The sequence below is a fragment of the Gymnoscopelus microlampas genome (genome assembly GCF_963454915.1).
Source record: "Gymnoscopelus microlampas genome assembly, chromosome: 17".
Lineage (NCBI taxonomy): Eukaryota > Metazoa > Chordata > Actinopteri > Myctophiformes > Myctophidae > Gymnoscopelus > Gymnoscopelus microlampas.
Window position 1 is genome coordinate 1803811 of NC_139954.1, and position 144179 is coordinate 1947989.

The 144179-nt window shown below is 41.4% G+C and overlaps 3 protein-coding genes across 3 annotated transcripts; 1 reads left to right on the forward strand and 2 right to left on the reverse strand.

Moving 5' to 3' along the window:
- Positions 1 to 46833: 46833 nt before the first annotated feature.
- LOC311064558 (uncharacterized protein) lies at positions 46834 to 98260 on the reverse strand. The gene is made up of 7 exons (XM_084084422.1): positions 98134 to 98260; positions 97350 to 97624; positions 78981 to 79171; positions 70145 to 70185; positions 70025 to 70075; positions 47350 to 47549; positions 46834 to 47249 (listed from the first exon to the last, which is right to left on the reverse strand). The coding sequence occupies exons 1-7, from the start codon at positions 98221 to 98223 to the stop codon at positions 47237 to 47239; spliced, it is 861 nt and encodes a 286-aa protein (XP_083940548.1). The 5' UTR covers positions 98224 to 98260; the 3' UTR covers positions 46834 to 47236.
- On the forward strand, positions 50438 to 53529 carry LOC311064852 (P2X purinoceptor 7-like). Its single transcript, XM_084084842.1, has 3 exons — positions 50438 to 50490; positions 51511 to 51759; positions 53020 to 53529. The coding sequence occupies exons 1-3, from the start codon at positions 50476 to 50478 to the stop codon at positions 53518 to 53520; spliced, it is 765 nt and encodes a 254-aa protein (XP_083940968.1). The 5' UTR covers positions 50438 to 50475; the 3' UTR covers positions 53521 to 53529.
- On the reverse strand, positions 55776 to 68005 carry LOC311064741 (uncharacterized protein). Its single transcript, XM_084084670.1, has 15 exons — positions 67705 to 68005; positions 66668 to 66772; positions 63954 to 64028; positions 63453 to 63518; positions 63178 to 63327; positions 62758 to 63097; positions 62186 to 62231; positions 61236 to 61475; positions 60837 to 61070; positions 60584 to 60675; positions 60355 to 60459; positions 59968 to 60161; positions 59655 to 59819; positions 59320 to 59564; positions 55776 to 56370 (listed from the first exon to the last, which is right to left on the reverse strand). Exons 1-15 carry the CDS (start codon positions 67941 to 67943, stop codon positions 56351 to 56353), a joined length of 2316 nt encoding a protein of 771 aa, XP_083940796.1. The 5' UTR covers positions 67944 to 68005; the 3' UTR covers positions 55776 to 56350.
- Positions 98261 to 144179: the final 45919 nt, after the last annotated feature.

Below are 144179 nucleotides of genomic sequence, written 5' to 3' on the forward strand. Positions count from 1 at the left end.
ACATATACGATTGGCCTGTTATAGCTCCACCAGCAGGTCTAATTTAGCAATACAATGTTTTGGAACAAAATGCCTCATCATTCACTATTTTAAAATACCTCTTTGTTAGGTAAAGGCAGTGGTGGCTGGTCATTTATTTATTTATTGGCCATTTTTAGTTTTTTTTTTAAATTTGTTTTACTTTTCCTCTAATCTAGCTAATTTGACACTGTTATGTTAATTCTTCATTATTAATTACTTATGATGCATCTCGTTTTCTTTCTCAAAAATCAAGCAAACATGCACAAAGGTATTATCACACTCAGAGGAAGGCTTTTATTTTTTTCCCATATGTATCAGTCATATGACTTAGCCACCTTGTGGTTTAAAATTTCCAAAACTAAACAAAAAGTGCTTTATGATAAGTGCTAAAGAAATCTACAGAAAATGAACCAGTGCCATGAAAGCAAAATAAAGCATTGGACTCATTACATGCAGTTAGCCAAGCCTTCTTGTTGTACCAGCTCTTTGAAAATGACCTTGTGTATTCTCTTCCTCTGTCCTTACTTTTTTGAGTGATGTTGACATCAGGTTGAATCATTAAACCATTTAAAAAAATACGGTTAACACTACACTTACTGTCTGTGTTTTCACGACGCTACTACTCCGATATCATTCATTTATGAACGCTGTGTGTGTCAGTCTCTGTTATGAGGTGTATCCATGAGGTTGGTGGTGTTTATTGGTCTGAACGCAGTTAATGTGCGACCAATTGAGGTCCTATCGTTTGCATTGAAGAGGAGCCATTGCGCATGTCCAACTTAAAGTGAGATGCAGAGAGTACAGATCTCTGTGCACAAACATGTGACAGTCTGTAACCTATCAGTAACGTTATACAACGTAGAACATTTTTGTCAACATTTGACTTTCATCAGGGCAGATTATACCTTTTACCCACTGGTTACCTACTATTATATATTTACCTTGCTCATTTTAACTAAATTACAGGACGCAGATATCAACGTGAAAGTGATTTTTATTCAGGTCGGTGGGGTGTTGGCAATGGTGGTGCGGCGCACTAGCGCCCTCTATGGACGGGCCGCGGCTGGGTAAAGGGGTGTGCCATCTTCCATCTTCAAAGTGAGCTCTTGACAAGAACTCCCTGGTGCTTGTCCAATTCCTAGAACCAAGGGGGGCTTTGAACCCTTTGGCTCTGGGATTGCGGTTGTTCAATATGTCAAACAGCCTGTCCGTTATCTATAAACAAATACCTAAATGAACTGGAAGCACTGGAATCATCACCATAACTGGGTGTCAACAGGTATCAGATTGTAAACATCTAAGTATGAGGAATAGCTTGATTTCTCTCCAATTCCTCTATGGCTGTTTGTTTTAATTAAATTGCTGCACTGCTTTAAACTTAAAGTTGGGGTCCAGGGACCCTCATGGGCTTCCAAATGGCCCCTTACAGGTGTGTAACTCTGAGAGTGTACAAATGGAACCAAACCATTTTGTTCCATTTGTACACTCTCAGAGTTATGGGGGTCATGGAAACCACTGTGCTAGACTAAATGGAGCAGAGCCTTCATTAGTATCATTGGTAACACCTGTGAATGTCTTCATAATATGCTGCTGTGAATAGAGCCTATTAGTAGTTTCCTTCCCTACCTATGTTGAATGCACTTATTGTAAGTCGCTTTGGATAAAAGCGTCTGCTAAATGACTGTAATGTAATGTAGTAATAGAAGCAAAGGAAACCAAAGTACTGCTTGTGTTGAGGCAGACTAGGGAAAAATGAGTGAGCCACTCCGTGGTCTTCAGGTGAAAACATATAATGATTTATTTTAGCAGATGAGCAAGGCAACAGCTGACCGACGCGTTTCGACACTTCAACAGGGTCTTAACAATCAGGGTGATTAGTCACTCTTTAATTATAGGTTGTGGGTGGCAATACAGTGACTCCGACCAATGAAAGCATTACACACACAGATGACGACATCTTATGCAAAATAAATGAAATAATACATAATATGCAAACATAATACATAATACTTATGCACACCAAGTGATAAAACCAACACCAAAAGTAAGATGTTAATTGAGACAGAAATGCCCAATCATCACAATATCAGGAAATCAGCTATAAGAACGGCAAAAAGTCTACTTTATCATTTAGGCCTGGACATGTAGTGGCTTCAGATTTGAAAGAAATGGCCTTTCTCCAGTTGGAATTTTTTAAGGTTGGACTTTTGAGTGAATTGTTTTCAAAACAGAACACATCCATTGGGGTTCTCTATTCAGACCAAAGGGTGTGCATTATCTGGTGACTAATTAAGTCAGCTTTAGTTTTGTAGTTGTTCCCACACTGCTCACAGTGGAATAGTCTTTCTCCAGTGTGAATTTTCTGGTGATCCTTTAAGTCGAGATGTTGTAAAAACACACAAGAGGACCCTTTATGTGTCCTCATGTGTGTTTTTAGATTAGCCATTTGAATATAGCCGTTGCCACGCACTGTGCAAGTAAAGGGCTTTTCCCCTGTATGAGTCATCATGTGTTTTTTTAGATCAGCCTTATGTATTAAGCCTTTGCCACAAACAGTACAGGTAAAGGGCTTTTCCCCTGTATGAGTCATCATGTGTGTTGTTAGATCAACATTTCGTCTACAGCATTTTCCGCACACTGTGCAAATGAAGGGCTTTTCTCCTGTATGAATCATCATGTGTTTATTTAGCTCAAACTTTTGACCACAGCCTTTTCCGCACACTGTACAAATAAAGGGCCTTTCCCATGTATGAATCATTGTGTGTTGTTTCAGATGAACCTTTTTAATAAAGCCTTTGTCACAAAATGTACACATAAAGGGCCTTTCGCCTGTATGCAGCATTGTGTGCGTCTTCAGACTTACCTTTCGATTAAACATTTTGCCACAATCTGTGCGACTAAAATTTTCCTTCCCTGTCTGGCTCCTCATGGGGTGACTTTGTTTTGGTGATTTGAGGTCATGGAGCAGCTTGTTGTTCAAAGACAAACTATTTCCTGACTGGTCATCCATGGTCTCATCCCACTCATCACTGTCTTCAGTGTCAGACTCAGAATAGTGTGAAGAGAGGAGTTGATCATCATCAGCTTGTGTTGAGATGTGTTGAGATGTGTTGACATCATATTCATGTTTCACTGATAGTAATGATCCATAATCTGATCTTTTAAGTAGCTCATCGTGTTCCTGTTTAATCTGTGGAGGCTCTGATTTCTCCTGGACCAGACTGGTGGTTCTCATCTGCTGTTCAGGGGAAACTTCCTCTTTATAAACAGAGAGGTGAATGTAGTCTATCATGTTTTCACCACAATCTTCACTTTTCACTGCTAGTAATGTATCGGTTGATCCACCAGCCTCCTCTTGTCCTTGAAGTAGCTCCTCGTGTTCCTTTTTAATATGTGGAGCATCTGGTTCTTCCTGGACCCGACTGGGGCTCCTCTCCTGCTGCTCAGGAGAAACCTCTTTACACACAGGGAGGAGCAGGACATCTAGTCAAAAGATAAAATAAAATGGTAGAAAAATAATTAAATGTTTGGATCTTAACAATAGTGTATCATGGTTCCACATAATATGTCTTTGTAATGGTCTATAATATTGCAGTGTTTAATCAATTGTATAGTTGTGGTTGGATACTTATCCATTAAAATAACACTTAATCTGCACATATTCAGCATCCTTAAAACTCCCCACTCTAAGCTTTGTTTAAGAGTCTAAAAGGAGGCCACTAGAACTATAATACTATTGTCAATGCAATCTCACACAAGTACAATTCAAAATAGCACAATTAAATTTTAGGGAATGCTGAAAAATGCACATGTACAAAGACAAACAGTTAAACCACTTAATAACATATACTGTTTGTTTTACTACTTAAGATTCCGTCTAGTTTACTATATTGAGTGTTTAAAATGTGCAACGATTAAAAACTCAGATTTAATGTAATATTAGTAGTCTTACCAACCTGCTCTGTGTAATTTGACGATTGGTTTTAAAACCATATCCAGTAGTCTGCGTTGGCGGTCAGTTTCTTTTTTGATGTGGAAAGCTTCATCCTCGTACTCTGTTAGAATCCTTCCAACGATCCCAAATATCTCTTCAGCAGCAGCAGATAGTCTTTGGTCGACCAAGGACTTCAATGTTTGTAGTAAAGACATACACTTTACTACAAAAGTTTACTACAAAACTTGCTCAAATAAACTGATACTAGGTTAAAAACTACACAATTGTCAGTTAACTTAGAGGCAGAAAGTCTAGTAAAATGTATTACAAACGTGGAATCGAAACAAAAAAAGAATAATATCCGACTTCTTCAGCTAGTGCAGAAAGGAGAAGTTCATCTCTTAACAAATAGCAGAGATTAAAGTGACACCAAACAGAAGAAACTCCTGTTAAATACATAGAGGAACCTGATGGTCCAATCAGAGTGAGGGGGTGGGACACACCAACAATAGAACAAAACTGGCCAATTAATTACTGCTCCCAACAACAAGGCAATTCAATGTGTTTTATACAAACAAATTAAACATTATAAAAGGACATTCAGATTCAGTAAAAAAAATAAAGTTAAAGCTGCACTATGTAACTTTTCTCTTCTACCCCGGATTTGAACCCAGTCGCCTTAATAGAGAACACATATTCAAGACACAGAGCAAAACTAAAAAGGGGGAAAAGAAAAACAGAAAAGAAAATAGTAAAAGAGCAAAAAAAAACAAAATTTAAATGAGTGAAATAAATGAAATGAAGAGAATAAAATATCAGTGTAGAAGAAGAATAAAAAAATCTCAATGAAAGGCAGCAGCAAACGCAGAAAAGCATGTTTTTTTGCAGTGATTTCAAATAACAGAGTTGTTGCAGCCTGAACCATGACCAGTGATTGGCTTAATGTGGCAGGTTAATGCTCTGACTCCTGAAGCTGAGTGCTGACTTTTTAATCCATCGTTCGTCCTTTCCTCCAAAACAATAACATACAAAACATTATATATCCAAGAGGCACACAATGTCAAAGTAAATGTAATGCCTCAACTCCTGCATTCCAAGTGCTTATCAGGATGGGGAGTCCCCAGTTCAAATATTATTCTTTTTGGGGAGTCACAGCCTGAAAAGGTTGAGAACCACTGGTTCTAGGACTCTACACATCAGACTCAACAAGGTGTCATGGTTCAGGCTGTAGTGAAACTACGCACCTGGTTCATTGATTTGATGACTGGGACATTTTAATGCTAATATACAGTGTGTCTCTCCTATCATTGTAATGCTAATACACAATGAATGTAATGATAGGAGAGACACATTGAGTTTCACTCATTCAAATCAGTCAGCTGATGTCTCTCAATTAATGATTGTCTTTATATCTTACTCCTTCTAATTGTTACAGGACTGACTTGATAGTCCATCAAGACCAACTGGTCAACCTGAAAGACATCTTTGTTCACTTCTGATTTCCCCAAAAAATGTAAATACATGATTTAACCACCCAAGCCCTATTTCATAATTAATTACGAAAATAAATAAATACAGATGAATAAAAGTAATTAACCAATATATAAGCTGACAACACATTGCAAATGTGTCACCTATACTATGTATTTAAACTGTATGAAAGTGGTTGAACCATCATAGATAGATAGATAGATAGATAGATAGATAGATAGATAGATAGATAGATAGATAGAATATTCAGAATTTTGCAGGATATGTCCATTTTTTGAATACCTCAAATCATGAACGCAGTGTATTATTTCCGTGAAATTGTGCACACATATACCCACTACACACATATACGATTGGCCTGTTATAGCTCCACCAGCAGGTCTAATTTAGCAATACAATGTTTTGGAACAAAATGCCTCATCATTCACTATTTTAAAATACCTCTTTGTTAGGTAAAGGCAGTGGTGGCTGGTCATTTATTTATTTATTGGCCATTTTTAGTTTTTTTTTAAAATTTGTTTTACTTTTCCTCTAATCTAGCTAATTTGACACTGTTATGTTAATTCTTCATTATTAATTACTTATGATGCATCTCGTTTTCTTTCTCAAAAATCAAGCAAACATGCACAAAGGTATTATCACACTCAGAGGAAGGCTTTTATTTTTTTCCCATATGTATCAGTCATATGACTTAGCCACCTTGTGGTTTAAAATTTCCAAAACTAAACAAAAAGTGCTTTATGATAAGTGCTAAAGAAATCTACAGAAAATGAACCAGTGCCATGAAAGCAAAATAAAGCATTGGACTCATTACATGCAGTTAGCCAAGCCTTCTTGTTGTACCAGCTCTTTGAAAATGACCTTGTGTATTCTCTTCCTCTGTCCTTACTTTTTTGAGTGATGTTGACATCAGGTTGAATCATTAAACCATTTAAAAAAATACGGTTAACACTACACTTACTGTCTGTGTTTTCACGACGCTACTACTCCGATATCATTCATTTATGAACGCTGTGTGTGTCAGTCTCTGTTATGAGGTGTATGCTGCCCCCATGAGGTTGGTGGTGTTTATTGGTCTGAACGCAGTTAATGTGCGACCAATTGAGGTCCTATCGTTTGCATTGAAGAGGAGCCATTGCGCATGTCCAACTTAAAGTGAGATGCAGAGAGTACAGATCTCTGTGCACAAACATGTGACAGTCTGTAACCTATCAGTAACGTTATACAACGTAGAACATTTTTGTCAACATTTGACTTTCATCAGGGCAGATTATACCTTTTACCCACTGGTTACCTACTATTATATATTTACCTTGCTCATTTTAAATAAATTACAGGACGCAGATATCAACGTGAAAGTGATTTTTATTCAGGTCGGTGGGGTGTTGGCAATGGTGGTGCGGCGCACTAGCGCCCTCTATGGACGGGCCGCGGCTGGGTAAAGGGGTGTGCCATCTTCCATCTTCAAAGTGAGCTCTTGACAAGAACTCCCTGGTGCTTGTCCAATTCCTAGAACCAAGGGGGGCTTTGAACCCTTTGGCTCTGGGATTGCGGTTGTTCAATATGTCAAACAGCCTGTCCGTTATCTATAAACAAATACCTAAATGAACTGGAAGCACTGGAATCATCACCATAACTGGGTGTCAACAGGTATCAGATTGTAAACATCTAAGTATGAGGAATAGCTTGATTTCTCTCCAATTCCTCTATGGCTGTTTGTTTTAATTAAATTGCTGCACTGCTTTAAACTTAAAGTTGGGGTCCAGGGACCCTCATGGGCTTCCAAATGGCCCCTTACAGGTGTGTAACTCTGAGAGTGTACAAATGGAACCAAACCATTTTGTTCCATTTGTACACTCTCAGAGTTATGGGGGTCATGGAAACCACTGTGCTAGACTAAATGGAGCAGAGCCTTCATTAGTATCATTGGTAACACCTGTGAATGTCTTCATAATATGCTGCTGTGAATAGAGCCTATTAGTAGTTTCCTTCCCTACCTATGTTGAATGCACTTATTGTAAGTCGCTTTGGATAAAAGCGTCTGCTAAATGACTGTAATGTAATGTAGTAATAGAAGCAAAGGAAACCAAAGTACTGCTTGTGTTGAGGCAGACTAGGGAAAAATGAGTGAGCCACTCCGTGGTCTTCAGGTGAAAACATATAATGATTTATTTTAGCAGATGAGCAAGGCAACAGCTGACCGACGCGTTTCGACACTTCAACAGGGTCTTAACAATCAGGGTGATTAGTCACTCTTTAATTATAGGTTGTGGGTGGCAATACAGTGACTCCGACCAATGAAAGCATTACACACACAGATGACGACATCTTATGCAAAATAAATGAAATAATACATAATATGCAAACATAATACATAATACTTATGCACACCAAGTGATAAAACCAACACCAAAAGTAAGATGTTAATTGAGACAGAAATGCCCAATCATCACAATATCAGGAAATCAGCTATAAGAACGGCAAAAAGTCTACTTTATCATTTAGGCCTGGACATGTAGTGGCTTCAGATTTGAAAGAAATGGCCTTTCTCCAGTTGGAATTTTTTAAGGTTGGACTTTTGAGTGAATTGTTTTCAAAACAGAACACATCCATTGGGGTTCTCTATTCAGACCAAAGGGTGTGCATTATCTGGTGACTAATTAAGTCAGCTTTAGTTTTGTAGTTGTTCCCACACTGCTCACAGTGGAATAGTCTTTCTCCAGTGTGAATTTTCTGGTGATCCTTTAAGTCGAGATGTTGTAAAAACACACAAGAGGACCCTTTATGTGTCCTCATGTGTGTTTTTAGATTAGCCATTTGAATATAGCCGTTGCCACGCACTGTGCAAGTAAAGGGCTTTTCCCCTGTATGAGTCATCATGTGTTTTTTTAGATCAGCCTTATGTATTAAGCCTTTGCCACAAACAGTACAGGTAAAGGGCTTTTCCCCTGTATGAGTCATCATGTGTGTTGTTAGATCAACATTTCGTCTACAGCATTTTCCGCACACTGTGCAAATGAAGGGCTTTTCTCCTGTATGAATCATCATGTGTTTATTTAGCTCAAACTTTTGACCACAGCCTTTTCCGCACACTGTACAAATAAAGGGCCTTTCCCATGTATGAATCATTGTGTGTTGTTTCAGATGAACCTTTCTAATAAAGCCTTTGTCACAAAATGTACACATAAAGGGCCTTTCGCCTGTATGCAGCATTGTGTGCGTCTTCAGACTTACCTTTCGATTAAACATTTTGCCACAATCTGTGCGACTAAAATTTTCCTTCCCTGTCTGGCTCCTCATGGGGTGACTTTGTTTTGGTGATTTGAGGTCATGGAGCAGCTTGTTGTTCAAAGACAAACTATTTCCTGACTGGTCATCCATGGTCTCATCCCACTCATCACTGTCTTCAGTGTCAGACTCAGAATAGTGTGAAGAGAGGAGTTGATCATCATCAGCTTGTGTTGAAATGTGTTGAGATGTGTTGACATCATATTCATGTTTCACTGATAGTAATGATCCATAATCTGATCTTTTAAGTAGCTCATCGTGTTCCTGTTTAATCTGTGGAGGCTCTGATTTCTCCTGGACCAGACTGGTGGTTCTCATCTGCTGTTCAGGGGAAACTTCCTCTTTATAAACAGAGAGGTGAATGTAGTCTATCATGTTTTCACCACAATCTTCACTTTTCACTGCTAGTAATGTATCGGTTGATCCACCAGCCTCCTCTTGTCCTTGAAGTAGCTCCTCGTGTTCCTTTTTAATATGTGGAGCATCTGGTTCTTCCTGGACCCGACTGGGGCTCCTCTCCTGCTGCTCAGGAGAAACCTCTTTACACACAGGGAGGAGCAGGACATCTAGTCAAAAGATAAAATAAAATGGTAGAAAAATAATTAAATGTTTGGATCTTAACAATAGTGTATCATGGTTCCACATAATATGTCTTTGTAATGGTCTATAATATTGCAGTGTTTAATCAATTGTATAGTTGTGGTTGGATACTTATCCATTAAAATAACACTTAATCTGCACATATTCAGCATCCTTAAAACTCCCCACTCTAAGCTTTGTTTAAGAGTCTAAAAGGAGGCCACTAGAACTATAATACTATTGTCAATGCAATCTCACACAAGTACAATTCAAAATAGCACAATTAAATTTTAGGGAATGCTGAAAAATGCACATGTACAAAGACAAACAGTTAAACCACTTAATAACATATACTGTTTGTTTTACTACTTAAGATTCCGTCTAGTTTACTATATTGAGTGTTTAAAATGTGCAACGATTAAAAACTCAGATTTAATGTAATATTAGTAGTCTTACCAACCTGCTCTGTGTAATTTGACGATTGGTTTTAAAACCATATCCAGTAGTCTGCGTTGGCGGTCAGTTTCTTTTTTGATGTGGAAAGCTTCATCCTCGTACTCTGTTAGAATCCTTCCAACGATCCCAAATATCTCTTCAGCAGCAGCAGATAGTCTTTGGTCGACCAAGGACTTCAATGTTTGTAGTAAAGACATAACTACAAACTTGCTCAAATAAACTGATACTAGGTTAAAAACTACACAATTGTCAGTTAACTTAGAGGCAGAAAGTCTAGTAAAATGTATTACAAACGTGGAATCGAAACAAAAAAAGAATAATATCCGACTTCTTCAGCTAGTGCAGAAAGGAGAAGTTCATCTCTTAACAAATAGCAGAGATTAAAGTGACACCAAACAGAAGAAACTCCTGTTAAATACATAGAGGAACCTGATGGTCCAATCAGAGTGAGGGGGTGGGACACACCAACAATAGAACAAAACTGGCCAATTAATTACTGCTCCCAACAACAAGGCAATTCAATGTGTTTTATACAAACAAATTAAACATTATAAAAGGACATTCAGATTCAGTAAAAAAAATAAAGTTAAAGCTGCACTATGTAACTTTTCTCTTCTACCCCGGATTTGAACCCAGTCGCCTTAATAGAGAACACATATTCAAGACACAGAGCAAAACTAAAAAGGGGGAAAAGAAAAACAGAAAAGAAAATAGTAAAAGAGCAAAAAAAAACAAAATTTAAATGAGTGAAATAAATGAAATGAAGAGAATAAAATATCAGTGAAGAAGAAGAATAAAAAAATCTCAATGAAAGGCAGCAGCAAACGCAGAAAAGCATGTTTTTTTGCAGTGATTTCAAATAACAGAGTTGTTGCAGCCTGAACCATGACCAGTGATTGGCTTAATGTGGCAGGTTAATGCTCTGACTCCTGAAGCTGAGTGCTGACTTTTTAATCCATCGTTCGTCCTTTCCTCCAAAACAATAACATACAAAACATTATATATCCAAGAGGCACACAATGTCAAAGTAAATGTAATGCCTCAACTCCTGCATTCCAAGTGCTTATCAGGATGGGGAGTCCCCAGTTCAAATATTATTCTTTTTGGGGAGTCACAGCCTGAAAAGGTTGAGAACCACTGGTTCTAGGACTCTACACATCAGACTCAACAAGGTGTCATGGTTCAGGCTGTAGTGAAACTACGCACCTGGTTCATTGATTTGATGACTGGGACATTTTAATGCTAATATACAGTGTGTCTCTCCTATCATTGTAATGCTAATACACAATGAATGTAATGATAGGAGAGACACATTGAGTTTCACTCATTCAAATCAGTCAGCTGATGTCTCTCAATTAATGATTGTCTTTATATCTTACTCCTTCTAATTGTTACAGGACTGACTTGATAGTCCATCAAGACCAACTGGTCAACCTGAAAGACATCTTTGTTCACTTCTGATTTCCCCAAAAAATGTAAATACATGATTTAACCACCCAAGCCCTATTTCATAATTAATTACGAAAATAAATAAATACAGATGAATAAAAGTAATTAACCAATATATAAGCTGACAACACATTGCAAATGTGTCACCTATACTATGTATTTAAACTGTATGAAAGTGGTTGAACCATCATAGATAGATAGATAGATAGATAGATAGATAGATAGATAGATAGATAGATAGATAGATAGATAGATAGAATATTCAGAATTTTGCAGGATAGGTCCATTTTTTGAATACCTCATATCATGAACGCAGTGTATTATTTCCGTGAAATTGTGCACACATATACCCACCACACACATATACGATTGGCCTGTTATAGCTCCACCAGCAGGTCTAATTTAGCAATACAATGTTTTGGAACAAAATGCCTCAAATTATGAATGTAGTGTCAGATTGCCATGAAAGGCCTAAGAAGAAATAGCATCCTTTTCACATTGGCCTATTATAGTGCCACCAGGAGGCCTGTGCTCCGAGGAGCACTTTTTCTAGTTAATTTATTTTTGTGCTACCAGATTGGAAGTTTGATTGACTCGGGTCAGTGTCTGATACATGTTTGTTGTGGTCAAAGAGCATACAGTAGCATCATACTTACTGTACATGTACAAATATAACATCATAGCTTTATGTTCATCTGATGTGATTAAATGACTATGCCTCATCACCTTATAATGTTGCCATGCTGAAGAGATATGTGTGATAAATCTCATCTTTGTTTCATGCCCATACTTTATAAATGAGACAAAATAAGTACACACAATGCTAGGCTTTCAAATTATACTAAATGTTATGAGTGCATTTATCAAAATACGAATATCCAATATGCCTGCGATAAAGTATGTATTCATATCAAAGTAGAATCATAGTTTACACTTGAAAAGAGGGGGAAATATTGTTAATTTAAAATAAAACAATTAGTTGAGCTGTCCATGCCAACAGCATCTCAGTAACAGTGCTGTACCTCTCTGTGGATCTTTGGAGTGTGTGTGACTGTAATCAATATTATAACAATGATAAGAACAATATTAACATTAATTAGCCTCTATCAAAAACATACTTCTTGTTGAACGTTTCTTAATGTTCATATCAACTGTAATCTAACACATCATTTGCAATTTACCTGGCTAATGTAAATGACGAAAATGTTTGCTTTTTAATATTTAATAGTTCATTAAATTCCTTTACTCTAGCAAAAAGAAGATCCCACTTCACAATTGTATTTTGTTGTGAAATTACATTGTCTATTTGATCTATTTTATATTCAGCTTCTCTCAGTGATTCTCACTACTACTGTCAAATACTCCACTGAGTTATCTATAAATATAATATTTGCATTTCCAAGACATGCAAAGTACAAGGACCCATCAGCCAAAACAATGACAAAACTGACCTTTAATGACAATGATGCAATTATGCACTACTTTGACTGAATTACATGTGAATGATAAAACTATAAAAAATTTCAATGAAAGGCAGCAGCAAACGCAGAAAAGCATGTTTTTTTGCAGTGATTTCAAATAACAGAGCACTTTTTCTAGTTAATTTATTTTTGTGCTACCAGATTGGAAGTTTGATTGACTCGGGTCAGTGTCTGATACATGTTTGTTGTGGTCAAAGAGCATACAGTAGCATCATGCTTACTGTACATGTACAAATATAACATCATAGCTTTATGTTCATCTGATGTGATTAAATGACTATGCCTCATCACCTTATAATGTTGCCATGCTGAAGAGATATGTGTGATAAATCTCATCTTTGTTTCATGCTCATACTTTATAAATGAGACAAAATAAGTACACACAATGCTAGGCTTTCAAATTATACTAAATGTTATGAGTGCATTTATCAAAATACGAATATCCAATATGCCTGCGATAAAGTATGTATTCATATCAAAGTAGAATCATAGTTTACACTTGAAAAGAGGGGGAAATATTGTTAATTTAAAATAAAACAATTAGTTGAGCTGTCCATGCCAACAGCATCTCAGTAACAGTGCTGTACCTCTCTGTGGATCTTTGGAGTGTGTGTGACTGTAATCAATATTATAACAATGATAAGAACCATTGATAGACCAATCAATGCCCAAGGTATCACACCCAATGTGATGTAATGTAATCTTTAGGTAACACTTTCTATGAAGGTCGCCTCTATAATGCTTTAAAAGCTCATTTATAATGCATTATAATGCCCTTATAAGGCATCATAATGCGTGTTATAAATGTTTATAATCATGTATAACGACTTATTATAACCACATTTATAACGTATTATAACTGCTGGTCATAATGCATTATTATGCTCAGTGGAACAGCACATTATAACTACCAAAACTTAGTCCGTTGTAAAGGCTCATAGAGAAGTGCTGTAACGTGTCATAACGCATAATAACAAACATGTTTATTAAATGGAATAATGTCCTATAAACATCAATAATATTATAAGTAAAGTGGCCACATATTCATGCGTTATTAGAAATTGTATCATACTATAATACCCTATAGCACGGCGTAGTGGCCTTTAAAGGGGAAATCCACCCATTTTCAATATTTAACTATGTCATTAATATAGCATAAAGGAGTTGTGTGGAAATAAGAAAAAAGTTCCCCCCTTTCTGTGTTGCCTTGAACTGGAGGATTGATTGTGGGTTTAACATTGCAAATTACAACATGATGACTCATCATGTTGTAATTTGCAATGTTAAACCCAAAATCAATCCTCCAGTGGGGGGGAACTTTTTTCTTATTTCCACACAACTCCTTTATGCTATATTAATGACATAGTTAAATATTGAAAATGGGTGGATTTCCCCTTTAAGTAAAGTGGATTGATTGATTGATTTGATTGATTGATGTACTTCATTTAGTAAGACATGAGAACAACAGTACATGGAAGTACAAATTCACAATACGAGGTCTACTAAACTGGAAGACTCATAAAAGCACTGAGCTTGTTTCAAATGAGTTCCCCATGCACACAAATCATGGTGACATATAAGAGACAGACAGTTATACAGAACTACTATAGAATGTCATACAATCAGTTTACAGGTTACTGGTATAAAGAGTGAGAAATATGTACAAAAGAAGAAGGAGAGGGGTAGGTTAGGTTAGGACTTAGACAGGGGCCATTGGAAACATTCTTTAATGGTCATTAGCACTTGTATCATACTATAATACCCTATAGCATGACGTAGTGACCTTTAAGTAAAGTGACAACATTCTTTATAAGTCATTAGCATTTGTATCATATTATAATACTCTATAGCTTGATGTAGAGAGAAGGAATGAGTCCATATCAGTGTGTTTTGAGTTTGTTCATTTTACTGGACATTAAGGAACTGCAACAAGACAGTTAAACACATAAACAATGAATTTAAGGCACATTTCTTCATCACATTATCATAACAGGATGCATTGGTTTTCTTTTTGATTGATAGCCATACTGTAACTGGACATAAACATAATAATACATCACAGAAATAACATCACATTTAAACAAAAAAAATGTTTTACAAATGTATTTTGCCTTCTGTGGTCCTGCAGATCTTCTCGCTTGTGTGACCCACCCATAATGTGTCACATTTTTGTGTTGATTTATTTATTTTATTTTGTGCTTTGAAATCGTTTTTGGAGCTGTCAGTGTAAATATATCAGTAAGAGTCTTCAGCTTGGTCAGTAGGGGGCAGTATCAGAGTGTTTTCTCCCTCATGGGATACTATTACCTGCAGACAGGAAGCTCACGTCATTCCAATGAGAGCAACCAGTCTGCAAACAACTAAACCATTCTGTGTGTGTCTTTCTCCTGTTAAACAGGTTAGTTGTGGTGCATCAACTCACTAAATGATATCAATGTGATCATTATAACATTAAGTACACATTCTGATGGTGGAGCCTAACTCTTAAAGTGTTTACAAGATGTGGTTATTGTTTGTGAATGAATCCAGTGCAGAACGCAGTAGTTTGGCGGGAGCAATCAATGCAAAATGGCGACGTGAGTGCGCAATGTTTACATAGGACCTTCTGATCCTAATTCAGACTCCCATTAAGAACTCCCGTTTTTGTTTTGTATGTATTAAGAATGTATTTTGGAATATGATGTGTGTTCTGTAAGAAATTTGACATGCTACTTTATTGTGTTTGGACATGGTTACATTAGTTGAACTCTCAGGATGGTCAATGATAATTCAAGTACAGTAAATTAAAGCTGCATTACTAACAAGAAGAAAAGAATAATTGCTTCAATGAAAATTGCTAAAAGTGCATTAAGTTAAAGGTGAATATTCCTGAGTAGGGCCTAATGTATTGTATGTTTTGAAGTGATGATGAAAATATATGGAAAAGAATATGGAAAAACATGCAGTATTGTAAGGGTAATTAACTCCAGTGATACAGTTATTGTTTATTTGATGTATTTTGGTGAAAACTGAGTTGAAGATAAAGCAAAAGACATTGAAATGTTAATACAAAGGAACAAAAGAAATGGGAAACGAAGTAAATGTGATATCTGTGATTTATGTGAATAAATTCCAATGAGAGCAACCAGTCTGCAAACAACTAAACCATTCTGTGTGTGTCTTTCTCCTGTTAAACAGGACATTATTATCTGAATGTTTGTCCTGGCCACCTGGGACCTGCAACAGATATTTGGGGGCTCGTGCCGGGATTGGCAACGCCATTGATGGTTTGACGGTTGCTGATCCAGTGATATATGAACCTGAAGGCCAGAGTGACTGCACGTTACTAAAGTGAGGTGGCGTGTCTGCAGTGCGGCTACAGAGCAGAGGTGGTGTGTCTACAGTGCGGCTACAGAGAAGAGGTGGCGCGACTGTAGTACAACTACAGTGCAGAGGTGGCGTGACTGCAGTGCGACTACAGTACAGAGGTGACGTGCGACTACAGAGCCGAAGAGACTGCAGTGTGACTACAGAGACTGCAGTGCGACTACAGAGACTGCAGTGCGACTATAGAGACTGCAGTGCGACTACAGAGACTGCAGTGCGACTACAGAGACTGCAGTGTGACTACAGAGACTGCAGTGCGACTACAGACTACAGAGGCGAAGTGAAGTGGCTGCAGCGCGACGACAGAAGCAAGGTGTCATCACTGCAGCTATGGCCATGTCTCAAGTACGCAAAGAAACCTTATGGAGCATGAAGAAGAAACTGTACAATCTCTCAGGCACCGAAGCGTATGAGGTTGCGATGTATCGGAACTGATCATCCAGGAACAGACAAGCTCAGCTCAACTGATGACGAAAGCTGCATCGACCATATCCTTTCCTTTATACAATCTGAGGATCTGCTTAATTCTAATGATGAGGGTATTGGTCGGTTGATGATATTGAATGGTGTAATATTGAAGGTTATCAGAAAGCGTGATTGTTTTGAATTTCCTGTTGTCATTTCAGCTGATGTAACACATCCACCTGGTCCAAATGCACCACCCACACACTCGGGTGACACTACACAACCACACATTAACCCCAGTACACACACCCAAACAGCCACGCCAAATGTAGAGCACCTACAAGCCATGTATGAAGACATAGGCAGGAAACTACAGGAGTTTACAGTGACTCCCCCCACATCATCTGGCCTGGCAACCAAAACTGACCCACACCTGAACAACCATGATGCAAATGACCCCCTAATGACTCAAAGAACCTCAGCACAAGGTGGCAACGGGCCGCGTCACCACAGTGATATCGACCCCACACCACGCCAAACCCAAGAGAGATTGGTCTCCCTACAAGATCTTGCTTATCTCCAGCGAAAAGAGTTCAGGATACATGGGGGCCAAATAAGTGACACTACATCTGAACTCAGCTACAACAGCTTATGCAAACAAATAGATGAAGGTCTCAGAGAGAAACACACTGAGGGTGAGGTCATTAGAGGGGTGCTCCGTGCAATCAAACCTGGCAACTTCAGAGATATGTTGACAAACAAAGACGACCTGACTGTCACAGAACTCAAAAGCTTCCTCCAGTCACACCTAGGTGAAAAAGGATGCACAGAGCTCTTTCAGGACTTGATGTGTGCCAAGCAACATGAAAATGAGACACCACAGCAATTCTTGTATAGAATGATTGGCCTCAAACAAAAAATGATGTTCACTACTAAACAGACAAGCTCAGTTGTTAAGTATGATGCCTCCACAATACAGTGCATATTCTTGAACACAATATGTCAGGGAATAGGAGAGAAGTATGAAGATGTCAGGCGTGAGATCAAGCCTCTCCTTGCTGACCCAACAGTATCTGATGAAGCTTTGCTGCGACAGGTGATAAAGACCACGACAGAGGAAAGTGAGAGAAAGCGCAGATTTGGCCGCAGCTCTGCCCGTAAAGTAACCCAGGACCATAGCACCCAGGCTGAACCTGAGGAGAAAGTTAAGAGTGAGGTTAAAGTTAGCACAGTCAGTAAAGATGACACGATACTGAAACTGAGTTCACAGGTTGAAGCATTGACCCAGGCAATGGAGGCCCTGAAACAGCTAGTTACACAGGCTCATGCACCCGAGCAGCGCTGTGCACCAACCCCTTACTGTAACTCTGACCAGCCCAGATCAGAGAGAAAGACTCAGAGACCCTATGGCTGCACACAATGTGTCGCACAGTCCATTCTTTTTTTTTTTTTTTTTTAATAATTTTTGTCCCACGATTTTGTAACCCACATTTTTTCACCCAGTGCCAATTGCCTATGTAATCCTGGGCACTACCTACCCTCTGCCAGCCTAGGGAGAGCCCAAGCTGAAGCTCATGCCTCCTTCAATGCATGAGGAGCAAGCAGGCCGCTTCTTATCACCCGACAGGGGGGAGTTTCCCTGGTTGGACATAGCGCGTGGAAGGAACACGTTATTCCAACCAGTTCCCTTCTCCTCCATCAGGTGCCCCGGCTGACCAGGGGGAGGCAGTATAGTGACCAGGATTACTACATGTTTTTGTGAGGGTATTAACTACCCTAGGAGACACGGGGAGAACATGCAAACTCCACACAGAGTAGGCCCTTTCACCAACCCACCTAGGGTATGGGCGCCGATGACGTGGAGGAGAGAACACGCCCCCAGCGCCCACAGCGTCCCTGGCGGGAATCGAACCCAGAACCTTCTAGCTGTGAGGCGACAGCGCTACCGACTGCGCCACCGTGCCCCCAGCACAGTCCATTCCAAATTGCAACCACTGCTTCGTATGCGGAGAAGAAGGCCATCGTGCGGTTGGGTGCCTGAACAAACAGAAACCGTCGGGAAACGGTGTGCGGTCAAGACAGAGGGACAACCCTTGACTGCTCCTGAGCCCATGTCCCAACCCCAAATAGGCCCAAAACCAAAGCCAGCTAAGGTCAGTGATGCCAACATAATACAATCTCACAATACATCACAGCCATGTAAGTTAGTAGCCCCACTCATTGGCCGCAAATCCCTGCTAAAATGTAGTATGAGTGGCTACGCTGTCACTGTCCTGCTGGACACAGGAGCCAATGTGAGCCTAATTGACCGCACATGGAAAAGCAAGTACCTGCCCGGCCAAGATATTCGACCTCTCTGTGAGCTAATGGATAATGAGCTGGATGTGTCTTCAGTCACAGGTGATGAAGTACCCTACGACGGATGGGTTGAAGTGGTGGTAAACCTGCAAGGCAATGATGATCCAGACTTATCCATCCGTGTACCCTTCCTAGTGAGTTCCCTGAAATTAGACAGACCCTTAGTTGGTTTTAATGTAATCCAAGAACTCATTAAGAGCAATGAAGGCCGGCCTAAACTCATGTCCATTCTGTCTAACCTCCTTGCTGGTTCCATGGAGATTGATGATGCTAGTGCTGGGGCTATAGTGAGTTTTATTCGGACTCAGAACTCCCCAGAAGAGGAACATGCTGCTGTAAAAGTGGGTTTCAAAGAGGTCACTATTTGTTCAGGTCAGGTAGTTCACATTAAGTGCAGGGTTCCAGCCAATATTAACCCCTCAGAGCTATTTGTGTTGTTTGAACCCAACCTTGACAGTGTACAGCTGGAGACATTGAGCATTGGAGCAGGCCTAATGGAGATTCACCAGACAGACAGGTGTTTCATTAAAGTGCCAGTGTCAAACCACTCCCAACATGATGTGACCTTGCCAAGCTTTATAGTCCTAGGCCGCATTGAGCCCATTGACAAAGTCATAGAGACAGACAGTCCCCACAGAGACCCTAAGAGTATCCATGTAAACGCTGTTGACTCTTCACCTCTCCCCAGTTCTAATCAGGTCCCACTCACTGCAGACCTGTGGCACCCACCAGTGGATGTCAGTCATCTGACAGATGAGCAACAAGAGGAGGTGAAACAAATGTTGATGGAGGAATCAGGAGCTTTTGCTCGTGATGATGGTGACATTGGTGACATCCCAAGCCTCCACATGACCATCAGTCTAAAAGATGACATTCCAGTCCAAAAAACATATGCCTTCATTCCCAAACCACTCTATCAAGAGGTCAAACAGTGCATCCAAGAGCTGCTTGCAAAAGGCTGGATTGTCAAGTCAAAATCCCCCTTTGCAGCACCTGTTGTCTGTGTCAGAAAACGTGATGGATCTCTAAGACTGTGTATTGATTACAGGCAGTTGAACCAGAAAACAGTACCAGACCGCCACCCACTGCCTCGCATCCAGGATCTCTTGGACACCCTGGGGGGCCACAGCTGGTTCACTATACTTGACCAAGGCAAAGCCTATCATCAGGGCTACATAGCCGAAGGATCCCGCCACATGACAGCCTTCATATCGCCTTGGGGTCTACATGAGTGTGTGAGAATACCGTTTGGTCTCAGCAATGCCCCTGCTGCTTTCCAGCGCAGCATGGAGGAGATGCTTGTCACCTTGCGTGACGACTGCTGTATTCCTTACCTTGACGACATCCTCTGTTATTCCAAGTCCTTCGCTGAACATGTCGATGCAGTGCGTCGAGTCCTGAAAGCCCTGCAACGTCATGGTGTCAAGCTGCGACCCACAAAATGTGAACTGTTCAAGCCAGAGGTCAGGTATGTGGGGAGGTTGGTGTCAGCTAATGGGGTGAGAATAGACCCAAAAGACATAGAGGCTGTAATGTCACTGAGGGAGAAGAGACCCACTACGGTGGGGGATGTCCGTAAACAGTTAGGTTTTCTGAGTTATTACAGGATGTATATTCAAGATTTCTCCCGTATTGCTAAGCCAATGTATGGGCTGCTACAAGTGAAAGGAAATCCTGACGCACAACAGGGGAAGATAAAGAAAGGAAAAGGAGCACAGATGCCCTCAAAGACCCCCATACAGTGGACTGATTGTCACCAGACTATCCTCGAGCAGCTCATTGACACCCTGTCAAAGGATAAGTACAGGTGTCACACCCACCTGTACTTGCATACCCTGACTTTGAACTGCCCTTTACCCTTCACACAGACGCCTGTCAGCAGGGACTCGGTGCAGTCTTGTACCAGCGTCAGAGTGGAAAGCTGAAAGTCATCGCATATGGCTCCAGGACATTGACCCCCGCTGAAAAGAACTATAACCTTCACTCTGGAAAGCTGGAGTTTTTAGCTTTAAAGTGGGCGGTATGTGAACAATTCAGGGATTATCTGTTTTATGCCCCGTCCTTTACAGTGTATACAGACAATAATCCACTGACATACGTGATGAGTACTGCAAAGCTGAACGCCACAGGCTACAGATGGGTCGGAGAGCTTGCTGACTTCAGATTCAACCTAAAGTACAGGCCAGGAAAAGTCAATGTGGATGCTGACACACTCTCCCGTCTCCCACTGGACATAAACAGTTATGTTGAGGAGTGTACTGAAGAGCTCAACAGAGATGCAATACGTGCTACTTGGGAGGGAAGTGAGGCTGCAAAAAGGCGTGACATTGCCTATGTTGCTTTTCTTAGCCTGGCCCAAAGTTCAGAGTCACAAGTTAAGTCCCCAGTACCGACTATCAGCCAAAGTGAACTGATCAGAGAAACAGTCAAAGACAGCACTGACAAATGAGGACAGGAAGAAAGCAGGTGGCCCTGTGAAAAGACTCATGCATGAGTGGGGTAAACTGTATATGGAGTGTGACCTGCTGTACAGGAGCGCCGGAGGGCGACAGCAGCTCGTTCTACCTTCTGAATATCGGCCCCTCGTATTGAAGCATCTCCATGATGACATGGCTCATCTAGGATCAGAGAGAGTCATTGGGCTGGCAAGAGATCGTTTCTATTGGCCCTTCATGAAAAAGGACATAGAGGCCTATGTCACAAAACAGTGCCCCTGTATCAAGCAAAAGAAACCTGTGGTCCATGATAGAGCACCGATGGGCAGCATCACGACCAGTGCACCTCTTGAGCTTGTGTCTATCGATTACATGCACTTGGAGCAGAGCAAGGGTGGATACGAATATATCTTAGTAGTCATAGACCACTTCACCAGATTTGCCCAAGCGTATCCAACACGAAATAAGTCAGGCAGAACAGCTGCAGAGAAAATATTCAATGACTTTATTCCTCGGTTTGGATTTTTATCCAAATTGCACCACGACCAAGGTCGCGAATTTGAGAATACCCTGTTTAAGACCCTGCAGCAGCTCTCTGGGGTGGGTCACTCCAGGACAACTCCGTACCACCCACAGGGAAACCCTGCCGAGAGATTCAATCGGACGTTACTTCAGATGTTGAGAACACTGCAAGAGGAGAAAAAGAGTAACTGGAAGGATCATTTACCACAGGTGGTGCACGCATATAACTGCACTAGACAAGAGGCCACAGGTTTCTCACCCCACTACCTCATGTTTGGGCGCCACCCCCGCCTCCCCGTAGATCTGCTCTTTGGTCTGTCCTCTGAAGAGGAGGGTGAAACACCCCAAGGATACGCGGACAAATGGGCTGTGAGAATGAAAGAGGCCTACCGCATTGCATCTGAGAACAGTCAGCAGTCCAGTGCACGAGGCAAGAAACGCTATGACCGTCATGTGAAGGGAGTTGTTTTACAGCCTGGTGACAGAGTTTTAGTTCGCAACATGAGTGAGAGAGGAGGCCCAGGAAAGCTCAGATCCTACTGGGAACAAACAGTAAACATTGTTAAGGAACAAATAAATGACAGCCCTGTTTACAAAGTGTCTCCAGAGACAGGTAGCAGCAAAGTCCGTACTCTGCACAGGAATCTTCTCCACCTTGTGAATGACTTGCCTGTGAGTGTGGCGGAACAGTCAAAGAGCCAAGCACCAACTAAAGAGAGACAAAGGAACAGGAGTCAGGTTGAAAGGAATACAGAGAGAGAGCCTTTCCAAAGCAGTGCTTCATCTGACTCTGATGAAGATGTCCCTAGAGCACAGTACTGGCTCAGAGTACCAAGGCCAGCAGAGTCACACAGGCCAAATGTAACAACCACCCATGTGCCTCAAAGAAACCCTGTCACCTCTCCATCCTTACATGAACAAGCAAGGCTGACCACACAAGCAGGAGAGCAGAGACAGCATCCCAGCTTCATAGCAGAGGAACATGAACTGATGGAGCAAGAACAATTCAATGAACATGGATATGAACAGACAGATTATGATGAACAGAATGCAGAACATGAACATGACCAAGCCAGGTATGACACTAACCATGACAGTCCTACATCCCCTCAGTGTGATTAAGTCAGAAGACCAGTGCGAGACAGGAGACCACCCAGGACGCTGACATATGAGTCTCTTGGTCAGCCATCCTACCAGCCAATGGGGTCAGTCAACAGTATTGGACTTTGTGGACCAAAAACATTGCCAGCATGGGGAACAACACCACATTACCCGCCCTATCCCACACTATACCCAACACTGCCATACACTGTCATGATGCCATACACTGTCCCTTCCTTTGCATACTAACATACACACAGATGTACATACAAGTTTTGATTTGAAAAAAAATGTATTGAAAAGAGTATTTTGTGTTTTGAATGCCGGGAGTCGTTTTCTTTGTCGGGGAGTGTGTGACCCACCCATAATGTGTCACATTTTTGTGTTGATTTATTTATTTTATTTTGTGCTTTGAAATCGTTTTTGGAGCTGTCAGTGTAAATGTATCAGTAAGAGTATTCAGCTTGGTCAGTAGGGGGCAGTATCAGAGTGTTTTCTCCCTCATCGGATACTATTACTGCAGACAGGAAGCTCACGTCATTCCAATGAGAGCAACCAGTCTGCAAACAACTAAACCATTCTGTGTGTGTCTTTCTCCTGTTAAACAGGTTAGTTGTGGTGCATCAACTCACTAAATGATATCAATGTGATCATTATAACATTAAGTACACGTTCTGATGGTGGAGCCTAACTCTTAAAGTGTTTACAAGATGTGGTTATTGTTTGTGAATGAATCCAGTGCAGAACGCAGTAGTTTGGCGGGAGCAATCAATGCAAAATGGCGACGTGAGTGCGCAATGTTTACATAGGACCTTCTGATCCTAATTCAGACTCCCATTAAGAACTCCCGTTTTTGTTTTGTATGTATTAAGAATGTATTTTGGAATATGATGTGTGTTCTGTAAGAAATTTGACATGCTACTTTATTGTGTTTGGACATGGTTACATTAGTTCAACTCTCAGGATGGTCAATGATAACAAGTTATTGTTTATTTGATGTATTTTGGTGAAAACTGAGTTGAAGATAAAGCAAAAGACATTGAAATGTTAATACAAAGGAACAAAAGAAATGGGAAACGAAGTATATGTGATATATAGTCTGCAACTAAACCATTCTGTGTGTGTCTTTCTCCTGTTAAACAGGACATTATTATCTGAATGTTTGTCCTGGCCACCTGGGACCTGCAACACTTGCACTCGCAGTGACCCTTTACTTCCAATTCCTCCCCAGTTGATTACAGTGGGGTAGAATTCATTAATTAATCACAACACAGTCACATAGTAGCAGCTTGGGGCCTCTGCACTCACTACTTCAGTGCAAGTTAGCTTTAGCTGCTAAGTTAAGATGCTAAGCTAAGATGCTAAGCTAAGCTGCTCAGCATGGAGGACAATTGTAGTTACAAACATTGTGGAGACAAATGGTCAACTTTCCCACCATCAAAATACTCCCTGGTCATATGCTACTTTATGTGTCCAAGTTTACCCACTTTATGATATCCCACCAGCAACAAGATAGTTAAACACAATTAAACAATGAATTAAGGCACATCTCTGTACAGTCTTCATCACATTGCATAACAGGATGTTATGTAATTGTCCTCTTTGACTAACATAATCCTGTAGCACTCACTGGAGTGTAATGCCCCCTTGTGGCGTGGTGGAGCCACACCCACAACACCCACGCAGCGCTTGGGGTCCGACCGGTCTGCAGAAGAGACATGGTAATTCACATGACTGGGACCAAATGCACTTTTACTTTTTATATAAAACAAAAAAAAATCAGTGGTCAGTGGCACAGTGCTTTGGGTGCAATACGTTAGTCCGACAGCGCATTCCTCCGACAGCGCAGTGCTCCGACATTAAACAGTAAACCCGAACCAAACCCGCACCCTAACCCTAACCGCACGCGGATGCCACATAGTCGGAGAAAAGGTCTGTCGGATTAACGCATGCCTCCCCAGTGCTTTAACCAAGTGCCTGGCACATACAGATCCAGTACAAAACAAAAAAAATCAAGTATCGGGACAATTTAACTACCAAAGGACATTGTATACACATTTTAGTCTCTAATGACATCATCCAAGGGAGACAGCGCTCCACCAATCCCAGCCACTCTGTGGATGTTGTCTCGGCAGTTGTCCGCATTGCATTTCAGGCAGTGGTTGGCATTCAGGAGCCACTGATCCATGCACACCTGGCATGCGACCAAGCTCCTGCAGCAGGATGCAAAACACGGCTCATCCATGGGACCTGCAAGATAAAATGAGAATCACAAATAAGTCCAGTATTTTGTTTCGCCTTCAATAACATTTTCTAATACATTGTAATCAGTAGTCATGTTACAGACCTTGGCAAACCAAGCATGCGAAGGAACTCTTCAGCGCAGCTCTCTCCTGCTGGGTAAAATGTACAGTCTGCCTCTTGTTGGCTGATGTCAACGCTGTCAGTCCCCGGATGGCCTGCGTTACTCCCGCCAACGCCTGTGCTGACAGGACCACTTCCTCGATTCTTTCCGCAACCTCTGGTTGAAACTGATCTTCTCTTCGGCTAGGGTGGGGAAAATAATTATTTGGAATAAAAGCATTATCATTTTGGATTCAGCAACATCTATCACACACAAGGAGTTTCATTCAGAATAATTCGTTCCAGGGGGTCCCCAGAAAAAGGTAGTTAATATAGCATCACGATCATTTATACTTTGGCTATTCAAAAATGGCATCACGATCATTTATACTTTGGCTATTCAAAAATGGCAGATCTACAAGTTCATAGTGCGGCACTTGTAGATCTGCTATTTTATCATGAAAACGTACTATGCGTATGATTTTTTTTTATTTTTATTAAATCTTAATTAAATCTTTGCTTCTGCACCAATGCTATGCAGTGTTGGCAATTAACAGGGACATCCCCCAGAGGAAAAATCTGCTTCTCATTTTAATCTCAGATGCTTCTCTTGAGCAACCAGCTTTTATTTCTCATTTGAAGATCATTTAAAGATCACCTATGTCTTTTCCTGGCTCCTAACTTGAATACTAGGAGACCAGGCGAGACATAGGCGATATACATTATACCTGTATTTGAGAGATAAATGAGACATAGGCAAGATACAATAAGAGCTGTATTTGAGAGATAAATGAGACATAGGCAAGATACAATAAGAGCTGTATTTGAGAGATAAATGAGACATAGGCGAGATACATTAAGAGCTGTATTTGAGAGATATAGGCGAGATACATTAAGAGCTGTATTTGAGAGATACATGAGACATAGGTGAGGTCTCCCTATTGGCTTTGTTAATTCTCTTTAGCTTCTCATTGAGACATACATTAGCAATAATTGAGATTTAATTTCCGATTTCTCATTGAGGTATAATGAGTGAACATGCTAATAAATATAAAAAAACAGCTTTAATTGTGGCAAGAACATTTATTGAATTTAACATACAATTATATACAAAAACGTATTGGCATCAATTTACATAAAAGTTGAAATTTTGGGGAGTCTTAGCCCATAGATTACCAATGTTTTACATGAATATTTACATGAACATAAATATAGTTTTTATTTGAGAACAAACAAATAAATACAATTAAACACAAATAACTTTTTGACAGCTACATTTTTATATAAACTCCAAGTATGTAGCTGTGGCTGGTCCAAGGTAACATCCAGCAGAGGCCTAAAAATACATCAAGGGCGGATGAAGTGCTTGAAGAAAGTGAGGCCGGGACCTCGCATTGATCACCCTATCTTCTGAGAGAAAGGTCAAGTCAGGCGAGTGAAGCTCAGCGGCAGGATTTAACCCACAGTCCACCGAGCATCAGTACCCCAGTGGCTGAAAGTAATTCAAGCACAAGATCAGAGAACTTGGAACCAAGTCACTTGCAACCTGCTTTGGAGAAGAACATCCAAGGCCACAGACCTCATGTAAAGTGGCCAAAGTCCAGCAGCAAGAAAGAGTGGGCAACAATCGATGCAGACCTGATCAAGATCCTGGACGGAATCAAAGGAACAGTGGAGAAGAGATTGGAGAAAATGGGCGATCTGATCTACTTCTACGGAGCAGAAAGGTTCGGAACAAAAGAGACCAGAAAGAAGGACGTGACACTAACAACCCCTCCCAAGTCCAGAAGGCAGCAGAAAATCCAGCGCCTTGTCAAAGAGAGACGGGACTTGAGGAAGCAGTGGAAGAGAGCCTCAGCGGAGGAAAGAGTGGGAATTGACCTCCTGCAAACGGACCTGAAGGGACGCCTGGGAAGACTGCGGAGAGCTGAAAACATCAGGGCTCAACGCAAAAGGAAGGAAAGGGCGAGAACAACCTTCTACAAGGATCCCTTCAGATTTGTGAAAGGTCTCTTCATAAAGGAAAAGAGCGGGTCACTTAAGGTGCCAAAGAGAGAGTTGGAGGACCACCTGAAAACAACTCACACAGACAGCCAAAGATACGAAAAGAGGGAGATACCATCAGACATGCCACCAATTCCTCAACCAGAACACCAGCTGGACGACTGTCCCCCAAGGTGGAGTGAGGTCGAGGAAGCAGTGAAGAAGGCAAGGGCAGCTTCAGCTCCAGGACCAAATGGAGTTCCATACAGGCTGTATAAAAACTCCCCAGACGTCCTACGCTATCTGTGGAAGCAAATGAAGGTGACGTGGGCGAAGCAAACCATCCCAAAAGCATGGCGAAGAGCAGGGGGAGTGGTAATCCCCAAGGAGAAGGATGCCTCAAACATCGATCAATTCCGGCAGATCAATCTGTTGAATGTCGAAGGGGAGGTGTTCTTTAGCATTGTTGCTAAAAGGATGACAGCATACCTGAAGCAAAACAACTTGATTGATACTTCTGTGCAGAAAGCCGGCATTCCTGGTTTCTCAGGATGCTTGGAGCATACAAGCATGATATGGCACCAAATCCAATCTGCCAAAAGGGAAGGAAGAGACCTGCACGTCTTATTCCTGGACCTAGCCAACGCTTTTGGATCCGTCCCCCATTCTCTCATCTGGGCAGCCTTCGACTTCCACATCCCAAATACCATCACAAACCTGGTGAGAAACTACTTCCGAGATCTGCAATTCTGTATCCAAACAACAGAATACACAACATCATGGCAATCTTTGGAAGTGAGAATAATGGCTGGATGTACCATCTCCCCACTAGCCTTCACCATGGCAATGGAAGTAATCATTCGAGCTTCCAAGTGGGTTGTGGGAGGAGAACGTCTGCAATCCGGACAGCGTCTACCTCCTATTCGTGCCTACATGGACGACATGACCACCTTGACCTCAACCATCGCATGCACCAAAAATCTACTGGGAAAGCTTCAGACCAACATTACATGGGCACGGATGAAGTTCAAACCCAGCAAATCCAGGAGCATATTCATCGTCAAGGGAAAACTCGTGGACCAGAGGTTCCACATCAAGGAGACACCCATTCCATTGGTGTCAGAAATGCCAGTCAAGAGCTTAGGGCGCTGGTACAACGCGAGCCTCAAAGACTCAGACCAGAGTGATCAGCTGAGGGAAGAAACCATCACAGGCCTTGTCAGCATAGACAAGACCTTGCTTCCTGGCAAGTTGAAACTGTGGTGCCTGCAGTTTGGGCTGCTCCCCCGCCTGATGTGGCCTTTGACGGTCTACGAGATCCCCATGACCAAAGTCGAGAAGCTGGAGAGGACAGTCAGTTCATACATCAAGAAGTGGCTTGGCCTCCCGCGTTGCCTCAGCAACATCGGCTTATATGGACACGGTGCCCTGGAATTGCCTGTCTCTAGCCTCACAGAGGAGTATAAATGCACCAAAGTGAGGCTGAATATGACCCTGACCGAGTGGTATCAAGAAGACTCACCTCAAAACCAACTCACCTCAGAGGTAGGAATACTCACCCCGGAAGACTCACCTCAGAGGTAGGAATACTCACCCCCAAGATTTTCGGGGGGTAGGAACACTCACCCCATGACCTGAGAAAACTCACCTCGGAAGACTCACCTCAGAGGTAGGAATACTCACCCCAATGTTTAAAAAAAGGTAGATCTACCGGCTTGTGAGCTTTCCATTTTCACAGAATGCTTTCATAATGTGAGCTTTCCATTTTCACAGAATGCTTTCATAATGATGTTTAATCCATATCTGGATTAAATTCTTTCTTTGAAGGTATAGAATTAATAAAGTGCTTTAAATAGTGCTTTAAATACAAGGTAGATTTCATCAGAAAAGGTAAAAAGGTAGATCTACCGGCTTGTGAGCTTTCCATTTTCACAGAATGCTTTCATAATGTGAGCTTTCCATTTTCACAGAATGAATGAAAGGTAGATTTCATCAGAAAAGTGAACAAGGAATGCAAATAGCAAATAGCATGGTCATTTGCTATGTGTCTCCAGCTCCACACCTTGCCCCATCCACCTATTAGATATCAAACAATGAATCATTAAGTGGAATGGGATATTAGTGTTAAGTGGTCAACCCCCCTCCTCCCCTTCACTCCTGTGCCCCCATCAAACAAACAAACAAACAAACAAAGGTAGGAACCCAGAGAAATGAACATTCCAATGTCAATGTATGTTAAATTACATTTAGCTAATTAAAGTGCTTTAAATACAAGGTAGATTTCATCAGAAAAGTGAACATTCCAATGTGTATAATGCAAACAAATACTTACTTAACAAAGAAAAATGAAGAAAAACTCCAGTGAAGGTAAAACACAGGTATAATGTTTTGTTTTCTGTGTGAACACATTTGTGAGAAAAGCTTTTGGTAAGCATTATTGAACTTTAGTTACTTATAGTTACTATTAGATATACATTTCACTATTGTAAGCATTATTGAACTTTAGTTACTATTAGATATACATTTCACTATAGTAAGCATTATTGAACTTTAGTTACTATTAGATATACATTTCACTATTGTAAAACATGCATTAAACACTTTTCCCTATTTTTACCTAGGATATTTAGTTACCTACTACTTTGCTGGTATAAATGATAACAGCATAGAACATTGCATTGCACACATGCATTGTTTGAGAACTTTAGTTTTTAGAAATATTACTTTTGGTACATTTTGATGCCTTACTCTTTGTGTGTGTGTGTGTGTGTGTGTGTGTGTGTGTGTGTGTGTGTGTGTGTGTGTGTGTGTGTGTGTGTGTGTGTGTGTATTTTAAACACAAATATATCATTGAACAACATAATTTGGTAATTCTATACCTTCAAAGACAGAATTTAATCCAGTATGGATTAAACGTGTCTCATTATGAAAGCATTCTGTGAAAAAGGAAAGCTCACAAGCCGGTAGATGTGCCTTTTTTAAACATACAGACTTGGTGTAGAGGGGAAAGGTTAAACCCACCCACAAAACAAAAACTCACTGTACATTACACCATTGAGTTTTTCTGGGTGAGTTTTCCTACCCCCGGGGTGAGTGTTCCTACCCCCGGGGTGAGTGTTCCGAGGTGAGTTTTCTCAGGTCCTGAGGTGAGTTTACCCACCCCCCGGGGTGACTGTTCCTACCCCCGAGGTGAGTATTCCTTTTTCAGTTGAGGTGAGTTTGTCTTGAGGTGAGTCTTCTTGTATTCGACCGAGTCCCCAGATGAGATGATCCGAGCGGCTGCTCCCAGACTGGCAACTGGGAGAAAATGGATCCCGTCTGAGGCCGTACAGCAAGCAAAATCTGCTCTTAGGCATGGAGACATCGTAGGACAGGTGCAGCATGGAAGAGGTGGGTTTGGACTTGGGACAGGTCGACCCACATGGCACAAGGCAACATCAACCGAGAGGAGAAAGCTGGTGGTTGCTCAGGTGCGGCAGGAAGAGGAGGCAGAAAGATGCGCAAAGGCAGTTTCACAGTCCAAACAGGGCCAGTGGACTAGCTGGGAAAACCTGGAGCATCGAAGGCTCACATGGAAGGATCTTTGGGAAATGGAAGGAAGCCAAATCAGCTTCATCATCAGAGCCACCTATGATGTTCTTCCCACACCCAAGAACCTAAACCAATGGTTTGGAGAAGATCCTTCTTGTGCGCTTTGCCAAACCCCTGCAACACTGAGGCACATCCTCACCGGCTGTAAAACCAGTTTGTCCCAAGGTCGCTATACCTGGAGACACAACCAGGTCCTAAGACAACTGGCAATCACCCTGGAAGGAAGGAGAACTACCCACAATGCCCTCCCTCCCCCAATGCCTAGACACTCAAACACCACCCCTTTTGTAAGAGCTGGACAACTCCCAGCAAAGACACCTGCAAGAGCGGAAGCAACCCTCCTAGACACTGCCCGGGACTGGAGAATGCAGGTTGACTTAGACCAGAGACTCATCTTTCCGCCTGAGATCATTACAACTAACCTCAGGCCGGACCTGGTCTTGTGGTCAACCTCCCAGAAGTCTGTGTTCATTGTAGAACTAACTGTACCATGGGAAGCTGCAGTTGGTGAAGCATATGAACGCAAACGACTAAAGTACACTGACATAGCAGCCGAAGCAGAACAACGCGGCTGGCGTGCCCAGGTGCTCCCGGTTGAGGTCGGGTCTAGAGGATTCGTTGCCACGTCCACAACCAAGCTTCTTAAGGGAATGGGAGTGAGAGGACAGGCCTTCCGAAAAGCCGTCAAATCGATGTCAGAGGCTGCCGAACGAAGCAGCAGATGGCTATGGATCAAGAGAAAGGACCCCAACTGGGCTGCAAAGTGACCATCGAGGGGTAAAAGCTGAGGGGGGCGCACCTGGGACGCCGGGTGTCGCCGTTGAGCCCTGTGGAAGTGTCGTGGGCTTATCAACGAAACACTAGTGAAGCAGGGTGCCCACCTGATGACCCCAGGGAAGCTTTTACCCCTACCCCACTCAACAATGTTACACAAGTACTGATTATCTAAGGGATTGTAATATCTAGTCCTATAAGCGCAAATCAATATTATGAAAATAACATTTAACTTTAATCATATGGTGAACAAGTTAACTGAACAGACGGTGCAAAGCGCTGTGAACTTGTAGATCTGCTATAATGTAAAGAAAAATAAACAAATCAACATTGGTTGCATAAATGCAGATACCGATGTAAAAAACAAAAGTCAAACAATGGCTGACATATCCACCAAAACAACATAACCGCCGGGCTCTAGTCCACGCCCAACTAATAATCGACTTGTCTGTCACTGGTGGCCCTTTACACCAAAGCATCAACTAGGAGCCAGCTACTTTAGTCAGGTTCCTGCAGCCCTTAAGGCCTGCCTCGCCCTGTGACCCCCAGAATTTCACTCTGTCGATCGCCAACAAGCTCCACAAGGAGCGGCAGAGGCAGCAAACATTGTATCAAACCTGACTTAAGCCAATCCTTGTGTGTGTGGTGTTCTCCAACCATTCACACTGACAGGTTAAATCCACTCCGTTGAAAAGAGCTTCCTCCAACAAGGCAAACACTTAAAAGGCATAAATTGAAATTGGGAACTGACAGAATTTATGAGTGTGATTGTTCTGCCATTTCAGTGGGAAAACATTTCTGCGGAAGACAATTACCCTGCAAGCTGCGAGCAAACAAGAGTGGTGACAGTGCACTGCTAAGCACATGGTGGGGGTGGGTGGGTGATCTTGTCACGATGATGTCACTGGTGGACAGGTTTCTGAACTGCCCACAGCCCTCCTATGAGACAGAGTAGGAAAAAAAGGGTAGTATTTTATCATGAACATTAGTGAGGACCAATTTTATGAAAGCAGGTTGAAAAGTGGTCCTTTAAGTGCAAAAGTGCATCATATTTAACATTTTGCATGTGTAATAAACAAATGGCCACAACCAAAAGAGTGCATTTTTTTTTAACATAGTGTTGTTTGTCGACTAAAACTAAGACGAAAAATGTTCTACCTTTTTCCACTGACAAACTAAATGGAAACTAAATAAAAGCTATGATGACTAAATATACTGACAATTTCGTCAATAAATAACTAAACTAAAATGTTAGGAAGGGACTAGTGGACAAGAGATCTAGTATAAGTCATCTTACAAGTAGTTGCATGCTGAAAATAGCAGATCTACAAGCTCACGTGTCGCGGTGCGACGTGTTGTGAGCTTGTAGATTGGCTATTTTCAGCAAGTGTAAAAACAGTCATTACGACGGCATGAATCATTTTTATGAATCATTTTTAGTCGACTAAATCAACTGTAGATTTAGTCGACTAAAATCTTGTGACATTTAGTTGACTAAAACTAGACTAACACTAAAACATTCGAGGTGACTAAACTAAGTGAAAACTATTCAAGAGACTAATGACTAAAACTAAAATCTGGGGAGTACCTAGTCCTTTGCAGTACGGTTTCTGCACTTGTTGGTCATGGCTTTCTTCAAGCCCTCTGCAGTGAAACAATTGGTCCATGACGCCAGAGAAGAACACTGCAAGACGTAGTCTGCAGACAGAGAAGATGACATGACACAAGTCAGTCAACATGGGTTTCCCCCGGTTAAATATATACATTGTACAAGACTATATGACTCTCTACAGACTGAGCACAGCATAGCCACAGACTAGGCCCACCTGGTTCAGAGTGTACTGTACGTCCCACCAGCGCAACATGTTGGAACCTGCATTTCTTTACTGCTCAAAGGCAGCCAAATTCCCCAATGATAATGTATTGGTGACATCATAAATTGAGAATATAATTTACAAAACCAAGATTTGTCAAGGATCAAGTATATTTATATGTCCCAAGCTGGGCCTTTTACAGCAGATAATAAAAGCTTTGTGTTTTTTTAGATCAGCCTTATGTATTAAGCCTTTGCCACAAACAGTACAAGTAAAGGGCTTTTCCTCTGTATGAGTCAACATGTGTGTTGTTAGATCAACATTTCGTCTACAGCATTTTCCGCACACTGTGCAAATGAAGGGCTTTTCTCATGTATGAATCATCATGTGTTTTTTAGCTCAAACTTTTGACCACAGTCTTTTCCGCACACTGTACAAATAAAGGGCCTTTCCCCTGTATGAATCATTGTGTGTTGTTTTAGATGAACCTTTTTAATAAAGCCTTTGTCACAAAATGTACACATAAAGGGCCTTACCCCTGTATGCAGCATTGTGTGCATCTTCAGACTTACCTTTCGATTAAACATTTTGCCACAATCTGTGCAACTAAAACTTTTCTTCCCTGTCTGGCTCCTCATGGGGTGACTTTGTTTTGGTGATTTGAGGTCATGGAGCAGCTTGTTGTTCAAAGACAAACTATTTCCTGACTGGTCATCCATGGTCTCATACCACTCATCACTGTCTTCAGTGTCAGACTCAGAATAGTGTGAAGAGAGGAGTTGATCATCATCAGCTTGTGTTGAGATGTGTTGACATCATATTCATGTTTCACTGATAGTAATGATCCATAATCTGCTCTTTTAAGTAGCTCATCGTGTTCCTGTGTAATCTGTGGAGGCTCTGATTTCTCCTGGACCAGACTGGGGGTTCTCATCTGCTGTTCAGGGGAAACTTCCTCTTGTTTTCACCACAATCTTCACTTTTCACTGCTAGTAATGTCTCGGTTGATCCACCAGCCTCCTCTTGTCCTTGAAGTAGCTCCTCATGTTCCTTTTTAATATGTGGAGCATCTGGTTCCTCCTGGACCCGACTGGGGCTCCTCTCCTGCTGCTCAGGAGAAACCTCTTTACACACAGGGAGGAGCAGGACATCTAATCAAAAGATAAAATAAAATGGTAGAAAAATAATTAAATGTTTGGATGTTAACAATAGTGTATCATGGTTCCACATAATATGTCTTTGTAATGGTCTAGATAATAATGCAGTGTTTAATCAATTGTATAGTTGTGGTTGGACGCTTATCCATTATAATAACACTTAATCTGCGCATATTCAGCATCCTTAAAACTCCCCACTCTAAGCTTTGTTTAAGAGTCTAAAAGGAGGCCACTAGAACTATAATACTATTGACTATTGTCAATGCAATCTCACACAAGTACAATTCAAAATAGCACAATTACATTTTAGGGAATGCTGAAAAATGCACCTGTACAAAGACAAACAGTTAAACCACTTAATAACATTACTGTTTTACTACTTAAGATTCCGTCTAGTTTACTATATTGAGTGTTTAAAATGTGCAAAGATTAAAAACTCAGATTTAATGTAATATTAGTAGTTTTACCAACCTGCTCTGTGTAATTTGACGATTGGTTTTAAAACCATATCCAGTAGTCTGCGTTGGCGGTCATTTTCTTTTTTGATGTGGAAAGCTTCATCCTCGTACTCTGTTAGAATCCTTCCAACGATCCCAAATATCTCTTCAGCAGCAGCAGATAGTCTTTGGTCGACCAGGGACTTCAATGTTTGTAGTAAAGACATAACTACAAACTTGCTCAAATAAACTGATACTAGGTTAAAAACTACACAATTGTCAGTTAACTTAGAGGCAGAAAGTCTAGTAAAATGTATTACAAACGTGGAATCTAAACAAAAAAATAATAATATCCGACTTCTTCAGCTAGTGCAGAAAGGAGAAGTTCATCTCTTAACAAATAGCAGTTAAAGTGACACCAAACAGAAGAAACTCCTGTTAAATACATAGAGGAACCTGATGGTCCAATCAGAGTGAGGGGGTGGGACACACCAACAATAGAACAAAACTGGCCAATTAATTACTGCTCCCAACAACAAGGCAATTCAATGTGTTTTATACAAACAAATTAAACATTATAAAAGGACATTCAGATTCAGTAAAAAAAATTAAGTTAAAGCTGCACTATGTAACTTTTCTCTTCTACCCCGGATTTGAACCCAGTCGCCTTAATAGAGAACACATATTCAAGACACAGAGAAAAACTAAAAAGGGGGAAAAGAAAAACAGAAAAGAAAATAGTAAAAGAGCAAAAAAAGCAAAATTTAAATGAGTGAAATAAATGAAATGAAGAGAATAAAATATCAGTGTAGAAGAAGAATAAAAAAATCTCAATGAAAGGCAGCAGCAAACGCAGAAAAGCATGTTTTTGTCTCCGCCAGGCCGTAAGGCATGGCGAGAGAGTATGTTTTACCCTCCGTCCGTGTGTCCGTCCGTGTGTCCGTCCGTGTGTCCGTGTGTCCGTGTGTTACCACCAAATCTCCGGCACCGTTGGCCCGGTCGCTGCGAAACTGTGCACACACACTCCCTGGATGCCAATTCAGAACCTCTGCCTCAAATTTTTCACATGGGCCTGTTATAGCGCCACCAGGAGGCCGATTTGTGCAAAACCCATTTTTTCACATTATTCCTACAGTTTTTAACCAAACGTCATGCAAATCGGTACACAGTATCTCTATAGTCATGTGATCAACCCTGATCTGTCCGATTTCCCATATTCCATCCTTATTGGTTAAGGTTGCCATCCAAAGTTTGCAGGATTGGTCCGTTTTGAACAAACTGCCTCAAACCATGAACGCAGCGTGCGATTTCCGTGAAATTTCACACGCACATTCCCACTAGGCCGAGGAAGAAATGCCACCCTTTTCACATTGGCCTGTTATAGCGCCACCAGCAGGTCTAATTTAGCAAACACATTTTTGGAACAAAATGCTTCAAATCATGAATGCAGTGTCCGATTGCCGTGAACGACCTAAGAATAAATGGCACCCTTTTCACATTGGCCTATTATAGCGCCACCAGGAGGCCACAATAACGTATCTGACCTGGCGGAGACCTGTGCTCCGAGGAGCACTTTATCTAGTTTTGCAGTGATTTCAAATAACAGAGTTGTTGCAGCCTGAACCATGACCAGTGATTGGCTTAATGTGGCAGGTTAATGCTCTGACTCCTGAAGCTGAGTGCTGACTTTTTAATCCATCGTTCGTCCTTTCCTCCAAAACAATAACATACAAAACATTATATATCCAAGAGGCACACAATGTCAAAGTAAATGTAATGCCTCAACTCCTGCATTCCAAGTGCTTATCAGGATGGGGAGTCCCCAGTTCAAATATTATTCTTTTTGGGGAGTCACAGCCTGAAAAGGTTGAGAACCACTGGTCTAGGACTCTACACATCAGACTCAACAAGGTGTCATGGTTCAGGCTGTAGTGAAACTACGCACCTGGTTCATTGATTTGATGACTGGGACATTTTAATGCTAATATACAGTGTGTCTTATTGGTTATTTTCAACAGCTTGTAGAAAAAGATGAACTCGGATCGCAGGATTCAGAGTTGATGAGTAGTTCTTAGTTTTATTTGGCTTCCATCATTGTTACATTCAAGAAGGAGACAGTCAGGTCAAAACTTGAGATCTTGTCCGTTGGTCGAAACGTGGAGGACCTCGAGGGTGCGGCCGTCTGCCGAAGACAACTTGTACTCTGCAGATATACTGTTTAGATCTAATCTAATAACCTGCACAATACAATTGTATGTATACATGGGATGATCTCATGGGTGCTGCCTGGCACATGGTTAAGTCATATGCACTGGCACATGTTTAAATCACATGCAGATAGAAGTGGGGCACATACATTGTATTCTATATAACATGCACTGCTGTAAAATATCCTATATTCCCCCCTTTGTGGCACCCTAGTGTCACAACCTAAGGGGGAGCGTACCTAAACACAATACAGCAATACAACGATATAATCAGGACCAATGACAATGATAATAACAAAACAAGTATATGATAATCATCAACCACATAGACAAATATAAAGCCTATATAAACGGACTCCATACTGCCATCAGGTCCCCCTCAAGAAGGAAAGAGAAGCAGAAAGATTAGACACACACAACAGAGGCCAAATGCATACAGGGTGAATGCTCACACCCAATGCATGTAGCCCCTCTTCGTTGTTAAACACATCAAATACAGCCATTATACAGTTAACTATACCAACTGGGCTGTAGTACCGTGCTTGTCAAATAAAATACACAATCGGCAATCACCTTAACACACTACAGCCATCAAGAAATGGCCGATTTACAAGCTTCTCCAAGGCCACTAAAGCAAAAACGGGCCAAGGAAGGACGTTCCACCAGGTGGAAAACAGTCATATCCTTTTACATCTTACACAGCATTACGGGCTATATGATTACCTCAATTGTGTTTTAATTTGAAAGCGCTGCACAAACACATACAAATCTCAATAGTATAAATACAAGGCACAATTGTAATTAGTTGTAATTAGTGTAGTCAAGGCATATACACCTAACATAAACAAGTGGTGTAATAAATGTGATTAATCCCTATATATATCAAAATAATCTCTATCACCCATGTCAACCTTGTCGTCATCATAATCTAGAATGTGTGTGGCCTCACTGTCTACTTCGCCAAGGCGCACAGGCGGAGACAGAACGATGTGCTGCCCAACTGCCGCCCCCATCACACGTTTAACCATGGTCTGAAGCAGTGGGACCACACAGCATATCAATAACAAAAACAACAATAACACCAGGCCTAGGATAAATCCGACCCTGGCCAAGCTCGCTCTCCAAGAAGATGACAAAAGCCATCCCAACCAACTGGTATCCTCACCCCCCTTAGTGTGACTGACATGTTCGTCTCTAAGTGTTTTCAACAGTTCAAGAGCCCCCGTGATGTTCCCTCCTTCTCCGGTGTGGATTGGAATTACGGTGCAGCAGTCGCTCCCTATTTTTGCGCAGGCCCCTTGTTCCTCCGCAAAAAGTATATCTAGGAGGAATCTATTTTGTAACGTCATTGTGGAAGTGGCATGCAGTTGTTCACTAAAGTACTCAAACGTAGTGATGGTAAAATTGATGAATCGTTGCTGATTATACCACAAAAAATGTATCCAACGACCGTTTGTTTCAGGATAAAAGAACGGATTAAATTGCAGCGTCTCCTCTGGCATAGCTCTATGCTCCCATGGAATATTCATCGGACCAAACGGGCCCATTTCCACCTCTCCATCAAGAGTGAATTTCAGGTCTTTAACGCCCTCAGCACCTTTCTTGCCCGTTACATCAGTTGATCTTTTAAGTCTAGTCGAATTCCCATGCAGTGTCAAAATTGACAATGGGCCAGTGAGCATAACAGGGGCACACACTCCAATCCAATTACGCTCTAAATAATCGAGAATTTGCTCACCCCCACAATACCAAAAAATGTCAGCTACCGAACGAGTCCCCCCTTGCAAGCTTGGCAGTGGGAACCCATGACGTATAACCGTTCCATCATCAGACTTGCGTTCATGAATATGAGCGTTATGTGCGATCACTTCCGTACATTGCATAGGAAGATCCGTCCTATTGTTACAGGCACGTCCTTCCACGTAATCTGAGCACTGCAAATCAGTCTGAGTTGGACGAGATACAAGACAAAGTGGGAACACAATTCCCTTAGGAACATTTACAAATGGCGGCACAAATGCATTGCCACTTAGAGTGAGCAACTCGAAGTCCTTACATCTACTGGATTTGTACAAGTCCACACCTGCTTCGTTCTGTTGCATGAATGACAGAATGCATTGAATATAGCATTTCTCCTTTACTGCTGTTTGCAAATCTTCAACACATTGATTCGGTTCAAAAGGTAAAGGTTGAACCCAGGGTGTTCTATTAGCATTATAACACGTAATACAAGTTTCTGTAGTCACACGCTGAGCCGAGAATCGCATCCATTCATAAAACAAATTATTTTGACCACGTGCTGTGACCTGCTTATTAGCAGACACAAAGGCTTGTACTGCAGTTTTGGCTGGTGCACCAATAACAGAACAAATACTATCACCCAAAAGTGTACAAATCAAAATCCACATCACACTCCAAACTCCCTTCATCTGGCCTAATTTATACTGTCTCATGATCTTCTGTATTCTTCACAGCTGATGTTGTCTCCAAATTAGACTCCTCCCTCTGTTGTTCCCTTCACCTGAGGGCATGAGAACAGTCCCAATCAATTAAGTAGTAAATCTATCTGTGTCAGGTCCATGGAGAAATGTACTCAAACGTAGCTGCTAGACCATTATTCTAATACAGTAAGTGTCCAGAACTGAATGTCTTGACCATCATGTCCAGCATGTACACTATATCTGGTTGTTTGCATCTGTCTGTCCCAGTTGCGCATAAACAATGTCTTAATGAGTGGGATGCAACAACAGAATATTACACTTGCGATAATCAGACTAAGTAATATGACTAATTCTATGTGGACCAAATAAGTGCTCCACTCAGTGAACTTAGTAGTTGACAGTTGTTTTGAAGTAGTTAAAGTGTTTGTTGTTGATGTAACTGATGCATGTGAGGGTGTTGTCGTTACCGTTGTGGGTGTGGTATTTGTTGTGACTATATACGATGTGTCTCCAGTAGTTATTAACAACACAGGGTCTGTCTTCAACTGAGTTGATGCAAGTTCAACTGGAACCATTGCACTTCCACTGAGCCGTACTTCAGTAGTCATTTGATTTGGTTCAGATTCAGCCGTAACTACTGTACTAATCCTTTCAGTTAATTGTAGAGGTGTTACAGGCCTACTAGTCCCCACTTCTACAGGCACAGTCGGTAAGTCGGTCTGCCTCAACTCGGCTTCAGTCAGAGTTACAAGTGCTTCTTCTACTTCCTCTGATATTACTGTTCTAAATGTTAGAGGTAGAGGTTCTATTGTTATATCATTTAGAGGTTCTATTGTTATATCATTTAGCCCTTCCGTCCCCCCTTCTGTGACGACAGTCACAGATGGACTAAGAACAGAATCTGCATGTAAGGTTGTAAAAATGGAAAACGAAGCCACCTCCAAGGGTTGTGGAAGGGTAGGATCAGGGGTTCGGGGAACGGAGTCCGATGCCTCCAAGGTGGGAGTCACAATCTGGACCTCCACAGTGGGCGGGGCTGGAATGGAGCCAGAAGTTACAGTGTCCAGTATTGGACTCAAGTCAGATAAATATAGCAAAGTTGGGAGGCCCGGCGCAGCCGTTAACGCAACCTCCACTAGAAATGATGGATCGGAGGTTGGAATAACCGGGCTGGAGGAGAACCCGATGGAATTAAACGAGACAAGATCGGACGTGGTCGGCAATGTCGGAGTCGTCGGCATTGCGATAGAAGTAGCGTCCGAGGCACCAGTAAGCAAAAGAGTCACCCAAAAAGGTGCGCACTCTCCCTTAGGCACATCCTCCATATTCACGCCCCGGACTACAGATACCACCGTAAACCACGGACAAGTAGGCCGGTCGCTAACGCACGCATACTGTCCTTCATCGGTAGCTTCAATGTCAGATACAGTCAAGGAACAATCCCCGTTGAGTTGGAAACGTGAATGTGGACGCTGGACCCTGTCTGTCCGTACCAGCGTTGAGCCTTTCGAGTTAAGCCACACATTAAAGCCAGACGTAGTTCTACCTGGGCAGTTGCAAGGTAATACAACAGATCCTCCTACTACAGCCTTTATTCGTAACATTGACTTGTGTGCACTACGTTTGCTCCGTATGCCGGGCATAGACATAAACGGAGTGGAATGCAACGGCTCCCCTGCTCTCCTATACAACATAATCTGCGAGTCGAGCAGGTCTGACTCTCGTTCTAACAGGTCTCGCTTCTCCGGCTGACTTGACGCTTCATCCTCATCCGAGCCTGCACTGGCTTGCCCAGATGCTGGTGCGTGTTGTAAGTCGAAGGTGTTGTATCTTCCGCAAGGTTCGCCGTCTGAGGCATGGTCACCGGTATCCTCTGGAACACATGCATGACCAACACAAGTCTCAACAATATCATGGTCATCCTCATCTTCCTGAGACTCGTTTCCGGCACCCCTCTGCCCTTGTGGGCCAGTTCCCGTGCCCTCATCTTCCTGACTATGCGAACAGGCCTGTCTGGTAATGTTTCCAAAACCGTCTTGGCCCTGCCCCTCTCAAGGACTTTATAATGATCATCTCTTGTCTCATAATTACCCTCTGCAGTAAGAACAGGATAAATGCCAGTTGAAGTATTCTTATTATACGGAGGAGGAAACAGTGAGAAGGCTGTTTCAGTCAGATCCTTTTCGCCAGGACGCGGTCTGTCCTGGGTTTTCAATTTTGCCTCAGCAGTTTTCTGAAAGGCTTTAATCGCGATAATTTCCTGTGTACGTTTCTTTACACGTTTCTTGCCAGTCTGGTTCATTTCATAAGTGTCAATCAAGATTTTTAAAGTTTTAATGACATCGAGGTCGAACGTTCCCTCGATCGGCCATGGCTGGAGTAACTTGGGCCAACGTTTATTCCATTTCTCAGAAAATTTACCAATATCTGAGATATGTTCATATCTTGATTGGACTTGCTCAACCGGCGTCGTTTGACTCATTATTAAATCTGGCGGAGATCCACTTATGAATGACGCGCTAAGATGTGTGTGTGTGTGGTCCCTAGACACTCAGTATTAGACTGCTGACCTATCACAGGACCCGAAAATGCCGATCTATATACACTGCCTAGCAGAAACTAAACTACATAAACGTGCCTAAATCTTCACTCCCCACGACTGGCTTTTTAAACACCCGACAATTCCTGTTCTGGGCTGTTGCACTCAACTCAAACACAGTAACAGAAACTGAAGGTATACCATTGAACCTCAGGTATTGACCCTTGGTAAGGATACGTGTCCCGGAGGAATTTCACGCAGGAAACCTCACTTGGCCATGGTTGTTGGAGCAAAAATAACAAACAATCTTACTATCTCTCCCGGTCAGTTTCAAAGTCCTGCAACTTTTAGTCATGCAATCAAACAGGGCCACGTTCACACAGCGTTAAAGAGGATCTCGATTATAAATGTAAGCTGATAAAGATTTTTCTTTAAATACACAAAGATACTGAACTCTATTAAGTTACAAAGATGTATTAAGTTACTTCACTTATTGGTAACTAAAATGCAAAATGAGAAATGTATTAAGTTACTTCATTTATCAAGTTACTAGAAGATGGCAGAAATATAATGTTTCCAAAAGCATACTATAGGCTGCTTCTTCCCCTCTTTTTTTTTTTTTTTGTGTAGATAATTTATGTAATTATTATTATTATTATTATTACTATTAATTATTAATTGATGTACTGACTAATTAATCAAGCAATGGACAATGTGATCAAATAAACAAACAATTAAGTAATCAGCCAATCAGGAAGAAAATGAAACAATGTTTCACTGGTCAATACACTAGGTCAAATGAATGCAGCCTAAACACCCCTCCCCCCTCGATAAAATGAGTGAGACACTGCTGAGAACCTGTCAATCTGCCCGATAGTTAATGTGTGTGAGGGCGTTGGCACATGTTTAAATCACATGCAGATAGAAGTGGGGCACATACATTGTATTCTATATAACATGCACTGCTGTAAAATATCCTATAGTCTCTCCTATCATTGTAATGCTAATACACAATGAATGTAATGATAGGAGAGACACATTGAGTTTCACTCATTCAAATCAGTCAGCTGATGTCTCTCAATTAATGATTGTCTTTATATCTTACTCCTTCTAATTGTTACAGGACTGACTTGACAGTCCATCAAGACCAACTGGTCAACCTGAAAGACATCTTTGTTCACTTCTGATTTCCCCAAAAAATGTAAATACATGATTTAACCACCCAAGCCATATTTTATAATTCATTACGAAAATAAATATATAAAGATGAATAAAAGTAATTAACCAATATATAAGCTGACAACACATTGCAAATGTGTCACCTATACTATGTCTTTAAACTGTATGAAAGTGGTTGAACCATCATAGATAGATAGATAGATAGATAGATAGATAGATAGATAGATAGATAGATAGATAGATAGATAGATAGATAGATAGAATATTCAGAATTTTGCAGGATAGGTCCATTTTTTGAAAACCTCAAATCATGAACGCAGTGTGTTATTTCCGTGAAATTGTGCACACATATACCCACTACACACATAAATGATTGGCCTGTTATAGCTCCACCAGCAGGTCTAATTTAGCAATACAATGTTTTGGAACAAAATGCCTCAAATTATGAATGTAGTGTCAGATTGCCATGAAAGGCCTAAGAAGAAATAGCACCCTTTTCACATTGGCCTATTATAGTGCCACCAGGAGGCCTGTGCTCCGAGGAGCACTTTTTCTAGTTAATTTATTTTTGTGCTACCAGATTGGAAGTTTGATTGACTCGGGTCAGTGTCTGATACATGTTTGTTGTGGTCAAAGAGCATACAGTAGCATCATGCTTACTGTACATGTACAAATATAACATCATAGCTTTATGTTCATCTGATGTGATTAAATGACTATGCCTCATCACCTTATAATGTTGCCATGCTGAAGAGATATGTGTGATAAATCTCATCTTTGTTTCATGCTCATACTTTATAAATGAGACAAAATAAGTACACACAATGCTAGGCTTTCAAATTATACTAAATGTTATGAGTGCATTTATCAAAATACGAATATCCAATATGCCTGCGATAAAGACACATGTATTCATATCAAAGTAGAATCATAGTTTACACTTGAAAAGAGGGGGAAATATTGTTAATTTAAAATAAAACAATTAGTTGAGCTGTCCATGCCAACAGCATCTCAGTAACAGTGCTGTACCTCTCTGTGGATCTTTGGAGTGTGTGTGACTATAATCAATATTATAACAACGATAAGAACAATATTAACATTAATTAGCCTCTATCAAAAACATACTTCTTGTTGAACGTTTCTTCATGTTCATATCAACTGTAATCTAACACATCATTTGCAATTTACCTGGCTAATGTAAATGACGAAAATGTTTGCTTTTTAATATTTAACAGTTCATTAAATTCCTTTACTCTAGCAAAAAGAAGATCCCACTTCACAATTGTATTTTGTTGTGAAAGGACATTGTCTATTTGATCTATTTTATATTCAGCTTCTCTCAGTGATTCTCACTACTACTGTCAAATACTCCACTGAGTTATCTATAAATATCATATTTGCATTTCCAAGACATGCAAAGTACAAGGACCCATCAGCCAAAACAATGACAAAACTGACCTTTAATGACAATGATGCAATTATGCACTACTTTGACTGAATTACATGTGAATGATAAAACTATAGACCAATCAATGCCAATTAAAGTATCACACCCACCCAACAAGTAATCAACTTGTGAAAGAATACGGGTGAAAATGTATGTTGTTGTGAAAGGGATGAGTAGCATTTTTAAATTAGGGATTATTAGGTTTTACTTAGGCTACTTAATGTAATCTTTAGGTAACACTTTCTATGAAGGTCGCCTCTATAATGCTTTAAAAGCTCATTTATAATGCATTATAATGCCCTTATAAGGCATCATAATGCGTGTTATAAATGTTTATAATCATGTATAACGACTTATAACCACATTTATAACGTATTATAACTGCTGGTCATAATGCATTATTATGCTCAGTGGAACAGCACATTATAACTACCCAAACTTAGTCCGTTGTAAAGGCTCATAGAGAAGTGCTGTAACGTGTCATAATGCATAATAACAAACATGTTTATTAAATGGAATAATGTCCTATAAACATCAATAATATTATAAGTAAAGTGGCCACATATTCATGCGTTATTAGACATTGTATCATACTATAATACCCTATAGCACGGCGTAGTGGCCTTTAAGTAAAGTGGAAACATTCTTTAATGGTCATTAGCACTTGTATCATACTATAATACCCTATAGCATGACATAGTGACCTTTAAGTAAAGTGACAACATTCTTTATAAGTCATTAGCATTTGTATCATATTATAATACTCTATAGCTTGATGTAGAGAGAAGGAATGAGTCCATATCAGTGTGTTTTGAGTTTGTTCATTTTACTGGACATTAAGGAACTGCAACAAGACAGTTAAACACATAAACAATGAATTTGAGGCACATTTCTTCATCACATTATCATAACAGGATGCATTGGTTTTCTTTTTGATTGATAGCCATACTGTAACTGGACATAAACATAATAATACATCACAGAAATAACATCACATTTAAACAAAAAAAAATGTTTTACAAAAAAATATCATAAATACATGACACCAAATAGTTCTGTTGTTTCCAAAATAGTATTACGATTATGATTATAATTACATCTAACGATGCTTCTCCTCCATTCACGTTTGGTGAATGTAGCCTTGGCCAGAAAAAATTGATGTCTTCAGGCGGGGACCATCGATCATCAGGTGTTTCGACCCTTGAACCGCTACACCCTCCTGATGGCAGGGTCGACAGTGGTGGCCAAGTCACTGCCCATCTCCTCCTCCTGGCCAAGGCTAAACTCCTCCCTCCGGCTCCGTAAACTATTGTTTTGTTTTTTTAAACCAACAAGAGGCTGGAGGTATTGGGTGGGTCCCTCCTGAGGTCTTGAGGTGACACAGGTGCGTAGAAATCTCCAGTACTGTGGGGTTTTTCCTGTCTGGATCTTTCCTTCGTCTCACCAGCCGCTGAGGCTGTGCGCTGCACATGTGACCCCTCTTCTCCACACTTGGTCCTGGCTAGATGTATTTTGCCTTCTGTGGTCCTGCAGATCTTCTCGCTTGCACTCGCAGTGACACTTTACTTCCAATTCCTCCCCAGTTGATTACAGTGGGGTAGAATTCATTAATTAATCACAACACAGTCACACAGTAGCAGCTTGGGGCCTCTGCACTCACTACTTCAGTGCAAGTTAGCTTTAGCTGCTAAGTTAAGATGCTAAGCTAAGATGCTAAGCTAAGCTGCTCAGCATGGAGGACAATTGTAGTTACAAACATTGTGGAGACAAATGGTCAACTTTCCCACCATCAAAATACTCCCTGGTCATATGCTACTTTATGTGTCCAAGTTTAACCACTTTGTGATATCCCACCTGCAACAAGATAGTTAAACACAATTAAACAATGAATTAAGGCACATCTCTGTCCAGTCTTCATCACATTGCATAACAGGATGTTATGTAATTGTCCTCTTTGACTAACATAATCCTGTAGCACTCACTGGAGTGTAATGCCCCCTTGTGGCGTGGTGGAGCCACACCCACAGCCACACCCACAACACCCACGCAGCGCTTGGGGTCCGACCGGTCTGCAGAAGAGACATGGTAATTCACATGACTGGGACAAAATGCACTTTTACTTTTTATATAAAACAAAAAAAAATCAGTGGTCAGTGGCACAGTGCTTTAACCAAGTGCCTGGCACATACAGATCCAGTACAAAACAAAAAAAATCAAGTATCGGGACAATTTAACTACCAAAGGACATTGTATACACATTTTAGTCTCTAATGACATCATCCAAGGGAGACAGCGCTCCACCAATCCTAGCCACTCTGTGGATGTTGTCTCGGCAGTTGTCCGCATTGCATTTCAGGCAGTGGTTGGCATTCAGGAGCCACTGATCCATGCACACCTGGCATGCGACCAAGCTCCTGCAGCAGGATGCAAAACACGGCTCATCCATGGGACCTGCAAGATAAAATGAGAATCACAAATAAGTCCAGTATTTTGTTTCGCCTTCAATAACATTTTCTAATACATTGTAATCATCAGTAGTCATGTTACAGACCTTGGCAAACCAAGCATGCGAAGGAACTCTTCAGCGCAGCTCTCTCCTGCTGGGTAAAATGTACAGTCTGCCTCTTGTTGGCTGATGTCAACGCTGTCAGTCCCCGGATGGCCTGCGTTACTCCCGCCAACGCCTGTGCTGACAGGACCACTTCCTCGATTCTTTCCGCAACCTCTGGTTGAAACTGATCTTCTCTTCGGCTAGGGTGGGGAAAATAATTATTTGGAATAAAAGCATTATCATTTTGGATTCAGCAACATCTATCACACACAAGGAGTTTCATTCAGAATAATTCGTTCCAGGGGGTCCCCAGAAAAAAAGTAGTTAATATAGCATCACGATCATTTATACTTTGGCTATTCAAAAATGGCATCACGATCATTTATACTTTGGCTATTCAAAAATGGCAGATCTGCAAGTTCATAGTGCGGCACTTGTAGATCTGCTATTTTATCATGAAAACGTACTATGCGTATGATTTTTTTTTTATTAAATCTTTGCTTCTGCACCAATGCTATGTAGTGTTGGCAATTAACAGGGACGCGCATCAGACACAAATGTCAAATGGTTCGTCTATGGAATAGGCTGTTTCGTTGCTAACCATCTGTAACCCTGTAAAACTCTGGATGATGGCTTAGAGAGAAATTTCCATCTTTGCTTGCAATGGCTTTTCCTGCGAAGCGGAGTACGTGCCGGTAAATGACACAGTAACACAGAAACGCATGCAGATAGCTGATAACTACCACTTAGTGTTATTTACAGTATTTAGCATATCTTGTTTCCTCTAAGCCAACAATCAGTCACAATCTGTCCGCCAGTGTGACCATGTCAGGCTTGTCAGTCTTGAAGGCAGCCATGTGAGAAAAAATAAATAAAATAGAACCCTATTTCGGCATGAGGAATGCTTCGAATGGGTGAATTGACCATTTCTGGAGGTGAAGTGGTGTGTTTTTCCCTGCCTGCACGTGTATGGCATTTTGGCGACTCGCTTATTCAAGTGTTAGATCAGAGTAAAGGGCATGAACACTAGTCAACAAACAATTTGGGGCCTCAAAGAACAATGGATACCAGGTAAACCTACATGCTATCAAAATAGCATTCTTAGCGTGTGTGTGTGTGTGTGTGTGTGTGTGTGTGTGTGTGTGTGCGCGCTCGTGCGCACGTGCATGCATGTGCGTGCATGTGCGTGTGCATAGAACATCAATCATAGAACATCATTTGAATACTTAGCAAATGACCACTGTGTGTTTTCTTACTAATTTATTGAAGTAGACTGAAACAGATTGCTATCCCATTTAAACTATGAGCCAGATCGCTGGATTTGAACTTACCGTGCTGCCATTTGCCCTCTGATCATTACACTAGAGAGAGAGAGAGAGAGAGAGAGAGAGAGAGAGAGAGAGAGAGAGAGAGAGAGAGAGAGAGAGAGAAATGAGAGAGATACAGTACTGTAACAGAGTAATAACATCATTGAATAATATTCATACAATTCAATTATACTACAGTATGTAGACTAGATAATGAATAGAATAGAATAGAATAATAAGTGTTACACTTGTGTCACTGGATTTGTTTTGTTCATGTTGTAGTTGTAGAAGCCATAGTGATGGAATGATGCTGAAGAGAAAGCAGAAGATAGCTGGAGAGAACCTAGAGGGGAATGGAACAACGCAGCAAAACCATCAACAAACTGTTGAACACATGTATTAGGAAGTCTAAAGTAATATTATCATTGGTTAATAACATTGGTTGTGACCTTTTGGAGTCAAGAGGATGAGAAAGCGGTCACTAACAATCAGGCAGCAAACCCCCTTGATTTGAATATTGATGCATGTCTTTGCTATTGAGTTAATCAAGTCACACCCTGACAAGATCCTGGCTTTTGTCCTAGAGCAGGAGTTCCCAGGTTTAGGCATGAACTAAAACAAGTCTCCGGCCAAGTCTTTTGTTACCTAGCACCTTACCAAGATGTTAAACAATGATCTCATGATATGAGCTTGTGTAAAAGTACAGTTTGATAGATAATGTTATTAATGTTTTGTATTTAATGTTAAACATAGCCTACAATTTGTGATCCCTCCACATCCTCCTCTTCCATGTGTGGATCATTTCAGCCACCTGGGGCAAGCAGAGGAAGATCAGAAGGTAGTAATTGTTGTCCTTCGTCCACGCCACTCCAGTATTCGCAGATAATGACGCAATAATAAATAAAAACTGTGTCACCACCGCAGAACACTGCAGCTGGACCATATCTATTTTTTGGTTTGGGCACGCCTCTGGCACGCCTCTGAACTTCAGAGAAATTCGTTAGGGAAACTTCAGAGTCTAAACCGGCCAAGTTCCGTTCAACAATGGCCGCGTTTCTCTAACGAATTTCGGCTCGTGCGTAGTCTAGAAGTTTCCTCCACGCAGCTGCGCAGTAGTTACCCGCTACGCACTTATCTAAACTGGCTTCGGGAGACAGATCTGAACCTATCTGCACGTCAACTTTATTTATTTGAACATGCACTGTAGATCTTTATCAGACCTAAATTTACCCCTTCAATGTCTTGTTTATCCCCAAATGAGAGAGAGAGAGAGAGAGAGAGAGAGAGAGAGAGAGAGAGAGAGAGAGAGAGAGAGAGAGAGAGAGAGAGACAAACTTGATCATTTACACATAAAAGTAATCTACCAGGAATCTGTTGCATTTAATGACTCTTAACCACTTTAACCCTAGTTGGCTGGGGCACAGGGGTCTGAACTCTGAACTAGGCAGGCCTGCCTAGTTCAGAGTTCAAAGTCAAGTTCACTAAGTTAAAGTTGCTATAAGCAGTTTTTGGTGATTTTTGGGCAAAATTTTAATGACTTTTTTTTTTTTTTTACTTTTTAGAAAGAATACAGTAATAAATAACCAGTCACCAAAAATCAGTATGATCCGTCAAAGAATAATACTATAATAATGTGTTACAACCAGTAGCCAATCTGTGATGATTCATTCTGCTCAGTGCCCACCTCTTTCCCATATCGAGCCCCGCAAATAAACACCACAGAAGAAGAACAAGAAATACGCACTGCGCATGCCCACTATCTCATGTAAAAGTTCTGAATGAAAAACGAACATTTTAGAAGACTTCGACCGAGAGGACAATGTCTGATTCTGAGGTAAGTAATCTATCCTAGATATATTCAGTGATGTAAAGTAACTAAGTACATTTACTCAAGTACTGTACGAAAAGATTTTAGGTATTTCTACTTTACTAGAGTATTTCCAAGCTCAGCTACGAGCTACGAGCTACAAGCTACAAGCTACAAGCTCCAATACAAGCTCCAATCCGATCGGCTATTTTTTCTTTACTTTTAGTATATTTTGATGACACTACTTTAGCAGTTTTACTCAAGTAACATTTTTAACACAGGCCTTTTACTTGTAAAAGAGTATTTTTATATTGTGGTATTGCTACTTTTATAACTCAAATATCTGAGTACTTCTTCCACCACTGGATAGATTTATAGTAAACTATGTGTCATAGCCTAATGAACGTTTTTACTCACAGCTTTATAGCAAGTAGGCTATGTTCATTATTGGAAGACATTATATTGTGCTGTATTCAGTTTGCTGGCTAAGATTAGCTACACCAGGGGTCTTCAACAGGGGGTCCCCAGAGTTACTACAGGGGGGCCGCCAAATCTTTGTGTGATAGGATCATGTTTTTACATGAACCACTTGAACCCCATTATTACTATTCTGAGTGGAATATTAGCCAAAAATAGCAGATCTACAAGCTCACAGCGCGAGGCGTTGTGAGCTTTGCTTGTAAATCTGCTATTTTTGGAAAAGACTTTTGGTGTAGAGGGGAAAAAAGACTAAATATTGACAGTTCAAGTGGATAAATGTCTGAATATACACAATAATCGAACATACACTGACGATAGTGTTGTCAAAGTCTATGAAACTGTCCCAGAAATCTATGAAAATGTTTATTTTACAACATAGTTTCATAAAATATGTAGTGGGGGTCCCTGCTTCTTCTCTCTCAGCCAAGGGGTCATTTGCCTGAAAATGTTGAAGACCCCTGAGCTACACTATATGTACCACGTACGTCGCAGTCATATTTTCTAATGAAACGTTCGGGAAAAGAACATAAGCTAACCAAGATTTGTGTTTTTTTTTTTTTGCTACAGCACAATTCCTCCAGAGTGGACGAAGGCAGCAATGGTTCTGGCAGTGTTGATGATTACACACCAGAACCACCTGTCCCTCGCAAAAAGGCTGCAAAAAGAGCCAAGAAGGCAGCTAATGTTGGCAGTGGTCGTGGTAGACCCCGGGGTCGGGGAAGGGTCCGGGGGGGCCAGTCTGGAGAGGAACATCTCCACCCAGACGACATCGATAGGATGGAGCAGCTGAGGGAGCAAGCCATCGAGGATCAAAGGGTAACTATTAGGCCTAGCTAGAACAAATGTTTCCTTTTTAATATATAGAGATATAGAGATATAGCTATAGAGATAGATAGATTAATTTGATATAAACATCATTAGCCTGTCTTCCTGACTATTATATCAAATAGCTACCAGGGTCTAAGTATGGGGAAAAGGGGCATGGAAAAAAGTATTTGGCTATTCAGGTGTTAAATGATACATTTCTGAATTTCTAAGAATAAATTGACCTGTTTCCATGGTGTTTGAGCAGGCACACCGGCTTCGAATGCTATCAATGCACTGAATGGGAGATTATCACGTTTTATCAGACCATTGAATGGGCGAGTAGGTGACGAGTAGGCGATACACGGACCTACCCGTGATTTGTCAGACCATTCATTGGGCGTAATCAGGAGTTACTGACCTACTTTGGAGGCGGAGCAGTCCCCACAACAATATTTACGATTCTGTGCCGGGGGAGGCATGCGTTAATCCGACAGACCTTTTCTCCGACTATGTGGCATCCGCGTGCGGTTAGGGTTAGGGTGCGGGTTTGGTTCGGGTTTACTGTTTAATGTCGGAGCACTGCGCTGTCGGAGGAATGCGCTGTCGGACTAACGTATTGCACCCCCTATCGGTACATAACTCCAACGGCGCTGAGTAGGCTCAGGCGAGCGTCGCACCGCTCCGGACGGCAACTCAGTCGCTTTAGCTCCCTCGGTGGTCCGTTGCGGGGCTCCAGCTCGCCTGAGACTGCGCGCCTCCGTCATGGTCCGAAACCAAAACAACCAAAACCGAAACTGAACTATTTAAGTCATCTCCGTTGGTAGGTCAGTATGTCTTGATAACACCCAATGAATGGTCTGATAAATCGCAGGTAGGTAAGTAGGTCGCCTACTTCGCCCATTCAATGGTCTAATAAAAAGGTGATAATGTCCCATTCAATGCATTGATAGCATCCGAATCAGGTGGCAGGCAGCCCAAATGTGTATCACTGTGTGCACAGACAACATGTTGCTTTATGATGCATCGGGCAAGTCCAGTTCATATATGGGCTTATGACATTGTGTGCCAATTGTAGTCTAAATATCTGCACACCAGACACAGCCTATACACCAGCATGTCATTATTGGCAAAGAACCCTACCATTTATATTTCCATGTCCCATGTTTTCTTGGCTCATTGCATACATAGATGAACATAAGTTACTTCACTGAGAAAATAATTGTGTCTATAAATACTAATGTCTTTGTCTATTGTCTTTACTATTGTCAGGTTCGAATTGACAGTCTGTCACTTGCTGGTTGCCGTGAAATACTGCATAGGGCCCTGGAGCGAGAACCCAGCCTGCTTTTTGACCTGCCAAATCCCCCCAACACTCCTCCACAAGATCCTCCTGTCCAACGGCCACCGAGTTGGTGTGTCTGTCACAGATGCAGGGACATGCCGACATTATTAGAGCAAAAATGTTGCATGCTTCAACCTGGATCCTGTGTCTCACTGCTGCCACAGTTTGACATATATGTCATGCAGGATGGGCATCTGAGGCTTGCCAGGAGGATTTACAACGATGTCCGGGCTGGCGTTGACCTTCAACGCCCAGGAGAGGACAACAGACTGTTCAGATTTGCAGCTTACCGGCAGTTTATTGTGTGGCGTTATGGAACTTCAAGAGAGCACCGAATTGTGGTTCCCAGTTGCGCGGTCTGGAAAATTCGTGACCGGTGGCCAGATCCTCATAACCATTATGTTGGCTTTATTCCACGCAGGATCTAGGGTTAGGTAAAAAAAAAATCTTGAAAAAAAGTTTAAAAAAAGTTGACATGAGTTCCTTTTCTGACTGATTTTCTGACTGACAGCCTGACTGACTTGATGGACTGAGTCTATACACACTGACCGCTGCTGGTCGCACAAAAACCCTGCATTTAAAATGGTTAAATAAATGTATTTTCCACAGACAATTCTACTTGTATTTGTTTTACTGTTAGGCATAAGTGCCGAAACATAATATCCAGTCACACTGCATAACTATTTTTGAATAATTGTATATTTTACTTGTAGGTAATCCAACAGGTGAAGCAATTTGAGATTAAAGAATAGACAGTCACATATCTGCCCTTGTTCAATAAAGACATTTGTTTATTCAAAAATTCAACATTTCAGAGAAGGACCTTTTTGGGAAGTCTTTTTTTTTAAATAAACTGCAGCAATCTAGCCCAGAAAGGACAGCCCAAAGCAGTGTTGGATGGAGAAGAGTTGTAGATGGCCTATGCTCCACTAGGAGCGATGGGCCTAAGTAAGTAATCTAGCCCAGAACTGACTGACACAAGAGGATGGACAATTAGCAAACCTGTGCAATACAATGAGACGAATATCACAGAATTATTAGTGGGCTCTCATGTATGTACAGGACAGATGGTGCTACATTGATACCGTGACCCAGTTCTGTTTAATCTGTGCTTATACATAGGATTTTTAATAGAACATCAGGGATAGACCAGAATTATTACCATTATATTCTAATAGAGAATAAATAAACACTAGGAGGATTCATGTCTGACATATGTTCCAGATTTTTATTGTTACACCACTGCAGAGTAAAACATTTGTCCTTCAGACATTGTAGCAGCATAGGTTATAAAAAAATAATATACAGCAGGAGTATTCAACAGGGGGTCCTCTGAGTTACAACAGGGGGGCCGCCAAAACTTTGTAATAGTAACTTTTTTTACACTAATCACTTCAACCCTGAAATCCCTATTCTGAGGGGAACATTATCCGGAAATAGCTGATATACATATAAGCTCAAAATGCCTCACGCTGTGAGCTTGTAGATCGGCTATTTTCGGTGAAGAGGTTTTGGTTGGTTGACGGTCTGAAAATACACATTGACAACACTGACAGTGCTGTGAAACAAAACAGGTCTATATAAAGCTATCTATAAAAAAAGTTTAATCTGCAACACAATATGTAGTGGGGGTCCCTGCTTCATCTCTCAGCCAAGGGTCCTTGGTCTGAAAAACGTTGAAGACCCCTGATATCAATGTTCATTTATACAGCATGTATAAGATGTTGGTCCACAATCAGTTGAAACCCCTGTCCTAGATTGTCAACGTCAGGAATGTAAACATTTTGTGACAGTGTAAACATGAGCACGCAAAGCATACTGGACGTGTAAAGTGCAGATTCACCTGAAATAGTTTGTGTATGGGGTGGCTCAAATCTATGTTGATTGAATACTATGGACAGAAATGTAACAGCATGAGGTACAGTCAGACATTTGAGCTAAAACGATAAAACAAAAATCCTGGGGACTTGCTTCCATTGCGGTCCTAGATGTATTCAATTCATCAACATAGCATAAAAGAACCCAAATACAATATCAAAAACATAGAACACTACATGTAATTAAAAAAAAATGTGTCAGGGCATTCCACACTTTGGTGGCAGTGCAGTAGAAAGATAATTTACCCACGTTTACTCTATAGGAGGGTGGTACCAGATCATTGTTGTCACTCAGGTATGAGGGTATTGAGGGCAGAGCCCCTTTGCCTATCTTGTAACAAGATGTGACATCTACTTTTTGATCTGTGGGCAAGACATCAGTAAATAGGGTTGAACATGATGGCTGAAAGTGCACATTCACTTACCATGTCCATGCATTAGTGCAATATGGAAGGAATAATATAAGAGCAACTTCACTGCATTCAGGTGAGAATGTCAATGCAGGACATGATCAGACTGTCAGCAAGAACAATGACAACTACATAGAAGGAATACTCTGGTAGGGTTGCAGGGCATTATCCCCCCATTACAATCCCCCCATTACAAAGACAAATGCACATTTGAGAGTTCAGTGTCGGAAACAAAAGACGATTATGGCATGGTTTGGGTCCACATGTCCCCCCTAAAGAAGGTGAGGTCACTGAAAATCAATATAGTTATTCTGAGTGAATAAATCCTAATGGAAGTGGTCTCTTTCAGACAATGTCCCCATCCACAGGGCACGATAAAAATGATGTGAATCAAATGTTATGGCCTTTTTAGTAAGCACTTTCAACCCAGTTGAACACCTATGTAACTCCATAGCTCCAGTATCTCCTCATGTGCTTATACACTGCTCTATATACTGCAGTCATAAATGAAGGTAAAGTGAACAGTGCAGTATAATTCCTAATACTGTTGGTGCACACATGGTGCCACTAGTATGAGGGTGTATGGGGCAAAGGAAGACATATTATGTACAGTCAGTCATATCACCGTTTTGAATGCAGAAGTCTCACAGCCTGAGGATAGAAACTGTCCCTTAGCCTGCTAGATTGGGATCCGGTGCTCTTCTCGTTCTCCAGGTGGTGACTGGGATTCTTGATGATCCTCTGGGCTCTTTAGAGATTGCTGGCGGCTCAGTCCTGATGATGTCCTGCAGTGTTTTAACCACCCTAGTCTAAGGTCATGGGTGGAGCATCACCTTGACATCACCAGCTAACTTGAAGAAGGTACCCCAGCGTTCTGGTGTGGACCTCAGAAAGGAGTTTGAGCTGCGCATGGCCACACAGTAGTGACTGAACAGGGAGTACAGGAGGCGGCTGTGGTTGAGGAAAGGCAGCTACTGTGGAAGTCCATGGCCTGGTAAAGTAAAATCAGAATCAGAATCAAACTGAAATCTGCTTGTTCACAAGGTTTACGCCTGGACACTTTACCATGGATAGTTATTTACTAAACAGATACACTCATAGTGCAGGATAAGTGATTCACAGATACTGCTTTTTGATCCAGTCCTGGTGGCCACTTTACATGTGAGTGTAATAATCAAATGCACAATCTCCTCTATTATTATAAACTAGAGTTTCGGGGGGCTACGCCCCCCTCAACCCCAGCCGCGCACGGGGCCCAGCGTGGCCGTGTGTATATTGGGGGACCCAAATGGCCGGAGTGAAACTGTGGAAAAGTTTTTTTGAAAAAGGAAAAAATTTGAAGAAATAATATTTGTTATGTTTCAGGGGGTCCACAGGGGGTCCGCGGACCCCCTGATGGTCCACTGACCCCCTGTGGAGTGTTGGGACGCGCGGGGACACCCCTGGAACATTGCGGACCATTTCGTTTTTTTTTTTTTTTTCATGAAGGTGGTTGCTTGTTTCTGGCGCAGGCTGTGCAAACCTGGCAACCCAGCGCATGCTGCCGCACGTTTAAGTGGCGTAGCGTCATGAGGGTCAGTGGGGCCGTGGCTCGGTCAGTGAAGACCCTGTAGTGCGGATGATATGTGGCATAGAGGGGCAGATTGTAAATCCACAGAGGAAACATCCGTGGGCTACCATTGGTTCAGCGATGTGTGCGGTCGCCCTGCGGCCCCTCCTCCTCCACCAATGTGCAGTATTGAGAGCCCTGACGTCACAACAATTGGAGCGATGGGCACTGCACTGTGGTTGGTTAGGGTACACCTAGGGCCCAGGTAGAACCCAGTTAAAGCCTGCATGGGCAAACCCAGTTAGGACCCGCCTTGGTCCCACATAAACATGGCTAGTTGGGGCCCACCTAAGGGCCAGGTAGAAGCTACTTATAGCCTGCATGGGCATCGCAGTTGGGACTGAAGTGGATGCCGCTGACATTGCTGACATGGGGTCCATATGGTTTAGCCCACCTTGAAACCATATGGGAACTACGCTGGCATGCTGGCTGTAATGCAAACGCTGCATCATACCTGCAGTGTGTAGTTTGATGTTGTGTGTGTAGCAGATATACCTGCAGTGTGTAGATCAATGTCCATAGGAAAGTCAATGCCCAGCAGTTTTTTTTTTCCCCAGCAGAGTTTCTAGTGTCTCTGTGTCTCTCTGGAAGAGGTTGCACATGAACTCTGCAGCCGCACTGAGGCGCTCCAACACAAACACTCTGACATTAAGCTGCTTCACACAACAAACATCAGCACCACGCAGCTGTTTGTCCAAAAGACACAATATGTCCTCTCCCACCGACGTCATGTGTTCATTTATCGACAGCCGTACAGACTCCTTTTGACACATTTTACGTCGTTTATCCAGCTCTCAGTGACTCTCCACATCGGGCTGTTATTTTGCTGCGATAAAGTCAACGATGTGAGAGATTAGCTATCACAGACGGACGGACAGGGGGTGAAACATAGTCTTGCGCCATGCCTGTCGGCCTGGCGGAGACAATAAAAAACCGAAAGTAAAGGAAATGGCCATTTCTGCAGCAGAAGTAGTCAATAAACTATGCTATGAAAACATCGGCCACATTGGCAAAGAATGTAAGAAAGAGGCAATCATGTAGAAAATAGCCGATCTCCAAGCTTACAAAGCCTCTCAACGTGAGGCGTTTCGAGCTTGTAGATCGGCTATTTTCACAATATTTACTTGTGGAACGGAGTCAAACAGAATGGGGGGGTCCCAGATCAAGTACGTGTATTTGGGGGGGGGGGGGGGGGGGGGGGGCGGCGTGAAAGGGTTGATAAACACTGCTGTAATCGGAGCGAAATTATCTGAAATTACTACATGGCCATAATGCAGCGTAACATGCGTTGCACGGGGCGGTCCTGCCATTACGTTAGTTACTGTAGTTGCTGTGGAGCTACATAGTTCTCCAGAAGACACACACAAACATACACCATCTACAATGGACGAACTGAGCAGCAATATAGACATTCACCACACAAACGTGCATTGTTGACAAAGTGATTGCACAGCCGCTGCAGGCATGACAACCAGGTTAGCGTTAGCGACATGGCAGCTATCACAGCGCCCTGTCCGTCGTGCTGCAACTGCCTGTGATGGCTACAGCAGTAACAGCAAGCTGTCTGCGATGCCATTGTCTGGAGACTGCTCTTAGCGTGACACGACCAATGAGAGTGAGCGCTGTAGTTGTTGCTAAGATACGGTGGCGTCTCTGCCCCATAGCTTGTAGATCTCTCACACATGATTGGCGTAGGCTGCGTTGCCAGGTCTGACTTTGTGGCTAAGCAATGGTCGGCTTATTTTTGCGCGCCTTTGGGCTCGTTTGCATTGTGCGCACGGCAGCGCTTGTTTAGCGTACGTCAGCGCGACGTGGCAACGGACGTGGCAACGTGAAAGGTGATTGGCTGGTGAAAAGAAACACCCGACGTTACACCAGAAATGGTGCCTGGAGAAAATGGTGACCAAAAAAAAAGTTTGGAAAAAAAGGAAAAAACCCCCGCAGCGGCTGCGTGCTGTTGTGGTGATGAGGTCGTGCGCACGGTAAACGGTACGAAGCTGCCTCCCCTTCCGTTTTGTCCGACATTTGGTGAGTAGAATTAATTATGTTGCGCGGTGGAAAAGGTGTACTGAGCAGTGAGATGTCCCCTACGCGAGGCGTAAATTCAGCGCGGCCGCCGTGGCGAGTCAGTTGGCGACATGTGGTCTGGCGGTGCGTTGTTTAGTCGATAACAGAGCTGTGGGGTGTGGACACCGAGGGTGCGGAAGTTGGTCGCCATTTATATAGTTAGATTGAAAATCACTTTCTATGCAAAGTGTTATAATCAAATGCATAGAATCCACGCATTTGTCTATACCATAGAGTAGACAGTAGTCTCATGCTGAGGCTTACCTAGACCTCGGCTGACTTGTGACTCCAACAGCTCCTGTGTGGATGGGGGTGGAACACCACAAAGAACGCCATGCTGGCGTGGGTCATCAGGCCTTCTTGTTGTGGTCCGTGGCATCCCTCTGTCAGAGGACAGTCTGCTATTAAGAATAGCACCCTGTAGCTCTGAGATGTAGCTGTAGTCCTTCACAACTCTCAACGGGTACAGGCTCCACTTCCTGGACTTCTTGTTGTGCAGCTTTCTATATCTGACACAAAAATAATAATTTGTAGATAAACATTCTTCAGAACAGTAAACAGACCCTTGCAACCCTTGTGGATTAGTTCTTTTAACATACTCCGGTGATCCATCAGCTTTCAACTTGTATGGCCTCTGGACGTGGTGGTTGTAGTCCAGAGCTGCCAGCAGGTTCCGAGCTTCGTACACCGGAGGGGAGAAACAGAAGCGCTTGGCACAGTACATCAGGATGTGGTTGTGGAAGGACTCCAATTCACAAGTCGACCTGAGTCAATCAGAAACAACACATTTTAGCCTCTTTATACTCCAGGCACAGCAGTACACCATTTCAGAACGACAAATATGTACGTCAAATATGTAGTGCATAAGGGAGATGATGGCAAGTTGATTAAAAGTCTATATTGATGTTTCACCTGAAAGTCAGGTACTTGTGAACATCCTTCAGAAACCGTGTATTCATAATGATGTCTTTGAGTCTGTCATGGGCCACGGTATTAGGGGAGATCTTCTCCTTGTCACTTTCCACAAAGTCTGGCTTATGGTAACAGGCTCCAAAGAACCACTGGTGCACTCCGGCGACATGGTGCAGTAGTCCGATCCACATGTCCTGGAAAACAGCAAGGCATCATTACTTGTGCTATACATGTAAAAGCACAGATGAAGGTTACTGCTATTGTCTTGTTCTCAGAAACACATGAAACATAACGGTATGCAACTAAAATATAGAATTACACAACAGCTGTAATAGACCAATATTGTTGATTAAAACATTCCAAGGCCAAGATTTGCATAGAACTTACTACGAACTCATCATAGGTAGACGCCGTCTTGCAGCAAAACCAGAAATGGTTGCAGATGTCCTTCTGCCAATGGAGGAGAATGGCGCATCCCTTCTCCTGGCCTGCCTGCACATGTAGCAGAAAAAACATTAGTAATGGTTGTTTGTGCAAGGTATTACTAGACAAGGAAAAAATGATCTCATAATTAAAAAAAAGAAAAAATCATACATAATATATTTCATAAACATACTGCATGCATTTTCTTCCCAATATTTTTAGATCCATGCCAAACATCTAGAGTGTGGAGAATGCCAAGGCCCTTGTACTTCCCCTTGTCTGGGTCTGCATGTATGGAAGACAAAAACAGGCCCATGTAAAACTTATACTTCATAACAAATAAAAGAACATTCTCATTAAATTCATTACTATAGTCAGAGAAGTACAGTAAATAGATTGCTGTGCCAATCTCTCAAACTGTAATAAACTCCAAAACAATGACTTACTGAAGAGGGCAGAGATTTGTGAGTGAGCATCTGTGCACACTTCAACGAGATTCATCTCTTGTCGGATCATGTCAAAGGTCTGGACGAATCCTTCCTTTTCCATGATCACAGAGTTCCTCATCGTCTCTCTCTTGTCCACAGTGACCACAGAAATGATCTCCTTGCTGTCATTCTCCATCACAGTGTAGGTGCAATACTGAGCACAGAATCCCGGGCTGTCCATCCGACCATCTCCTTTGAATAGTAATTTGAACATATTTACAAAAAACAAAAGGAAACTGGTCAATGGTAACTACAGACGGTATCATTTCTGCAGCACACATGACCAATACACATAGTTACCACCACGTGTGTGTGCGTGTGTGTGCGTGCGTGCGTGAGAGATAGAGAGAGTCTCACCCAGGGCCACAACACTGTCTTTTGACCGCAGTCTAGAGACACTCTCCTCTCTCTTTTCAGTCCAGAAGTCCTTGATTGTGTCAACACAATAGGTTTCCTGGATTTTGAAGAAGGCGGAGCTGTTCACCATCTGCATGTTCATGAATTTGAACAGCAGAGCCACCTTTGTGTAGTTGTTCCCGGAGAGAAGGATATTGGACGCCAAGAAGAAGTCAGCAGCCTGCATCCCGTACTTGAGAGTAGTAGTCCAGGGGCCAGGCCATATTTTGGTACCACCTAAGGTGACCGTAAAGTTTTTGTATTTTTGTCTTCCTACATGTCTCTAGTTTATATTTTGGTATGATAACCCTTCCAATCTTGTAGCTTAATGGCAGTTATCACTACCTACCGGCTAATGTATCCGGTAGGAGACACAAAGTAGAATCTTTGTGTCTCCTACCCCGGGCATCAAATTATTGCGACAAAAAACAAAATATATCCATGTATTCAAGGCTTCATGGGGTGTGCAATTGATAACTTCTAAGATTTTTGGTGTTTGCAAAAAGACTGCTTTCCATAAGCTTGTAAAAGTTGACCCTCCTTCGGTCTGGGGTGGTCATAGCTGAATGGGTAGAGAGTCCCCCTGAAAAACTTAAAGGAGGAATTCACCCAAAGTAATATTTATTTTCTATCAATTGCACACCCCATGAAGCCTTGAATACATGGATATATTTGTTTTTTGTCGCAATAATTTGATGCCCGGGGTAGGAGACACAAAGATTCTACTTTGTGTCTCCTACCGGATACATTAGCCGGTAGGTAGTGATAACTGCCATTAAGCTACAAGATTGGAAGGGTTATCATACCAAAATATAAACTAGAGACATGTAGGAAGACAAAAATACAAAAACTTTACGGTCACCTTAGGTGGTACCAATTTGTGTTGAATATCAGTGTTGGCCCCTGGACTATAGGCTGAGAACACCATTTCCAGACAGTATGACCAAACGGACATGTCTGAGAAATAGACATAGAATAGAAAGCACAATAGTTGTCATTACATGACGCCCATTTCGGGCGGGAACCCCTGTTTGTAACTATACCTTTGGGGTTCCTGTTTCTATGTATAGCATATAGCAACATACATTTTTGAATAAATATTTGAAGTTTTTCAGAAAACTTAGGTCAGGATTTAGAAGGCGTTTTTAGAATCGGCCTCAGGTCTAAATGGGTTCCAGAGCGACTTGCAGTAAGCAAGGACAACACGAGATAATACATCAAATGCATAGCAATAGTAATCTAATAATAAAGTAAAACATAAGTAAACCAAGAACCTATCGTCAGCCCGTACATTGAAACTACATTACAGTACATTGAAACTACAGTATACACACTATATTGACCTGGCATCTGTCTACATAACATGCTATCTAAGTTGACATGTTGACATGTTTGTGTGACAAACATGTCTTACCCAAATGTGTTGTGCCCAACACAGACAAAGGCATTTCACGATTATATTTTCTGCTAAGTAAGGACTCACCCATTCAATGATGGCAGCCGTACCCCTGGACTTCACACCGACTCCAAATGGTCTAGGTGCCCCACACTCTTTAGAAGTCTCAGGGTCCTTCACTGTGCACATGGGAACAGGTAGCTGAAGATATTCTGCCAGTTGTTTTAGACAGTCATGGTATGCTATGGAAGCTGGATGGCCAAGTATATCTTCTGCACACTGGACCCGAGCCTTTTCTGGGAATGAAGTGTCTTCCTCAGGGAACTGAGCCTCTGAGTCTTCCTGCACAACATCATGTACAGTCTCCTCCATGGTGATGGTTGGGAAGTCCTCTATGTTGACACCCGCCTGCAGAGCACCGCCAGTCCTTTAGGAATGAAATCAGCCATGAAAACTAAAACAATAAAACAATCACTTGACTGAATCAGTTATGGGATAGGAACCTACCTAACATAAAGCGGAGGCACATAATCTTCATCATCACTATCATCTGGCTCAGTGGACACATCGTCCTCTTCCTCAGATGACACAGACTCTGCCTCACTTTCCACTTGCTCTGTCTCCAGCACACACCAAGACTCTTCTGACCAGTCAATGCTATGGAAGAAAATGTTCAGACAGCATTATTCAGACTACACAATACTCAGAGAATGAACAACAATTTGACAAGCCATAAATGAAAACTAAATAAAAATGTATGTATGCCTTGCATAGCAGCTTACGTCGAGTTTTTGATGTCATTGAACTGTTCCACATCGATGGCACCAATGCAAAAATCCAATGACTTCCTAAAATAAGAAAATACAAATGACAAATATAGGTTATTGTCTTAGACAGACAGGTACAATAGCGTATCAATTAGCAGCAGTTCCAAAGAAAAACAATGTGCTTATACATATCTAAATGTGCATTGTACGGTTATGCACCATTATGTAACAATAGCAGCAGTGTCTCAATCAAACATGCAAAGGAGTAGAGCACATTTATCTACAGTATATAGAATGGGTTATTGTCACAGTGTGTAGACAACAACAAGCACCATCACTTGTTTCTTGAATAGTTTTTCATGTCCTCATTTAGTGCTCCGACAGCTGCTGGGGAAAAGCTTTTTCTAAGCCTCAAGCCATCTTAGGCGATTGCCATTTTGCATCATCACAAAGTTGGTTCCTAGGTTGATGTTTGTCCTTCATTATAATAGTTTTTGCCCTGCTCAATGGCTCTACCTTGCAGTCACAGGTTTCTCCAGGTTTCTACAGTCCAGGTCCTGAACGCCTGGCCCTGGCAGAAAGTCATCAACTCTGTAATGAAGGCAAAATGATTTTTGAAAATGATCTGAAGCCATTGTTATAGGAGGAAACTGATATATAACATAGCAAGGTTGCAACTATATCTTAGTGATAATTGAATCAACATGCGTTATATTATATATCAATATCCTAAAAATTGTGAATATTGGAGATCTAACAAGCTCGAACAAGATGATCTGTTTATAGTTCTGTTTACTATTAGATGTAAATGCCCCCCCCCCCCCACACACAACATAGCGTTGTTACTACATAGAAATCACAGGATTGGATGTGAGAAGTGAAAATGCTTTGTAGAGTAGTGGTTGGAGAGAGCTGGAATTGCTACTTTTAATTATAATTTAATCATACATTACAGTGACTTGAAACGTTTTGGTGAAGCCAGTTACTGAATACATAAGTAAGACAGGCAGGCCTACATGGCTTGCATCTAATGGCATCCAACATAATGCATTTACAAGACATGTATTTCAGAAGGCATCAAATAAACAGTGATGGGCAAGCTACTTGGAAAATGTAGCAAGCTACACTACTAGTTACTCTCGATTAAATGTAGCTCAACTACAACGGAAGCTATCGTCAGAGAAATGTAGTAAGCTACACTACAAGCTACATGGCAAAAGTAGCTAGCTACATTGACACTACTTTTTTTTTTTTTTTTTTTTTTTATCAACTTCATGATCAAGAACAACTTTCCACCAAACAAATAGGCAGGCAAAAAATGCTCAGTTTGATTGTTTATTATAATGTATAATGTGTGATGTCAAACAAAACTGACATTTTCAAATAATATTCCTATATATTCCTCATTTTGTAACTAAAATCAATTGATCAATTTAGACTGTATTTAAATCCAAATACATTTATATAAAAGATATGAATTATCAACACTGCTCTAGATCAGTTATTCTCAACGTTTTCAGGCCGTGACTCCCCAAAATAATCAAATTTGAACTGGGGACCCCTCAAAATAATCATATTTGAACTGGGGACCCCCCAAAATAATCATATTTGAACTGGGGACCCCCCACCCTGACAAGCACTTGGAATGTAGGAGTTGAGGCATTATTTAGTTTGACTTGGTTCCAGATACAAATTGTGAAAATAGCAGATCTACAAGCTCACAATGCCACACAATGTGAAGCGTTGTGAGCTTGTAGATCTGCTATTTTCAAAATGTTTTCCTCTTTTTTATATTATTTGACTATTTGGCCAATATCTGACACAGTTTTTAGCGGCGCTGGCGTCCTGCTCTATACCTGGCTTTTCCGTCAACGTTCTGATTGGTCAGGTCTGTCAATGTTCTGATTGGTCAGGCCCGCCAAGGTTCTAATTGGTCAGGTCCGTCAACGTTCTGATTGGTCAGGCCCGTCGAGGTTCTGATTGGTCAGGTCCGTCAACGTTCTGATTGGTCAGGCCCGTCAAGGTTCTGATTGGTCAGGCCCGTCAAGGTTCTGATTGGTCAGGCCCGTCAAGGTTCTGATTGGTCTGATTGGTTTAGATATTAATATTGAAACACATATCTATGACAAAATGTATCAAAGGCGCCGCTACCTTCACACAGGTGTGATTTTTATAATATAGTTTGTTGATTGTAATGGTCTACTTTTTGTTCTCTTTTTTTGTATTAAAAAGGCCTTAAAAGTCCATAAATGGTCACTTCACTGTCATCTGGGGACCCCTCAAAAATCATGTGGGGACCCCCCTGGGGATACCGACCCACAGGTTGAGAACCACTGCTCTAGATGATCTTTTCCCTCTTATGTAGCCTACTGTATGTATTTATTTTAGTATTCATTTTCTGCCTAAAGTGAAAAATAGCAGCTATCTATATCTGTTGAAAAAAAAAGGGCATTGACTTGTGTGCTGTTTGGAAACAGTTGACAATGGTTATGTAAAGCTTTTCAGCAGCTTATTTGGGGCTTATTTTTATAGACCTGGTTGCTTGTTTCTTTCGCACAATTTGGCAACACTGCTTCTAATGGCTAACAAAACTAGCTGGCTCCGTCTGTGATCATAGAGTTATAATATATCGTCTGTGATCCATGCTCTGTGGCTGCTTTCAACAGCCATGGCTGGGACGGTGGATAGATCTTTCTGTTACTGTATGATCCATCTAAAAGTATCACACACAGCTGAAAAGTATTGCGGACACGTTAATTTGGATCCCACTGCGCATCGCGGACATCTCTTCATGTGGTCTGTTTTGATTTCCTTCCTGGTTTGGCATGCATGACCCGCCCTATGCTGACTCTGATTGGCCTACCCGTAATGTTCCTTACCCAATCGTGAGTCGTCATATCTAAACCAACCAATCACCTCCGTGGATTTCTTTTTTCTTCACAAAACTATTTAGCAGTCAACTTTTCTCCAGTGAGAGTAGCGTGTAGCGTTGATGGACGTTACATCACTACTTGGGTCTAAAAATAGCTACACTACAGAAAACGCTACTTGGTTCAAAAGGAGCGACGCTACCGTCACGCTACTGGGAAATGTAGTTAAGCTATGTAGCGTCGCTACTTGTAGCTCGCTACTGCCCAACACTGCAAATAAAATAACAGGATAGTGGATGGAGAACCACGACTACGCGTCATGATGTGGTTCCAGTTGTTTAGTAAACTCAATACACTCACCGGTCGGAAAGAGACCCAGCATATATGCTGGAAACAGGAGGTGCCGGAGGTGTTGGGAGGCTCTTTCTGGGAGTGGACGTGGACGAATCCTCGTCAGTCATGTAACTACAATAACACATATATTGCAACATCATTTGTTGGCCATTCATTTCACCAGCATATACAATAGAACAGGGGTCTTCAACATTTTCCGACCAAGGACCCCTTGGCTGAGAGAGAGAAGAAGCAGGGACCCCCACTACATATTGTATTAAAATTGTGTTGTATTGCACATTTTCATAGATTTCTTAGACAGCTTCATAGACTGTGACAACACTATCATCATTCTATGTTCAGACATCTATCCACTAGAACTATCAATTCTGGGTGTTTTTTCCCCCTAGTCTAGACCAAACCTCTTTGATAACAGAATAGCAGATACTAGCAGATCACTGCGAGGCGTTGTGAGCTTGTAGATCTGCTATTTTTTGACCAATGTTCCAATCAGAATAGGGATGCTGGGGTTCAAGTAGTTCATGTAAAAAACATGATCCTATCACACAAAGATTTGTCGGCCCCCCTGTAGTAACTTTAGCTTCTATTGAATGGGTCTTCAACAGGGGGTCCCCAGAGTTATTACAGGGACTTGTAGATATTGAGCTTGTAGATCTGCTATTTTGGCAAAGAGGTTTGGTGTAGAGCAGGAGTCTTCAACAGGGGGTCCGGGACCCCTAGGGGGTCCCCAAAGTTACTACAGGGGGGCCGACAAATCTGGTGCCATGTCATTGTTCCGACGGCTCATTGTTCCGACTGTTACTAACCCTATATGCACCACGAAGCTAACGTTAGCATTCTACTCATGTAGATTACGCGGTGGATGAAACGCCCATGAAACTCACAAAGTACAGACATACTAGAGCTATGCACCACGAAGCTAACGTTAGCACTAGGTAACATTCAGTGGAATACAAAACAATAACTAGTGTTACAGTATGTTGTCTGCACAGTTCGGGATTATTTGCAAGAAAAATACAGATATAGACCAAGACAATGATTACCTGTCCAGAAGCAACACAGCCAGTTCTGCATCTGTTTTCAGCCCTTTGATGTCACGAAGTTCCCGCCAGCGCAAATACACATCGCCGATGTATTTTCGTGTCTTGTCACGACTCCGGTTTGATTCCTTCTTGGAACTTATTTTCTCCTCGTCACTCTTTCTTTTCTTTGCCCACTTTGCAGTGTATGCAGTGGTGGGCAAAGGTAGAATAGGACGCTTTTTCTCCCAATTGTCTGCCATTCTTTCACTATATTTGGTCTCTGAAGAGAGCACAGTACCACCACAATGAATACACACTGAGCAGTAAACTACAAAGTTTGTTTACCAGGCACGGAACGCCCCCAGTGTTGCCAGGTCTGCTTATTATAAGCTACCTTGGCCTTATTTTTCTGTAACGTTGCTTGCATATAACGGTAGCTGTGTTTGTGAGCTTGTAGATCGGTTATTGTCAAATAGGCGACATATAGGTTATAAATGGTCATGTGGCTTATAACTGCTTCTTTTGGGCTTGTTTTCATAGACCTGGTTACTTAGTCCTATCGCAAAATCTGGCAACGACCAGCTTCCGTTTCTTCTTCTTTGATTCAAAACAAGCGGTTTTAGCCAGCTCATTGGTGCAAGAACTGCCCGCCTCCGGAGCTAAAATGATTGACAGACCAAATAATACATTAAAATTTTGGACAAAACTACTTATAGCAGCTTTAAGTTCCTACACTTAAAGGGTTCATGTGGTTAAGACAAGTTGTTTAGAGGTGTGCACACAGTTGGACTCAACTAATAAATTCCATGCAGTTCAAAACACAGCCTTCATGTGGCAATGTTGTATTTCTGTTTGCTTTTGCTAATTAGACCTTCAAGTGTAGGCTAATAAAACTCCAGTGTATTTACTAATTTGTCAGTTGATTGTATAGACCTTCAGTACATTTTAATGCGATCATTATGTTGCTATAAAGAAGGAATAGGCTTGTGAAGATGTCTGACCGGAGACTGACAAAAAGGAATTTTAACAGGGATTTTAGATTTGGTCACCCTTGGGAGAAATGAATTGAGAACCATTATATTCTAATTATCATTATTTTTCCCCAAAATAAATTACTATGTGATGTTCATGAAATTAGAAGTATAATGTTTTCCAGGAGTAAAGACAAATGGTGATATATGGTATAAACCTACAATGCGAACGTATTGTCTCATTAAGGACCGGTACACTGTAGAACATTATGTGAAGCATAATTTAAGCAAAAGACTCTCTTTGCACAAATACGGTCAGAAACATTACCATTAGCTCTGGAGACTGACATACTTTGACATGACTTTAATACCAGTAAGACTCCCTAATCGGGAGATAAGCGACCGTAGGTCACATGTATACAGAAGAGGGCTGTAACGGCGATTGGTTCCTAGTTGTGTGGGCAATGGATAGTTTTGTTTGGTGGTCTAAATGTGGGGTTAGCTGTGACATGGTGGCGTTTATGTGGGCAGAAAACGTGTAATGTGTAGCTGTTGCAAATGGGTAACAGAGTGAATGCTGAGAAATACGACTGGCACAGATTTTGTTGTGGGGAGCACAGTGGAGATTGATGAGAATGCAGACAGGCGTATTCATTTTGATGTTGTTTATTGTTGAAGAGGCAGCTTGACAGTGAGTGACATGTAGCAAAGAACATAGCGAAGACATAAGTTGAACACATGCAAGGTGTTACACAGAGTGTGTGGCATGAATTTGGCTGGCAGTTGTGCAAGTGTGTGAAAGAAAAGGATATTGAAAGTAGACATATAGGCAGGCAGAGAGACAGTGGAGAGCGCTGCAGTGGCAGGGGGTCCTCCACTGGGGGCGCCACCACTTTTGCATCCGTTCTGGAGCACCAGGAGTGGGTGGTCCCCGGGAATGCCCCGTGAGCAGCCCCGTTGGGGTGGTCATTTGGTAATTTGTCCACATGTGCTCATTTTTTACACTTGGGGGTCCCCGAGGCAGCTGGGGGTCCCTGGAGCTCCGGGGGTCCTTGGAGGGTGTAGTTTGGCAGGTAAGGAGTGTGTGTGCAAAATGTGGCATGGATCGGGGCAATGGGTGCGGAGATATGAGCAGGGCAAAAGTGTGACGTGTGTGACGGAGTGACGGACGGACACCTGGAGCAGCTTTCTGTAGTAAGTGCGACCTACGGTCGCAACCACTCTAGAGGAAGAGAGCGAGGATGAAAACGAGGTACTTGTTTTATTGATCTAAATATGATATAAGAGGTATTGTTAGTAAAAGGTCTTCCATTTGTTGTGATTTCCTTGAGTTAGACGATTATGAAAAACCGTTCAAGGAATTTAATTACCTTTTTCTCTTGTTGGCTCTGGACTCCAGGAACTGCTGCTCTGGTACAGCCATTGATTGATTGATTGATGTACTTTATTTAGTAAGATGAGAACAGTACATGACAGTACATAACAGTACAATGACTTTTTTGTTCACCCCCCCTCATCCAGTATTCTGAACCTTAAGAATAATTGAAGGTTAATTGTTATGCTAAAATGTATGTAAACAATAGGCATCATACATCATTTTGTTTGAATTCTACATATGCAACATTTGCAACATACTGGTGATCAATTGTTAGTTATCTTTAAGATTTTGCCTAGGTAAGGCAACAGATAGGGACAACTTCAGATATTTACATACTGGTTCAAATCTAGTGTAATTATATGAAAATGACTTCAAGTACTGAAAAGGCAGCTGTACAGGTACAGAATGGAATTTCACAGTGATGACATCAGAGATGGAGAATCTGCTACTTAAATGTACATTATTTGTATGCGCTCGTTTTTGCAACGCTCTGGAAGCCTCTCAAGAGTTAACCCATAAGACCGGGAACGCATACTGTATCATTTTAGATATTTTGCTATCACCATTATTTCATACTTTTGGCTATTCAAAAATAGCAGCTATTCTAGCTCATAGTGCTGTGCCACGCTATGAGATTGTAAATCTGATATTTCTTGAACATTTTTTAAAATCTTTGAATATATATTTTTTAAATCGAACATTTGTAACTGTGACAGGGTCAAAGCAGGGGGGTGAAACCAAATTGTAACATTTTTTATTGATGATGAAAAACCTGTATTACGCACTTAAAAACATCATTCTCTTAACTATATTTCTGCACTGCATGTTTTATGGTTGACAATGTATTTCCCCCCGGTCCCCGAGCCACTTGACATTGGACTCCCCTATAGGCTGTGTGACATTGGCCTTGTGACAGCGGACGGCCAATGTCCCCAGGTCACGCTGGTGGCAGAGCGAATGAGGGCGGAGTAGGGTGTGGCCCACCTTATTCAAAAGTGAGCGCGAGCCACTTGGACAGGAGAGAGACAGGCATACAGGGCAGTGTGGAAGTGACAGCCAGAAGGGACGGTTGTGCACAGGAGGAGCAGACATACCACGGAGCAGAGGTGGGGAATACAGTGATCGCGGCACGTACCAAGCCACCAGCAGCGGACGGTGAGCAGACGGCGCAGTAGCAGCAGAGACGGGGAGGACAGACAGACGAACCAAGGAACGGAGGAGAGGTCCAGTGGCGATAACGTTGCGCGCTTCACACCCTCAAAGCCAGACGTACAGTCTGGCGGGCGAGTAAGTGTCCTTCTATGCAACGTTACCTTTATAAACCCACGGTCCTAAACCTCATATGTGAAATATACCTGAACAGATGAACTGGTTCTAGTTTCTATGATTGCAGGCAATACGCACGAAGACAAGAAGAGACAGTGATTCCTGGCCTAAACCCCCGCTCCAGTTAAACCCCATATAAGGACATTCCCACCTTTTGCATTGAACCGTGATGAGTATATGACATATAGCAATTGAATTGGCACTTTAACGCTAAATTCATTATTTATTTGCTATAGTTTGCACAAGCCCTGTCTGTTTTTAGTGTTTGGTGATTGTCTGTATTCCTGTATTTTAGTTAGTTAGTGGGCGCATTAGGAGGTTGAGGTTTTAGAATTAGTGTTATATTTTGTTTATGCTTTTCAATATTTTATGGCTTATAGACGCCACTGTATTAGCTTAATAAAATAGATTACCTTTTATTACAAACCTGTTTCCGTCCAGCTTTCTCCAAGGGATATGTGTTGAAGTGTTGTTCTCATTTAAAAGTATTGTACTTACCTGGGTAAACTCGAACCTGTGAATAGCCTAAGAAAGAGTGTTACAGAGGACCCTACCTCTTAAATAAAAAGGTGGCGTAGTCTTGCAGTACCTAACAAACAGTATTATTCTCACAGTAATTACGCACCCCGCACTTTACCGTGCAACTGATATTTTATTGTTGTGAGTTTAATGTGTATTGTTATTTATTTATTATTGAGACAAAGTAAAGAGTGTCAGCATTCTAAAAAGAAGTGGCAAGTTACATGTGACAACCTGGCCACCGTCACATATTTGGCGTAGCGCGGCAGGACTGGGTAGAGAACAACACAAAATCCCTAAGAGAAACTGTATTGAAATTTTGCTGTTTTGCTGCTTTTTGTTTTGTTTTGTTTGGTTGAATCAAGAAAGTAATGATGATGATGCCAGTGTATCCAGGGGCACCGTGGCTACCTAAGTTTTCGGGCATAGAAGGTGAGGAGAAATACAGGGAATGGAGAGAACAGATTAAAGGATTATTGGGCACTCAGGATTTAACAGAGGAGAAAAAAGTTGCTTTTGTAGTACAGACCCTTACTGAGGAAGCTAAGCGACAAATTAGTGTAATTGACAAGGAAGATCGCAATACAGTGGCCAAAGTCTTTAAATGTTTAGACACGTTGTATAAAACATCTGTTTCTGCTTCCCAAGCTCGTGCCTTGTTCTATGGCTGTGCGCAACGCGCAACGCGCAGGCGAAAGTGTGCAGGCTTATATTTTGAGGCTTAGAGAGTTGTTCTGCGGGCTGCGGCGGCTCGACCCAGACACCGCTCCCTCCGATGCCATTCTGCGAGAGCAGTTACTTGTAGGACTGTCTGAAGGCCCTCTGGGTCAAGCCTTAAGAATATATGCCCGTCGAAACCCCACAGAAGACTTCGCCGCCCTAAAAAATGAGGCCTTCCTACTAGACACTGAACATAGAAGAGAAGGGACTGCTGAAATCTTGTGCCATGCTGTTAAACCTGTCTCTATCCCAACACCCTCACAGGAATCTGAATGGAGAGAGAAACTGAAACAGGAGATTATGGAAGACGTCAAATCGCAAATGCAGGGGTTTACGCAGGAGCTCATGAAAGAGATCAGACCGCTCCTTCGACCCAACACCACCGATACACGACCTCGCGGTTCGCCTCCATCTGAACGACGCCGGGAGCCGTACCAACGCAACGAGTGGGATGAGGGAGGTAGGCCGATCTGTAGGAGCTGTAGGCAGTCTGGGCACATTGCTCGCTTTTGTAAATCTGACCCCAATCATTTAAACTAGTACGCCCTGTCGCCGAGGTCCGGGAGACAGGGGTGCAGCGCGCACTCGCCAGATCAAGGGCTAATGAAGTGTTTATTGGGGACTGTCCGACTATTGGGATCACTATGGGAGGAGTCCACTTAAGGGGGTTACTGGATACTGGGTCACAAGTCACATTAATGCAGCAAAGCTTATTTGAGGAAAAATTCTCACACCTAACGTTGGGAAATGGGCCCCTTGTTTTTAAATTACGCGCCGCTAATGGTCTTGACTTACCGTACACTGGCTATGCCATATTGGACCTAGAGCTGGAGGGAATGAAGATCCCAGGGAGAGGAGTTGTAATCGTGAAAGATGAACATTGTACTCAACCGCTGATTATTGGGATGAATGTCGTGAACGCTGTATGGCATGCCCTCTTTAAATGGCCTGGGAGGCCTGTGTTTCCATGTCAGCAGGGAAGGACGCTGTGGAAGGACGCATTCGCCACCTGTAGGAGGGTGGAGGCAGTGACGAACGAAGATGGGTCCATCGGTTATGTGTGGCCGGTCGGCCGGCGGAAGATTCGAATCCCCGCGCAGAGTGAAGTGATGATCTGGGGCCGCGCTTGGAGAGGACCAAATGGAGCGGACTACGAGGCCTTGATGGAAGCCTTGCCGGATGGAAAAGATTTGGGAGTGGCCCGTGCCCTCGTCACGGTGCGCCACGGACGTGTTCCCATACGAGTGTGCAACCCACACGCATATAGTCTGGTCCTGGACCGCCACCAGAAGCTGGGGAGGCTGTACCCGGTGGAAGAAGCGGATGTCCGAGGCGGCAGGGACCTGAGCCTGTCCCTGGGGACCGACGGAGAGGTGGAAGTGGCCGTAATCAGTGTGGAAGATGATGGACCACTGAAGACCCTGCCCGAAGAGATGGAAGTGTTGACGGAGCGTGATGACCTGCCGGAGGCGCAGAAGAGAGAGTTACACGAGATGTTGTGTCGGTGGAAGAAGGTGTTCGCCATCCATGACGAGGATTTCGGACGGACGGACGTCGTGCAACACCAGATACCGACCGGAGACGCGGCACCCATACGAGAGCGACACCGGCCGTTGCCGCCCTCCATGTACCGGGAGATGAAGACCCTCCTGAATGAGATGCTGGAGAAGGGAGTCATCAAGGAGAGTTGCAGTCCGTGGGCGGCACCTATCGTACTGGTCAAGAAGAAAGATGGCAGCTGGAGGTTCTGCGTCGACTACAGGAAACTTAACGCCGTGACGCACAAGGACGCCTTCCCCCTACCCAGGATAGAAGAGACGCTCACCAGCCTGACGAAGGCGCAATGGTTCTCCACGTTAGACCTGGCCAGCGGGTATTGGCAAGTAGGAATGGATCCCCGGGACCGGGAGAAGACCGCCTTTACGACCCCGCTGGGCCTGTTCGAGTTTCAACGCATGCCGTTCGGGCTTTGTAATGCGCCCGCGACGTTCCAGAGGCTGATGCAGCAGTGTCTGAGTGGTCAGGTGACAGAATCCTTGCTGGTATATCTTGATGACATTATAGTATATTCACCTGACTTCTCCTCTCATCTACAGCACCTCGAGCTCGTCTTCCAACGCCTGTGGAGACATGGACTGAAGCTGCGGTTAGACAAATGCAAACTTCTGCGGAGGGAAGTGCAATTTCTGGGCCATGTCGTGGACAAAGAGGGAGTGCGGCCCGATCCGGAGAAAGTGGTGGCAGTGCGGGACTGGACACCACCCTCAACGGTCCGCGAGGTCCGCGCGTTTCTAGGTCTAGCGGGTTACTATAGGCGTTTCGTGTCCTCTTTTGCTGCTATAGCACGACCCTTAAACAACTTATTGATAGGAATCCCAAATGACGTAAAATCCCACCAGTGTAAAGTCGAGTGGACTTCGGAGTGCCAGCGGGCGTTTGATGCGTTAAAGAGTGCCCTCACACAAGCCCCGGTGTTAGCGTATGCGGATTATACACAGCCTTTTGTGGTTTACACTGATGCGAGTGGCCGTGGGTTGGGAGCGGTTCTAGCCCAGGTCCAAGACGGTCACGAACGTGTAATAGCTTATGCAAGCCGCAGTCTCCACCCGACCGAGCAGAATGACGCAAATTATAGCTCGTTCAAATTGGAGCTTTTGGCCCTTAAATGGGCCGTGACCGAGAAGTTTAAAGATTATCTCACTGGCGCTCGATTCACAATATTCACGGACAATAACCCTGTTGCGCATCTCCAAACGGCTAGATTGGGAGCTGTGGAACAACGGTGGGCTGCTCAACTTGCGTCGTTTACTTTCGACATCAAGTATCGACCGGGCAAAAACAACGCCAACGCTGATGCCCTATCGCGGTTCCCAGTGCAGCCTGTAGATGTGGCGGCTGTACAATCGACGCCAGCAGCCCGGGAGGATGAGTGGAGAGAGACGCAGGATCGGGATCCAGATGTGCAGGTGGTGAAGAGGTGCGTGGAACGGGGGAGAGCCCCTAATATGGTGGAGAGGAAGAATTGGACTCGGGGAGCGCGGCAACTGTTACGCCAGTGGAACAAACTGATTATACGAAATCATGTGTTATATAGGAAGGTGACCGATCCTTATACCAAAGAACAATACTCACAGATCATTTGTCCAGGTTCACGCAGAGAGGAGGTATGGAGAGGAATCCACACGGCCGCGGCGCATGCTGGGTTGGAGAGGACCTTGGCCCAGCTGCGACGTCGGTTCTATTGGCCAGGCATGGAGGGAGCGGTGCGTCAGTTACAACAGGGTTGTGTCGCCTGCAGCCTGCAGAGGAACAGGTCAGAGCCTCGGGCCCCCTTACAACCCTTTGAAGTCTCATACCCACTAGAAGTAATAGCCATTGATTTCCTCACATTAGGTAGGCCTGCTGATGCGTGGCAAAACATTCTGGTAGCTACTGACTTATTCACCCGTTATAGTTGGGCTATTGCCACCCGAGACCAGACTGCGCACACCACTGTCCGTGCGTTATGGACGCATATTATCCAGCCGTTCGGCTGTCCGGCCCGGTTCCACTCAGATCGAGGCCCCAACTTCGAGTCCGAGTTAATGCACCATTTATGTCAGACTTATGGTATTGCAAAAAGTCGCACCACTCCGTACCACCCGGCTGGGAACGGTGGAGTGGAACGATTTAATCAGACATTACTGAACATGTTGCGATCACTAGACACTGATAAACAAGGAAGATGGAATGAGCACTTACCCGAGTTAGTTCATGCTTATAACAACACGATCCATAGTGCTACGGGTTATGCCCCCGCCTACTTAATGTTTGGCCGACATTTGAGGCGCCCTATAGATGTCCAGTTAGGAGTGCAGTCAGCGCAAGAGCGCATGGGAGTGGGTGGCTGGGTACAGGACCACCAACAGAGAATGGCGACAGCTTATAGGACCGCAGGGGAGAGGATGGGAGAAACGGCCAAGAGGAGAAAGCAGGTTTATGACCGTAGGGCCGGTATTACACCCCTATTACCAGGAGAGAGAGTGTGGATTCGAAATAGGAAGAGAGATGGCCAGGGGAAATTGAGTACGTGGTGGGACCCCGAGCCTTACGCAGTGATGGAACAGGTGGGAGCTACGGGGTTGGTGTACCGAGTCAGACCCGAGAAGGGGGGGCGAGAAAAGACCATACATAGAAATGCGTTGAAAGTGTGTGTAGCCCCCAGGTCGCCCCACGAGGACCCCCCAGCTGTAGTGCAGCCCGAGCAGGTAGAAGCAACAACGCCGCAGTATTATGGGTTTCTCTCCGTCCCGAGAGCACCAGATGAGCCACGGCGCTCGGGAAGAGCAAATATAGGCCAGCCACCCCAGAGGTATGGACATGATTAGGGACAGTTGCAGGGACTGGCAACGGAAAAGTGGGGGGGGATGTGACAGGGTCAAAGCAGGGGGGTGAAACCAAATTGTAACATTTTTTATTGATGATGAAAAACCTGTATTACGCACTTAAAAACATCATTCTCTTAACTATATTTCTGCACTGCATGTTTTATGGTTGACAATGTATTTCCCCCCGGTCCCCGAGCCACTTGACATTGGACTCCCCTATAGGCTGTGTGACATTGGCCTTGTGACAGCGGACGGCCAATGTCCCCAGGTCACGCTGGTGGCAGAGCGAATGAGGGCGGAGTAGGGTGTGGCCCACCTTATTCAAAAGTGAGCGCGAGCCACTTGGACAGGAGAGAGACAGGCATACAGGGCAGTGTGGAAGTGACAGCCAGAAGGGACGGTTGTGCACAGGAGGAGCAGACATACCACGGAGCAGAGGTGGGGAATACAGTGATCGCGGCACGTACCAAGCCACCAGCAGCGGACGGTGAGCAGACGGCGCAGTAGCAGCAGAGACGGGGAGGACAGACAGACGAACCAAGGAACGGAGGAGAGGTCCAGTGGCGATAACGTTGCGCGCTTCACACCCTCAAAGCCAGACGTACAGTCTGGCGGGCGAGTAAGTGTCCTTCTATGCAACGTTACCTTTATAAACCCACGGTCCTAAACCTCATATGTGAAATATACCTGAACAGATGAACTGGTTCTAGTTTCTATGATTGCAGGCAATACGCACGAAGACAAGAAGAGACAGTGATTCCTGGCCTAAACCCCCGCTCCAGTTAAACCCCATATAAGGACATTCCCACCTTTTGCATTGAACCGTGATGAGTATATGACATATAGCAATTGAATTGGCACTTTAACGCTAAATTCATTATTTATTTGCTATAGTTTGCACAAGCCCTGTCTGTTTTTAGTGTTTGGTGATTGTCTGTATTCCTGTATTTTAGTTAGTTAGTGGGCGCATTAGGAGGTTGAGGTTTTAGAATTAGTGTTATATTTTGTTTATGCTTTTCAATATTTTATGGCTTATAGACGCCACTGTATTAGCTTAATAAAATAGATTACCTTTTATTACAAACCTGTTTCCGTCCAGCTTTCTCCAAGGGATATGTGTTGAAGTGTTGTTCTCATTTAAAAGTATTGTACTTACCTGGGTAAACTCGAACCTGTGAATAGCCTAAGAAAGAGTGTTACAGAGGACCCTACCTCTTAAATAAAAAGGTGGCGTAGTCTTGCAGTACCTAACAAACAGTATTATTCTCACAGTAATTACGCACCCCGCACTTTACCGTGCAACTGATATTTTATTGTTGTGAGTTTAATGTGTATTGTTATTTATTTATTATTGAGACAAAGTAAAGAGTGTCAGCATTCTAAAAAGAAGTGGCAAGTTACATGTGACAACCTGGCCACCGTCACATATTGCAAATCTTTGCTTCTGGGGATGCTACACATGTCTTCTAAATCATAACATTTCTTTTTATAGTCAGTGGTTACCAAACTTTTTCATGTCAAGGACCACCAAAATGATGTATTTGGCCATCTCAAAATATGTTGTTCCAGGGACTCCCAGAAGCAAAGATTTGAGTCAAAAAAATCTCTCCATCTATCTATCTCTCTCTATCTATATATATATATATATATATATATATATATATATATATACACACAAAGATTTGCACACATTTTAACGATAAAAAAAAGCAGATCTACTGCTATTTTTGAATATCCCAAAGAAATCTAAAATGATAGAGATGAGTTCCCGGATTGAATGTGTTTAATTAAATGCTTGCTTTAACTATCCTTGCATTTGGGTTTGACTGAGATTATCAAATCTAACTTGGGGCGGCACAGATTTAGCTCTTCAAACACAGATTTGCAACCTTCAAAGAACATTTCTTGTTGGAGAATTAAAAGTATATCATAAATGTATTACATATTAATTTCTAGTATTTCTCAACAACAGCTCAAATTCAGAACATAGTACACAATATAAAAATACACAAGCACCTTTCGTTGCATCAGTGTCTATAATTTGAAGCCCTTGACTGTCCACTAATATATAACGGTCTTCTGTTCCCAACGTGTCCTGGACCTTTGACAGCAGGCCAGGTGCAGAAGCTTCACGCTCAAAGAAGCGGATTGGCAAACTTTGCTCCGGTGTCCACTTAACACCAATGAGCTCAGCCAGATAGATGCTCCTAAACACAACATAAACATATATGAGTATGATATCCTGGTATCTATGCATATTATACCATATTCTGCACCATAATATACAGCAACAGGACAGGTTCTACAGATCCATCTATTAAAACAAATGTGGAAAGGTTCATTTTCTTCCGTAGGCTACTATTATTCAAAAAGTTAAACTTTCATATATTCTAGGTTTCATAGTGCATTACGTTCAAAATACAGGCCATGAAAATCTAAAATCCATATAGAATTTGTATTTTACATAACACTACTAAAAAGGATTTATAACAAATGACAACGATCTGAAAAGTATGTTAATTTATGCACTTGTTACAGGTACCAGGATCTGGCACCTATTAACAGATATATATGTACCTGGAAAACAGGTTGAAATGGTTTAGAAGAATTAGACAGTGAAACATGCTCTTGTTTCCACCGAGTCTCCTCTCAGTTATGATTTATTTCACCACAAAATCACAATATAAACCCTAACTGTACTGTTTTGCATTGCCCTTTTTACTTTTATATTTACCCAGCATTCAATACTGCACATTCTTTTACTCAGCAACACAATACTGTACTTTTATACTGTCTACCTAGACATATTCACATGGTATTGTTCATAGTATTTCACCACTACATCAAAATCAACCAAAATACAATAACCATTGTTTTCAATTCAATTCAATACAATATACATTCAAAAGAAACACCTTTTAACATCTTGTGTCTCTTTTCTGCATTAACACCCAAATGTAGTCTACTTGCCAGCCCATAGAGCCCATGCCCATGTGACCCCGGAAATGTTGAGTACACCAAAGTTTTATGTTAGAAATGTTGAGTATGGGTCCCCAGCATGTAGAAACTGCCGGATGCTAACTTGCATATGTTGAGCAATTTTCATAATTTGCATAATCATTTGCATAATGTGCATTATATTGCATAATCACCTAAATGGACAAGATTTCAGCAATTGATTGTCCGATTTGGACAATATTGGAGTGGTTTAGGGGGTTATTGAGGATGCTGAATCCATGTCTGGCATTTTCTAAATTAAAAAATGCAATTTAAAACTAGGAATGGCCATATATCAACTTTCAGTGGTCCAATTTGGTTAATTTTTAGTTGATTTTACACTTATTTATACACTTATACTTTGTATCTGCAAAAAACAATCCACACTAATTAGTACAACAGTGACTGCCACAATAGCCAACCAAAAATTGGTACTTCATCATTTGGAAGGCCTGCCAATGTTGCCAGATTTTGCGAGAGAAATAAGCAACCAGTTCTATGAAAACAAGCCCAAAAGAAGCGACTGTTGGCCACACGAGCACTTTAAATCTACAGCATATGCATCTACAAGCTACTAATACTACTAATATTTACAAGTGACTTTACAGAAAAATAAGCCCAACATTGCTTATAATAAGCATACATGGCAACAGTGATGCCTGCTCCTCATGCATCTTTATGGCAGACTGTCAATGCAGACTTATATGTAAGTTATCATTATCTTTCCATTTCTGTTAAGTGTTCTCTTAATATAATCACCAAGTGAATTATTCTCCAGATACATTGTTAGCATTCTAACTAAGTTAAGGTATTCTTTGCTAGCTAAGTTAATATGTTGTTTGCTAGCAAAATAAATGTGTGGTTTGCTAGCTAATATGCTGTTAGTTAAGTAAATATGTTGTTTGCTAGCTAAGTTAATAGGCCTATATAATTAGTTTAGTTAATCAGGGTTTAAAATGTAAGTGATTTAACTAAGCCTAGATTAACTCAATTTAGTGTATTCCTTGTTGATGGGACCCAGACATTTATTATTATTATTATTTGAGGACTTAATCCCATTTTATTTGAATTTTAGGTGTTTATAATCACAACTGGGGCAGACATCCTCATTCATCATATGATGTATGCTCTACAGCTGCACTGTAAGTTACAGAGATTATCTCAATGTAATTTTGATGGAACCCAGGAATTTATTTGTATTATTATTTGAGCATCTTAATAACATTTTATTTAAATTGTAGGTGTTCATAACCAGGGGCAGACATCCTCATTCATCATCTGATGTACGCTCTTCAGCTGCACTGTAAGTTACAGAGATGCTGTACATCATCTACTATTACAGAGAATAGTTATAACTATATTCATTTAAATTAAATAAATGTATGGATACATTGAAATACAAATTTTAAGATATGTTGTTTTTTCAGGTCGATATGTCCGGGAAGAAATGCCTGTTTGCGCCGTGCAACGGCAAGGACGATGACTTCAAAACATCTGGATCCAAAGGCATAGCTACTCTGCTTGATAAAAGTGAAGAGCTCGGAGACAAAGCTATACATGAGACTTTGACAAGCATCAATGCTACCCATGGACGATCAGCCTCTGTATTATGTCACAAATCATGTTATAGCTCATATACCTCCATGTCTAGAAATGTGACAAAACGCAAGTCAGACTCAGCATACTCCAGTGAACCAGGAAAGCGAAGTGTTCGCTCTCAAGTCTCTGCCTTCGAGTATTCAAAAAACTGTCTGTGGTCTCATTTGTGAACCTAAAGACCCCAACAATCCTGAAAGGTGGAAGGCAGTTAGAGTTAAGCAATGCCAGACTCTAGAGAGACCAGGTTTTCCATCCTTCAAAGATGTCATCTTATCCAAATGTGATGAGCGCCAGGATGACTGGGCTGAGGTAGTGCAGCTACGGGTGAATGGCACCATAGACCTGCCCTCAGCTGGTGCCCAGTATCATGCCAAGTGCTACAATGACTTTAGGAAGGTGCCTATTGACTCAAGTGCAAGTGCTAGTAGTAAACAAGTTGATAGCAGCTTAGCTGCAGTCATTAACCACATGTGTGCAAACAAGTCGCTGACATGGACTTTGTCAGATTTACACAATGTATATGTAGCTAATTCTGGAAACCTCTGCAGGAAGCAGATGCTACACAACTTGAGTGATTATTATGGTGACACAGTAGTTGTACTAAGCGTTGCAGGGTTCCAGACTCTTATTGGGTTTAGACAACACATTGCTATGTCACTCAAACTAGTAAAACAAGTTGAAACATCCAATGATGATGATGACGACATCATCAACCTTGTCAGGAGAGTGCAGGTGGAGGTCCAGAATATTCCATTACCCCATGAATATGATCTTGGCAGCTTCCGACATGACAAGGTCGTTCAAGATACCAGTCCAACCCTACTCAAGCTTGTCTCCAGTCTCGTGTCCAAGGAAGGAAAAGTGACTAAACCATCACTTACACTCGCTCAATGCATCCAGCAGCACATCAGTAGGAGCTGGAATCAGACAACTCTGGGGCTTGCTGTAAAACTCCACCATAAGCATGGTAGCTCAGAGCTGATTCAGAACCTACATGAGCATGGAATTGTCACTACCTATGATGAAGTCCTACGGTTCAGGAAGTCAGCTGCCAACTATGCTTCAGAGGTCCCAGATAAATACATGCTTGCAGTTGGCCTGGATAGGCACATCGGCCCTATCCACAGCTGGGGTGATAATTTCGATCTTGTGGTCTTCACACCCAATGGTCGCCGCACGACTCATGCCATGGCCACTCAGTTTGTGCAAAATCCAGCAGGTATCCTTTTCACTGGAGGAGCCACTCCTGGTGCTGGGGTCATGTCCTTAAAACTACCCAGACTGACAAAGCTCGAAGCTGGAAAACTTTGTCTAGCTGATAAGAGGAGTTTTCTCATTGAACATTATACAGGCCCCAAGAAGATGCCTCCTCCAGCTTTAAAAGAAGTCCCAAGAAGTGATGCTATGCAAGATGCCATCAACCAGAGTATTTCAAGAGCAGAGAAAAAGGACGCTGCTTGGCTCTGTCAGCTCCACTCTTCGCCTCTTCCCCTGGAGTGGTCGGCCTACAATGTTGTGCAAGATCGCAGTGGTGATGACAGTGCTCCTAAGCTGAAGACAATAAGCGTATTTGGACCGCTGCTTGACTCGCCCCCTGCCCACCCAGATACAGTGCTCAGTACCATTGCCTACTTAGACACATCACTCAGGCGACTCGGTATGAGCTACAGTCACATAACATTTGACATGCAGCTGTACATGATCGCTTGCCAGATCGAGTGGAGTGATCCGCAGCGATGGTCATCAGTCGTACTCAGACCCGGGATGATGCACACTCTCATGTCCTTTATCGGCTCAATCGGAGAACTAATGAATTCAACGGGTGTGGAGGAGCTAGTAGGTGTGGCATTTGGAGGCCTGAAGTCTATTTTCAATGGGAAGGCCTGGCCCAAGGCTATGCGAGCCTTTCGTTTGGTAGTGTCTGCTCTCCTCTATGATTTCTTAGAGGAGGGAGAGAAGACGCATGAGCAGATAACGGCATTCCTGGAGAAAGCGAGAGAGCACCCCACAGGCCAGCTATGGGTGGATTGCTTCATCACCCCAATAGGCCGTATTGTCTACCCCATTATCGTTCAGTTTCGTTCCCATCAAGTGGATCTGAATAATCTCTGCTTCTTAAAAAAGATTTATTGGTAGTAAGTAAGAAAAAAAAGTAACGACATCTGACTCGGCGCAGTATTTATATAATTAGAGTTTAAAAGTCGGTACTATTTTCTTAGCAGCGCAGTAATACTTTCAAAGAGGTGGTGCGGTTTTTGACACGTGATTCCCGTTACAACCAATGGAGGCGCCTCTTCCGCCTCAGCATTTCCCACAACAACTACCATGGCAACGGTTACATCGAGCACGAGCAGCGAGGACTCCGAGGAAAACAAACCAAAACAAAGAAAATATCATTCAAAATCACGTAAAAAGGACTCTAAACGATGCTATATGCATTCTATGTCTGTCCAGAGGGAAGATGTCGTCCGGGATTTTACAATGATACGGTGGGATACCTACAGAAACAGCATCAAGCGTTGGCTTCCTCTGCAGGGTGAGAGTAAAGAAGTTGCAGAAAGTTATAAACATTGTGTGGATGTGCCTTTCGACCAGCATCCCGAGGACGCTGGGTTTCACATAGCGTGCTACAATCGTTTTAATGACAAAAAGCGTTTTGTAGCGGCCGAAAAAAGCGCCACACAGACGTTGGAAGTTCCCGATGCAGACGCGGGTCAGTCAGTCCCTTCGGCCAGCACCAGTGCCGACGGAGCCACATCTGAAACCCCCCGAAAGAAACTTAGGTCCAGGACAGGTTTGCCTGTGGCTTCTGCTGGCCCTGTTCTTCCAGCGTTATGCATCATTTGTAAAAAAGTGGACAAGTACATCACTGTGGCAGGCAAACGCACGAAGGATCAACTCTCAAAAGCAGAAACGTTGTCTGCAGGTAAGAGACACACAGACACACACACACACACACACACACACACACACACACACACACGCAGAACTGTTGTTTAATGTTTATAACGTGGATAACAATGATTTCGCGGGACTCTCCGGACCCCTTGGTGGTCCTTGAACCCCCGTGATGTAATCACGGGGGTCCCGTTGCCCCCCCCCCCCCAAACACATGCGCGAGGGGGTGGGGGCACACACACAGACATGAGAGACTGAAATAATTCGCAATATGGGCATGTAAGAGATTTTAAACAAAACATGCATGTCAATTTTGGACTGTCAAATATTGATTTGTCATTTTATGATTATATGGGTACATTATATATTTTAGGACTATATGTAGGCCTATCATTATAATATCTGAGGTCTTCTTTTATTTGATGGGCTGTGTTTGAGTCCAAGGCTGGGGGGAGTAATTCACACCTTTTGTTAAAGACACAATGTGTTGGTTCTTTTGTTCAGATCAAAGATGTTGACATTTATGTGTGAATTCCTGACTGGGCAGGAACTGTTGACTATGTAACATGCAGTGGTATTTTTTGGGAAGGATATGTGCAGATAGAGAGACAAAAGCAGTGGTGGAAAAAGTACTCACATTTGTTACTGTAAGTAAAAGTATCAATACTGCAATGCATGGATATGAGTATTGCTATGAAAATGTACTTAACGTACCAAAAGTAGAAAGTACTCAATAAGCAGAATGTCCCATTTCACAGGTTTAAAAGGTAGATAATGTATACAAATATTTTGAAAATAGCAGATCTACAAGCTCACAACGTTGTGAGCTTGTAGATCAGATGTTTTCAAAAGGCCAAAGTGTAAATAGTGCTTACGTGGTTAATGTATGTTTTTGATTTTTAATCAAAATAGCACATTTGTAAGGGGATGAAAATCACTGTTATATTATACTGCTTAGCATTGCTTAGTCTGTGACTCTGTGTTGTTATAGCTTGTGAGAGATAAGAGCAGGACCTACTAAAACAATAGCTGCTGATAAGGCTGGAATGCAAGGGGTTCAGGTCGGCAGGTCACAGCTGCTAGCAGTCAGTGGCCCTTTTGTTTTATGGCTCTTTAGGGGAGAGATTTTAGCAGTAGCACTAACATGTATTTACCTTCCCATGGAAAAAAAATATAATACATACATACATTAACACCACACATAGTCTTTTGTAATGATGGCAATACAAATCTGTAAAAGACACATTTACATTTATTCCATCACTGTGTTATTTACAGCCCCCCCCCCCCCCAACACACACACACAGAGATCATTAACGTGTACTTTTTTTGTTTAAAGGCCGGTTGATGAAGGCTGCTGAGATGAAGGAAGACTTTACCATCCTTCGGCATATTAAGGACAAAGACTGTGTGGCCCTTGAGGTGCGTTACCACAGGATCTGTTACAGAGACTACTGCAGGTTCTTGACGAGGTCTACAGCAACAAGTACTGCAACCACAGACCAAGTGTGAGTTATTACATTGCATTATCAATTTGCTCACATTGCACATTTTAGTATTCTAGTAAGGCACAACTCTTTGCACATGTTAAGTATTTGTGTGTGTGTGTGTGTGTGTGTGTGTGTGTGTGTGTGTGTGTGTGTGTGTGTGTGTGTGTGTGTGTGTGTGTGTGTGTGTGTGTGTGTGTGTGTGTGTGTTTGTTTTCAGAAATCAACCACCCTTTACTGACAGCTACAAGATCTTCTGTGAGAGGGTCATCCGACAGAGGCTGATAGTTAACCAGGACGTGCTGAAGATGAACCAGCTGCGAAAGATGTTTGTCAACACTGTGAAGGAGCATGAGGGTCTTGATGCTTCAGAGTACAGGTACAGTCACTCAAATACTATGTGTATGTTTGACATTCTTGGTAACAAAACCAAAATCTTCACGCTGAAAAGTTTCATTTTTTTATGTTTTTTTTAGTTTTATTTATTTATCCTCTAACAAAATAGGCTATGAGAGTATGTTTAAACAAAATTGGTTCATTTGTATACTTGTGTTTTTATGTTGCAGGCAGGACAAATTGAAGAGGAGGTTGACCTGTGATTTCCCCCAGCTTGTTTTTCACAAACCTGCCAAGCGCAACGTCACAGAACTGGTTTATGTTGAGACTTTGGCAGCAGATAAACTGATAGACAGGCTACCTCAGGCATCAGGTACAGAAACAACAACCGAGTCACAGTCCACTGAGGTAAGCCAAGATGAAAGTCACAGTGAACACATGGCTAGTACAACATCTGGACATAACACTGAGGAGAACACAAGGACACTGTATAGTGCAGGATTGCTTTTGAAGAGGCTTCTATGTGACTCTCCTGGTATGACATGCCCGTGGCCTCCCACAGCAGAGGATTTCAATGTGTCTGAAGCAAAATCTGTTGTGCCAGTTGAACTATACAATCTAATTGCCTGGATTATAGGTGCAACAGAGGAACCAACACTAGCCTGTTATGTTGATATTCCTGATGATGTGAACCTAAAAGTGTTATCCATTTGTCAAGACATTGTGTATCTTGGTTCTAAAGGTCGCAAGCAGACCCCAAAGTCATTGTGCCTTGGTCTAACTGTTCGCCATTTAACAGGTTCATCCAATGTTCTGTCACTACTGAGTAGATTAGGACATTGTGCTTCATGGAACACAGTTGTCAGTTTAGACACTAGCCTAGCTGAACTACAACTAGTAGAGGACAGAGACAAAATCCCAAAGGGCTTCTCAAAGAAGGCACCTACAATACTGGTGTGGGACAATATTGATTTTGGGGAGGAGACACTGTCAGGTCGTGGAACTACTCACCATACTAATGGCATTATGCTGCAAAGTTCTGTCACAGAAACTGTGTCAAGAACAGACAGACAGCCACTAAAGAAGGCAGTTTACACATTCAAAGCACCGCCTAGCTTCCCTATCGAACACTACCAACAGTCTAAAAGACAAGGGCCACAGAACTTGTTTCACCATGAAAGTGTTCCATTGCAGGCGGAAACATACAAGTTGAACACTGTGTCTGCTGCCAAAACTGAACTAGCATATGTTTTAGTGAAGTACACAGATGCTGAAGCATGCACAATCCCAAGCTGGACAGGTTTCCATACAATGCTTCAAAGTGATGCGACTCTGCAAAAGTCAGCTCTGTATTATCTTCCGGTCATCGAGGCTTCACCGACAGAGATGTCAACAGTTAACACTATTCTGAAGCGAAGTGTTGAAGTTGCTAATCAGCTAGAGCTGGACCATGTAGTGTTAGTTTTTGACCAAGCTATATATGCCAAAGCTCAGCAAATCCACTGGAAAGATACTGACCTGACAAAGCGTGTAGTGATAAGACTAGGTGAGTTTCATACATGCATGTCTTTCCTAGGCATTTTAGGGAAAAGGTTTGGTGATGCAGGACTGCAAGACATTCTCATTGAGTCAGAAGTTGTTGCCCCAGGATCCATCAATGGTGTCATCAGTGGTCATCAATACAACCGCAGCATGAGGGCACACAAACTTATGTATGAGAGTCTGCAACGTGCCAGATTTAGCACATTTCTAGACTCTTTGACACCAGAGGAGAGAGATGAGTGCATGGATGTCATCAGAGAGATCAAAGATTCATTCCCTGACAGAACAATGGAAGTTTTGAGTGCAAACGAGAAATTTTACAAAATGTGTTCAAAGTATGCAGTCTTTGTGGAAAAGAGAAGTGCAGAAAACCCAACGTTTGCCTTCTGGAGTTCATACATCGACATGGTGCAAATACTCCTTCTGTTTTTGAGAGCAACACGTGAATCAGACTGGCAGCTTCACCTATCAACAGTGCGCTTGATGATGGCATGGTTTTTTGCTTATGATCGTGTGAACTATGCTAGGTATTTACCTCCATACTGGCTGGAAATGGTCAATTTGCCTATCACACATCCTTCTTGTCACAAAGACCTCAGTGTAAAAGGCCAGTGGACTGTCCAACGTCAAAGTGCCCATGGATTTGCATCAATTGCTTGTGACCAGGCTATTGAGCAAACGTGCAACAGAGATTCCAAGACAAAGGGTGGCTGGACAGGGATAACACAGAATCGGGATGCAGTGTCTCGCTGGATATTGTCACAACATGAAAGAGCTGCCATAGCTAGACAATGTGAGTCAATGGCTGGCAAATCTCCTGAAACACGGAGACGAAAAGATCTAGACCGCACACGGATTCAGGCCGATGAAAAGGCTGTGACCAGAATAAGTTCCACCTTAGATTCCATGCTGAACCCATTTGACATACACCAAGATGGCATTGTTTGTCTTAGCTCAGGGACAGTAGCAGCTGAAGAAATCCAGAAGGATTTGATTGCAGCACATGAAAAGGGGGAAAAAGCTGTCAAAGAGTTTATGGACCAAAGACTGTTATCAAAATCCGTCGACATATTCGCCCCCATCAAGGCACAAAAACTGAAGACCTTCAGCGACCAGGCAAAGACGAAGAAGAAATCTGCAGCAGGCAAAGATGTGATTCTGCGAGCCGACAAGAAACTGTTCTCCAGACTACTCATTATTGGTCAAAGTAGAAAGATAGACCTGAGGGAAATTCTGTCATACTCCTTGGGAACCGTTTCCTATCCTTTAGCCAGTACTGATGGGGCACTAGCTAAAACAGATAAATCAGCCCTGATGACTCTGTTGGAGAACAAAGGTGGAGACTGCTTAGTTCAAGGAGTTCCATCACATGGAGCTATTCTCTTTGATGGCATGGCAGTCATTCAAGCCATTCGTTCAAAACCAGCTACCTTTGGAGAGTTTGCTGACAACTTGCTACAGTATGTGGTCAAGCTAGCTCTGCAGCACAAGTGTACACGGCTAGACTTTGTCATTGACCAGTATCCCAAAATGAGTATAAAAAACCTAGAGCGGTCACGTAGAGCTGGGGGCGGTACGCAACAGGTGCAAATCTATGGACGGGATCAGAAGGCACCAACACAATGGAAAAAGTTTCTATCAGATGGAACTAACAAAGCAGCACTGGCAGAATTCCTCTATGTTGCTTGGCGAGATGCTGACCTCACCATTTTGGGCACGGACTTAAGCTTGTACATAGCACATGGAGAACTGTGTCACTGTGTTACTGTTAAAGACGGTTCACAAACTGTCAGTGCTGTTCCAGAACTGACATGTGATCATGAGGAATGTGACACTCGGGTGTTTTTACATGCACAGCATGCTGCACAAGGACATCAAACTGTCGTCATCAAAAGCCCTGACACGGACGTGGCAGTGATTGCTGTAAGTCTGCAGAGAGATTTACCTTGTAGCTTATATTTTTTCACAGGTGTAGGCAACAGAACGAGGATCATTGATGTGGCTAAGGTGTCAGCAGCTCTTGGCACCAGTGTTTGTTCAGCACTCATTGGTATCCATACCTTCTCAGGTTGTGACTCGACCAGCGCCTTTCATGGCAAGGGCAAAAGGAAGACATTTTCTCTTGCTTGTCTGAAAGAAGAATACCTGACTGGGTTCACACATCTGGGCAGCAGTTTCAACCTTGACCAGTCTACCTTTAACACACTTAGCAAATATGTGTGCCACCTGTATGGCCAGTCATCGGCCACAAACGTAAACGATGCAAGATACAAATCATTCTGCATGGCATCGTCAGCTTTGCCGGAACTGTCCATTCCCCCAACAAGTGACGCCCTGTATCAACACTGCAGAAGAGCAAACTACCAAGCAGCAGTAATGAGACATTCTCTGACTGGTATAATGTGTGCCCCTTCACCCATTGGCAATGGATGGCACATTGACGATGGGGAGTTAACAGTCACATGGATGACTAGAAATCCTGCCCCTGATAGCGTGTTGCAGGTAGTCCACTGTAGTTGCAAGACAACCAAATGTGACACTGAAAGATGTTCCTGTAAGTCTGCAAGACTATCTTGTACTGATTTGTGTCGGTGCCAGAACTGTGAGAATGTTTCAAAGGAAACAGAAGAAAGAGCTCTATCAGATGATGACTCTGATGACAGTGATAGGGATGATTAAGATATGCACAATGTGCTCCTTATTTTTTTTATTTCATTATCAACAACATGTTCAAGACTTGCTACACTGCCATTTTAACCCATTTAAATGCAATGCATACATGTTGAAAAACAACTTTAAAATGTCTGTATTTTATTCTTTTCACAGCACAGCCTTAAATTTACTTGCACTGCCAAAAGAATTACTTGCACTGCCAAAAAAAAATACTTTTTTGCACTGAAGTGAAATTGTTTTATTGTGATGCATTTGTATGCATTTGTTTTGGTATTCTCATATTTTGTGTTTTTGGAGGGGGAGGGGGGAGTTGATATATGACACATGCTAACACACACTGTGCTACTTTAATAAATGTTTTATACCATATGTTGTAATAATTCTGACCTTTAGTGCATTTATTTTAGTCTTGTCCATTTATGGTATTCTTCCAATTTAAGGGGTCATGGTAGCATTTTGATTGATTTTCAGCCATTTTGGGCCAAGGTGTGCTGCTTCTTTTTCTACCTTTCATTACACAGTAGGTTGGGACATGTCTTGTGTGTAAAACACAAGCTTTTAGCTAAATGTACTATGTGTGTGCTCCCTTGTGCTGGGTTCCAATCACTTCAGTAGAAGCGTTTTCTTTAACTTTGCTACATTAAGTGATCTAAATTCAAATATGAGTATACTAATGCACCAATACTTGTTTCAGGTGTTAGGTACATGTATTTATGACATTTGAGAAAAAAATTGTGTTGCCAAAAACATTATAACACATTTTACAAGCAAAAACAGCAGCACAAGATTTTCGTTTTTTGGTTATTCACTATTATATACATTTCTGGCTGGTAAAAAAATACTGCAGGATTTTGTGCGGAGGTATTTTAACCCAAAGTCCAGAAGGGTATTGTCTATGCAAAAATGCATTGAAAAAGTAGATCCAAGTCGTGGGAACGAAATTCATTTTCTAGGCACTTTTTGGTGGGTCACCACACGGCCTACAACTCTAATAGCTCACAAGTTTTGGCGTGCAGAAAGAGAGGGTGACTGGCTGCTGCAACAGCACTGCCTTCAAGAGATGCTGCCCTATTTCTTTGCTGCTGGTCATCACCATTATGCAAGATGGATCACATGGCATCTGCGTGACATGCAGAATCTTCCTGCTGTTGCCAAGGATGACTTACTCGCTGGAAGCCATGTGTGCCGCCACTCAGATGGTGCAGCTGCAGTGAGTGGAGACATGTTTGGTGAGCAGACATACATCAAGCAAGGCAAGGGGGTAGGAGGCATGAAGGGCATCTCCACCAACGCTGAGCAGGTCGCCGTGTGGATCCAGTCTTTCGGCATCTGCTCCCATCTCTCCAGGTCATTGGATGAGATGTACGATACTGAAGTAGTGGATAACACAGTGAAGCCCAACAAACACAAAGAAGAGGGTAAAGGACGGCGGGGGTTGGACGCAGAGGACAGAGATAAAATCCTGAGAGTGCTATGGGAAAATTCCCACCCACTCACCATCGAGACTACCACCCTCCACCATATAATAAATGGCCAGGTAGCGGATGGAAATGTGAATGTGCAAAATGCACTGATGATCGGACAGGACATGAGCACACAGTTTTCTGCATCACTCCCTGAGGGATTTCATAAGCCAATTTCAAATAAGGTGGTGACAATGAGATTCAAGGCAAAACGAGTGAAGGTAAATGGGAAGATCATTTGTGACCTTGAGGCATTGTTTGCTCGGCTGCTGGTGGTGGGTAGCAAGAGAAGAATGGAGCTCTCTACCCTCTTTGAATACGAGCTCAGCCCGGTCCCTGCATCCATCATTGATGAGTATGGATGCCTCCGGAAAGGTAACAAGTCTGTGATCGTCCAGCGCCTTGGAGTCCTTGGCCCCAACCCCCACCCACCAGATGTTGTACTTGTTGATGCTTCACAACTCATCTACCACGTGGTGTGGCCATCATCAGGCACCATAGCTGACCTCGCAGCTAGCATGGGGCACCGACTTAATCGCTACACCACTCAAACCTTTGTCATCTTTGACCGGTATGAACAAGTCTCTGCCAAAGACCACGAGAGGCAGAGAAGAGCTGGGGAAAGTTCAACAGAGTACCAACTCTCACTGTCAACTCCTCTACCAAGCCGAGACAAAGTGATGAAGAACAAGACAAACAAGCGGAGGCTGGGTGAGCTCCTCTGCATGCACAGCATAGGAGATCACATTGAGATGATCAGCAGAGCAGATAGTATTGTCACTCATGACGAGGCTGATGTTTCCCTCATCTCATACATGTTGGATGCACTCAGTCGAGGAGCTACAACTGTCCGGATTCTCAGTGACGACACTGATGTGTTTGTGCTCATGGTCTATTGGTGCTGGAAGGTGGGCATCCAATGTGACCTGCAGATGGAGAAATGGGATGGCACTGTTCTCAACATCAATGCAACAGTAGAGAATATGGGTGAGCAGTGTCGCTCTATCCTAACAATCCATGCTCTCTCTGGGTGTGACACCACCTCCTATCCTGCTGGGAAAGGGAAGGTGTCTGCACTGAAGGCCATGAGACTAGTACCCAGTGACCTGCTTCACTTCATCGGAGAGGAGGGAGCTACTGATGTGCAGATAAAAGACGCAGTGAGGGGTTTCTTCCTGGCTCTGTACAACCAGAGGAAGTCGGCATCGCTGAACGTTGCCAGATATGACATCTACCGAAAGCGTAAAACCCCCCCAGCACTGAAGACACTGCCTCCGACAGAGCACAATGCATACCTCCATGGACGGCGTGCCCATCTACAGGTGTTGCTTTGGAAAGCAGCAGACCGCCCTGATCCACCAGCCGTGGACATCACCAAATTTGGATGGGACAAGAAGGAAGGACAGAAGGAAGGGGGGGAAATAATCATGCCTGTTCTGGATGCAAGCCCTGTTGCTCCTCCTTCCCTTTTGGACATTATCAGCTGTAGTTGCAAAGCTGTGTTGAAACCCTGTTTGACAGCAAAGTGTAGCTGTGCAGCTGCAGGCCTGGCCTGTACCAGCTACTGCTTCTGCAAAGGCTCTGATAGAATATGTTGCAACCCGCTCACACTCTCACAGCAAGAAAAGCAAGATGATAAGCATGCAGAATCTGGAGAAGATGAAGACACAGCAGATGATGAGGATGAGGTTGATGAGGAGAATATCATTTATAACAGTGAAGAGTAGTTGACATTTAGGGGGCTGATGCTTGAAAGTTTACCAGTTGTAACATGCTGTGGAAGTAGGACAGAAATCTCTGCTTTGATAGTTGCGACCGTAGGTCGCACTTACTACAGAAAGCTGCTCCAGGTGTCCGTCCGTCACTCCGTCACACACGTCACACTTTTGCCCTGCTCATATCTCCGCACCCATTGCCCCGATCCATGCCACATTTTGCACACACACTCCTTACCTGCCAAACTACACCCTCCAAGGACCCCCGGAGCTCCAGGGACCCCCAGCTGCCTCGGGGACCCCCAAGTGTAAAAAATGAGCACATGTGGACAAATTACCAAATGACCACCCCAACGGGGCTGCTCACGGGGCATTCCCGGGGACCACCCACTCCTGGTGCTCCAGAACGGATGCAAAAGTGGTGGCGCCCCCAGTGGAGGACCCCCTGCCACTGCAGCGCTCTCCACTGTCTCTCTGCCTGCCTATATGTCTACTTTCAATATCCTTTTCTTTCACACACTTGCACAACTGCCAGCCAAATTCATGCCACACACTCTGTGTAACACCTTGCATGTGTTCAACTTATGTCTTCGCTATGTTCTTTGCTACATGTCACTCACTGTCAAGCTGCCTCTTCAACAATAAACAACATCAAAATGAATACGCCTGTCTGCATTCTCATCAATCTCCACTGTGCTCCCCACAACAAAATCTGTGCCAGTCGTATTTCTCAGCATTCACTCTGTTACCCATTTGCAACAGCTACACATTACACGTTTTCTGCCCACATAAACGCCACCATGTCACAGCTAACCCCACATTTAGACCACCAAACAAAACTATCCATTGCCCACACAACTAGGAACCAATCGCCGTTACAGCCCTCTTCTGTATACATGTGACCTACGGTCGCTTATCTCCCGATTAGGGAGTCTTACTGGTTTACTGCTAGTGTGTCAAAACCTGTTCAGGTACTCATGTGTTCTACCTGTCTCAGATTAATTAACTTGCTTTATACTTCCTGGTAATATTATGGTGAGGCTGGATTTATCTAGACAATGCCATTTAAAGGATTACAGAGACTGCCAGGATTGTACCGTGACAAAGTCCTCACTCCAAGTGTCATGGATTCAAATGTACTTGTCCATGTAAATGATATTTAAATGCACATGTTCTGTGTTAATGTGTTCATAAATATTCTATTTATTTCAGTTATTTTAAATAAATACTGTATGTAATCTTTGTAATGGATTCAGTGTCCTATACATCCTATAAATCAAACCAAAATGCACCAAAATTACCCTACCATGAGTTTAAATATGTCCATTTCCGGTTTAAACGGCAATTTTGATTTTTTTAATTGTCATAAATGGATTCAGCATCCTCAATAACCCCCAAAACCACTCCAATATTGGCCAAATCGGCCAAGCAGTTTTTGACATATTGTCCATATAGGTGATTATGCTAATTAAAGCTAATTATGCAAATTATGAAAATTGCTCAACATATGCAAGTTAGCATCCGGCAGTTTCTACATGCTGGGGACCCATACTCAACATTTCTAACATAAAACTTTGGTGTACTCAACATTTCCGGGTTCACATTCTGGCAAGCGGACTAATGTGTTTGGTCATTAATTCACCTGCATCTACAGTGCATTTTTATACATAAACAGATGCTTTAAGCACCACTAGGACTTGCATATATGAGTAACAGTAATCATACCAAATGAACCTACTATTTACAGCTGCATGGTTTGCAGTTACCTGGTTTGAAACCATTTTCCCCAAAAACGGTTTTAACACTAGTCACAAAATACTGTAAATATACATACACATATTAAATAATAATTGGAGCCAGCCAGTATACAGATCAAAACATAAACCTAACAAAAAGAACGGAGATGTGATACCCAGACACACACAATCAACGTGACACACAACAGAGCAACGTGGCGGACGCCATTACAAACATTACAAACAATGAGACACTTTCCAATCACTCGTTTTACACTTACATTCGACCCACAAAGTAAACACAATAAACTCCAGACATTACATAAACAACAACAATCATTTCAGCGTGCTTTGTGAAGAATAACCCACCTGGAAAACAGGTTGAAATGGTTTAGAAGAATTAGACAGTGAAACATGCTCTTGTTTCCACCGAGTCTCCTCTCAGTTATGAGAAGAGCCAGCAGCGCCTGCGCACTATAGTAGGAGAGCTTAACCCCATTTTTTTACATTATTGAAACGAAGCGGATAAAAGCGCCATTTTTTTTTAGGCTTCTTTAGGACCTACTGATGGATTCTAGCCTTGGGTACCAAACTTTATTTTGAAAAGTATCCATACAATTATCCATATCAATATCCATTAAAAAAACAGGCCGATTCACTTTTTGGCCTATAACTCTTGAACCGTAGGTCATAGGACAAAAAGTATTTTTTCCCTGGACTCCTTGGATCATGACGCAACTTCCCATATAGGTCCCGCCCCTTTTCCGATTTCAAAATGTTACGCCATTTTGCGTTATTTTCAAAACACACATTTTGCTATTACTCCTACAAATGTTGTCCAACTCATACAAATCAGCACACACTGTGTCTTTGGTCATGTGGAGAAGGAGAAGTGACGAGCTAATTGATTGCAGGGGAGTTGGCTGCCAAGCGCATTTAAATGCAGGTGTACAAATTTTAGAAGCCAATCTTAGCCAATCTGAGGGGAATATGAGAAATCGGACTGATACATCTACATCACATGACCAAAGACACAGTGTGTGCCGATTTGTGTGAATTTTGGATTTAATAAAATTAAATTGGATTTAATTTAATTGAAATCGGAAAAGGGGCGGGACCTATAAGAGAAGTTGTGTCGTGATCCAAGGAGTCCAGGAAAAATATATTTTTTGATTCTATGACCTACGGTTCAAGAGTTATAGGCCAAAAAGTGAATCAGCCTGTTTTTTTTTAATGGATATTGATATGGATAATTGTATGGATACTTTTCAAAATAAAGTTTGGTACCCAAGGCTAGAATCCATCAGTAGGTCCTAAAGAAGCCTCATAAAAAATGTGGCGCTTTTATCCGCTTCGTTTCGATTATCTTGTTAAGCTCTCCTACTACTAGACTACCTGAGTAGACGACAAGCTCAGAAGGCAAAACAGGTTGAAACCAAGGTGTTACACTGCCACCTATTGACCAAAGTTATTGTTGTTTTGGTGAAAATATTACACAAAGACACAACCTGGGTTTGAAAGGAAAATACAATACAAACACTTCTCAAAACACTGTGACACATAAAACAATCACACTAATGTGATCACACTTTAGTGGGCATCACACACTCAATACTTACTACTTTTGAACAAATTACTTCATCAATAGGGTGTGGTATGAAGGTGATCAGCCTGTGGCACTGCACTGCTGAGGTGTTATGGAAGTCCACGTTTAATTTACTGCATTATTGATGTCTCACACCTTAATCTTGACAATACAACAGATTAGTTTTAGATGGATCTGAATCTATGACAGTAAATGCACCAATTGATTACTTTACGATTTTAAAGGTTCAAGCAGTAGCAGGTTAGTCTCCCAGTCCGTTTAATGGTCATTCATTACGTTTACTGTTTTAAGTCTTACATAGATACAGATAAAATGGCCCATGAAATTAATCACTTTTGAAATGGTTTGACCACGTTGACTCTGGGAGCCACAGGCCGCAACACGGCCCCGGAACCGGCTGCTGCAGCAGCAGGCCTTTGGAAAGCGAAAAATCGCCCAGTCGTCGGTCTTGGTAGGCCGTCTGCCTGGTCCGGAGCAGGCCCGGTGGTATTCTCATGTCCGTGCACCTCGTAGTGTTGCCTTGGGGCCACGTCGAGAAAGGAGCCATTATCTTCCGGGAAAATGGCGAGGTTCTCATTGTCTCTAATGTACAACTTGGTACTGCACACCTAAAAATATAATTAATGTTAAATTATACAACAACATCTAAACTGAACTATCTAAGACTAGCCTGGTTCCAGACCATAGACCCCGCCCACTCTCTGAGTGGACTGCCCCTCTTGGTCTGGTGTTGTAATGTGAGCCTAGGATTTATTCGGTACAAAAAGTACCGTCCAATGAGAGTCAGAGGTGGTGTTTTGAAACCAATTATAATTGGTTTAGGGAAATTCTAATCACCTCCCCCTTGTAATCGCCTACACTGGAGCCAATGTCAGACTGAAGCTCCACGCAGCTTCAGTCTGATAATCAGGCTAATCTAAGACCACACGGTCAAGATACACACATTGGGATGGAAGCATAGCATTAGCGCAACATATTAGCATGATGGCTAATTTCAAACAGTGAGGGAAGCATAGCATTAGCGCAACATATTAGCATGATGGCTAAGTTCAAACAGTGAGGGAAACGCTTGCTAATCAACATATGTATCTATATAATTGACTAATTCATACTGTACCTGGAAGATCCGGGAGATCCTCTCCACAGTGACGTCCTCCAGTTTGAGATTAACACGCGTCGCACCCGAGAATAGCGTGCAGGTAGACATGTTTTAAACTTAGCACAAGAAGCTAACGAGTCCGACAGGACTGCCTGACAACTGCAGTGCCCGTGCCGAGAGGACTGTAGTGAATGCACGGTGAGGCGCGGGCATATAACTATGAGCGCGTTGCCGTGACTTCCGGTTCCGGGTGATAGGATGACGCTACAAACGCATAATGTAACGTACAACGACATAATGAAAGATCGATAATTAAAAAACAGGTCAATTTGCCTTTTCCATTCATGTAGATGAAAGGCTATAATTGAAAATCAAGTCAATTTTGGATTTTGGATTTCACATTGAATAATACACTGAACGCAAGATACGGGCTTGTAAAGTGATACTTGATATCTTGGCAATAAATTGTGTTTAACAAAAAAGAAAAACGCGATTTTGTATAATACATAATGAATACCTAATGAATTATCGATAATTTAAAAAAACAGTCAATTTCCGTTTTCCATTCATGTAGTTGAAAGGCTGATATTGAAAAACAAGCCGATTTTGGGACTTAAGAACGGATATCAACTGAACGCTGCATACACGGATTCTGAAGAGATATGTGTGATAAATCTCATCTTTGTTTCATGTGTGTACTTTATTTATGAGACAAAAGAATGCTAGCCTTTTAAATTATACTAAATGTTATGAGTGCATTTATCAAAATATGAATATCCAATAGGCCTGCTATCAAACACATACTTATTCATATCAAAGTAGAATCATCGTCTACACTTTGAAAAGAGAGATAAATAGTGTTAATATAAAATAAAACAATTAGTTGAGCTGCCCATGCCAACAGCATCTCAGTAACATTGCTGTACTTCTGTGTGGGTCTTCTGAGTCTGTAGCCTCGATCTCCAGGCTTTTATTGTTTAGTTTTGCTAAAAAATAAAAGCCTGGAGCAGCACGTCGGTGTACCTGATATAGGAAGTGTTTCATTTCCCCAACCAACCAGAGTGCAGTGGGCGTCGCTCGTAATGTTGTGTTGACGGGGCGGGGGCTGACGGACAGATCGGTGAACCAATGGGATCACACGGATTCTCTCGCCGGAGATGTTAAACACGCCCCTTTAGGTCAGAAAACAGGAGCGCTGCTGCAGCCTACTGAGTCTGTGACTATAATCAATGTTATAAGTCCAATGATCAGAACAATACTAAAATGAATTAGCCTCTATCAAAAACATTTGTCTTGTTGAACGTATAATGTAAAATGCATTATAAATATAATATATTATATCGGTCGATATGACCCTGCACATAATTTGATATTGGCCATAATTTCGTAGTTGTGCATCCCTAATAGTAATAGTTTGGTATGCAGGCTGTACAATGAAGCAGTTCTTGTTACTGTATTGTTCACAGTAGATGTGGGGCAAGTACAACATTTTCATTATTAAAGGAGGTGTTTTACCTCCTTTAATAATGAAAATTATTAAATTGTTGTGGTGACCTTTCTGTAATGAGCACAAATAAAGGACGTGTAGCTGTGAAACCTTTATTTAAAAAAAAAAGCCAAAAACATATGTGAACAGGGCCGAAATTGTATCACATTTGACTTGCAATTTGTTTGTACTATTGCACTCTTCTCCTTTAATAAATAATCCAGAATAAAACTCACAACAATAAAATATAAATGCACAATAAAGTGCTGGGTGCGTAATTACTGTGGGTCCTATCTGAACTAATTGTTTGTCGACTACGCCACTTTTGTTATAGAGGGAAGTCCCCTTTGAATACACTTTAACTTCTTCTTCAGGCTTTCACAGGTTCGAGGTTAACTGGTAAGTTTCAATACTTTTGGTTTTGAGAATACAACACTGGCATGAGAATATCCCTTTAAGAAACTGGACACGAATACAGTGTATCAAAAAAAGGTAAGTCATATTTATTGGGTCCCTAATACATTGGCTTCTGTGCCTTAAAAACAATCAAATAAACACTATACTAATAAAACCTATATAAACATACAAAACACAATTAATCTACACAACAACTATAAAATAAATTATAAAGTTGTGCAAATTACGCGGGGCTTAATCACAAGGGTTCCTTAGCATGGGGGGTTTCTGTGCAACAAATACTTTTCAAGTAAAGTGCTGTGCCAATAAAGTGCTTCAAGATACTCAACACGGTTTGTTCAGGGGTAATGCTGCATGTCCATATATGGGGGTAAGATGGGAAAGGGTTTGAGGCCAGTCGTCTTCGTCTTCTCTCTTCTTTCTCTCCGCCTGCAATTATAGAGATCTAGACCAGTTCACTGTGCATTTACACGATACATTTGCGTTGTCTCAGGCAGTGGTTATACAGGGATTCAACGTTGCTTGTTCGAATACTCACTCGCCAGCCAGGTTTTTACACCTGGCGCTGAGTTGGTTGCGTATGCAACGTTATCGCCACTTTCCAGTCTCAGCGCTCCTTATATGGTCTGGTCTCACTCGTCTCTCATATGGTCTGGTCTCACTCGCCTCTTCCTCCCCTTCGGTTCGATCGCTTTCTCCTCTTGGTTTCTCCTTTGAATGTAGGCACACCTCGGCTTCCAAACTCCTAGGTGGCTGGTATGTCTACTTCATCTATGCACTCCTCTACTCCGTGTCTCGGCACAACCTTCCCCTCTGCTGTCCTTCTCCTCACTGACGCCTCTGTCACTTGGGTGCTCTGTTCTCTCTTTCAAACGGTCCCGCCTCCGCTTTTGTACCTGCCAAACCACACCTCCCTCTTCTTTCATTTGTCCGTGGTGACAGTCTGTCTGGGGACATTGGCCATGACCGTGGCCTTGGGCGTGACCGCGTGACTGCCGCTCTGCCACTCAATGTCTCTCAATACATGTGACCAGGGGATCATGGGGAAAACAATTATAAACAATACAGTGCGTAATAATAATTGGTACAAAAATAATAAGATGGTGGGGTTAAATGAGGCAATTATACACATTAAGCACCAATAAAAACAAATTACAAAAGTTTTAAGAACCCCTCATTTCACCCTTGTCACATTCCCCCCTACTTTTTCGTTGGCAGTCCCTGGCAACTGGTTCTAAACGTCATGCCCGTACCTCTCAGGTGGCTGTCCTTGGTTCGCTCTTCCAGAGCGCCGCGGACCTTCAGGTTCCCTAGGACCGGGGAAAAACCCTACATAAGGCGGCCATATTGGTCCCACCGGTTCGGCTACTGGGGCAGGTTCGGGGCTCTCCATCGGTGACCTGGGGGCTATACACACTTTTAATGCATTCCTATGGATCGTTCTATCTCGCCCTCCTTTTTCAGGTCGGATCCTGTATACTAGGCCCGCATCCCCCACCCTCTCCAATACCACAAAAGGTTCTGGGTCCCACCATGGGCCCAGTTTACCTTGTCCCTGTCGGTTCCGGTTTCGTACCCACACCCTCTCTCCAGGTAACAATGGTGGCATACCGGCTCGGCGGTCATAGACCTGTTTACGCTGTCCTGCTATATGCACCATTTTTTTCTCGGCTGTCCTATACGCTGTGGCCATTCGTTTCTGGTGATCTTGCACCCAATCTCCCACTCCCATTCGATTTTGTGACAACGGTACTCCTAATGCTACATCTACCGGACGCCTCAGGTGGCGACCAAACATTAAGTACGCAGGCGCATAACCTGTCGCACCATGTTCAGTATTGTTATAAGCGTGTACTAACTCAGGTAAGTGTTCATTCCATCTGCCTTGGCGATCAGTATCTAGAGAGCGCAACATGTTTAACAGTGTTTGATTAAACCTCTCCACCCCCCCATTACCAGCTGGGTGGTAAGGGGTGGTGCGACTCTTAGTAATACCGTATGTATGACACAATTGCTGCATTAATTCGGATTCAAAATTCGGGCCTCGGTCCGAATGGAAACGAGCCGGGCAACCGAATGGCTGAATAATATGTGTCCAAAGCGCACGGACAGTCGTGGGCGCAGTTTGGTCACGCGTTGGAATAGCCCAACTGTACCTGGTGAATAAATCGGTTGCTACAAGAATATTCTGCCATGCGTCATTCGGCCTACCTAATGTGAGAAAATCAATAGCCACTACCTCCATAGGATACGATACTTCGAATGGCTGTAAGGGGGCCCTGGGCTCTATCCTGTCTTTCAGTAGGCTGCAGGCAACACAACCTCGCTGGAACTGTCGCACCGCCCCCTCCATGCCCGGCCAGTAGAACCGGCGCCGAAGCTGCGCCAAAGTCCGGTCCACTCCGGCGTGTGCCGAGGCCTCATGGAGTCCTTTCCACACCTCCTCTCGTCGCGCCCCTGGACAAACAAGCTGTAAGTAACATTCTTGTGTATGCTGATCAATCACTTGCCTATACAACACATTGTCTCTGATGCGCAACCGGTCCCACTGTCGTAACATTTGCCTGGCTTCCCGTGACCAACTCCTCTTCTCCATAAGGGTAGGCAGTTTCCTCCGCTCTACGCAACTCTTCACCATCTGGATGTCCGGATCTCGATCCTGTGTTCCCCGCCACTCAGCTCCAGCCCACCCGTCCTCTCTCTCCACCGGTGCCAACTCCACTACGGCCACTCCTACAGGTTGAACAGGGAACCTAGACAGGGCATCTGCGTTCGCATTGCTTTTTCCAGGTCGGTACTTTATATCATAGGTGAATGATGCTAGCTGGGCTGCCCAGCGCTGTTCCACCGCGCCTAGTCGAGCTGTTTGAAGATGCGCAACAGGATTGTTATCTGTATAAATCGTAAAATGAGCGCCAGTTAAGTAATCTTTAAATTTTTCGGTCACTGCCCATTTAAGTGCCAAGAGTTCTAATTTAAAGGAGCTATAATTTGCATCATTTTGTTCGGTAGGGTGTAGACTTCGGCTGGCGTAGGCGATTACTCGCTCCTGGCCATCTTGGACCTGTGCCAGAACGGCGCCGAGCCCGCGGCCACTCGCATCAGTATACACTACAAACGGTCGGTCATAATCTGCATAAGCCAGTATTGGAGCCTGCGTAAGGGCAGTTTTAAGAGCATCAAACGAGTTTTGGTATTCAGGGGACCACTCTATTTTACACGGATGGGACTTCACATCATTCGGGACTCCGATCAACAAACTATTTAACGGCCTAGCTATGGCAGCAAATGAGGACACGAAGCGGCGATAATAACCAGCCAGACCTAGAAAAGCGCGGACCTCGCGGACAGTCGAGGGTGGGTTCCAGTCTCTTACCGCAGCCAACTTTTCAGGGTCCGGGCGCACTCCCTCTTTGTCTACAACGTGGCCCAAGAACTTTACCTCCGGTTGGAGAAGCTTGCATTTATCGAGGCGCAGTTTCAATCCGTGTCTCCACAGCCGCTCGAAAACCTGGTCAAGGTGCTGCATGTGAGAGGAAAAGTCAGGTGAATATACAATAATGTCATCGAGGTACACTAATAATGACTCTGTCACCTGGCCACTCAAGCATCGCTGCATTAATCTTTGGAAGGTCGCGGGGGCGTTACATAAACCGAACGGCATACGTTGGAACTCGAACAGTCCTAAAGGGGTGGTAAACGCTGTCTTTTCTCGATCCCGAGGGTCCATACCCACCTGCCAATAACCGCTGGCCAGGTCGAGTGTGGAGAACCACTGAGCCTTGGTCAGGCTTGTTAAAGTCTCTTCAATCCGAGGTAAAGGGAAGGCATCTTTGTGCGTCACGGCATTCAGTTTACGGTAGTCGACACAGAAACGCCAGCTGCCATCTTTCTTCTTCACCAGGACAATGGGCGCTGCCCAGGGACTGCAACTCTCTTTTATCACTCCCTTGTCCAGCATGTCACTCAATAAGGTCTTCATTTCTCTATACATGGAGGGCGGCAGCGGTCGGTGCCTCTCGCGGATGGGTGCCGCGTCTCCAGTTGGTATTTGGTGTTGCACCACGTCCGTCTGCCCAAAATCTTCATTATGGACTGCAAACACCTTCTTCCATTTACACATCATCGCATGCAGCTCTTCTCTCTGCTGGTCAGGTAGGTCATCTCGCCGGGTCAACGCCTCCATCTCCTCAGGTAAGGTCTTCACGGGTCCCTCGTCTTCGATGCTCACCAGGGACACTTCCACGGCTCCGTCGGTTCCTAGGGACAGGTTCAGGTCTCGTCGTCCACGGACGTCGGCCTCCTCCACTGGATATAGCTTCCCTAACTTTTGATGTCTGCCCACGGTCACGCTATACGCGTGGGGGTTGCAGATGCGCACGGGGACTCGGCCATTACGCACGGTGACCAACGCTCGGGCCACTCCCAGATCAGTTCCTTCCGGCATGGCCTCCATCAGGGCCTCGTATTCGGCTCCATTTGGACCTTTCCAGGCACGGCCCCATACTACTAACTCACTGCGGGCGGGGACTCGGATTCTCCGTCGGCCGACAGGCCACACATAGCCCAATGCTCCGTCTTCGTGGGTCACTGCCTCCACTCTCCTACAGGCGGCGAATGCTTTTTTCCATGGTGTCCTCTCCTGTTGGCATGGAAACACAGACCTCCCAGAGAGTTTAAATAATGCATGCCACACTGCGTGGACTACGTTCATCCCAATGATCAGCGGCTCAATACAATGTTCATCTTTTACAATTACGATTCCTCTTCCCGGTATTTTCAGTCCTTCTAATTCTAAATCGAATATGGCATAGCCAGAATAGGGTAGATCAAGGCCGTTTGCTGCCCGTAGGCTAAACACCAGAGGCCCATTTTCCATTTTATCTTGCGAGAACTTTTCGTTAAACAAACTCTGCTGCATCAATGTGACTTGAGACCCCGTATCTAATAAACCCCTCATTTGGACTCCCCCCATTGTTATCCCAATTGTCGGACATTCCCCCACAAACACTTCATTGGCCCTTAACTTTTTTTGTGAACGTTGCACCTCTGCCCCCCGGACCTCGGCGACAGGGCGTACTAGTTTAACTGACTTCGGTCGGATCTACAGAATCTCGCTATATGACCCGCCTGTCTACACTGGCTACATATCGGCCTACCTCCTTCATCCCATTCGTAGCGCTGAGAGGCCGTATACCGTCGCTCAGGTGGCGGTGGAGTGCGCGCTCGTGCGTCATTGGTGCCAGTGCGGAGGAGCGGTCTGATTTCCTTCATGAGTTCCTGCGTGAATCCTTGCATTTGAGTTTTTACGTCGTCCATGATTTCCTGTTTTAATTTTTCTCTCCAAGCAGGGTCCTGAGAAGGGTAGGGGACAGAAATAGGATTAACAGCGTGGCACGTTATTTCAGTAGTTCCATGTTCAGCAGCTAACAGGTAGGCTTCTTCGCGTAAAGCAGCAAAATCTTCATCTGGGTGTCGTCGAGCATATATTTTTAAGGCTTGGCCCAGGGGGCCCTCAGCTAAACCCATAACAAACTGATCACGAAGAATGGCTTCGGAGGGAGCGGTGCTTGGGTCGTGCTGCCGCAGCCCACAAAACAGCTCTCTAAGTCTCAGGGTGTAAGTTTGTACATTCTCTCCTGCGCGCTGTGCGCACCGATAGAATAGTGAGCGCATTTCTGCGACAGAGACAGTTTCTTTATATAAAGCATCTAAGTATTTAAAAACTTTTGCCACTGTGTCGCGTTCGCCCTCCTCAACCACACTAATCTGCCGTTTAGCTTCGTTGGTTAGCGTTTTAATTATAATAGCAACTTTCCTGATTTCTGGTAGTTCCTGGGTACTTAATAATCCTCTAATCTGGTCTTTCCATTCCCTATATTTACTCTCGCCTTCTGTTCCACCAAAGGTGGGTAACCATGGGGCACCGGGATACACCGCCATCATCATCATTCTGAATCCGTAAAGCAAAAAACAAAAAGCAACAAAAACAACAAAACAGTACAGTTTCTCTTAAGGGTATTCTCATGTGTTTGTTCTCAACCAGTCCTGCCGACTACGCCAAATATGTGAACAGGGCCGAAATTGTATCACATTTGACTTGCAATTTGTTTGTACTATTGCACTCTTCTCCTTTAATAAATAATCCAGAATAAAACTCACAACAATAAAATATAAATGCACAATAAAGTGCTGGGTGCGTAATTACTGTGGGTCCTATCTGAACTAATTGTTTGTCGACTACGCCACTTTTGTTATAGAGGGAAGTCCCCTTTGAATACACTTTAACTTCTTCTTCAGGCTTTCACAGGTTCGAGGTTAACTGGTAAGTTTCAATACTTTTGGTTTTGAGAATACAACACTGGCATGAGAATATCCCTTTAAGAAACTGGACACGAATACAGTGTATCAAAAAAAGGTAAGTCATATTTATTGGGTCCCTAATACATTGGCTTCTGTGCCTTAAAAACAATCAAATAAACACTATACTAATAAAACCTATATAAACATACAAAACACAATTAATCTACACAACAACTATAAAATAAATTATAAAGTTGTGCAAATTACGCGGGGCTTAATCACAAGGGTTCCTTAGCATGGGGGGTTTCTGTGCAACAAATACTTTTCAAGTAAAGTGCTGTGCCAATAAAGTGCTTCAAGATACTCAACACGGTTTGTTCAGGGGTAATGCTGCATGTCCATATATGGGGGTAAGATGGGAAAGGGTTTGAGGCCAGTCGTCTTCGTCTTCTCTCTTCTTTCTCTCCGCCTGCAATTATAGAGATCTAGACCAGTTCACTGTGCATTTACACGATACATTTGCGTTGTCTCAGGCAGTGGTTATACAGGGATTCAACGTTGCTTGTTCGAATACTCACTCGCCAGCCAGGTTTTTACACCTGGCGCTGAGTTGGTTGCGTATGCAACGTTATCGCCACTTTCCAGTCTCAGCGCTCCTTATATGGTCTGGTCTCACTCGTCTCTCATATGGTCTGGTCTCACTCGCCTCTTCCTCCCCTTCGGTTCGATCGCTTTCTCCTCTTGGTTTCTCCTTTGAATGTAGGCACACCTCGGCTTCCAAACTCCTAGGTGGCTGGTATGTCTACTTCATCTATGCACTCCTCTACTCCGTGTCTCGGCACAACCTTCCCCTCTGCTGTCCTTCTCCTCACTGACGCCTCTGTCACTTGGGTGCTCTGTTCTCTCTTTCAAACGGTCCCGCCTCCGCTTTTGTACCTGCCAAACCACACCTCCCTCTTCTTTCATTTGTCCGTGGTGACAGTCTGTCTGGGGACATTGGCCATGACCGTGGCCTTGGGCGTGACCGCGTGACTGCCGCTCTGCCACTCAATGTCTCTCAATACATGTGACCAGGGGATCATGGGGAAAACAATTATAAACAATACAGTGCGTAATAATAATTGGTACAAAAATAATAAGATGGTGGGGTTAAATGAGGCAATTATACACATTAAGCACCAATAAAAACAAATTACAAAAGTTTTAAGAACCCCTCATTTCACCCTTGTCACACATACATAGAATCTAAACAAATGATCAAACTAAGTGATGAAAATGTAGTATGATAATCGGTTAGTCCAAACTTCACACGTCAACAAGTTACAATTGCACCACTACTGCATGCATATTCATTGAAATAATAATTGATATGGCTTTTTAATTACTGAAGAATGTGGACAGACATGTAGATTGTTGTGTCAATGATGTGTCAACTCAATTGCCTTCTTTGAAAAAAAGTACTCATCAATAAGCATCAGATCAACGGATATGTATTTTGACCAAATAATGTGCTACAACTAAAGGTTGTTTCCTCTGTATGTGTCCTCATGTGTGTTTTTAGACTACCATTTTGACTAAACCTTTTGCCACAAACTTTACATGCAAATGGCTTTTCCCCTGTATGAGTCATCATGTGTTTTTTTAGATCACCCTTTTGACTACAGCCCTTGCCACAAACTATACAGGTAAAGGGCCTTTCCCCTGTATGAATCATTGTGTGCCTTTGCATAGTTCCCCTGTGAAGAAACATTTTGCCACAATATGTACAACTAAAGCTTTTCTTCTCTATGTGACTCCTCATGGAGTGACTTTGTTTTGATGATTTTAGGTCATGGGGCAGCTTGTTTGAGAATATAATTCCTCCCACATGTTGTGTTGTGTGTGATTTCAGTGTGCTTAAAGCTGACATATCTTCCTTGGTCTCCCACTCAACCCTATCTTCAGTGTCAGATTCAGAACAGTGTGAAGAGAGGAGCTGATCACTACTAATTGGTTGTGATGTTACACAGTCCTCTACATCTGCTTGGCTAGAGGATCTGTCTCCATGTTGTCACCATGATCTTCACTTTTCACTGCAAGCAATGTCTCTGTTGATCCACCAGCCTCATCTTGTCCTTGAAGTAGTTCCTCCTGTTCCTCTTTAATATGTGGAGGTTCTGGTCCCTCCAGGACCAGACTTTGTCTCGTCTCCTCCTGTTCCTGTTTAATCTGTGGAGCATCTGGTTCCTCCTGGACCAGACTGTGGCTCCTCTCCTCCTGTTCCTCTTTAATCTGTGGAGCCTCGGGTTCCTTCTGGACCAGACTGGGGCTCCTCTCCTGCTGCTCAGGAGAAACCGCCTCTTTACACACAGGGCGGATCAGGACGTCTAGGCAAAGGATAAAATAAATGTATAGAAAAAAACACATCATATAAGCGGTTCCACACATGTCTTTGTAATGGTCAAGATAATATCGCTGCATTTAATCAATTGTGTAGTTGCGGTTGAATACTATGCAATAAGATAAACACTTAATCTGTATACATATATTCAGCATCATTAAAACCCCCGCTCTAATCTTTGTCTAAAGACTAAGTCTAAAAGGAGGCCACTACAACTATAATACTATTGTCAATGCAATCTCACACAAGTACAAGTCAAAATAGCACAAAAAAATTACCCATAAAAGACACACAGTTAAACCACATAATAAGATATGCTTTTTACACCTTCCTTCTAGTTTACTATATTGGGTGTTTAAAATATGCAGAGATTTCAGATTTAACATTGTAGTTGTTTTACCAACCTGCTCTGGGTAATTTGACGATTGGTATTAAAACCATATCCAGCAGTCAGCATTGGCGGGCAGTTTCCTGTTTGATGTGGAAAGCTTCATCCTCGTACTCTGTTAGAATTCTTCCAATGATCCCAAATATCTCTTCAGCAGCAGCAGACAGTCTCTGGTCGACCAAGGACTTCATTGTTTGTAGTAAAGACATAACTACAAATTTGCCCAAATAAACTGATACTAGATAAAGACTACACAATTGTCAGTTAACTGACTTAGAGACAGAAAATGTAGTAAAATTAAGCACAAAAGTAGAATCAAAACAAAAAAAACAAATATTTGAATTCTTCAGCTAGTGCAGAAAGGAGAAGTTCATCTCTTAACAGATAGCAGAGATTAAAGTGACACCAAACAGAACAAACTCTTGTTAAATACTAACAGAGGAACTTGATGGCCTAATCAGAGTGAGGGGGTGGGACACACCAACAATAGAACAAAACTGGCCAATTACTGCTCCCAACAACAAGGCAATTCAACATGTTTTGTAAAAAACATTAAGAAAATGAAACATTATAAAAGGACATTCAGATTCAGGGGGAAAATTAGAAAAGAAAATAGCAAAAAGTGCAAAAATAATGAAAATAAATGAATGGAATACAAAAGAATTAAAACAGCTCAATGAAAGGCAGCAGCAAACATGCATGTTTGTTGCTGTTATTTCAAATAACAGAGTTATTGCAGCCTGAACCATGACCAGGTCCAGTTATTGGGTTAATGTGGCTGGTTAATGTTCCTGACTACATCAAGGTTTAAAGCTGAGCGCTGACATACATTGTACAGCATAACGTGAATGTATGTACTATCTATGCACTACGTTTAGGTACATCAATAATAAATCATATACTAATTAACCTTTTTTATACAAATCAACGTGCATGCAGGATTGGACACCTTTACAGGCCGCATGTGTCACTCCGAGGAGCACCCCAGTCTCTCTGTCTCTCTCTCTCTTTCTCTCCCCCTCTCTGTGTACGGGTAATAGAGCATCCGGAGCGTAAAATAATGCTTACCCGCTTGCCCCACATGTTAACTAGGTGTCCGGAGTATTTGTGCAATGGTTAACAATACATCTACTGATGCGCTAAACTTGGACACATCATCAGTGTTGTTTCCTGGATTCACTGGGTGTTTCGGGTCTTTCAACAGACACCCTCCTCCAGGCGACCCAACCGAGGCTGATCAGACCCCGGCCTGTGTCCAAGTGGCTTGCTACTACCCCACGGCTCTCCCCTCTTCAACCAGAGCCATCTGGAGGCTTTTTCTGCTGCCTCCACGTTGTTGCCTATGGCTCTTCTTCGGTTGGCACCGGTTATGCCCAGTGTGCCGTAGGCTTTGCTCAGCGAATGACTGGCAAAGACCCTACTGCCCACCTCCACTGGCATACACCTGGTCCTCCACCCGTTCCTCCGACAATCCTCCACCAGCTCCTGGTACTTCTCCTTCTTTCTTTCTTGAGCATCCTCTCCTCCCAGGGAACCGTCAGCTCCAGCAAGAAGAGTTGTTTTGTGGCCTCTGAGACCAAGATGATGTCAGGTCTCAATCTAGACTGGGTGATGTGTGGTGGAATGTTCAGCTGCCTCTCCAGGTCAACTGTCATCACCCAGTCTCGGGCCGTGGAGAGCAAACCAGCAGAGCAGTTCTTTGGTGTTTTTTCCGGCCTTTGTCCTTCCTTGACAAAATGAATGGCCTCAGCTGTGGCTTGGGTGTATCGGCTGCCCGTGACCCCCTTGCTGATTGCTTCAGCGATGGTTTTGAGGACCTGGTCATGCCTCCATCGATACCGGCCCTCACCCAGCGCCTTGGAGCAGCTGCTCAGGATGTGTTCCAGTGTCCCTATTTTGGAACACAGGGGGCATGCAGGTGTTTCTATTTTGCCCCATATGCACAGGTTGGACGGGCTTGGGAGAACATCATAGACCCCCTGAATCAAGAACTTGATCCTCTGGGGGTTCCACACCCAGATCTCCTTCCAGGTGATTCTCCGCTCCATCGCCTGCTCCCACTTCATCCAGGCGCCTTGCTGCCTCATGGCCACTGCTCTGCTGGTTCGCTCTTCCTCGACTGAAGCTCGCACCTCCTCCTGCACCAACCTCTGCCTCTCCCTCCCGCTGGCAGAGTCGTATCGGGTCGCTGTTAGGCTCCCAAGTCCGGCTCGGCCTTGCGCCACTGTTCCAAGGATGGCCTTGTGCTTCAGTCGAGTTTCTGCTTGCTGGACGGCATCGGCTGCCCTCCACTAGTAGTCCATATTTTTCAATAAAGAAGGGTTTTAATCCTGTCTGTTTTTTTTATTTGTTTTATTATTTTTCAAATTTTTAATGTACAGGAAAAAATCATACTGTGGCGGTCGGATTTAAGGGGTGGCGGCCCGCCACTGCTTAATGCATATAGGGAAAACACCATGCATATTCATTAATATAATAATTAACATGACTTTTTAATTCCCGAAAAATGTGGACGGGCATGTAGATGTTGTAGATCGGCAGGTAATAATAAAGGTTGAAAATCACTATAAAAAAACATTACAATCACTATATAGTCCATCATGTTGACTGTATACAATCCACTGACTGTGGAAACAAAGGACTAGGAATCCACAAACAAGCCAACGAGAATCAACAGGGAAGGTGTAAATCTGGACTAGAATGGTCATAATTATGTGTCAACTCAATTGCTTTCTTTGAAAAAAGTACTCATCAATAAATTAAAAAAACATCACGTGGCTGCACCTGGGACGTATGTTTCCTCTGTATGTGTCCCCATGTGTGCATTTAGATGACAAATTTGACTAAACTTTTGACCACAAACTGTACATTACATTCAAAGGGCTTTTCCCCTGTATGAGTCCTCATGTGTTTGTTTCGATCACAAATGTGATTAAAGCCTTTGCCACAAACAGTACAGGTAAAGGGCTTTTCCCCTGTATGACTCCTCGTGTGTTTTTAAATCAAACTTTTTTCCGCGCACTGTGCAAATAAAGGGCCTTTCTCCTGTATGAATAATCATGTGTGTTCTTAAATAATCTTGTCGAACAAAGCCTTTGTCACAAAATGTACATGTAACGGGTCTTTCCCTGTATGCAGCATTGTGTGTGTCTTCAGACTTTCCTTTCCTTTAAACATTTTGCCACAATCTGTGCAACTAAAACCTTTCTTCCCTGTCTGGCTCCCCATGGATGGGTGACTTTGTTTAGGTGATTTGAGGTCATGAAGAAACTTGTTTTGATTTTGTATATTGTGTGATTTCAGTGTGTTTAAACTTAACTGGTCATCGATGGTCTCATCCCACTCATCACTGTCTTCAGTATCAGATTTAGAGCGGTGTGAAGAGAGGAGCTGATCATCAGTAGTTGGTTGTGATGTTCCAAAGTCCTCTACATCAGCTTGTGTTTTCATGTGTTGAGAAGAGGTTTTGTTTGTTGTTCTGTCTCTATGATGTTTCACTGGTCAAGAGTTGTGTTGGTCAACCAGTTATGTAGTTGTGGTTGGAGGGAACTTCTGATGTAATTTCTCATTAGCTACAACGTATCGCTATCAGCAATATCCAGGTGGCCAGTCTATGGTGTCTGAAACTCTTGTCACACTGTTCAGAGTGATAGGATTGCATGTGAGTGTGCTCATGACGTTGTAGATCATGTGGCAGAGTAAAACTCCTTCCTCACTGGTCACAGTGGTTTACACCTTGTATACATTCGCTGGTGTTCTATTATGTTGTATAGTTGCTCCCATACTGCTCAAAGTGATATGGTCTTTCTCCAGTATACATGATATGGTGTGTTTGAAGGCTGGACATTCGAGTGAAGTGATGTGCACACTAAACACACCAATAGCATTTCTCACCACTATGTATTCTCTGGTGTATTATTAATTTAGATTTGGTCTTAAACTTGGTCCCACACTGTAGTAAAGACATAACTACAAATTTGCCCAAATAAACTGATACTAAATAAAGACTACACAATTGTCAGTTAACTGACTTAGAGACAGAAAATGTAGTAAAATTAAGCACAAAAGTAGAATAAAAACAAAAAAAAAACAAATATATGAATTCTACAGCTTGTGCAGAAAGGAGAAGTTCATCTCTTAACAAATAGCAGAGATTAAAGTGACACCAAACAGAACAAACTCTTGTTAAATACTAACAGAGGAACCTGATGGCCCAATCAGAGTGAGGGGGTGGGACACACCAACAATAGAACAAAACTGACCAATTACTGCTCCCCCAACAACAAGGCAATTCAACATGTTTTATACAAAACATTAAGAAAATTAAACACTATAAAAGGACGTTCAGATTCAGGGGGAAAAGAAAATTAGAAAAGAAAATAATAGAAGTGCAAAAATAATCAAAATAAATGAATGAAATACATGACATGAAGAGAATAAAATATCAGTGTAGCAGAATAATTAAAACAGCTCAATGGAAGGCAGCAGCAAACATGCATATTTTTTGCTGTGATTTCAAATAACAGAGTTGTTTTTAAATAATCTTGTCGAACAAAGCCTTTGTCACAAAATGTACATGTAACGGGTCTTTCCTTTTTAAATATACAACTAAAACAAATCTCTCAAGATAGCACATCTCCACCAGGCCAGGTGGCCAGTCTATGGTCTGAAACTCTTGTCACACTGTTTCTCACCACCATTGATTCTCTGGTGTATTATTAATTCAGATTTGGTCTTAAACATGCTCCCACACTGCTCACGGTGGTATGGTCTTTCTCCAGTGTGAATATCCTGGTGTTTTTTAAGGTTGGACTTTTGAATGAAATGTTTCCACGCAGGTCACATCCATAGGGTTTCTCTATTCACACCATAGGGTGTGCATTATCTGGTGACTAGCGAAGTCAGCTTTTGTTTTGTAGTTGTCCCCACACTGCTCACAATGGAATTGTCTTTCTCCAGTGTGAGTTTTCTGGTGATCCTTTAAGTGAGATGTTGTAATAAACCTGCTCCCACATTGGTCACAGTGGAATGGCCTTTCTCCAATGTGCATTCTCTGGTGTGTCTTAAGGCTGGACACTCTAGTGAAACGTTTCCCGCACTGGCCACAGCTGTGCTTTTTGGGTTTAGCCAAGGTTCTTTGTTCATTTACTGCTGGTAGGACAGGGAAGTCAGAAGGAATTTGCAACACTGGATTGGAAACAAGATAAAGGGAAGAGAGTTGAAAGATAAAATAATGTAGGAATTTAACATTACGTTAAAACTGTTATGGATCCCTCCTTGAAGACCATCTTCATTGTGTGCATACATACTTAAACATGTTAATCCAAGTGTAATCTTAACATTTCTTTGGCCTATTTAAAATCAAGGCTAATTTTAAACTAGCTAACTAGTGATGAGAAAATAATCCATGACAAACAACTGCAAATGCACATATTCACAATATAATAATAATAGATAATAGATGAAAGACAATAACTTACAGAGATCTTGATGGTCTTTGGGTTCCACCTGTTCAGCAGAATTGTTCCTGGTGCAGTCTAGAGAGTTCATCTTCACCTGAAAGTTTGGAGTCCACAGTCAGTTCTGGTTGAAATGATTGATATCCTGGAGGAGTTGTGGAGACATTACAACTACACACTCTTCTTATACTAGAGAGCCTGAGGTGGAAACTCTAAATGCTTGCAATGATTGGCCAAAGACGAGAACTATAGAACCACCTGTCAACCAATCACAACTCACTCTAGGTTCAGTATTCCCTTCAACACTACTTTAATTTCATGTTCAAGTGTTAAGTAGACCTAAGTAGGAAGGAAAAATACAAAGTTTATTAAATTAAGGAAATCATTGAAAATAAAGCAAACATTTTGCTACTCATGCCTTTCACAACAACATGCAAATATGAAGTGGGATTTAGAAAGAGAAAATAATTGAATGACATATTACATATTAAAAAGCTATCTGGCTCACCTATTTGATTAACCATTTACATTGCTAAAACTGTGATGGATCAGATTTGATCAACCTAAAGAAATAACACCCTGATATACACTCACATTACGCTTTTCAACACTACATTCATTTCATTTTCTGATGCAAACATGAATACAAATTACATGAAATAAAGATTACATTAAGTAGGTTAAGTAAGACCTAATAATAAGTTATTGAAAAACATATGCTACTCATCTCTTTCACAACAACATGCATTTTCACCTGTATTCTTTCAAAAGTTAGCCCGATTACTTGTTGGGTGGGTGTGATACTCTGTCATTGGTCTATAGCTTTATCATTCACATGCAATTCAGTCAAAGTAGTGCATAAGGATGGTGGCTCATTGTCCTCAAAGGTCAGTCATTGTGTTGTCTGATCGGTCCTTGTACTTTGCATATCTTGGAAATGCAAATATGATATTTATAGAGAACTCAGTGGAGTATTTGTTATTAGCATTAGACAGTAGTAGTGAGACTCATTGAGAGAAGCTGAATATACAATACATCAAATAAACAATGGCTGCTTTTCCAGATCCTGCGTAGGTAGTTATGTGCTGTCCTTACGAAGGCTCCGGTAAGAATGGTGCCTCTTACACAGTGCTATGCAGTACCTATAAGCATGCACTTAACCGGTCAGAGAATATGTTCAGTTTTGAGTATTTAAAGTGTATGTTTAAGTTAAAAGTTCTAAACCAAACCCGGGCCACGGCCTGGTCACACATACAACTTCTGAAATATGAGTAAGTTGACTAAATAGGTCCTAGTAAATAAAAAACAGACAGGAATGTATCTTCATTGCATGTTTATTAAGTTCAGGCAGAAAAAACAACAACACATTCAGCTACATATTTTTGGACACACCATTCCAGTCCAATCAATGGAACAACAGGACCACCGTGTGCCTCTTTGGGCAGCTTACTACAAAGTAAATGTACATATATTTGCAACAGCCAACACAAGTATTATCATGAGCCTATTGTCCACATATCTATAATGAACATGCTTATACATATTTCATGAGTGTATACAGTTTAAAGTCAAAGTAGTGCATAAGGATGGTGGCTCATTGTCCTCAAAGGTCAGTCATTGTGTTGTCTGATCGGTCCTTGTACTTTGCATATCTTGGAAATGCAAATATGATATGTATAGAGAACTCAGTGGAGTATTTGTTATTAGCATTAGACAGTAGTAGTGAGACTCATTGAGAGAAGCTGAATATACAATACATCAAATAAACAATGGCTGCTTTTCCAGATCCTGCGTAGGTAGTTATGTGCTGTCCTTACGAAGGCTCCGGTAAGAATGGTGCCTCTTACACAGTGCTATGCAGTACCTATAAGCGCGCACTTAACCGGTCAGAGAATATGTTCAGTTTTGAGTATTTAAAGTGTCTGTTTAAGTTAAAAGTTCTAAACCAAACCCGGGCCACGGCCTGGTCACACATACAACTTCTGAAATATGAGTAAGTTGACTAAATGGGTCCTAGTAAATAAAAAAACAGACAGGAATGTATCTTCATTGCATGTTTATTAAGTTCAGGCAGAAAAAACAACAACTCATTCAGCTACATATTTTTGGACACACCAATCCGGTCCAATCAATGGAACAACAGGACCACTGTGTGCCTCTTTGGGCAGCTTACTACAAAGTAAACGTACATATATTTGCAACAGCCAACACAAGTAATTATCATGAGCCTATTGTCCACATATCTATAATGAACATGCTTATACGTATTTCATGAGTGTATACAGTTTAGCAGTTTTAGTTAACAACTAAAACAAATCTCTCAGCATAGCACATCTCAACCAGGCCAGGTGGCCAGTCTATGGTGTCTGAAACTCTTGTCACACTATTTCTCATCACCATTGATTCTCTGGTGTATTATTAATTCAGATTTAGTCTTAAACTTGCTCCCACACTCCCCACAGTGGTATGGCCTTTCTCCAGAGTGAATATCCTGGTGTTTTTTAAGGTTGGACTTTTGAATGAAATGTTTCCACACAGATCACACCCATAGGGTTTCTCTATTCACCTTTATAAGTCCAATGATCAGAACAATACTAACAATTCTAGTATTGTTAGTATTGTATTGATAGTATTAAGAATTCTTCCAATGATCCCAAATATCTCTTCAGCAGCAGCAGACTGGTCGACCAAGGACATCAATGTTTGTAGTAAAGACATAACTACAAATGTGCCCAAATAAACTGATACTAAATAAAGACTACACAATTGTCAGTTAACTGACTTAGAGACAGAAAATGTAGTAAAATTAAGCACAAAAGTAGAATCAAAAAAAAAAAAAAACAAATATATGAATTCTACAGCTTGTGCAGAAAGGAGAAGTTCATCTCTTAACATATGAATTCTACAGCTTGTGCAGAAAGGAGAAGTTCATCTCTTAACAAATAGCAGAGATTAAAGTGACACCAAACAGAACAAACTCTTGTTAAATACTAACAGAGGAACCTGATGGCCCAATCAGAGTGAGGGGGTGGGACACACCAACAATAGAACAAAACTGGCCAATTACTGCTCCCCCAACAACAAGGCAATTCAACATGTTTTATACAAAACATTAAGAAAATTAAACACTATAAAAGGACGTTCAGATTCAGGGGGGAAAAAAAATTAGAAAAGAAAATAATAGAAGTGCAAAAATAATCAAAATAAATGAATGAAATACATGACATGAAGAGAATAAAATATCAGTGTAGCAGAATAATTAAAACAGCTCAATGGAAGGCAGCAGCAAACATGCATATTTTTTGCTGTGATTTCAAATAACAGAGTTGTTTTTAAATAATCTTGTCGAACAAAGCCTTTGTCACAAAATGTACATGTAACGGGTCTTTCCTTTTTAAATATACAACTAAAACAAATATCTCAGCATAGCACATCTCCACCAGGCCAGGTGGCCAGTCTATGGTGTCTGAAACTCTTGTCACACTGTTTCTCACCACCATTGATTCTCTGGTGTATTATTAATTCAGATTTGGTCTTAAACATGCTCCCACACTGCTCACGGTGGTATGGTCTTTCTCCAGTGTGAATATCCTGGTGTTTTTTAAGGTTGGACTTTTGAATGAAATGTTTCCACGCAGGTCACATCCATAGGGTTTCTCTATTCACACCATAGGGTGTGCATTATCTGGTGACTAGCGAAGTCAGCTTTTGTTTTGTAGTTGTCCCCACACTGCTCACAATGGAATTGTCTTTCTCCAGTGTGAGTTTTCTGGTGATCCTTTAAGTGAGATGTTGTAATAAACCTGCTCCCACATTGGTCACAGTGGAATGGCCTTTCTCCAATGTGCATTCTCTGGTGTGTCTCAAGGCTGGACACTCTAGTGAAACGTTTCCCGCACTGGCCACAGCTGTGCTTTTTGGGTTTAGCCAAGGTTCTTTGTTCATTTACTGCTGGTAGGACAGGGAAGTCAGAAGGAATTTGCAACACTGGATTGGAAACAAGATAAAGGGAAGAGAGTTGAAAGATAAAATAATGTAGGAATTTAACATTACGTTAAAACTGTTATGGATCCCTCCTTGAAGACCATCTTCATTGTGTGCATACATACTTAAACATGTTAATCCAAGTGTAATCTTAACATTTCTTTGGCCTATTTAAAATCAAGGCTAATTTTAAACTAGCTAACTAGTGATGAGAAAATAATCCATGACAAACAACTGCAAATGCACATATTCACAATATAATAATAATAGATAATAGATGAAAGACAATAACTTACAGAGATCTTGATGGTCTTTGGGTTCCACCTGTTCAGCAGAATTGTTCCTGGTGCAGTCTAGAGAGTTCATCTTCACCTGAAAGTTTGGAGTCCACAGTCAGTTCTGGTTGAAATGATTGATATCCTGGAGGAGTTGTGGAGACATTACAACTACACACTCTTCTTATACTAGAGAGCCTGAGGTGGAAACTCTAAATGCTTGCAATGATTGGCCAAAGACGAGAACTATAGAACCACCTCTCAACCAATCACAACTCACTCTAGGTTCAGTATTCCCTTCAACACTACTTTAATTTCATGTTCAAGTGTTAAGTAGACCTAAGTAGGAAGGAAAAATACAAAGTTTATTAAATTAAGGAAATCATTGAAAATAAAGCAAACATTTTGCTACTCATGCCTTTCACAACAACATGCAAATATGAAGTGGGATTTAGAAAGAGAAAATAATTGAATGACATATTACATATTAAAAAGCTATCTGGCTCACCTATTTGATTAACCATTTACATTGCTAAAACTGTGATGGATCAGATTTGATCAACCTAAAGAAATAACACCCTGATATACACTCACATTACGCTTTTCAACACTACATTCATTTCATTTTCTGATGCAAACATGAATACAAATTACATGAAATAAAGATTACATTAAGTAGGTTAAGTAAGACCTAATAATAAGTTATTGAAAAACATATGCTACTCATCTCTTTCACAACAACATGCATTTTCACCTGTATTCTTTCAAAAGTTAGCCCGATTACTTGTTGGGTGGGTGTGATACTCTGTCATTGGTCTATAGCTTTATCATTCACATGCAATTCAGTCAAAGTAGTGCATAAGGATGGTGGCTCATTGTCCTCAAAGGTCAGTCATTGTGTTGTCTGATCGGTCCTTGTACTTTGCATATCTTGGAAATGCAAATATGATATTTATAGAGAACTCAGTGGAGTATTTGTTATTAGCATTAGACAGTAGTAGTGAGACTCATTGAGAGAAGCTGAATATACAATACATCAAATAAACAATGGCTGCTTTTCCAGATCCTGCGTAGGTAGTTATGTGCTGTCCTTACGAAGGCTCCGGTAAGAATGGTGCCTCTTACACAGTGCTATGCAGTACCTATAAGCATGCACTTAACCGGTCAGAGAATATGTTCAGTTTTGAGTATTTAAAGTGTATGTTTAAGTTAAAAGTTCTAAACCAAACCCGGGCCACGGCCTGGTCACACATACAACTTCTGAAATATGAGTAAGTTGACTAAATAGGTCCTAGTAAATAAAAAACAGACAGGAATGTATCTTCATTGCATGTTTATTAAGTTCAGGCAGAAAAAACAACAACACATTCAGCTACATATTTTTGGACACACCATTCCAGTCCAATCAATGGAACAACAGGACCACTGTGTGCCTCTTTGGGCAGCTTACTACAAAGTAAATGTACATATATTTGCAACAGCCAACACAAGTATTATCATGAGCCTATTGTCCACATATCTATAATGAACATGCTTATACATATTTCATGAGTGTATACAGTTTAAAGTCAAAGTAGTGCATAAGGATGGTGGCTCATTGTCCTCAAAGGTCAGTCATTGTGTTGTCTGATCGGTCCTTGTACTTTGCATATCTTGGAAATGCAAATATGATATGTATAGAGAACTCAGTGGAGTATTTGTTATTAGCATTAGACAGTAGTAGTGAGACTCATTGAGAGAAGCTGAATATACAATACATCAAATAAACAATGGCTGCTTTTCCAGATCCTGCGTAGGTAGTTATGTGCTGTCCTTACGAAGGCTCCGGTAAGAATGGTGCCTCTTACACAGTGCTATGCAGTACCTATAAGCGCGCACTTAACCGGTCAGAGAATATGTTCAGTTTTGAGTATTTAAAGTGTCTGTTTAAGTTAAAAGTTCTAAACCAAACCCGGGCCACGGCCTGGTCACACATACAACTTCTGAAATATGAGTAAGTTGACTAAATGGGTCCTAGTAAATAAAAAAACAGACAGGAATGTATCTTCATTGCATGTTTATTAAGTTCAGGCAGAAAAAACAACAACTCATTCAGCTACATATTTTTGGACACACCAATCCGGTCCAATCAATGGAACAACAGGACCACTGTGTGCCTCTTTGGGCAGCTTACTACAAAGTAAACGTACATATATTTGCAACAGCCAACACAAGTAATTATCATGAGCCTATTGTCCACATATCTATAATGAACATGCTTATACGTATTTCATGAGTGTATACAGTTTAGCAGTTTTAGTTAACAACTAAAACAAATCTCTCAGCATAGCACATCTCAACCAGGCCAGGTGGCCAGTCTATGGTGTCTGAAACTCTTGTCACACTATTTCTCATCACCATTGATTCTCTGGTGTATTATTAATTCAGATTTAGTCTTAAACTTGCTCCCACACTCCCCACAGTGGTATGGCCTTTCTCCAGAGTGAATATCCTGGTGTTTTTTAAGGTTGGACTTTTGAATGAAATGTTTCCACACAGATCACACCCATAGGGTTTCTCTATTCACCTTTATAAGTCCAATGATCAGAACAATACTAACAATTCTAGTATTGTTAGTATTGTATTGATAGTATTAAGAATTCTTCCAATGATCCCAAATATCTCTTCAGCAGCAGCAGACTGGTCGACCAAGGACATCAATGTTTGTAGTAAAGACATAACTACAAATTTGCCCAAATAAACTGATACTAAATAAAGACTACACAATTGTCAGTTAACTGACTTAGAGACAGAAAATGTAGTAAAATTAAGCACAAAAGTAGAATCAAAACAAAAAAAAAACAAATATATGAATTCTACAGCTTGTGCAGAAAGGAGAAGTTCATCTCTTAACAAATAGCAGAGATTAAAGTGACACCAAACAGAACAAACTCTTGTTAAATACTAACAGAGGAACCTGATGGCCCAATCAGAGTGAGGGGGTGGGACACACCAACAATAGAACAAAACTGGCCAATTACTGCTCCCCCAACAACAAGGCAATTCAACATGTTTTATACAAAACATTAAGAAAATTAAACACTATAAAAGGACGTTCAGATTCAGGGGGAAAAAAAAATTAGAAAAGAAAATAATAGAAGTGCAAAAATAATCAAAATAAATGAATGAAATACATGACATGAAGAGAATAAAATATCAGTGTAGCAGAATAATTAAAACAGCTCAATGGAAGGCAGCAGCAAACATGCATATTTTTTGCTGTGATTTCAAATAACAGAGTTGTTTTTAAATAATCTTGTCGAACAAAGCCTTTGTCACAAAATGTACATGTAACGGGTCTTTCCTTTTTAAATATACAACTAAAACAAATCTCTCAAGATAGCACATCTCCACCAGGCCAGGTGGCCAGTCTATGGTGTCTGAAACTCTTGTCTGAAACTCTTGAGTATTTAAAGTGTCTGTTTAAGTTAAAAGTTCTAAACCAAACCCGGGCCACGGCCTGGTCACACATACAACTTCTGAAATATGAGTAAGTTGACTAAATGGGTCCTAGTAAATAAAAAAACAGACAGGAATGTATCTTCATTGCATGTTTATTAAGTTCAGGCAGAAAAAACAACAACTCATTCAGCTACATATTTTTGGACACACCAATCCGGTCCAATCAATGGAACAACAGGACCACTGTGTGCCTCTTTGGGCAGCTTACTACAAAGTAAACGTACATATATTTGCAACAGCCAACACAAGTAATTATCATGAGCCTATTGTCCACATATCTATAATGAACATGCTTATACGTATTTCATGAGTGTATACAGTTTAGCAGTTTTAGTTAACAACTAAAACAAATCTCTCAGCATAGCACATCTCAACCAGGCCAGGTGGCCAGTCTATGGTGTCTGAAACTCTTGTCACACTATTTCTCATCACCATTGATTCTCTGGTGTATTATTAATTCAGATTTAGTCTTAAACTTGCTCCCACACTCCCCACAGTGGTATGGCCTTTCTCCAGAGTGAATATCCTGGTGTTTTTTAAGGTTGGACTTTTGAATGAAATGTTTCCACACAGATCACACCCATAGGGTTTCTCTATTCACCTTTATAAGTCCAATGATCAGAACAATACTAACAATTCTAGTATTGTTAGTATTGTATTGATAGTATTAAGAATTCTTCCAATGATCCCAAATATCTCTTCAGCAGCAGCAGACTGGTCGACCAAGGACATCAATGTTTGTAGTAAAGACATAACTACAAATTTGCCCAAATAAACTGATACTAAATAAAGACTACACAATTGTCAGTTAACTGACTTAGAGACAGAAAATGTAGTAAAATTAAGCACAAAAGTAGAATCAAAACAAAAAAAAAACAAATATATGAATTCTACAGCTTGTGCAGAAAGGAGAAGTTCATCTCTTAACAAATAGCAGAGATTAAAGTGACACCAAACAGAACAAACTCTTGTTAAATACTAACAGAGGAACCTGATGGCCCAATCAGAGTGAGGGGGTGGGACACACCAACAATAGAACAAAACTGGCCAATTACTGCTCCCCCAACAACAAGGCAATTCAACATGTTTTATACAAAACATTAAGAAAATTAAACACTATAAAAGGACGTTCAGATTCAGGGGGAAAAAAAAATTAGAAAAGAAAATAATAGAAGTGCAAAAATAATCAAAATAAATGAATGAAATACATGACATGAAGAGAATAAAATATCAGTGTAGCAGAATAATTAAAACAGCTCAATGGAAGGCAGCAGCAAACATGCATATTTTTTGCTGTGATTTCAAATAACAGAGTTGTTTTTAAATAATCTTGTCGAACAAAGCCTTTGTCACAAAATGTACATGTAACGGGTCTTTCCTTTTTAAATATACAACTAAAACAAATCTCTCAAGATAGCACATCTCCACCAGGCCAGGTGGCCAGTCTATGGTGTCTGAAACTCTTGTCACACTGTTTCTCACCACCATTGATTCTCTGGTGTATTATTAATTCAGATTTGGTCTTAAACATGCTCCCACACTGCTCACGGTGGTATGGTCTTTCTCCAGTGTGAATATCCTGGTGTTTTTTAAGGTTGGACTTTTGAATGAAATGTTTCCACGCAGATCACATCCATAGGGTTTTTCTATTCACACCATGGGTGTGCATTATCTGGTGACTAGCGAAGTCAGCTTTTGTTTTGTAGTTGTCCCCACACTGCTCACAATGGAATTGTCTTTCTCCAGTGTGAGTTTTCTGGTGATCCTTTAAGTGAGATGTTGTAATAAACCTGCTCCCACATTGGTCACAGTGGAATGGCCTTTCTCCAATGTGCATTCTCTGGTGTGTCTTAAGGCTGGACACTCTAGTGAAACGTTTCCCGCACTGGCCACAGCTGTGCTTTTTGGGTTTAGCCAAGCTTCTTTGTTCATTTACTGCTGGTAGGACAGGGAAGGCAGAAGGAATTTGCAACACTGGATTGGAAACAAGACAAAGGGAAGAGAGTTGAAAGATAAAATAATGTAGGAATTTAACATTACGTTAAAACTGTTATGGATCCCTCCTTGAAGACCATCTTCATTGTGTGCATACATACTTAAACATGTTAATCCAAGTGTAATCTTAACATTTCTTTGGCCTATTTAAAATCAAGGCTAATTTTAAACTAGCTAACTAGTGATGAGAAAATAATCCATGACAAACAACTGCAAATGCACATATTCACAATATAATAATAATAGATAATAGATGAAAGACAATAACTTACAGAGATCTTGATGGTCTTTGGGTTCCACCTGTTCAGCAGAATTGTTCCTGGTGCAGTCTAGAGAGTTCATCTTCACCTGAAAGTTTGGAGTCCACAGTCAGTTCTGGTTGAAATGATTGATATCCTGGAGGAGTTGTGGAGACATTACAACTACACACTCTTCTTATACTAGAGAGCCTGAGGTGGAAACTCTAAATGCTTGCAATGATTGGCCAAAGACGAGAACTATAGAACCACCTGTCAACCAATCACAACTCACTCTAGGTTCAGTATTCCCTTCAACACTACTTTAATTTCATGTTCAAGTGTTAAGTAGACCTAAGTAGGAAGGAAAAATACAAAGTTTATTAAATTAAGGAAATCATTGAAAATAAAGCAAACATTTTGCTACTCATGCCTTTCACAACAACATGCAAATATGAAGTGGGATTTAGAAAGAGAAAATAATTGAATGACATATTACATATTAAAAAGCTATCTGGCTCACCTATTTGATTAACCATTTACATTGCTAAAACTGTGATGGATCAGATTTGATCAACCTAAAGAAATAACACCCTGATATACACTCACATTACGCTTTTCAACACTACATTCATTTCATTTTCTGATGCAAACATGAATACAAATTACATGAAATAAAGATTACATTAAGTAGGTTAAGTAAGACCTAATAATAAGTTATTGAAAAACATATGCTACTCATCTCTTTCACAACAACATGCATTTTCACCTGTATTCTTTCAAAAGTTAGCCCGATTACTTGTTGGGTGGGTGTGATACTCTGTCATTGGTCTATAGCTTTATCATTCACATGCAATTCAGTCAAAGTAGTGCATAAGGATGGTGGCTCATTGTCCTCAAAGGTCAGTCATTGTGTTGTCTGATCGGTCCTTGTACTTTGCATATCTTGGAAATGCAAATATGATATTTATAGAGAACTCAGTGGAGTATTTGTTATTAGCATTAGACAGTAGTAGTGAGACTCATTGAGAGAAGCTGAATATACAATACATCAAATAAACAATGGCTGCTTTTCCAGATCCTGCGTAGGTAGTTATGTGCTGTCCTTACGAAGGCTCCGGTAAGAATGGTGCCTCTTACACAGTGCTATGCAGTACCTATAAGCATGCACTTAACCGGTCAGAGAATACGTTCAGTTTTGAGTATTTAAAGTGTATGTTTAAGTTAAAAGTTCTAAACCAAACCCGGGCCACGGCCTGGTCACACATACAACTTCTGAAATATGAGTAAGTTGACTAAATAGGTCCTAGTAAATAAAAAACAGACAGGAATGTATCTTCATTGCATGTTTATTAAGTTCAGGCAGAAAAAACAACAACACATTCAGCTACATATTTTTGGACACACCATTCCAGTCCAATCAATGGAACAACAGGACCACTGTGTGCCTCTTTGGGCAGCTTACTACAAAGTAAATGTACATATATTTGCAACAGCCAACACAAGTATTATCATGAGCCTATTGTCCACATATCTATAATGAACATGCTTATACATATTTCATGAGTGTATACAGTTTAAAGTCAAAGTAGTGCATAAGGATGGTGGCTCATTGTCCTCAAAGGTCAGTCATTGTGTTGTCTGATCGGTCCTTGTACTTTGCATATCTTGGAAATGCAAATATGATATGTATAGAGAACTCAGTGGAGTATTTGTTATTAGCATTAGACAGTAGTAGTGAGACTCATTGAGAGAAGCTGAATATACAATACATCAAATAAACAATGGCTGCTTTTCCAGATCCTGCGTAGGTAGTTATGTGCTGTCCTTACGAAGGCTCCGGTAAGAATGGTGCCTCTTACACAGTGCTATGCAGTACCTATAAGCGCGCACTTAACCGGTCAGAGAATATGTTCAGTTTTGAGTATTTAAAGTGTCTGTTTAAGTTAAAAGTTCTAAACCAAACCCGGGCCACGGCCTGGTCACACATACAACTTCTGAAATATGAGTAAGTTGACTAAATGGGTCCTAGTAAATAAAAAAACAGACAGGAATGTATCTTCATTGCATGTTTATTAAGTTCAGGCAGAAAAAACAACAACTCATTCAGCTACATATTTTTGGACACACCAATCCGGTCCAATCAATGGAACAACAGGACCACTGTGTGCCTCTTTGGGCAGCTTACTACAAAGTAAACGTACATATATTTGCAACAGCCAACACAAGTAATTATCATGAGCCTATTGTCCACATATCTATAATGAACATGCTTATACGTATTTCATGAGTGTATACAGTTTAGCAGTTTTAGTTAACAACTAAAACAAATCTCTCAGCATAGCACATCTCAACCAGGCCAGGTGGCCAGTCTATGGTGTCTGAAACTCTTGTCACACTATTTCTCATCACCATTGATTCTCTGGTGTATTATTAATTCAGATTTAGTCTTAAACTTGCTCCCACACTCCCCACAGTGGTATGGCCTTTCTCCAGAGTGAATATCCTGGTGTTTTTTAAGGTTGGACTTTTGAATGAAATGTTTCCACACAGATCACACCCATAGGGTTTCTCTATTCACCTTTATAAGTCCAATGATCAGAACAATACTAACAATTCTAGTATTGTTAGTATTGTATTGATAGTATTAAGAATTCTTCCAATGATCCCAAATATCTCTTCAGCAGCAGCAGACTGGTCGACCAAGGACATCAATGTTTGTAGTAAAGACATAACTACAAATGTGCCCAAATAAACTGATACTAAATAAAGACTACACAATTGTCAGTTAACTGACTTAGAGACAGAAAATGTAGTAAAATTAAGCACAAAAGTAGAATCAAAACAAAAAAAAAACAAATATATGAATTCTAAAGCTTGTGCAGAAAGGAGAAGTTCATCTCTTAACAAATAGCAGAGATTAAAGTGACACCAAACAGAACAAACTCTTGTTAAATACTAACAGAGGAACCTGATGGCCCAATCAGAGTGAGGGGGTGGGACACACCAACAATAGAACAAAACTGGCCAATTACTGCTCCCCCAACAACAAGGCAATTCAACATGTTTTATACAAAACATTAAGAAAATTAAACACTATAAAAGGACGTTCAGATTCAGGGGGAAAAAAAAATTAGAAAAGAAAATAATAGAAGTGCAAAAATAATCAAAATAAATGAATGAAATACATGACATGAAGAGAATAAAATATCAGTGTAGCAGAATAATTAAAACAGCTCAATGGAAGGCAGCAGCAAACATGCATATTTTTTGCTGTGATTTCAAATAACAGAGTTGTTTTTAAATAATCTTGTCGAACAAAGCCTTTGTCACAAAATGTACATGTAACGGGTCTTTCCTTTTTAAATATACAACTAAAACAAATCTCTCAAGATAGCACATCTCCACCAGGCCAGGTGGCCAGTCTATGGTGTCTGAAACTCTTGTCACACTGTTTCTCACCACCATTGATTCTCTGGTGTATTATTAATTCAGATTTGGTCTTAAACATGCTCCCACACTGCTCACGGTGGTATGGTCTTTCTCCAGTGTGAATATCCTGGTGTTTTTTAAGGTTGGACTTTTGAATGAAATGTTTCCACGCAGGTCACATCCATAGGGTTTCTCTATTCACACCATAGGGTGTGCATTATCTGGTGACTAGCGAAGTCAGCTTTTGTTTTGTAGTTGTCCCCCACACTGCTCACAATGGAATTGTCTTTCTCCAGTGTGAGTTTTCTGGTGATCCTTTAAGTGAGATGTTGTAATAAACCTGCTCCCACATTGGTCACAGTGGAATGGCCTTTCTCCAATGTGCATTCTCTGGTGTGTCTTAAGGCTGGACACTCTAGTGAAACGTTTCCCGCACTGGCCACAGCTGTGCTTTTTGGGTTTAGCCAAGGTTCTTTGTTCATTTACTGCTGGTAGGACAGGGAAGTCAGAAGGAATTTGCAACACTGGATTGGAAACAAGATAAAGGGAAGAGAGTTGAAAGATAAAATAATGTAGGAATTTAACATTACGTTAAAACTGTTATGGATCCCTCCTTGAAGACCATCTTCATTGTGTGCATACATACTTAAACATGTTAATCCAAGTGTAATCTTAACATTTCTTTGGCCTATTTAAAATCAAGGCTAATTTTAAACTAGCTAACTAGTGATGAGAAAATAATCCATGACAAACAACTGCAAATGCACATATTCACAATATAATAATAATAGATAATAGATGAAAGACAATAACTTACAGAGATCTTGATGGTCTTTGGGTTCCACCTGTTCAGCAGAATTGTTCCTGGTGCAGTCTAGAGAGTTCATCTTCACCTGAAAGTTTGGAGTCCACAGTCAGTTCTGGTTGAAATGATTGATATCCTGGAGGAGTTGTGGAGACATTACAACTACACACTCTTCTTATACTAGAGAGCCTGAGGTGGAAACTCTAAATGCTTGCAATGATTGGCCAAAGACGAGAACTATAGAACCACCTGTCAACCAATCACAACTCACTCTAGGTTCAGTATTCCCTTCAACACTACTTTAATTTCATGTTCAAGTGTTAAGTAGACCTAAGTAGGAAGGAAAAATACAAAGTTTATTAAATTAAGGAAATCATTGAAAATAAAGCAAACATTTTGCTACTCATGCCTTTCACAACAACATGCAAATATGAAGTGGGATTTAGAAAGAGAAAATAATTGAATGACATATTACATATTAAAAAGCTATCTGGCTCACCTATTTGATTAACCATTTACATTGCTAAAACTGTGATGGATCAGATTTGATCAACCTAAAGAAATAACACCCTGATATACACTCACATTACGCTTTTCAACACTACATTCATTTCATTTTCTGATGCAAACATGAATACAAATTACATGAAATAAAGATTACATTAAGTAGGTTAAGTAAGACCTAATAATAAGTTATTGAAAAACATATGCTACTCATCTCTTTCACAACAACATGCATTTTCACCTGTATTCTTTCAAAAGTTAGCCCGATTACTTGTTGGGTGGGTGTGATACTCTGTCATTGGTCTATAGCTTTATCATTCACATGCAATTCAGTCAAAGTAGTGCATAAGGATGGTGGCTCATTGTCCTCAAAGGTCAGTCATTGTGTTGTCTGATCGGTCCTTGTACTTTGCATATCTTGGAAATGCAAATATGATATTTATAGAGAACTCAGTGGAGTATTTGTTATTAGCATTAGACAGTAGTAGTGAGACTCATTGAGAGAAGCTGAATATACAATACATCAAATAAACAATGGCTGCTTTTCCAGATCCTGCGTAGGTAGTTATGTGCTGTCCTTACGAAGGCTCCGGTAAGAATGGTGCCTCTTACACAGTGCTATGCAGTACCTATAAGCATGCACTTAACCGGTCAGAGAATATGTTCAGTTTTGAGTATTTAAAGTGTCTGTTTAAGTTAAAAGTTCTAAACCAAACCCGGGCCACGGCCTGGTCACACATACAACTTCTGAAATATGAGTAAGTTGACTAAATAGGTCCTAGTAAATAAAAAACAGACAGGAATGTATCTTCATTGCATGTTTATTAAGTTCAGGCAGAAAAAACAACAACACATTCAGCTACATATTTTTGGACACACCATTCCAGTCCAATCAATGGAACAACAGGACCACTGTGTGCCTCTTTGGGCAGCTTACTACAAAGTAAATGTACATATATTTGCAACAGCCAACACAAGTATTATCATGAGCCTATTGTCCACATATCTATAATGAACATGCTTATACATATTTCATGAGTGTATACAGTTTAAAGTCAAAGTAGTGCATAAGGATGGTGGCTCATTGTCCTCAAAGGTCAGTCATTGTGTTGTCTGATCGGTCCTTGTACTTTGCATATCTTGGAAATGCAAATATGATATGTATAGAGAACTCAGTGGAGTATTTGTTATTAGCATTAGACAGTAGTAGTGAGACTCATTGAGAGAAGCTGAATATACAATACATCAAATAAACAATGGCTGCTTTTCCAGATCCTGCGTAGGTAGTTATGTGCTGTCCTTACGAAGGCTCCGGTAAGAATGGTGCCTCTTACACAGTGCTATGCAGTACCTATAAGCGCGCACTTAACCGGTCAGAGAATATGTTCAGTTTTGAGTATTTAAAGTGTCTGTTTAAGTTAAAAGTTCTAAACCAAACCCGGGCCACGGCCTGGTCACACATACAACTTCTGAAATATGAGTAAGTTGACTAAATGGGTCCTAGTAAATAAAAAAACAGACAGGAATGTATCTTCATTGCATGTTTATTAAGTTCAGGCAGAAAAAAAAACAACTCATTCAGCTACATATTTTTGGACACACCAATCCGGTCCAATCAATGGAACAACAGGACCACTGTGTGCCTCTTTGGGCAGCTTATTACAAAGTAAACGTACATATATTTGCAACAGCCAACACAAGTAATTATCATGAGCCTATTGTCCACATATCTATAATGAACATGCTTATACGTATTTCATGAGTGTATACAGTTTAGCAGTTTTAGTTAACAACTAAAACAAATCTCTCAGCATAGCACATCTCAACCAGGCCAGGTGGCCAGTCTATGGTGTCTGAAACTCTTGTCACACTATTTCTCATCACCATTGATTCTCTGGTGTATTATTAATTCAGATTTAGTCTTAAACTTGCTCCCACACTCCTCACAGTGGTATGGCCTTTCTCCAGAGTGAATATCCTGGTGTTTTTTAAGGTTGGACTTTTGAATGAAATGTTTCCACACAGATCACACCCATAGGGTTTCTCTATTCACCTTTATAAGTCCAATGATCAGAACAATACTAACAATTCTAGTATTGTTAGTATTGTATTGATAGTATTAAGAATTCTTCCAATGATCCCAAATATCTCTTCAGCAGCAGCAGACTGGTCGACCAAGGACATCAATGTTTGTAGTAAAGACATAACTACAAATTTGCCCAAATAAACTGATACTAAATAAAGACTACACAATTGTCAGTTAACTGACTTAGAGACAGAAAATGTAGTAAAATTAAGCACAAAAGTAGAATCAAAACAAAAAAAAAACAAATATATGAATTCTACAGCTTGTGCAGAAAGGAGAAGTTCATCTCTTAACAAATAGCAGAAATTAAAGTGACACCAAACAGAACAAACTCTTGTTAAATACTAACAGAGGAACCTGATGGCCCAATCAGAGTGAGGGGGTGGGACACACCAACAATAGAACAAAACTGGCCAATTACTGCTCCCCCAACAACAAGGCAATTCAACATGTTTTATACAAAACATTAAGAAAATTAAACATTATAAAGGACGTTCAGATTCAGGGGGAAAAGAAAATTAGAAAAGAAAATAATAAAAGTGCAAAAATAATCAAAATAAATGAATGAAATACATGACATGAAGAGAATAAAATATCAGTGTAGCAGAATAATTAAAACAGCTCAATGGAAGGCAGCAGCGAACATGCATATTTTTTGCTTTGATTTCAAATAACAGAGTTGTTTTTAAATAATCTTGTCGAACAAAGCCTTTGTCACAAAATGTACATGTAACGGGTCTTTCCTTTTTAAATATACAACTAAAACAAATCTCTCAGCATAGCACATCTCCACCAGGCCAGGTGGCCAGTCTATGGTGTCTGAAACTCTTGTCACACTGTTTCTCACCACCATTGATTCTCTGGTGTATTATTAATTCAGATTTGGTCTTAAACATGCTCCCACACTGCTCACGGTGGTATGGTCTTTCTCCAGTGTGAATATCCTGGTGTTTTTTAAGGTTGGACTTTTGAATGAAATGTTTCCACGCAGATCACATCCATAGGGTTTTTCTATTCACACCATGGGTGTGCATTATCTGGTGACTAGCGAAGTCAGCTTTTGTTTTGTAGTTGTCCCCACACTGCTCACAATGGAATTGTCTTTCTCCAGTGTGAGTTTTCTGGTGATCCTTTAAGTGAGATGTTGTAATAAACCTGCTCCCACATTGGTCACAGTGGAATGGCCTTTCTCCAATGTGCATTCTCTGGTGTGTCTTAAGGCTGGACACTCTAGTGAAACGTTTCCCGCACTGGCCACAGCTGTGCTTTTTGGGTTTAGCCAAGCTTCTTTGTTCATTTACTGCTGGTAGGACAGGGAAGTCAGAAGGAATTTGCAACACTGGATTGGAAACAAGACAAAGGGAAGAGAGTTGAAAGATAAAATAATGTAGGAATTTAACATTACGTTAAAACTGTTATGGATCCCTCCTTGAAGACCATCTTCATTGTGTGCATACATACTTAAACATGTTAATCCAAGTGTAATCTTAACATTTCTTTGGCCTATTTAAAATCAAGGCTAATTTTAAACTAGCTAACTAGTGATGAGAAAATAATCCATGACAAACAACTGCAAATGCACATATTCACAATATAATAATAATAGATAATAGATGAAAGACAATAACTTACAGAGATCTTGATGGTCTTTGGGTTCCACCTGTTCAGCAGAATTGTTCCTGGTGCAGTCTAGAGAGTTCATCTTCACCTGAAAGTTTGGAGTCCACAGTCAGTTCTGGTTGAAATGATTGATATCCTGGAGGAGTTGTGGAGACATTACAACTACACACTCTTCTTATACTAGAGAGTCTGAGGTGGAAACTCTAAATGCTTGCAATGATTGGCCAAAGACGAGAACTGAACCACCTGTCAACCAATCACAACTCACTCTAGGTTCAGTATTCCCTTCAACACTACTTTAATTTCATGTTCAAGTGTGTACATTGATACAAAATACAATTGCAAAAATAAAAAGTTAAGTAGACCTAAGTAGGAAGGAAAAATACAAAGTTTATTAAATTAAGGAAATCATTGAAAATAAAGCAAACATTTTGCTACTCATGCCTTTCACAACCACATGCAAATATGAAGTGGGATTTAGAAAGAGAAAATAATTGAATGACATATTACATATATTTGCAACAGCCAACACAAGTATTATCATGAGCCTATTGTCCACATATCTATAATGAACATGCTTATACATATTTCATGAGTGTATACAGTTTAGCCGTTTTAGTTAACAACTAAAACAAATCTCTCAGCATAGCACATCTCCACCAGGCCAGGTGACCAGTCTATGGTGTCTGAAACTCTTGTCACACTGTTTCTCACCACCATTGATTCTCTGGTGTATTATTAATTCAGATTTGGTCTTAAACTTGCTCCCACAATGCTCACGGTGGTATGGTCTTTCTCCAGTGTGAATATCCTGGTGTGTTTTAAGGTTGGACTTTTGAATGAAATGTTTCCACGCAGATCACATCCATAGGGTTTCTCTATTCACACCATAGGGTGTGCATTATCTGGTGACTAGCAAAGTCAGCTTTTGTTTTGTAGTTGTCCCCACACTGCTCACAATGGAATTGTCTTTCTCCAGTGTGAGTTTTCTGGTGATCCTTTAAGTGAGATGTTGTAATAAACCTGCTCCCACATTGGTCACAGTGGAATGGCCTTTCTCCAATGTGCATTCTCTGGTGTGTCTTAAGGCTGGACACTCTAGTGAAATGTTTCCCGCACTGGCCACAGCTGTGCTTTTTGGGTTTAGCCAAGCTTCTTTGTTCATTTACTGCTGGTAGGACAGGGAAGTCAGAAGGAATTTGCAACACTGGATTGGAAACAAGACAAAGGGAAGAGAGTTGAAAGATAAAATAATGTAGGAATTTAACATTACGTTAAAACTGTTATGGATCCCTCCTTGAAGACCATCTTCATTGTGTGCATACATACTTAAACATGTTAATCCAAGTGTAATCTTAACATTGCGTTGGCCTATTTTAAATCAAGGCTAATTTTAAACTAGCTAACTAGTGATGAGAAAATAATCCATGACAAACAACTGCAAATGCACATATTCACAATATAATAATAATAGATAATAGATGAAAGACAATAACTTACAGAGATCTTGATGGTCTTTGGGTTCCACCTGTTCAGCAGAATTGTTCCTGGTGCAGTCTAGAGAGTTCATCTTCACCTGAAAGTTTGGCGTCCACAGTCAGTTCTGGTTGAAATGATTGATATCCTGGAGGAGTTGTGGAGACATTACAACTACACACTCTTCTTATACTAGAGAGCCTGAGGTGGAAACTCTAAATGCTTGCAATGATTGGCCAAAGACGAGAACTATAGAACCACCTGTCAACCAATCACAACTCACTCTAGGTTCAGTATTCCCTTCAACACTACTTTAATTTCATGTTCAAGTGTGTACATTGATACAAAATACAATTGCAAAAATAAAAAGTTAAGTAGACCTAAGTAGGAAGGAAAAATACAAAGTTTATTAAATTAAGGAAATCATTGAAAATAAAGCAAACATTTTGCTACTCATGCCTTTCACAACAACATGCAAATATGAAGTGGGATTTAGAAAGAGAAAATAAATGAATGACATATTACATATTAAAAAGCTAGCAGGCTCACCTATTTGATTAACCATTTACATTGCTAAAACTGTGATGGATCAGATTTGATCAACCTAAAGAAATAACACCCTGATATACACTCACATTACACTACATTCATTTCATGTTCTGATGCAAACATGAATACAAATTACATTAAATAAAGATTACATTAAGTAGGTTAAGTAAGACCTAATAATAAGTTATTGAAAAACACATACTACTCATCTCTTTCACAACAACATACATTTTCACCTGTATTCTTTCAAAAGGTAGCCTGATTACTTGTTGGGTGGGTGTGATACTCTGTCATTGGTCTATAGCTTTATCATTCACATGCAATTCAGTCAAAGTAGTGCATAAGGATGGTGGCTCATTGTCCTCAAGGGTCAGTCATTGTGTTGTCTGATGGGTCCTTGTACTTTGCATGTCTTGGAAATGCAAATATGATATTTATAGAGAACTCAGTGGAGTATTTGTTATTAGCATTAGACAGTAGTAGTGAGACTCATTGAGAGAAGTTGAATATACAATACATCAAATAAACAATGGCTGCTTTTCCAGATCCTGCGTAGGTAGTTATGTGCTGTCCTTACGAAGGCTCCGGTAAGAATGGTGCCTCTTACACAGTGCTATGCAGTACCTATAAGCATGCACTTAACCGGTCAGAGAATATGTTCAGTTTTGAGTATTTAAAGTGTCTGTTTAAGTTAAAAGTTCTAAACCAAACCCGGGCCACGGCCTGGTCACACATACAACTTCTGAAATATGAGTAAGTTGACTAAATAGGTCCTAGTAAATAAAAAACAGACAGGAATGTATCTTCATTGCATGTTTATTAAGTTCAGGCAGAAAAAAAAAACAACTCATTCAGCTACATATTTTTGGACACACCATTCCAGTCCAATCAATGGAACAACAGGACCACTGTGTGCCTCTTTGGGCAGCTTACTACAAAGTAAATGTACATATATTTGCAACAGCCAACACAAGTATTATCATGAGCCTATTGTCCACATATCTATAATGAACATGCTTATACATATTTCATGAGTGTATACAGTTTAGCCGTTTTAGTTAACTAAAACAAATCTCTCAGCATAGCAGCTTACTACAAAGTAAATGTACATATATTTGCAACAGCCAACACAAGTATTATCATGAGCCTATTGTCCACATATCTATAATGAACATGCTTATACATATTTCATGAGTGTATACAGTTTAGCCGTTTTAGTTAACTAAAACAAATCTCTCAGCATAGCACATCTCCACCAGGCCAGGTGGCCAGTCTATGGTGTCTGAAACTCTTGTCACACTATTTCTCATCACCATTGATTCTCTGGTGTATTATTAATTCAGATTCGGTCTTAAACATGCTCCCACACTGCTCACAGTGGTATGGTCTTTCTCCAGTGTGAATATCCTGGTGTTTTTTTAAGGTTGGACTTTTGAATGAAATGTTTCCACACAGATCACACCCATAGGGTTTCTCTATTCACTTTTATAAGTCCAATGATCAGAACAATACTAACAATTCTAGTATTGTTAGTATTGTATTGATATTATTAAGAATTCTTCCAATGATCCCAAATATCTCTTCAGCAGCAGCAGACTGGTCGACCAAGGACATCAATGTTTGTAGTAAAGACATAAGTACAAATTTGCCCAAATAAACTGATACTAAAAAAAGACTACACAATTGTCAGTTAACTGACTTAGAGACAGAAAATGTAGTAAAATTAAGCACAAAAGTAGAATCAAAACAAAAAAAAACTAATATATGAATTCTACAGCTTGTGCAGAAAGGAGAAGTTCATCTCTTAACAAATAGCAGATATTAAAGTGACACCAAACAGAACAAACTCTTGTTAAATACTAACAGAGGAACCTGATGGCCCAATCAGAGTGAGGGGGTGGGACACACCAACAATAGAACAAAACTGGCCAATTACTGCTCCCCCAACAACAAGGCAATTCAACATGTTTTATACAAAATATTAAGAAAATTAAACATTATAAAAGGACGTTCAGATTCAGGGGGAAAATAAAATTAGAAAAGAAAATAAAAAAAGTGCAAAAATAATCAAAATAAATGAATGAAATACATGACATGAAGAGAATAAAATATCAGTGTAGCAGAATCATTAAAACAGCTCAATGGAAGGCAGCAGCAAACATGCATATTTTTTGCTGTGATTTCAAATAACAGAGTTGTTTTTAAATAATCTTGTCGAACAAAGCCTTTGTCACAAAATGTACATGTAACGGGTCTTTCCTTTTTAAATATACAACTAAAACAAATCTCTCAACATAGCACATCTCCACCAGGCCAGGTGGCCAGTCTATGGTGTCTGAAACTCTTGTCACACTGTTTCTCACCACCATTGATTCGCTGGTGTATTATTAATTCAGATTTGGTCTTAAACGTGCTCCCACACTGCTCACGGTGGTATGGTCTTTCTCCAGTGTGAATATCCTGGTGTTTTTTAAGGTTGGACTTTTGAATGAAATGTTTCCACGCAGATCACATCCATAGGGTTTCTCTATTCACACCATAGGGTGTGCATTATCTGGTGACTAGCGAAGTCAGCTTTTGTTTTGTAGTTGTCCCCACACTGCTCACAATGGAATTGTCTTTCTCCAGTGTGAGTTTTCTGGTGATCCTTTAAGTGAGATGTTGTAATAAACCTGCTCCCACATTGGTCACAGTGGAATGGCCTTTCTCCAATGTGCATTCTCTGGTGTGTCTTAAGGCTGGACACTCTAGTGAAACGTTTCCCGCACTGGCCACAGCTGTGCTTTTTGGGTTTAGCCAAGCTTCTTTGTTCATTTACTGCTGGTAGGACAGGGAAGTCAGAAGGAATTTGCAACACTGGATTGGAAACAAGACAAAGGGAAGAGAGTTGAAAGATAAAATAATGTAGGAATTTAACATTACGTTAAAACTGTTATGGATCCCTCCTTGAAGACCATCTTCATTGTGTGCATACATACTTAAACATGTTAATCCAAGTGTAATCTTAACATTGCGTTGGCCTATTTTAAATCAAGGCTAATTTTAAACTAGCTAACTAGTGATGAGAAAATAATCCATGACAAACAACTGCAAATGCACATATTCACAATATAATAATAATAGATAATAGATGAAAGACAATAGCTTACAGAGATCTTGGTGGTCTTTGGGTTCCACCTGTTCAGCAGAATTGTTCCTGGTGCAGTCTAGAGAGTTCATCTTCACCTGAAAGTTTGGAGTCCACAGTCAGTTCTGGTTGAAATGATTGATATCCTGGAGGAGTTGTGGAGACATTACAACTACACACTCTTCTTATACTAGAGAGCCTGAGGTGGAAACTCTAAATGCTTGCAATGATTGGCCAAAGACGAGAACTATAGAACCACCTGTCAACCAGTCACAACTCACTCTAGGTTCAGTATTCCCTTCAACACTACTTTAATTTCATGTTCAAGTGTGTGCATTGATACAAAATACAATTGCAAAAATAAAAAGTTAAGTAGACCTAAGTAGGAAGGAAAAATACAAAGTTTATTAAATTAAGGAAATCATTGAAAATAAAGCAAACATTTTGCTACTCATGCCTTTCACAACCACATGCAAATATGAAGTGGGATTTAGAAAGAGAAAATAATTGAATGACATATTACATATATTTGCAACAGCCAACACAAGTATTATCATGAGCCTATTGTCCACATATCTATAATGAACATGCTTATACATATTTCATGAGTGTATACAGTTTAGCCGTTTTAGTTAACAACTAAAACAAATCTCTCAGCATAGCACATCTCCACCAGGCCAGGTGACCAGTCTATGGTGTCTGAAACTCTTGTCACACTGTTTCTCACCACCATTGATTCTCTGGTGTATTATTAATTCAGATTTGGTCTTAAACTTGCTCCCACAATGCTCACGGTGGTATGGTCTTTCTCCAGTGTAAATATCCTGGTGTGTTTTAAGGTTGGACTTTTGAATGAAATGTTTCCACGCAGATCACATCCATAGGGTTTCTCTATTCACACCATAGGGTGTGCATTATCTGGTGACTAGCAAAGTCAGCTTTTGTTTTGTAGTTGTCCCCACACTGCTCACAATGGAATTGTCTTTCTCCAGTGTGAGTTTTCTGGTGATCCTTTAAGTGAGATGTTGTAATAAACCTGCTCCCACATTGGTCACAGTGGAATGGCCTTTCTCCAATGTGCATTCTCTGGTGTGTCTTAAGGCTGGACACTCTAGTGAAACGTTTCCCGCACTGGCCACAGCTGTGCTTTTTGGGTTTAGCCAAGCTTCTTTGTTCATTTACTGCTGGTAGGACAGGGAAGTCAGAAGGAATTTGCAACACTGGATTGGAAACAAGACAAAGGGAAGAGAGTTGAAAGATAAAATAATGTAGGAATTTAACATTACGTTAAAACTGTTATGGATCCCTCCTTGAAGACCATCTTCATTGTGTGCATACATACTTAAACATGTTAATCCAAGTGTAATCTTAACATTGCGTTGGCCTATTTTAAATCAAGGCTAATTTTAAACTAGCTAACTAGTGATGAGAAAATAATCCATGACAAACAACTGCAAATGCACATATTCACAATATAATAATAATAGATAATAGATGAAAGACAATAACTTACAGAGATCTTGATGGTCTTTGGGTTCCACCTGTTCAGCAGAATTGTTCCTGGTGCAGTCTAGAGAGTTCATCTTCACCTGAAAGTTTGGCGTCCACAGTCAGTTCTGGTTGAAATGATTGATATCCTGGAGGAGTTGTGGAGACATTACAACTACACACTCTTCTTATACTAGAGAGCCTGAGGTGGAAACTCTAAATGCTTGCAATGATTGGCCAAAGACGAGAACTATAGAACCACCTGTCAACCAATCACAACTCACTCTAGGTTCAGTATTCCCTTCAACACTACTTTAATTTCATGTTCAAGTGTGTACATTGATACAAAATACAATTGCAAAAATAAAAAGTTAAGTAGACCTAAGTAGGAAGGAAAAATACAAAGTTTATTAAATTAAGGAAATCATTGAAAATAAAGCAAACATTTTGCTACTCATGCCTTTCACAACAACATGCAAATATGAAGTGGGATTTAGAAAGAGAAAATAATTGAATGACATATTACATATTAAAAAGCTAGCAGGCTCACCTATTTGATTAACCACTTACATTGCTAAAACTGTGATGGATCAGATTTGATCAACCTAAAGAAATAACACCCTGATATACACTCACATTACACTACATTCATTTCATTTTCTGATGCAAACATGAATACAAATTACATTAAATAAAGATTACATTAAGTAGGTTAAGTAAGACCTAATAATAAGTTATTGAAAAACACATACTACTCATCTCTTTCACAACAACATACATTTTCACCTGTATTCTTTCAAAAGGTAGCCTGATTACTTGTTGGGTGGGTGTGATACTCTGTCATTGGTCTATAGCTTTATCATTCACATGCAATTCAGTCAAAGTAGTGCATAAGGATGGTGGCTCATTGTCCTCAAGGGTCAGTCATTGTGTTGTCTGATGGGTCCTTGTACTTTGCATGTCTTGGAAATGCAAATATGATATTTATAGAGAACTCAGTGGAGTATTTGTTATTAGCATTAGACAGTAGTAGTGAGACTCATTGAGAGAAGTTGAATATAAAATACATCAAATAAACAATGGCTGCTTTTCCAGATCCTGCGTAGGTAGTTATGTGCTGTCCTTACGAAGGCTCCGGTAAGAATGGTGCCTCTTACACAGTGCTATGCAGTACCTATAAGCATGCACTTAACCGGTCAGAGAATATGTTCAGTTTTGAGTATTTAAAGTGTCTGTTTAAGTTAAAAGTTCTAAACCAAACCCGGGCCACGGCCTGGTCACACATACAACTTCTGAAATATGAGTAAGTTGACTAAATAGGTCCTAGTAAATAAAAAAACAGACAGGAATGTATCTTCATTGCATGTTTATTAAGTTCAGGCAGAAAAAACAACAACTCATTCAGCTACATATTTTTGGACACACCATTCCAGTCCAATCAATGGAACAACAGGACCACTGTGTGCCTCTTTGGGCAGCTTACTACAAAGTAAATGTACATATATTTGCAACAGCCAACACAAGTATTATCATGAGCCTATTGTCCACATATCTATAATGAACATGCTTATACATATTTCATGAGTGTATACAGTTTAGCCGTTTTAGTTAACAACTAAAACAAATATCTCAGCATAGCACATCTCCACCAGGCCAGGTGGCCAGTCTATGGTGTCTGAAACTCTTGTCACACTGTTTCTCACCACCATTGATTCTCTGGTGTATTATTAATTCAGATTTGGTCTTAAACGTGCTCCCACACTGCTCACGGTGGTATGGTATCCTGGTGTTTTTTAAGGTTGGACTTTTGAATGAAATGTTTCCACGCAGATCACATCCATAGGGTTTCTCTATTCACACCATAGGGTGTGCATTATCTGGTGACTAGCGAAGTCAGCTTTTGTTTTGTAGTTGTCCCCACACTGCTCACAATGGAATTGTCTTTCTCCAGTGTGAGTTTTCTGGTGATCCTTTAAGTGAGATGTTGTAATAAACCTGCTCCCACATTGGTCACAGTGGAATGGCCTTTCTCCAATGTGCATTCTCTGGTGTGTCTTAAGGCTGGACACTCTAGTGAAACGTTTCCCGCACTGGCCACAGCTGTGCTTTTTGGGTTTAGCCAAGCTTCTTTGTTCATTTACTGCTGGTAGGACAGGGAAGTCAGAAGGAATTTGTAACACTGGATTGGAAACAAGACAAAGGGAAGAGAGTTGAAAGATAAAATAATGTAGGAATTTAACATTACGTTAAAACTGTTATGGATCCCTCCTTGAAGACCATCTTCATTGTGTGCATACATACTTAAACATGTTAATCCAAGTGTAATCTTAACATTGCGTTGGCCTATTTTAAATCAAGGCTAATTTTAAACTAGCTAACTAGTGATGAGAAAATAATCCATGACAAACAACTGCAAATGCACATATTCACAATATAATAATAATAGATAATAGATGAAAGACAATAACTTACAGAGATCTTGATGGTCTTTGGGTTCCACCTGTTCAGCAGAATTGTTCCTGGTGCAGTCTAGAGAGTTCATCTTCACCTGAAAGTTTGGAGTCCACAGTCAGTTATGGTTGAAATGATTGATATCCTGGAGGAGTTGTGGAGACATTACAACTACACACTCTTCTTATACTAGAGAGCCTGAGGTGGAAACTCTAAATGCTTGCAATGATTGGCCAAAGACGAGAACTATAGAACCACCTGTCAACCAATCACAACTCACTCTAGGTTCAGTATTCCCTTCAACACTACTTTAATTTCATGTTCAAGTGTTAAGTAGACCTAAGTAGGAAGGAAAAATACAAAGTTTATTAAATTAAGGAAATCATTGAAAATAAAGCAAACATTTTGCTACTCATGCCTTTCACAACAACATGCAAATATGAAGTGGGATTTAGAAAGAGAAAATAATTGAATGACATATTACATATTAAAAAGCTATCTGGCTCACCTATTTGATTAACCATTTACATTGCTAAAACTGTGATGGATCAGATTTGATCAACCTAAAGAAATAACACCCTGATATACACTCACATTACGCTTTTCAACACTACATTCATTTCATTTTCTGATGCAAACATGAATACAAATTACATGAAATAAAGATTACATTAAGTAGGTTAAGTAAGACCTAATAATAAGTTATTGAAAAACATATGCTACTCATCTCTTTCACAACAACATGCATTTTCACCTGTATTCTTTCAAAAGTTAGCCCGATTACTTGTTGGGTGGGTGTGATACTCTGTCATTGGTCTATAGCTTTATCATTCACATGCAATTCAGTCAAAGTAGTGCATAAGGATGGTGGCTCATTGTCCTCAAAGGTCAGTCATTGTGTTGTCTGATCGGTCCTTGTACTTTGCATATCTTGGAAATGCAAATATGATATTTATAGAGAACTCAGTGGAGTATTTGTTATTAGCATTAGACAGTAGTAGTGAGACTCATTGAGAGAAGCTGAATATACAATACATCAAATAAACAATGGCTGCTTTTCCAGATCCTGCGTAGGTAGTTATGTGCTGTCCTTACGAAGGCTCCGGTAAGAATGGTGCCTCTTACACAGTGCTATGCAGTACCTATAAGCATGCACTTAACCGGTCAGAGAATATGTTCAGTTTTGAGTATTTAAAGTGTCTGTTTAAGTTAAAAGTTCTAAACCAAACCCGGGCCACGGCCTGGTCACACATACAACTTCTGAAATATGAGTAAGTTGACTAAATAGGTCCTAGTAAATAAAAAACAGACAGGAATGTATCTTCATTGCATGTTTATTAAGTTCAGGCAGAAAAAACAACAACACATTCAGCTACATATTTTTGGACACACCATTCCAGTCCAATCAATGGAACAACAGGACCACTGTGTGCCTCTTTGGGCAGCTTACTACAAAGTAAATGTACATATATTTGCAACAGCCAACACAAGTATTATCATGAGCCTATTGTCCACATATCTATAATGAACATGCTTATACATATTTCATGAGTGTATACAGTTTAAAGTCAAAGTAGTGCATAAGGATGGTGGCTCATTGTCCTCAAAGGTCAGTCATTGTGTTGTCTGATCGGTCCTTGTACTTTGCATATCTTGGAAATGCAAATATGATATGTATAGAGAACTCAGTGGAGTATTTGTTATTAGCATTAGACAGTAGTAGTGAGACTCATTGAGAGAAGCTGAATATACAATACATCAAATAAACAATGGCTGCTTTTCCAGATCCTGCGTAGGTAGTTATGTGCTGTCCTTACGAAGGCTCCGGTAAGAATGGTGCCTCTTACACAGTGCTATGCAGTACCTATAAGCGCGCACTTAACCGGTCAGAGAATATGTTCAGTTTTGAGTATTTAAAGTGTCTGTTTAAGTTAAAAGTTCTAAACCAAACCCGGGCCACGGCCTGGTCACACATACAACTTCTGAAATATGAGTAAGTTGACTAAATGGGTCCTAGTAAATAAAAAAACAGACAGGAATGTATCTTCATTGCATGTTTATTAAGTTCAGGCAGAAAAAAAAACAACTCATTCAGCTACATA

Bases quoted from the DNA above. Each gene is read 5' to 3' on its own strand.
- LOC311064852 (XM_084084842.1), top strand. The intron at 51,760-53,019 runs GTAACTATTAGG...TACTATTGTCAG, and splicing joins AAGCCATCGAGGATCAAAGG to GTTCGAATTGACAGTCTGTC.
- LOC311064741 (XM_084084670.1), bottom strand. From the start codon at position 67,943: ATGGCAGACAATTGGGAGAAAAAGCGTCCTATTCTACCTTTGCCCACC. The intron at 63,098-63,177 runs GTAGGTTCCTAT...TCATTCCTAAAG, and splicing joins GTGCCTCCGCTTTATGTTAG to GACTGGCGGTGCTCTGCAGG. The intron at 62,232-62,757 runs GTGAGTCCTTAC...TCTATTTCTCAG, and splicing joins CGGCTGCCATCATTGAATGG to ACATGTCCGTTTGGTCATAC.
- LOC311064558 (XM_084084422.1), bottom strand. From the start codon at position 98,223: ATGTCTACCTGCACGCTATTCTCGGGTGCGACGCGTGTTAATCTCAAA. The intron at 70,186-78,980 runs GTGCTTGTGTAT...ATTATTCTTAAG, and splicing joins AGACACTGATGCAACGAAAG to GTTCAGAATACTGGATGAGG. The intron at 70,076-70,144 runs TGTACTGTTATG...CAATCAATCAAT, and splicing joins GGGGTGAACAAAAAAGTCAT to GGCTGTACCAGAGCAGCAGT.